Source organism: Macrosteles quadrilineatus, unplaced genomic scaffold (assembly GCF_028750875.1).
Source record: "Macrosteles quadrilineatus isolate MER2022 unplaced genomic scaffold, UCM_ALF_1.0 Scaffold_3__2_contigs__length_128488019, whole genome shotgun sequence".
In the NCBI taxonomy this organism is placed as follows: Eukaryota; Metazoa; Arthropoda; class Insecta; order Hemiptera; family Cicadellidae; genus Macrosteles; species Macrosteles quadrilineatus.
The window spans coordinates 88,345,099-88,471,006 of record NW_026542596.1 but is presented as its reverse complement, the minus strand read 5'-3'; the positions used below and the strand labels follow the sequence as shown (position 1 = coordinate 88,471,006).

The 125,908-nt window shown below is 35.6% G+C and overlaps 7 protein-coding genes across 7 annotated transcripts; 1 reads left to right on the top strand and 6 right to left on the bottom strand.

Annotated features, from left to right (window-relative positions):
* Positions 1–8,994: 8,994 nt before the first annotated feature.
* On the top strand, positions 8,995–29,889 carry LOC128990865 (probable peptidyl-tRNA hydrolase 2). The gene is made up of 5 exons (XM_054413489.1): positions 8,995–9,276; positions 11,815–11,991; positions 17,491–17,585; positions 20,988–21,084; positions 29,719–29,889. The coding sequence occupies exons 1-5, from the start codon at positions 9,187–9,189 to the stop codon at positions 29,824–29,826; spliced, it is 567 nt and encodes a 188-aa protein (XP_054269464.1). The 5' UTR covers positions 8,995–9,186; the 3' UTR covers positions 29,827–29,889.
* A 5,135-nt stretch (positions 29,890–35,024) lies between these two features.
* LOC128990864 (carboxypeptidase B-like) lies at positions 35,025–41,388 on the bottom strand. Its single transcript, XM_054413488.1, has 5 exons — positions 41,309–41,388; positions 40,695–40,880; positions 39,350–39,714; positions 38,672–38,855; positions 35,025–35,218 (listed from the first exon to the last, which is right to left on the bottom strand). Exons 1-5 carry the CDS (start codon positions 41,370–41,372, stop codon positions 35,028–35,030), a joined length of 990 nt encoding a protein of 329 aa, XP_054269463.1. The 5' UTR covers positions 41,373–41,388; the 3' UTR covers positions 35,025–35,027.
* A 1,488-nt stretch (positions 41,389–42,876) lies between these two features.
* LOC128989608 (carboxypeptidase B-like) lies at positions 42,877–52,862 on the bottom strand. Its single transcript, XM_054411541.1, has 5 exons — positions 52,778–52,862; positions 47,124–47,265; positions 44,875–45,103; positions 43,756–43,939; positions 42,877–43,229 (listed from the first exon to the last, which is right to left on the bottom strand). Exons 1-5 carry the CDS (start codon positions 52,800–52,802, stop codon positions 43,060–43,062), a joined length of 750 nt encoding a protein of 249 aa, XP_054267516.1. The 5' UTR covers positions 52,803–52,862; the 3' UTR covers positions 42,877–43,059.
* LOC128989607 (tubulin-specific chaperone D-like) lies at positions 49,315–53,440 on the bottom strand. The gene has a single exon (XM_054411540.1). The coding sequence runs from the start codon at positions 53,215–53,217 to the stop codon at positions 49,708–49,710; it is 3,510 nt and encodes a 1,169-aa protein (XP_054267515.1). The 5' UTR covers positions 53,218–53,440; the 3' UTR covers positions 49,315–49,707.
* Positions 53,441–69,577: 16,137 nt separating this feature from the next.
* Positions 69,578–93,637, bottom strand: LOC128990183 (trichohyalin-like). The gene is made up of 5 exons (XM_054412468.1): positions 93,616–93,637; positions 92,226–92,391; positions 75,805–81,391; positions 71,540–71,571; positions 69,578–70,223 (listed from the first exon to the last, which is right to left on the bottom strand). The coding sequence occupies exons 2-5, from the start codon at positions 92,387–92,389 to the stop codon at positions 70,196–70,198; spliced, it is 5,811 nt and encodes a 1,936-aa protein (XP_054268443.1). The 5' UTR covers positions 92,390–92,391; positions 93,616–93,637; the 3' UTR covers positions 69,578–70,195.
* A 2,153-nt stretch (positions 93,638–95,790) lies between these two features.
* Positions 95,791–112,851, bottom strand: LOC128990676 (apolipoprotein D-like). The gene is made up of 6 exons (XM_054413182.1): positions 112,827–112,851; positions 110,720–110,839; positions 98,567–98,706; positions 97,675–97,763; positions 97,091–97,186; positions 95,791–96,265 (listed from the first exon to the last, which is right to left on the bottom strand). Exons 2-6 carry the CDS (start codon positions 110,831–110,833, stop codon positions 96,111–96,113), a joined length of 594 nt encoding a protein of 197 aa, XP_054269157.1. The 5' UTR covers positions 110,834–110,839; positions 112,827–112,851; the 3' UTR covers positions 95,791–96,110.
* A 3,911-nt stretch (positions 112,852–116,762) lies between these two features.
* Positions 116,763–120,909, bottom strand: LOC128990358 (apolipoprotein D-like). The gene is made up of 5 exons (XM_054412703.1): positions 120,790–120,909; positions 119,822–119,952; positions 119,196–119,287; positions 118,195–118,287; positions 116,763–117,307 (listed from the first exon to the last, which is right to left on the bottom strand). Exons 1-5 carry the CDS (start codon positions 120,907–120,909, stop codon positions 116,916–116,918), a joined length of 828 nt encoding a protein of 275 aa, XP_054268678.1. The 3' UTR covers positions 116,763–116,915.
* Between the last annotated feature and the right edge of the window lie 4,999 nt (positions 120,910–125,908).

Here is a 125,908-nt window from a genome sequence, read left to right as displayed (position 1 = left end):
ATTTGCTGATTCGGTGGACATAACAAATGTTTTGGTATTTTGATCAAATTTTCAAGTCTACAACTATTTAATGAACATTTTTCCAAAATGAAAACTCCATGAAAAGTATAAATAAGCCTGTTTTAATAGATTTATTCTCCGAAAGGATGACATGAAAGACGACGTTGTGCTGTGTTCTGCATAACGGCAGTCAGAAGGCAGAAAATGAAATTGGTAGATGCAACATTTTTTTCGTTAAATCAAAAGGGAAAGACTATTGTTTTTTACTTTTATTTTTAATATGCACATTAATGTCAAAAATTAATTTTAAGGATACAAACCCGGTCCTTATCATCATATCGGGCTGATTCGCCAACTTGTACAGATGGTGACAAATTGGTTTGCTTTTGTTCTTTTGTGTATATTCTTTCTAGTCGAACTGTAAACCTGAATTGGCATTCAACTAAAACAAGTGTTCAGTAATGTCAATAAGGTTACGTCTAAAGACAGAATACCTACCCTACAGCCTTAATTATTCTTAAATAGTTAATGTTAGGTAATACAATTTTGCCTGTGTTTTTATGTGTTTATCACCCTATATACATTTCTCAAGCATTGTTAGCATCTTAACTTACTTGGTAATGCTTCTCGTAACAATATAATTTTAGGTGATGGTCAAAACCAGAAATTTCGAATCTCGAAACCAAAACCGAAACTTAAAAAATCGAATCCCGAACCTCGAATCTCAAAACCTGAACGCGAAACCTTTTAGTTACCTGGTCAAGTTGTTAAAAATACAGGTACTGTAATGATAACATTTTAATAATGTTTTTGCGATCAAAACTGAAAGGGATTTGACTCCTGATCCAGACATAATGACATAAATGTGACATAAATTAATGGAGATGTGTTTTCTCCATTGCTACCAGCTTGTGTGTAAACAACAGGGTTGTTATAAACAATAATAATGAAACAAACAATGTCAGCATTTTCAAAAATAAAAGTGCCAAAACTTCCAATTTCGAAACTTTTGAATCTGGAAACTCGCCTATCGAATCTCGAAACCGAAACTGTTCCTAAGTTTTGATGGTTTTGACATTTGAGATTTGGTTTTGACACGTCACTATTAGGTACCATGCTTTTTAGTCAAGTCAAAGGTATCAATCAGCAACACGTTTAATACAGCTTTGGAATATATTAAATCTCACTCACTAACAAACCGTCGATCAGAGAATAAAACGGTTACTGTGTTCAAGAGTGAAATCTTCTTACGTCTTTACCACTACTCTTCGCAGCATCTCTTGTCCCAATTATTCAAATAAAGTGTCTTATTTGTAATTAGGTGAAATGAAAATGAAAATGAAATGAAATGAAAATACTTTTTTATTGAGGCGAACATTAGGACCACATGGTCCTTTCTTACAGTTAACCTCTTATGTACTAAATACATACTAAACAATGTATTTTTATAAAACTGTTAAAACTATAAACAAAATAATAAGTACAAACTTAAATAATAAGTAAGGTGCCTGTGTTAATACTTCGCTACGTGTGATCAGGTGAATGCAAATAAAACAATTGATGTTATCATTATGTTACGCACAATTAGGACCATCGTTGATGATACAATTAAATAAAGTCGTGGTTATTCTTTTTTAGCATGCTGGCGAATCGATATCTAACTTACAAACACGCTCCACGACATTAAAGATTAAAGTCCTTGTAGACAAAATAACAAAATGGTAGTATTTCTACGTGGTACTCCTCGATGGGCTACTATAGTATATTTGTGAAAATTGTCAGTTAATTTAGTTCTTCTTGGTGGAGGTGGAGAGACAAACAGATTCCTCATTTTTGTAATAGTATATTGAAAATTGATAGCTTGATATTTATATTAAATATCAAAAATACAGTAGGAACAGGTTGATCATGATATCTATTTAAGTTCAACGTGTATGAAAATGCGTTCTAGAAAAAATTATACAATTACAAGTCAGTATATTTAGATATTTTATAAAAGTGTTATACATTGTTGTGGATTATTTATTGCATCCAAGAGTTTTTTCGTCTAAGAACTTTTTATGTGAGAGACAAACGAAAAACTGATCTTATTTTATATTGGCCTTTTTGTCTTCAATAATGGAATAGTCTGTGCTCGCCTTCAAGTTTGAAGGTCACTGGTTCGATTGCGACCATGCGAGATCTTTCTGGACCCAGGTGCCATTAAGATATCAAACACTTTGGAGAACTAGATATCACTAACGTCTCGGGGGATGAGAAGCTCTCTGCGAAGGAGTGGGGGATTGAGGGAGAGCCCCTCGCGTCGATTTTAAGAAAAATTATAAAATTAATTTCATATTTTTTAAAATAAAATTAAACTGTCATAACCTAACCTAACCAACCAAACCTGCTGATTATATAAAAAAGATATAAGATAAAAATCTAAAGAAGGTTAAGTAATCGAAAAAGTAGTTCTGTTCACAAAATAAAAATATAAATGCATCAAATTCTAACAAAAGACGTACAGTTAAGAAGTAATGGCATTCTAGGCTAAATCTTTGACAAAAAGTTATTGTCACCGGTGGGATTTGATCTGGTTACCTCATGGACATAAGCCAAGAACTCTATCCACTACACCAAGAACACCGATGGCTGCACTCCGTTCGTTGCGGTGATGGTGTTCCCTCGAGGAGGACAGTGACATAACGCCCCTCACTTCTTCGCAAAAGAGGTTCTCATCGGTTTCTGATCAGAACCCTGAGACGCTATTCTAGATATCTAGGCTAACTGGATTCAACGGTTGACGTTACAGTGCGTTCAAACAGCCGTGGCACCTGCACCTGAGGGCAGGTACCACGGCTGTTTGAACGCACTGTAGATAATAGCAATACAAGGATTGGTTCGCTAACAAAAGCTTGAAAAATGCCCCAGGTGTAGATATTTACAAATAATAATATATACTAGATAACCCACAATCTCCGACGTTCTTACATCCAGATCTCCCACAAATCAGTGGCAATCTTGGAGGTCGAAGATCAGATTGAGTGTTAGGAGCAAACCACTCGTAATTTTCAATTGAATGGATTACTATGACAAACGTCGTTGGAGGTTTGGCTGATCTCGTAGAAGGAAATGTCCTTGTAAAATCAAGGCAAAATAAATATATACAGGGTGTCCCGTAACTCTCTGGACACATGTATATTGTTATTGCTAAGGTCCATTTCACCATAGGAAGATGGGTCTGTGGTGTTTAGTTTTCCGTCTGTCTATATTTATATGTTTCACAAAACAATTAATAACTCCTAAATGGTTTGAAATGCAGTGTTGAGTTTTGCAAAAATGTGTATCTTATTAAGACCTATTTTCGTTTAAAATTTACTAAACAATCATCAATGGTTCAACAATTTCTTCAATTTTTTAGCGAATATATAGGGAATTACGAATATATATATATATAGGGTACATATTATTTTCTGTTTATATTTCGTTGTTATTTCGTCACCATCATGACAACTCGTAAGCCCATGTAAATTTTTTGTTTAATTTTAAAGTCATTATCTGTGCTTATTTTTAGCCAATTTAATTTATAAACGGTTTCTGCACATCCACAGGAAATAGAATATTTCATTACTAGGACCGAAAGTGGCATTTTGCGACGCGCGCTCAAGTTTCAAGTGTGAGGCAAAGCCGGGCACAGGAAAACCAAATTTCACGTACGAGGCAAAGCCGAGCATGTGGGGAATAATGGAGCAAGTGCCGGAAAATAGCTTTTGGTACGAGTTATAAACGATACTTTTCATCACTACGCAAAAATACACACATACAGAATAACATCTCAGTAGTATTAAACTAGTTTAAGACTACTCTTTATCATTGAAAATACTCTTAACAAACGTACATGTTATATGGTTTCATAATTAATTGTAGATTGTTTAGATAAATATATTAATAAATACTTCGTCACTAACTTTAATTGACTTAATATTTTGTAATTTGTACCACCAGCTTCTAAGCTTTCTGTATTCCTCTTCTTATCTTTCCCGTCATTTATCAAGTGGAAGGTGATTAGTTACCTCTGAAGCTGTTTTCGCAAATTATCAGTAATGTTAGACATACTTTGAGCAACTTCAAACATGTACTATGCTAAAAACACAGCAATAGAAACTAATACCTTTCTAACACGTGTTTCTGTATAGATTTAGATTGTGCAACAATAAAAACAGCTGATTTAAATCATTAAAACAAACCTAACAAAACACTAGCGCGCATAGTGGATGAATGGAGAACTAATTTAGAGCGAGGGAAAGTAAATTTAATGGAAAATCAGCTGATCGATTTTCCCTCACCCTAAAATAGAGCTTGGGAAACAGCTACTTTCATTGATGACAGCTGTTATCAAAAATAGTTACTTTCGGCGAGGAGTGATGACAATATCCACAATCTTGGAGACTTTTTCAATCGCTTTTATTATTGAATTTAAATCGCTGACAATGCCCATAGTTGCTTTCATATACAGTATAATTTGTCTGTTATAAAGCTATCGCCTTTTGAAATGTTATTGTATTGCCTTTGCTTGTGCTTGTATTAATTCACTATTTTGTTTTCCTACAGTTACCTAACAATGTACATGTTCTCTCACTGATTTGAGAAAGCAAAGTGGCCAATTCGCTCATCAGTGAGACAATGTTAACATTGTCTTACTCTAATTACTTTGTCTCACTCCAGATTCGCAACGTGAAGGCACGAAATAGTGAGCGCGTAACATGCAGGCAACGTCGTATGCGCGCGATATACGTTGGCAGCACTGGCTATAAATCAGCTGGTCAGCTGTTGTACTGTTGTATTTGTCACTTCACATTAAATGTTATATTAAAAGTTCACTTCTGTGTAAAAAAAGGTTATGTTTCTTCACAAATTAATTTTTTTATGGTAACTGTAGGAAAAGTATAATGTGCAACTCGAGTTCAAAGTACAATTGCCTCACTCGAGAAACCATTCCTCACTCGCCTACGGCTCGTGAGTAAGGATTTCTCTCGAGTGAGTCAATTGCTCACTTTTCTCACTAGTTGCACAAATAACTATTTTGTAGTTGAACTTTCTGAATAAAATATTTATTTCTGTTGCACGAAGCTGTGGATGTCTATTGATTATGTTGCTTTGTATGATGTATTGTTTTGATAATTTACAAGATGGATATGGAATCGCATTGATGACCGGTGTAATTGGGTTTCCTGTTTTATGAGTTTTTATTAATGGTATAAACTGGATGGGGTGTGATTGGCGTTGTAAAAATACACACTTACTACTATAGTTTGTCTAGGTTGGTGTACTGTTTGCGTGTTTTGTTTCTTATTGGTTGTTGTTTCACATGATTTTATTCTCTGTTTTCAATATCTAAGTTCCTGTTATCTTGTTAATATTTTATTCTATGTTTTTGTTAATATTTTATTTCTTGTTTTCAATATCAGAATAGTTTATGTTATCCTCCTAGTTCCTGTTGTCTTTTTTTAAATTATACTTTTGTTATTGCCACTGAAGAGTTATCTATTGTTGTTTTGGTTGTTTCTTGTAATGATCACAGTTAGTTTACATTGTTATTTACACTGCCACACCTTCTTATGTTTTTTTTCTCTCAAATTGTTTATTCTTGTTACCTATCACTTGTTGCATTTTTCCTTCTTCTCTTGTTGATTTTATATTTTACTAGCTGTTGTACCCGTGCTTCGCAACGGAGAGGACACTGAAGTGAAAACATTTGATCTTGAATTCCGTTATATAAAATAGTTAAACATTCCCCTTTGGTTTCAGGAACTCAACTGAAACTCTTAGTTTGAAAATGTCTTTGTTTAAGGCTAGGCTAACTTATAAGGCTACCTAGTGCGAATTATATGAGGCGCTGATGCATTTATGGAAATAATGTACCCATAGGATTCAATTTTCAAATGATAAGCTTACTTAAACATTTATTTCGTTGAAAAACGTACAAAGTAAATAAGGAAAGATAATCGCACAACATAAAGCTCACTGTATAGTAAAGAAAAGAAAACTGTTTATATTGATTCAACTTATAATTGATATGTTTTACCGTAGCTACTGAGCAATTTTTTCAAAGTTCAATCTTTACCTACAGAGTGTGTATATAACACAATAATAAGCAAAAATAAACTAATGGAAAACTTGTATTACCTTGTGTTAGAAAGCCAATTATTGTTAATCAGGGCAGAAATTTCATTAATTTAAATATAAATCAACAACATAATACATATCAGTTATTATTTTAAATCGTTCCATATAGTTCAAAACGTGTATGTATTTGCTTTAATTTACATCATTATTTAAAACATTGAGTAAAGAAACATAGTTACGTTACAGGTATTTAATTAATGTTAGAAAAAAAGTTAATTGCGTGCAGCTTAGTTTTATGATATTCTCCATAGTAAAATTAAAGTAGTGTTGTAAAAACACAACTAATAAGGAGATTTCTGTAAATGTAAAAAAGCGAATGTGAAGAAGATGATGGAAGAAAATATAAGTATTAGCATAGTCAAAGGTAGTAGCTACCTCTGGACAGAATAAAAGTAGGTATAGTTGAAATTTAGTTTGTGGATTGAATTAAAATACAAATAAAAGTGTAAACATTGAGTCAGTTAAATTTTTAAAACTGTCAGTACATATATCTCTTAGCTTTTAAAACCTATTAATCCTGATCCAAACAACTGATTTTGTTTATCAGCTCAAATTTGTAAACAGCTACCATATCAAAATTATTCCACAACATTTATACATTGTAATAATCCTTCTGTTTCCATGAAAATAAGTATATTTTTATAAATATTTCAATCAAACTATTCTCATAATCATAAAACTTTAGAATCTTGGGAGCAGAACCTGTACCTCTTAACCTCTGCTGTTTGAACTGTCAAATTATAGTATTTACAGCTGACTTCAATTAATATTTTTGACTATTTACATTATTCACAAATGTAAATATTGAAACTTTGGAAGCCCATGGAGCGTAGCCCAAAGGATATATAATAACAGGAATAGGGCTATATGTTAACCAGGTATATAAGCTACCTTCATACAAAATTTTATTTCAATCGGTTCAGTGGTTCTTGCGTTATTAAGTAACAGACAGACACACACACAAGCACACACCATCTCATTTTTATTCTGTATACTAGCTGTAGGGCTTTGCCCCGTTTGATAAGTGAGCTCGTTCGCATGGCTCAATCACGTCCTGGTTGAAGTTCGTTCGCTACGGTAACTCGCCTCCAGGTTGAAGTTCGTTCGCTACGCTCACTCACCTTTTGGTTGCAAATTAGCTGTTGTCATAAATAAAAAAATAATAGTGCTGCACCCTGTTGGTAATCCTTGTAACTTTAATGCTATTGCACATCATAGAACAGAACCAACTTGTTTAATTGAAACAGCTGTTAACATTCATTAATTCCATTTAAATATGAGTACTCATAAGGTTAACATGGGAAACTCCAGAGCCACTGGGGCGGAGCCCGAGAGTCCGATCAGAATAAAAACAACTTAGTTTTCCTATTTAATGCCTAAAGAATCAGTGTACCAAATTTCAGCCTCCAAGGTAAGTGGGAGAATTAGTGAGTGAGTGAGTGAGCGAGTCAGTCAGTGAGGGCTTTGCCTATATATAGATTAGTACGTATAGATATATTGCTCAAGTTACCGAGTTTTGCTCAGTCCTTTTTTTCATCTATGTTTGTTTTGCTCGAATATGCTACCTTACAATTACTTTTGCTATTGTTTGCTTGCTAATGTATTTGAATTGTATTAATGTATTGTTTGTAAAATGGTAGTTGCCGTTGATAATAAATAAATAAATTACAGTATCTTATAAAAGTTCAATTAGTACGACTAGTCTAATTCAAAGTATTGCAAACATCCCATCCAACAAGGATACAACCCTTGATTTGGTAGTCTAGTATTAATTGACACAGTAAATAAAAGCAATTTATTCTACAGTAAACAATCAAATTGAGTCGGGACCACACAAGTTTGCAGTTGAGGGAGGAGCCTATTTACCATATGGTTTTGAATGAACCAATGAGAACCGTGTGGTGTTGCCAAATCTAATAATACCAGCTGATTTGAAAATATTGCGAAGTATATTTTTATTAGTGTTGTCAACGGGCGATGTGGCAACGTCGCACTAGCCTTGTCTTGTGATTGGCTGCCACCAACTGCAAACTTACGTAGTCCCGACAATAAGAATTGAGTGCTATGACAATGACAACAAATACCTAACCTCTAATCACGATTAGTATGTAGTAAACAAAGCGAAAGCAATAACAATATGGCGTCGACTCAAACAATTTTTGAGCAATTTTTGCCGAAAGAGGAAGAAGAAAGTGCAGTCAACCGTCCACTCAACCACTTTTTAGCTCAGTGCACTCAACCATAGATAAACTCAACGTAGTCAGTAGTTTTGGTTGGATAAGTCAACTAACAGTCAATCGTTTGAAAAATACGAAACGATCGGAAAGTGAGTGACTCAAACTCAACTCAACAGTCAGCCATTTCAAAAATAGGGCACTTGGTCCGTCTGGTCCACTGAGCTATAATTCTAACTGGAGGTAGCACTGAATGTCAAAGATGCGTGTCGCCAGCCGCCATGTTTGCGTGAGGTGGGTGTCCATAAGAAGCCATATTATTGCTATAACTATTATTATACTTGGCTTAAAATACCTACTTTGTATGTTCGCCATTTCAAAGAAAATTATTAAAGTATTAAAAGTATTCAAGTATGACAAAAATACTCACTGCTATACCAACCTAGTTATAAGAAGCCATGTTATTGCTATGGTAAGAAAACTTACTGCTATACCAACCTAACAAAATCAGCGACTCGCTTTTGACAGACTTCTGCCATGGCAGTGCTACCTCCAGTTATAATTTTAGCTCAGTGGTCTGGTCTCGGTGAAGAAGAAGAAGTTAATAAAGACGGGTCGAATCGAATTACGTCTGTCTGTCTGTCGTCTGTGTTGATAAACAAAGGGCCAAATTCAAATTATTATTATTATATGCTAACCTAGGAGCTAAAAATTAATTATTTATTGATTGATTCGGGACAAACTTTTGAATATAGCATTCCTTGATGTTAATTTTTTCATTTCATTTATAGTTTATCTTAATTTCTGTGTAATATTTTAATTACCTAGGTAAGTTAGGCCTTTAACTATGGAAGGGTCAGCAGAGGAGGATTCTCAGTTTGAAGGATCAGTAAAAATTCTAATGGAAATGGGATTTGAAAAAGAACAAGCCGAAGAAGTAAGTTTGGTTCAGTTTTAACAACATATTAACTGGATTTATTAACACTTAATTTAAGCCTTGGGCTAACTTAATGTCACAAATCATTCCTAAAACCTCATTTTAGGGATGAAAGACTGTTTTTGTCCATAGGTAAATCTCAATAGTCAATGAATAAACCACAATAAGAATCGGCAGGCCCTAATACATTTCGCAAAAGTGGGGATTTTGATTAGCCTACCTAGGCCTAGGCCTATTTAGAATCTTTAATAACTTAGGCCTAGCACTCGTTTTGTTAAATCAATTGTTGGCTGCACTTGACTTTACGTCCTAAATTCAACTAAATGAAAATATCAATTATTCGATTGTTTCATTGGATATATTGTTTGGTTAGTTAGGTTAGGTCAACCTTAACTTATTAGCCTACCATTACCATGTTTTCATCTTTTACCCAATACCTACCTACCAACTAAATCTTTTAACCTTACCTAACTAACCAAACGATATATCGAATGAAACAATCGATATATTCATTCGAATGAGTGTAGGATGTAAAGTAAGGTAGAGTGCAGCCTAACTGTTATCATCTATTTCCATAACAATCCATCTCAGTGAATTTTATGGTTGGACTGGAATCAGATGGATTTGATTTTATAAGAATTTGGGCCTAGACACACCCTAGGCCTACTAAAGTAAGTTAGGCCTAATAGTTTTGCTTTTTAATTATAGGCTATGGTTAGGTAATGTTGGGACTTTTAAAACTTTTTGTATTCATCAAGTTAGCCTATGTTAGTTTACTTTATAAATTAAATCCTACAAGTTAATATGATAAGTTAGGTAACTTAATATCTTCACAAATCAGAGCATAGATGCCAATAAAAAACCTACCTTCCCTGCTACCTACGATAAAAAAGGTACCTACAGATAAACACAAGATGTTATACAGGGACGTTGACGTCGTTCTGTAATCCAGCTACTAGGAGATCTTGAATTGTGGAAATTTATAGGCATGCACTGTGGATGCGATACTCCCTGCTGTGGATTAATGTCCAACTAGTGAGTACTACGACTACCCGCAGTGCTATCCTGATAAACAACTTAATTAACTTAGACCAATTTGATGATTATCACAAGGCAAAAATGTAGACAACAGACAATTTCCTTTAAACTTATTTGTGATTTCTTCAAGAAATACAATGGCGTCACAAAAATCCAGAATGTTTAACATTTAGATTGTTTAACAGTTTACATTTTCTTTGTGTTGAAAGTTCATAATTGGTCAAAAAACTCTTTAAGGGAGTACACCGGTCGGTCCACAAGCCAGTCCCAGAGTTGCTGTTTGAGTTGTTTTTCTGTTGCGTTCTTGAGGTTGTTTGGAATAGAGAGTTGATGATTTTGCGGCCAATATAAGAGGGTTTTCTGCTGTTTTGTGTAATGTGGTTCGGTTCAGATTCCACTATAAACTGTAGATCACTTAGTTCTGTATGGACTATAAGTATCACTCATATTTGGGTTAAAATACGCACCTAGTGGCTTCCCCATCTTAAGTAATTGATGTAAGATCAATTCATCGAAGTCCAGGCACAAATTGAGGGACTGGTAATCCCCTAATCTAACTGACCTGAAAAACTTGATGATGGCCTTCCGTCAAAGAGGGGATGTTTTAACTTACACAATTGCCTAGCCCTGAAACATTTTTCAAATAAAAAGGTAAAAGAAGCCAAAAGGTCATATTCTATTGGTTTTTTGTGCAGTCTGATGCCTGCCCGCAAATGAACTTATTGTTTTAGGTTTTGGGTGTAGTCTTGTTTTGTGTGTCTTTTTGTATTAACTAGACACAAGTCAATTCCCTCTTCCAGAGAGCAGGCCCACTTTTATAAATATGGGCAGACTGGGCATATGCCCAGGGGCGCCGAAGGTTTAACCACCTCCTGCCCGCACTAGGAAAAAATGGGGACACTGCTTTTGGGTTTGCCCAGGGCTCCACTGACCCTTAACGCGGCCCTGCCAGAGAGTCAATGAGGAAAGCCAATAAATGATAAATAATGATTATATAGGACTAATATTATGCTTATAATTGAAAGTAGAGTAGGCTAGCAATGGATTAACAACAGAGTGCAGACATTCAACTCTTTGGCTCATGCTCAAATACTTAATCAAATCATGCATTTTCTAACTCGCCTACAGTTTTATTCAAGTGTCCAATAACTTATACTTTACGTTTAACTCTATCCTACACTTTTCTATATACAGTGTATTAAAACAAATACCTTAGGTAAAGTACCTAAAATATATCTTTAAGTTATTGGCTATTAACTTAAACATTCACTGGCCCAACCTATAATTACTGCAGTTAATTCTTAAAATTTACTTAGCCTAAAATAGTCTTTGTTTTATTTTGTAAGTATTTTGTATTAAAAAGTATGCTTTTGTTTCTGTATATATTGTGTGGAAATAAACATATTCATTCATTCATTCAGCTTATTGTAGTGTCCTGATCATAGGCAAGTTACTCATTGACATTTTTCATTGTTAATATGTAAAAGCTATCTTTTTCAGGCATTAGTTAAAACAGGCGGCCAATCAATTGATTTAGCAGCAGCTTATTTATTGAATAACGGTCTTCCTGAAGGTGAAAACCTAGATGACGAATGGGAGGATGTAGAGTACAATTTTAAAATGGTTTTTGTTGTAAACACTGACCTTAAAATGAGCATCGGGAAAACAGCTGCCCAGGTAAGGTTTAACTTAAGATCTATCTGCTTAAAAATCCTTTAAACACTAAGGATTTTTGATTGATTTAAGTCAATTTCCTATTTTCCTCTTTAAACTTGTTTCTTCTAATTTAATGAATATAAAATCCAGAGTATTGAAAAACTAGTTATAAGTAAGCCTACACTATGTAGACAAAAGAAATGCATCGCCACAGCAAACCTGCAGACTTTCAGCAAATTTTTATGTCTGATTGGATTTTTACTATGATAAGATAATTTATTGGACAAATTTTATCAAAATATGTGATGTGGAAAGCAAATAGGGACCTCTTGTCGGGAATGTTTTATTTTGAGTTATATATATACTGGTATTCAAATTCCTTATCAAATTCCGAATCACTTGGTGCAAATCCCATGCATCTACGATTTTTTTTTGTTAAGGTTACAGGACTTTGAAATTTTTTTATGGAAAAGGGTAATTTTGAGAAAAACTATTTCAAAATTTACAAAAACGCATAAAAACAGATTTTTTTTTTTAATTCAAGAAACGATTTTGGTATTAAGAGAAAGTTCATAATTTCCTCTTTGGAGGCAAAACCAATTTTTGTCTTAACTCCCGGTAGTTTTCAATTAAATGATTGTTTTATTGAAGTACCTATGTCGTAAAAATCGCATTTCAGAAAATGGACCTCTTGTGGGCCCTATGTTATTTCCCCATAAGATAAAAAAGGTACCTCTTGTCGGGACAGCAAAATTTGTGAGATATTTTGTTCTCCGCAAACTGAACTTTGTTCTAGTTCTCTAAATATCATCTAGAATGCAAGAAAATTAATTTTTTTGACTAAAGTCTGTTTATAAAGTGAATATTAGAAATGGGACCTCTTGTCGTTATGGTGAAATAACATTGAGTGAGCAAGACTAAGAGGTACCTTTTCTCAGACCGTGCAGAGGCTAACAAAATGATTTATTTTGACCTTTTCCTTTTACATCTTCAATTTGATATTTTAACCGATACTGTCCTGTTCTATGATAAATTAGGCACATAACAATTGATAAAAACCCCCGCCGCAGCAAACCTGCAGATTAAGCGAATTTCCATTTACCTGGCTGGATTTCTACTAAAATATTCCCTTAGAATTGTCAGATTTATTTCCTATTTAAATAACATAAATTTTAATGAGTACTTAGGTTTGCAGCTACGGGAATGAATTGAGATGTGTTTTTTATTGAAATATTAATAGCTTCATATGAAATAAATAAAATGGCAAAATTTGATTAAAATTCAAAAGCAAGTAAGTATCCAAAGTAAGCAAACTACAACAGCTTATCTATTCTCCATTAGAATAACATGGGAATTTTTATTTTACATTTTTTTTAATTATCTCCGTAACCGTTAGGCATACAACAACGCTCCAAGATACAAAATTATTTCTTTTTTTAAGCTCTACAAAATGGTTTGAAAGAAAATTGTGAAATTTTGTGTGTTTTTAGGGTAAAAAATGGGAAAACCCAATTTTTACCCCATAAAAACCCCTATAAACCCCTGTTCCCATAGTCTGATCATGCTGGTTCGCGAACTCGTTCGAATAAACGTAGGTTTACAAGTTTGTACCAAATTTCATCAAAATCGGATCACTTTTGCTCGAGTTATGGCGCTGACCGAAACATATATATATATATAAATATATATATACTAGCTGTTGTGCCCGTGCTTTGCAACGGGAAGAGGTCACAAAAAACATTTTAATCTTTATATCTGTTGCATATAATAGTTACACATCCACCAACGCTTTTAGAAACAAAATTCAACTTTTATGGCCTTAAAGCTAGGGTTTCCAAGATCACGCTGATCACGCCAGCGTGATCTGTCCGGCGTGATGTCCGTTGGCGCTATTTTTTGTCCGGCAGATGTCCGATCAAGCTCGGCGAGAGAGTGGTTTGCAAGAATTCGGACATTCGCGGTTTTTTTACATTTTTACAAGAATCCTCACAGAGTCCTACACTAGTCCGCCCGGCGTGATCTTGGAAACCCTAGCTTAATAGAAACGTTTAAGTTATGACTTTTTTAAATCTGGTAAGTAGTGGATACCACCATTTTGGTTTTGATTAATTTTAAATATTGTGTAGGCTGATATGAGAAACACTAACCAAATCTTCGAATAAAACTTTCACATACATGATTTACCTTCATCTCCCTCAGTTACATATCTTTTTTCTTTATTTTTGACATTTTAATTTAAATTTTGAAGTTACAAAAATACCGGTTATTAAATTGAAATGAACTTTTTTTTAAATTTCACTCTTCTTCATATTAAATCACAAATCCTTCCATCTTTAGTTTCTTCACTCACAATAAATCATTAGCAAAACTAAGTCAGCTGTTATAATCTTTAGAAATATTGATGTGCCTTATCAATAGTCTTTTGAAAATATTAAAGAAACTATATCTATACTATAAAAAGTTTTAAACATATAATTTAGCATTAAAGACAGCAGACAAAACTAATATTATGATTATCAAAGCATCAAGGACTAAAAAATGTAATATCAAATACAGTATATGTTTCATTGCATCTCTGATTCTACTCTACAAAAATATCAACAAACAACTTAATATACAAACCAGTTCTTTTAATCAGTTCCATCTCCATTGCATTTACATTTTCACACTTACCTTAAGTAAGCATAGTAACAAATATGTCATTGATTTTAGAAACAAAAGAACACTGTGTACTGCTTAGTTTATGATATTTTACTTGGTTAAATTTAATCAGTGGTGTGGCAAAACACAAATAATAAATTTATTAGATAAAGTAAATGTGAACTGAAAGCTATGTTAAGATAAAATAAGAGTATTTTGTATTACCATTTGATAATTAAATATTATATGTATACACTGTTGTATACACATATACAACAGATTTTAGAACACAAAAATCAACGACGTACAATTTAGTTATTGATGATATTCTTTAGTTTAAATTAAGCATAGGTTTAGCAAAACACCATAAATAAATTTACCTAAATATACATATAAAAAACAATGTGATGTGCAAGTCATGTTAGGTTAATCTAACACATGTTAAGCAGTTCGAATTTATTTAAAGTAGCCTCCAAATGCATACAAAACATCTATACATTGTAATTTTCTTACTGTTTCCATGAAAATATATCAATAACATTATTTTCATAAAACTTAAGACACTTTAAAAATCGAAAGCAGAGCCTGAGTTGATACAGCAACGCTTTTAGAATATTTGTTTTTATTTCTATAATCATTGACATAGTTGTTGAATAAATGATCTTTGATAAATTTTTAGATTAAATAAACCAACCACATAATTATGTGAAATATTATATTTTATTTCATTGGATCAGATGTCTTAAATTATGAAATATGCAATTTGGCAGTTCTTCTTGTTTACATTGAAATGTCAAGGCAAATGTAAACATTGTAAGTATTCTCATTGCAGCCATGGAGACCAATCAATATTTACTTTTAAGATCCTCACCTCAGAACTTTTAAAGCCAAAGGGGCAAAGCCCACGGTCAGTATCGAAGTGTGAATAGTCCTATAATGGTCCTTGGTATAGTAGCTATATTTTAGTAAAATTTAAGCCCAGTGGGTTCAGTAGTTTTTGCACCTATTAGTAATACACATACAGACAGACACCATTAGATTTTTATATAATAGTATAGAAGTATAGATATAGATATGAATTTGAACGGATGGTGTTTTTGGCCTCTGGGGACCTCAAAACTAAAAAGTAAATCGGTCCCGGGTCTAGGTCTTACCATGAGACCTACGGTAATAGCTTATTCCCTATATGGAAAATTCGCTAAAACCGAATTTCAATATTTTTGACCTTACCTACTTATATCGGCCATACTGAAAGTTTTGCATTGCCGACAAGAGGTCCCTTTTCGCTTTCCACATCAGATCTAACTTACATTAAGAAAACTACAACAGTTTAATTTTCTTCATAAGAATACAACGGACATTTTAAATGCAGCCTACAATTTTTTAAACTTTACCGGTAGGCCTACTCATAACTTCATAACATCCTATTCCCATGACCTGATTTTGCTGGTTCACCATCTCATACAAGTGCAACCAGCCTTACACGTTAACGCAAAATGTCATCAAAATTAGACCACAATTACTCTTCCCTATCTTAAAATTTGAGCGAATATGTTTTTGGCCTCTGGGGACATCAAAATGGAAAAGTAAATCAGTCCTTGGTCTAGCTCTCTGTGCCACCCACCACTGTACATCCTCTTCCCATTAGGAAAATTCCCTTAAAAAAGCTACAACCAGCCAAATAAAATAGCTCCACAATCGTGGTAGTCAAACCATTTGCTCCCACATTGAGGTTAAAGATTTATTTAAAGGAAAACCAGCTTTGTAAAAAATACTAACTACCATTAGCTAAGCTCATCTATATACTTATTTAATACGCAAGCAGGTTTTTTGTGACAATTACTCCTCCGAAACTACTGAACCAATTGACATGTTTTTGGTGTCATTGGAAAGAGCGTAACGTGAAGTTGTGCAGGAAACTTTCTTTTTAAGGAAATAATTAGAGAGTGAGGCCCTGGGGCCCTTTAAAGTTTTGTATTTATCCATAAGATTAACATGGAAAACAAAATTTGTTATGGAACTCCAGCTGTTGTCAGAAATTAAGAGTGAAATATTTATTGATGGTATCCATGGTAACAAAGAACAAACCCACAAAATTTAAAAATGTAAACAAGCAGAACTAACTGTCAAATTAATTTTGATTTCACAATTCCACACAGCTGGTTCAAACATATTAAATACTGCATGATTATTAGAACAGGAACGGTAGGGATCATAAACATTAATCAAATATGTCACTCGCCCGAATCATTTTTGTCTATGCCCGAATGTAAACATTTAACATTGATTAAATGGAACTGTCAAACTATATGTTAATGTCATTAGTATGGAATTCTTTCAACATCATTTGTTGATCGAGTTAGTTTCAACATTTTTGAACTGCTGTAATAATATTTTACAGGAAATAATTGTTAGATAAATTCATGGATATAAGTAATAATTCAGATTCTTCAATCTTTGCTGTTATTAAAATTGTGTATCCGCAGCAAACCTTCAGACTAAGCGAATTTCCATTTACCTGGCTTAATTAATACAAAGATTAATTATTCCCTTAAAATGGTAATTTTTTTCTTATTACATTAAGTTAATTTTAATATGAGTACTTAGGTTTGCTGAGGTGTGTTTTTATTGAAATGTTGATAGCTAAGTATGATTTTTATTGGTATGCAAATCCTGTAATACTTTAAAATTGCTCGAATTCGAGCAACATGTACACTAGTAACTTTTTAATACACAAGTAGGTATACCAATTTTTTTGATGGATTTGGGTTGATAATTTCTGTCTTATATCTTTAAGAAAACAGTATTAAGGGAAAATCTAAACATTTGATACCTTTATTCTAACATAGATTAAATTGGTTCAACATGTTTTTATTTCAGGTAGCCCATGGATGCCTTGGATTGTATAAAGATATAGTAGAAAAGCGAGAGTACAGAGATTGGAAAAATGGTATACATATGTGGACTGCTGAAGGGTAGGTAAAAGTTTAAATGTATAATTAAATACCTCCGCTGCAGCAAACCTGCCAACTAAGCAAATTCCCATTTGCCTGGATTTATTTTCAATTAATCTATTAAATTAACATTTATGTTTAACGAGTACCTAGGTTTGCTGCTACAGGGAAACTAATAAAGTGTGTTTTTATAAAAAAATTAATAGCTTAGTATAAAACAAATAAATCTGCCAAGTTTGATCAAAATATATCCATAAACAAGCCAACTACAACATTTTACAATATTCTCCATAAGAATAACATGGGAATCTTACATGAACAATTTTCTTAAATATTCCCCGTAGCCAATAACCGTACCTACAAAAACACTTCGATACACTAAATTATTTGTATTTTTATGCTCTTTAAAATTTTGTGTTTTAAGGGTAAAAAATCAGAAAAACCAATTTTTACCCCGTTAAACCCCGTTCCCATGGTCCGATCATGCTGGTTCGCAAACTCATTCAAGTTTATCCTGCCTTACACCTTCAATACATTTTTATCAAAATCGGACAAAAATTACTCAAGTTATCGTCTTCACGGACACACATATATATATTGATAATTAACAATTTGAACGAATAGTGTTTTTGGCCTCTAGGGACATAAAAATGGAAATATAAATCGATCCCGGGCCTAGGTCTTACCATGAGACCTACGGTAATAGCTACTTCGCTATAGGGAAATTCGCTAAAATACTTACGGTTTGCTTGTGCTATATTGGATATATTAAATATATATTCAAGAGTTTACTTTATGTTTTTTAATCAAAGTGAATTATTTTTCTACTGAATGCATCCATTGCCAACTAGGCGGTTTTACTATCAAACCTGCAGTAATATATTATTCCCTATATGGAAAATTCTGAATATTATAAGAAAACACAGTACCTAAAATATACAGTGGTCAGGGAAATTAACAGAAAACTGTCTGGGAAAGTCAGGGAATTCACATATTTTTGTGGGAACCCTGTGGAGGCATGACTTAGTGCATTATTCAAAGCTCGTCATGTCTACGTATATTGATGATTAACATATATTATTCCCAGTGTTGGGGAAGCTACTTTTAAAATGTAGCTAGCTACAACTACTGCTACATTTCCAAAAAAGTAGCTTAGCTACAGCTACAGCTACAGTTCCGAAAAAGTAGCTAGCTACAACTACAGCTACAATGAAATGTAGCTAGAGCTACAATTTTAGCTACTTTTCCAAAAGCTACTTTTTATTCCACGCACATTAGGTACCTAAATGTAAAATTAATTGCAACTACATTTTTATTGAACAAACATTTAAACAAAAAATTGTAGGCTATCTAACATTACTTGGAAAGGCATTATGAATGAACCTAACATTACAACAATAGAACCAAATAGTTGTGTGTCCCATCCTATTTATTTAGTACTTATTTTTAAATATTGCATTATTTTTAAGCATCTTATATGTAAATTTCATTAAGTTCAAAGGACATACAACCAAACTATATTTTAAAAGCTCATTTTGTTTCTTTAATATAGATTCGTTTATAGATGTCTCATATCAACAATTAAGACCAATAAATGTGTAAAACGATTATTTAAAAATACTATTTTTGTTACAGAGCCTAGCCTACTGAAATTTGAGTTTATTGCCTTTCTTTCTTTACTTTTAATGCTAAAAACAACATTGCTATAACTTTTAACCATAGTGATAAGTCACTTGTTCTATGAATAACACTTTTCAATGTCAAGAAATCGTCCTTTATTGTCATTATGCAAAGGACAAATTGTGCTTCAACCTAGTTGGTACAGAAAACAGTATTCAGCAACTTATCCTGAAATCGGCTTTTAATTTAAACATGTTGAAATTTGTAAAGTAAAAAGAACATGTAGGCCTACTTGGCTATGTAACAAGTTGGCTATAGTAGGCTTGTTATTGCAAAGACTAAACAGATATATTCCTAAAAATTGAACCTGGAATTTGTTATTCGTCTTAAACCATAGCATAGCCTAGGAATAGTCCTATACAAGAGCTGTTAGCAGGAGCAAACTATGCTATTTTTTCAATGTAAGTTTCATGTTATATGGAGATTTTTTTGTTACAATTATCATGTAGTCTAGGCATATCTTGAATCTCATCAGGTAATTTCCTCTTTGTTAATTTAGTAACCCTTTGAAAAATCTTCTTAATCTAACCAAGGAAGGGCTTGTGATGATGAACCACAATCAATAGCTGAAGCAAAAGGTTGATAGACCAGCTTTCTCATTATTTTAAGGTTTAGTGTTGGTTTCCATTAAAACCCAAGTTGAAACACTATCGATTTAATAAATGAACTAAATTGATCACTAATTTCCCTGTCAATCACTTGCAAGCATTCAATAGCTTCTCTTGACGTAACGTTTAAGTCGTCTGCATCTAGCGATTTTATTTCATCTGACAGTAATCATAGAGTAGTCAATTAAGGAAATGAGAGCCAAAAATGTGGATAACACTCATTTAATGGCCTCCATGTCCACACAACGTTGTAATAGGGAATGAAACGGCTGCAACCAGCTGTATGAAGCCAAGAAAGTAGGCCTAATGTTTTTGAAAATCTCAGTTTGAAAGAGGTTGTTTCACGTAAGGTTGAGGTCAATGATAAAAATTACTATCTCAAACAATGTTAATGTAGCGAGAAAAGTAGCTAAAATTCCGCTACAACTACTTTAAAAAAAAGCTACAAAATTTTAAAAGTAGCGTAGCTACAGCTAACGCTACAAAAAAGTAGCGCGCTACTGTAGCGTCGCTACTTGTAGCGCGCTACTTCCCAACACTGATTATTCCCGTGGGGGATGCAGCCAATACAGCCCTTCCTGTATCCGCCCATGACTTAAAGCATGAAATTATTTCTTTTAGCAGTTTCACAAAAGTACTTAAAAAAAAGCTCACACTGTGCCCTAAAAATCATTAATAACAAACTCCAAAGTATATTTCCCCCACTTTCGCTGATACATGTAATAGTTATATGTCTTTGCTGAAGAACATAACATCGTCTGGGTTGGCGAGTGGTTATGGTGCTGCAAGTTGCTGACTTGCTCCTAAGAGAGGTCGATTCTGGACCGTGGTGCAATTTTTCATTGGGCCAATCAACGATGCTAGCTAACAAAGAGTTGATGTTAGATTGAATCAAGACCAGAGTTTGCACCACTACCTTAAAAAAAATCCTATACAAAAACCTAGTTTTAGATATAGTTAAATATTAAATTTGATATAGCCCTACTGACAGCAAATTTTTTTATTTAGAAAGGTTGCCCAATTTGCAGGGCGTGTGTGTGTGGAGTTTTGATCATACATTTTAAATTAATAGCTAGTTTTTTTACCTTAACATTCAACCATTTAACATTCAGTTTAATCAACGTCTTTTTCTCAGCCAGAAGAAAGTAGTTTTGAGTGGAAACAATGCTGAACAATTACTGCAACTACAGGAAAAGGCAAAGAGTTCCGAAGTACCATGCCATATCGTTCAGGTAATTCTCAAAATAGTTTTAAGTAATTATGCAATATAGGCTTTTGAGTAATAGAGAGCTCACATGACATGTTATACTATATAAACAGTGCAATAGCATTGTAAACAGTGTACCAAGGATAATGTATCCTCAGGGCCGTATTTCGAATCTATGAGTCCACCAATAGCTCACACCAAAGAGGCCCCTCTCTTCTGATTCATAAGGGGCAGGAGCATGGGGTTTAGAAATACGCGTGGTACAGTCAGACCGGCCTAAGAAGGCATTATTCTTCATTATACTTGGGCACTTAACTGAAGTAGTTGGTGATTTAGGGGCAATAACAATATTGTTGTGAAATGTTATTATTTTTTGCCATAATCCACCTCTTCCTCTACTATCCCGCACCGAACACAAGTGCTTTCTTTGGCCTGCCTGGACTATGTTGCTGCAACTTGACTGTCTGAAATTGACGATCTGATCAGCAGCAAATAGTCCTAGAAGGATACTAGCTAAAAATTAGTTTCGTTTGATTTTTTTATAAATAGATTAAGCAGGCCAAGCCATTTTTTTTTTTTTTTTGGGTCAGGTTAAACAAGTCTGACGTTCAGGTTCAGACCAAAATCAGGTCGGGTCAAAATGGACTTGCCTAGGAAAGTATTAACTGTTTATAAACATTACTTTAAAACTATAATTGATCCAAACAAATCCTGCAATAGCCAAAAGATTCTAAATATGAAACAAACATGAAAATGAACAAGATGTCCTCTGTCACAACAAAATCGTGAGTGTCCCCTGCGGAAATCTTCCACAATCGCTGAGAAACGTGAAATAGTTGAGATCTTTCCTGATCATGGTTTTCTTCGTCTCCTGTGATCGTGGAGAAATCATGAAAGTCTCCTTTGGTTACGGAGATATTGTGAAAAACTTTTTTGGCCAAGGCCCTTAGGCCTACCTTGGCATACCATTACTGACTGACATGGTGCTCATGTCAATTGTCGAGAAGTGTGAAAAAAATACAATAGACTCCATCTACTAGTCTATCTATTAGTCAGCTTCAAAAAGGTATTATCTATTTGCAAATTAAGTTCCCTACAAAAAATCAACTTGTTTCTATCGTTCTCAGTTGTAATGTTAACAAATACAGAACATCCACCCTACTTCAGCTTACCTTAAGGGTGTTTGGACGCGAGCAGACACTCACAGTGAGATGCCGTAGTTCCCAGAGTCGCCACGCGGCGCGCTGGGGGTACCGTTCGGAGGCTGCTGGAACTGTGTGTGTTAGCTGGGGGTGGGATGGGTGGGTGGTAGGGGGGAGTAGGGACGGTCGCACCTTCCGCACCAACGCCACAGCCACAACCACACCACACCACTCACCAGTCACTAGTCCGTCCATTGTACCTGAGTGCTCGCAACTACACAAGGCTCTCGCGGCACATGCAGCACCATTAGCCAAGCGATATAAAAGTTAAAATTGGCAGCCAACGTAAACTCTGTATAGACATTTTTCCAATTGGTCATTATTTATATTATTAGTTTGAAGAACATGCATTATGGTTTTAAGTTAGGCCTATGTTCATTTTTAAAAGTAAATAAGATGTTCTCTCATTTATAACAATTAAACATTACAAGTATGAATGAAGATGTTACTAAACATTATAAGTGAATGCAGTATTGAAAACAGTAAATATTTTTCCATTGATGTTAAACAAAACCAATGAGTTAATCCCAGAATAAACTACTGTATTTGCTAATGTTTGATTAAGGCTTACAATAAAATATAGTAAACTTAGAATTCACAAGAGAAATGTATTTCATCAAAAATAAACAATAAGAATGGTGATATATTTTATAATGAAAACTTTAAAAAAGTCACAAACTTGAAGGCCTAATTAACTTTTTTCGTTTTTCCTGGGCCATGATTATGTAGTCAGGGTCTCTAACTCTCATTTCCCTTGCAATTCTGCTGTCCGCAATTTCAGGCAACATGCAGTCCATGTAAAATCTTGTCAGTTTAGGAAGCATTACTTGACGCCACAACTCACTATCAATATAGATCCTTTCGATAAACAATTGTTTAGTCGCCGTATACACAATCAGATCACACCACTTCCTCCCAGTCACATTTAGTTGTCCCTGAATTTGAAAGAAATAATTGTGCCTTTTCTTAAGACTTATTTCTTCCTCCTTGTTTATTTCTAAGCAGAGGGTTTTTTTTTCTTTTACACATTCTACCAAAGGAGCCTTCACTGAAGGTAAACATTTTACCTCAACGAGCCCTTCGTCGCCAACTAATCCGTCCGGCGAAGCGCCCAAAAATGGATATGCGTTATCAATAAATAGGCCGCATTCTTTGACAACAACATTTTGCTCTTCCTCGTATTTAGATATGGCTTCTTTTTCATGGAGTCTTCCAAAAACAACTGCTGCACTGTTCAGGTTTTTGGGATATAGCAGGTTCTTGACCAGGTTGTGGCACGGTGTATGGTCTTTCCGTTTTACGATTTGCCCAAATTTCGAAGCAGTTAACCTATTTTTTCTTTTTTCCTCCCAAAGGCTGTTGTTGTGTTGTCCAATTGTATCCTGCTCAAGTTTTTCACTTTCTCTAGCATCCAGCTCCAGCAGTTCTAGAACACTTTTCTTTTTTATCTCTAGTTCCTCTTCAGATACATCTGGCTCCGTAGCACTCGGTCCGTAGTCCTTATCATAGGAGTTCATTTGGGATGATTTCCTTTTTTTTTGGCTTCTCAACTGAGTACCTGAAACAGATTAAATATATATTTATAGCTACAGCATTATTAGACGTATGTCGTATACGTTATTTTTTTTTTCATTATCAATTACAACAAAGTTATATTGTCATAAATAGGGTACTATACAATACAAATACTGGTTTTGATTGTAATAAAATTTTAGGGTACTATACAATACAAATACTGGTTTTGATTGCAATAAAATTTACTAGATAAAATTTTGATGGTTTAACAAAGTATAATGTATTTTAAAAATGCTTTTGAATTGGTTATATTTGTATTCAATTGGAAATTGATGTTGCTCAATGAATTGTTGAAAAAATATATATTGCATGTTGAAAGTATTAAAAGATAATCGAACACATGAGATACATTTTACGTATATATTTTGAACATACCTTAATGCCCTTCTGGCACGTGTGCGTTCTCTAGCTAGGATCTTCCTCTTGAAATTCCCACCCGGGCTTCGGCCTTGAAACCTCTTCCAGGGACTGAGATGCCAACTGGGTCCTTTAGTATGGCTAAGGCCAGCGGCAAAACACCTGCGCTTGTATGAGCCTCTCGCGGTGAAATTAATCCTTTTGCCTCCGATAAACTTAGAGACCAACCCCATATATCGTTCCGCAGCATTGGTCGTTTCATTCAGTACTAAGGTCTCTGCTTTTCTTTCAAGTTTGTCGACCAGCTTCCTTATTTCTGTAATAAAGTCAGGGTCTAGTTTATTTAATATGTTTTCCTCTTCATCTGACTGATTAACACAATATGTTTGTCTGCAGACACTATGATCTCCAAACACATGGTTCGGAGCATTCTTCAAATCTTGCCTTAGTAAGGCGATGTCCTGCAAACTTCTCGTGGGGCCAGCATGTTTGATTGCCGCTCTGACCCCTTTCACTAATCGCTCCAGCCGAGTGATCGTTTTCCCTTCAGGAACCGAGGTTAAAGCCTTCCGCGATTCCAGAGGGAATTTTGTGTTTGTACATAATTTATGAAGACCGTCACTTAGACATCTTGTCATGTGATTGGCACATTCCACTTTCGTTACAAATCGCCCATATCTGCACTTCTCTTGTATTCTGGCAAATACACTGCTATCGCCGTCTCCGATATAATGTTTATACACCAAACCATATTCAGCCTCACTTTGTCTAAATGCCTCTACAATTACATTGCTCTCCATGCCTGTTGATGGACCATTGTAATTTAAAAAACATTCATGAGGCGGCGTTTCTTTTTTAGCAGTTTTTGCTTTGGTGCATACATAACAAAATTTGTTTCTAACACCTAAAAACAATATTTTCTTTGTTTCAGCACCAATAACGATTCCCTGAAATATAAGGAAAATATTAGTTAACATTATACAAAGCAATAAACCCAAAACTTAGAATACAACAAGGTACTAAAATGAAAATATAACAAGTATAATACAACCTTAGCAGCAGATTCTAAATTAAAATGAAATGCTTAGAAAATAAATTAGTCAGCTTCAATTTTAAGAAAATGACAGTGAGTATATACTTCAAATCACCAATGTTTTTGGTTCTGGAAGTAACGTTCATCTCTGTGGTAAATTTCAAATTACAGTAGAAGTTTGACAACAGATTAAAATATCACTGTTAATATAACGTTTATACGTTCACTGGTTTTTGGCCTTTATCCAATTTATTTTTAGTTTGAATGGTTACCGACCGTTAAAGTGGCCCAAAATGGGTTTGAAAGTTTATGACAAACTTATAGGTGATAGAGATAGGAAATTGTTTATTTTTGTTTTGCAGTTTTAACATACCACGCCTGATGAAGAGTTCATTCCGTGTCCATATGAACGTTTGGCCCAACCGCCATCACCAATCACAGTAATGAACGGTACACCATTTAAATAGTTTCCCTTTTCTATAGCGATTTGCTTTTCCTGCTCAGCGTTTTCCTTCATTTTCTTGATCATTTCCTCTTCCCAAACCTACAAAATATAAAAAGAAAACGTTGAACAGTCAAGAACAGTAGCTAGTTAGACGTGGTATAACACCTGTCATGGTATTATGTGTATCCATATATTGAAGCAATGAAACAGAACTGTTGCACATAGAAAAATAAAAATGACTTTAATATAACGAATAATACCCCCGCCGCAGCAAACCTGCCGACTAAGCGAATTTCCATTTGTCTGAATTGATTTTCAGTTAAATATATTTTAATAACATTAGGTTAAACGAGTACCTAGGTTTGCTGCTACAAGGACACTAATAAAGTGTGTTTTTGAGTAAAATATTGATAGCTTAGTACAAAATAAATAAATTTGCCAAGTTTGATCAAAATATATCCATAAACAAGCAAACTACAACATTTGACAATATTTTCCATAAGAATAACATGGGAATTTTAAATTTACAATTTTTTTAATTTTCTCCGTTACTAATAATCGAACAAAAATACTTTTATATACTAAATTATTTGTTTTTTTAAGCTCTTTAAAAAGGTCTGAAGAGAAATCGGGAAATTTTGTGTTTTGAGGGTCAAAAGTGAGAAAAACCAATTTTTACCCCATAAAACCCCCCGTAAAGCCCCGTTCCCATGGTCCGATCGTGCTGGTTCGCGAACTCATTCAAGTTTATCCCGCTTTACACCTTTAAACCAAATTTCATCAAAATCGGACAAAGATTACTCAAGTTATCGCGTTCACGGACGTATATATATATATATAAGTATATATATATATATAAATATATAAAAATTTGAACGAATGGTGTTTTTGGCCTCTGGGGACATCAAAATGAAAAAGTAAATTGGTCCCGGGTCTAGGTCTTACCGTGCCACCTACGGTAATAGCTACTTCCCTATAGGGAAATTCGCTAAAACCCGGATATATTAAAACGGCTACCATGAAGGTTATTGAAGGTAATATTATTCATATATAAGCATAGAGAAATATAAATACATTTAAGTAGCCTGTACATATTAGCCTAACTAACACATTTCTATTAGCTCTAATTACTGTAACCAAACAACTCTTAATTTAATCAATTAAGTTATTGTATAGAAAGTAAACACTTTCCACAATAAGCAATAAAACAAAGATGTAATATTTAAGTTTCATTACTTTTTAAAGACTTTTACTCACCTTTCCAATTTTATTTTCATGAGCCCTAAATTTCTTCGCCGACATTGCAGGTACATCTAATATACTCAATAATTCGGTTGCTTGAGAGTGGCCTATGCCTACCGATAGAGATCCCCAAACAAGAGCATCGTTTGCCTCATTTTTATTGGTATCAGGTTCACTGGTAACTGTAAATTCTTTATCACAGTTATCACAATGGTAAACAAACTTTGAAAAAAGGCCATTAACAATCTCACGATCCAGTCTATATCTACCCATTGTGCAATGTTTTCCATGATTGGCCACTATTTCAAGTTGAAACAAAATATGGTTGATGTCCACTAGCCTTCTGCCTGAGACAACGTTCGCCTCTTCAAGCTGTTCAAATGGCACGCGCTCAACTAAAAGTTCTGCTAAATCATCACATGTACTGTCGTCATCCCCGCTACGACTAGATGTGTCTATATCCATGTCTTCATCGACAGAGGTTGTTTGGCAATTCAATGGTGTGATTGGAGCCTTTTGAACCGACCTAAAAAATTTAAAAAAAACTTTGTATTAGCTCAGTTTTTAAATAACCATATATACATATTACCATACCTATACAACTATGCCTATAGTTCACCGTACCTAACCGTACTATGTGTAACAAAGAAACGAGAACTTTAACATATAAAATTAAAACCGGACCCTGTTAGGTATTTATTCAGGGGAGGTATAGATGAGCTTACGATGACAGCTGTGGGCTTCTCATTAGCTGAGGGAACACCATTACCGTAACAATACGAATTGCAGCCATCGGCCTCGGTGGTTTAGTGGTTAGCGTGACAATAATACACGATATCAGCATTCCGACACATACTTTCTCCCATAAGGTTGTAAACAAGCTTTATCATGGGTAAGCGGTGAGAGTAAATATGACATTTTATAGTAAAAAATCACAAAAGTCACAATAACTGCTAAACTGTAATTTTTACAGTAATGGGATTTGTACCATTTTGTTCAGAATGTAAAGGACTATTACGTACTTAATGAAAAATCATCTTTCGGGTAAATTTCGAGAAAATCTGATTTTCCGTTATTTTATGGTAAAAAATCATCATTAAAATCACAATAAAAAAAACATGTCTGGAAATACCATGAGCATACATAACAATATTCATCAAAATCGGACCACATGTGTGGTCTGTGGCTCTGTACACATAAAGACACACATCAGACATCACTTCGAATACTGTACCACTTTTTTGGGTTCAGGGGGACCCACAATAGAAATACACTGAAAACTTTGACGAAAACAATACTTTCTCCATACACTACATATACGGGGAAGAAATTAAAAATGTAAATTTTCCAAATACATAAAAAACACAACAATTAAATATGATTTAATTAAAATACAACTTACCTGGATGCCACAAGACGATCAAAAATTTCCTCGCTAGTTTCTTCGGAGAGATTTGAACTATTGTTAGTTGTGTTTACATCCTCACCCTCGCGTTTCCGTTCATGGATTCTTCTAAGCACTTTCGAGCGTTTACTGCGTTTACGTGGTTTGTATTTACTATGCGGTTTTTTGGTTCCCATCGCACTTTTACAATAACCACAAACAAGAGAAACAAAATTTTATTTCCTTAGTCAATGCTATAACACAATCACAAAAAATAACTACAAAATACAAAACACGTGACCGGTGACAGGTTGGCAGCAGGTAGCTGAGAGCAGGTAGAGCGCGCGGGAACCAGGGTAGGCGCGGCCGTTGCGGGGGATGAGGAGGGAGGGGCGTGCGCCCGCGCGCCGTGAGTGCGCGTATGAGCACTGTACACACTCACATCGCACGCCACGCTGGTTTAACGTGATTTCTGTTTTCTTTCCAGTTTCAAAACGCTTAAGAATTTTCCATTGGAGTATTTTTTTATACATTCTGTACATCATTGGCTTTGTTCTGATATGTGTCTTGTCTCGATTCATTTAAAAATAAACCAGTTATCGAATTTACAAAAAAAGGTACTTTTTTATTTATAAACGATATGGAAAATAAAATGTTTTAGCTTGTAAAGATATATTTTTTGGAATTTTTAAGACTAGTTTGGTGAATATAGTCGAAACCGTTTTTGAGCTGGAAAGCAAACGGAGTTAGCACTTCAAAGCCCCATAACTCTCTTATTAGGCCACTTAAAAATTTCAGGTGACATTTTTTCTTAGCCTTATAATGACCTTAACAACTATACTTTATAAAAAAAATAAAAAATAATAATTTTTATTTTTGATCGAACACCCTTAAGTCTCAGAGTTGATGTTCCTTACAGGTAATTTCCTGTATGATCTTGTTGTGATCTTATTGTATGAACAAGTTTTTTTTTATGAAATAAAATTGTGTTAGTTCAAAATTTGTAAAAAATGTGTTACTTGAGCTCTACTCTTGTTTAGCTTTTCTCCACTTAACAAAAGCATAAAATGAACATTTATGTGACGTGGTAATGAATCTTGAAGTAGTGACAGTCATTGAAGTTTTTAAAATTAATTGTTACAGTTGTACAATATGTAATCTTGATTATATAAGTAGTTAGACAGCAGTAATGTACAGTACATGTTCAAAATATTGCCAGAACTCCTATTTTTTAACTTAACCAATGGTTCAATCCCAAGCCAGCTTGAGTAGAAAATCTTTATATTGTAGGCCTATATGATGAAACTAAAAATATAAAAACCGCCATAATCCTTCCACAATGTCCCAGGCACTGTGACTTACTCTTTAAAAGTTATTTTTTCTGAGGCATGATTTAATGTTAAAACAAGTTTTTGTTATAGGATGCTGGCCATACTGAGGTAGAACCTGGTTCAGTCACAGTGCTGGCTCTATTTGGAGGTGAAGAAGAGGTGAACCAAATTACTGGATCCTTGAGGTTATTAAAATAAAATTCCAATTAATTTTGACGTACGCAACTTCAATTTTGTAAATAAAATATCTATAAAACGGAATATCTCAGGTATGTTTGTTTTTTTACCATGTTATGAACTCTTTTAAGTGTATAATTGTGATATAAATATAGGTAAATCTACGACATAGGAATGGAAGATTTAAAAATTGAATTACATAATTACCCATTTTCAGTCCATACAAGTAATTTTGCCAATATTTTTAAGAGAACATTTTCTTACAATTTGTCATTTTGGCCTATTATTTGTTTGCTTTAACTGATCTAATCCAGAATCATGATTTAGCTTTTCCTTGATAAATTATTCTAGATAAAACAGTAGTCTACAAACCAATGATTGAATGAGATAAATACTGTGACATCCATAATTTGTGTTATTTATTAGCTAGGCCTATCTATTCAAACGGGTCCGCGGAATTGGCTAACTCTGGAACTCGCTAACCCCATGTTAAATGCCCTATCTTAAAATTTGGTCGATGAGAGGAACTCGCTAACTTGTTCGGTTTCGGAATTGGCTAACTCCGGAATCCGCTAACCCGCTCTAGAGCCGGGTTAGTGACTTCCGTACTAAGACAGAATTCGCTAACTCGGTCCCTCGGCGGAACTCGCTAACTTCCAATCAGAAGCGTCGCTCGCCGGCCAATAGGAGCAAAGCACGAAGATTGTTGGCCAGTGTTGCCGAAAGTGTAGTACTACGATCGTATCGGTACCATAATATCGTATCCAATGAATAATTCGCAGTAAGAGCAATGTGGTTGATGTTAAATAAAAGTATATTGAGAAGTAGGCTATGTTTATTATTATTGTTTTGATTATTATTAGCGTGTAAAATGCGTTATTATATTCTAATTCAATTGTTGTTTATTCGTTTGTAAAAAGATAGCTCGTTCGGTTCTTTTGTTAATGAAATATTTATGTTCATAGGCCGTAATTTGCTCCTTTTTTCAAATAAATTGCATTAAATATATGAAATGCTGTAAACAAAATTATCAAGTTCGTATTTGGTAGACCGGGTTTGTAGCCGTGAATGATTTTCCTTGATAGGCTATAATATGACTCTTTAAAGGTCTATTTTATGTCTGTCGTGCGGGTTATGATTTTTATTCATTTGAATAACTTATCATTTTGTTTCAATGTTCTTACATTCATTAATCTGGCACTCCCCTCATGAAGCAGAACAAGACAGTCCGTTCTGTTTACACCCACAGTTGCACAATGGGTCATAAAAGAAGAATGGACCATTTTCAATAATCACTGTAGGGTTGGCAGTATAGGCCTATCAGATACTGTACGGTAGTACAAGGTTTTCACCAAGAAGGACATTATTCTCAGACGTTTGAACAAATATGTGAAAAAAACTATTATAGGAAACAGTAAACATGAATAGGCCTACTATAGTATGCAACAGTAAACATATCAAAACAGGCAATGCAAAAAAGACTACAAAACAAAAAAGTCGTACCCCCATACATTTCTTATGGACGTTTCGTAGTTTGAACATGTTTGTAGACAATTTTTCTTATATCTCCAGTTTTTACAGTTTGCAGTTTGTTCTAGCCTTAAAATAGTCTGTGATAAAAGGGTTTACATTTGAGCTATTGATCATTATAATGGTATGATTAGAAACGAGCTACCAACCCTGTCACATTAATAATGTGACACCCTGAAGGTGTCGGGTTCGCATCCCGCTGGTAGTACTAATTTTTTGGCCTTGCAAACTTACAACACGTTTCCTCAATTTTCTGTCACCTGCCTCTTCTAATGCACATTATTCATTAAATTACCAAGATCATATTATAAATTGTGTTTCTTTCTATAGTCTAATGTGTTGAAATGCATTGTATATTTATTTAATTTTACTAGGGTTTTACCATTATTTACATGCATTAGGTTCTCACATTATTGTTTTTGAAACGTCACAATTTATTTGACAAACATAAAATGGAAGCATACTAAAGAATCAGCTGATAGCTTCAAGGTCAATGAGTAAAACTTGCGGTAGTTTTTATTTTAAACGTTACAGTTTTTATTACTGAACTAAGATGTTAATGACAAACTAATATTATTGAGCAATAATACTGTAGTTGTAACTTACTTTGACTATGCGAAAAGCAAATTAATAATCACAATAATGTACATTTATACAGTTAGGACTATTATGAGGTTTTATGATTTTTTATGGGCAAAATCCTTTCGTCAAGGGCGGGGTGACCTCAAACCCCACCCCTTGCCACTGCAGCAGAATATTTAAGACGGTTGTAGAGAAATTTGATCTAATAAATGTAATCAGATGATGTTGTGATAGTTGTACTAGATGATTGAGTACTAGCGTTGACTAGATAAAGTCGAACATCTGCTTACCCTTTGTCGACCGACGGGACGCACGATTTTTATTTCAACTGCAGTTTTTTAATACGGACAAAATAAGAGTTTAAAAATTAGAAATTAAAAACAAATTATTATAGGCCTAAAACTAAAAAAATATATAATTAATTTTTAATTAAACTGTCATAACCTAACCTAACTAACCAAACTTGCTGATAATAAAAAAACTGAATAATGGTTTACTAATCGAAAAAATAGTTCTCTTCATAAAATAAAACTATAAACGCCTCAAATTAAATTTTATATTTTTTATTTTTTAAAAATTAAACTGTCATAACCTAACCAAACTAACCAAACTTGCTGATAATGAAAAAATTGAATGAAGGTTTACTAATCGAAAAAATAGTTCTGTTCATAAAATAAAACTACAAATAGCTCAAATTCAATTTTATAAGGTTTTAATTATAAAATTTAACTGTTATAACCTAACAAAACTAACCAAACTTGCTGATAATGCAAAAATCTTAGACAAAAAGTTTGTGCACCTGACGGGTTTCGAACCCGGTACCATAAGTTTAGTAGACCAGCACGCTATCCACAAGACCACCGAGGCCGATGGATTCAACCCGTTTCATTGCGCTAATGGTGTTCCCTCAGCCAATAGGATGCTCTCATTTTGTTCTTATTAAAATAACTGCAGCTGAAATAAAAATTGTGCCGACGGCACTATTAAGTCCCAGCATTGCTTTTTCAGAACAGCTGCTGCCAATTAGGCCATTCTAGGGTTGCTATTGGTTGTAGCTGTTGCCTAGCAACAGTTTCAGCATGTCCTTGTAGTTCAAACTTAGTCCACCAGGCTGCAGCACATATTGGACTCCATAGGGTACTAGCCCTTTGTCGACCGACGGGACTCTTAAGTCCCCCAACGGGACCCTCAAGTCCCAAATAATATTTTTTTCTGTTACAAGTAACCATGGAGATATTTAATAACTTAATTTGATCCATAAAAACATCTTCCAGCAAATATTTTCTTATTTTTCCAATTTTTCAGTGGTTGGGCAACAAAGGGTTAACATAATAATAATAAATGCAAATAATTGCATTAATTAATGTTTGTTAATTTATTTAAGCAAAGATTTAGTAGTTGAACATTTTTAGGGGAAAAATTAATTAATTAGGCATTTACAAATGTATCATACAGTAATAACATTACTAATTGTAATTAATGAATCTATATTAAAATAATAGTCTCCTCTCCAACTCCAGAAAAACAATTCAACTACTTGATGTCATAACAGAATCATAGTATCAAAAATATTTTAAGTATTGCGACCATTGCAACTGTCGGCTGTTATTTGACCGCTTGAAAACACATTGTGTCAATAAACAAATAGCTCAGAGGTAAGGTAGTATTATATTGTCTGTGGTAAGAGGCTCACGACACGTAGATATCAGGTTCGAAACCCATTTGGAGAAGATTTGTTTTTCATCATTTGATTTCATATAAATAGATAGGCATACTTTTGTAAACAACTTGTAAAGTTAACATTTTTGCGACACTTAGAAACCCACTGTAAACCACATTAAAAGTTACTCAAAATAATAACGACGGATACTATTTAAAAAAAATACACAGTTGTTGACATCTACAAAACTGAAACCCTAAACTAAAATGACCTTGACTTTACCTTTCTTAAATCTATCCTTCTTCCAACACCAAATCATATAACAAAATTAATAATAAATTAAACAAATCTTAGGATTAGGCTAAAAAAAAACTAGCTTTTTGCATGTAGGCCTAGGTTTACATTGCTTTAGTTGTCAATTGCCTAGGTTTAGCCTACAATTATTCTATTAACTGTTATGAAACGTATGTAATATTTTTACACATAAGTTTGACGAGTCAACAACGAACCTTTAATTTGAAGAATTACTTATAAAACACGGTTAAAGGCTTTATTAGACAAGGGTCAATTACATCACGATTAAATTTTGTATCCGTGATTGAGAGCTCACTTACATTTACAATCTCTTCGTGGTTTAGTTGGTAGGTCTACTATTCTCACTAATTTTCATGTATTGCTATTTTCCTATAACACTGGCATTCATTTTAGATATAAATCATATAACACAATTTCATTGGACTTGTAACAGCAAAATACAAAACCATATAACCTCTTAGAATTTATGTGGCATTCCCAGTTTCAAGAACAAAGGATTTATTATGTTGGTTTACCTTATGATTGCCATGTTCTTGGATAAAACTTTCAATAAAACTCTACAATCATCAAGAAACAATCACAAGGTGAACCAACATAATAAATAACTTCTTAATGATGTTATAATTGCATTTTAATTGCTTTGAGCTACGTAGCTATTATATTCCCCCTAATGGATTTGATAATAGAAACCAATACCGTAACAATTATCTTTATTGACACTGACGTTTTGAATTACGGCAGATTACGACTATTTCGTTGTGCAAGGTTGGCAACGCTCCGTGCGGTGGGCGCGGCCGGGTTAGCGACTTCCAGAGTTAGCGAATTCCGCCGCGGGACAAAATCGAGTTAGCGGGTTCCGGAGTTAGCCAATTCCTGACAGGGACGGTTAGCCAGTTCCAGAGTTAGCCAGTTCCGACACACGACCGAGTTAGCGAGTTCCAGAGTTAGCCAATTCCTACGTCCCATTCAAACCATAGGGCACCGTCTGCACTCTTATGACGTTGGCAAATATTTCAACCTACTCATCTAAACATAACTTTCTATAAGATATGTTTGCATTGCAGTATAAACTGTAAACTGTGGATTTTGATGAAATTAACACAAAGGATAGAAGTTAGAGAAATTCACTGAGTGATCAAACTTTTTGTATTCTCCGCATGAATTTCATCTGTTGTATGAGAGATGTGAAGGCAGCCAATGCGTCCCCGGACAACACTGGGATCAGTTCCGGAGGTACGTTGTAGCCGTAGTCACCTTGGTCTCTCAGGATTATAGAGAAGACATATTTGATATCAACTCGGTGTCGTGCCCAGTTCTCAGGAGTACCTGGAATGAAATGAGTTATATGAAAATTCTATTACAATAGACAATATTGGTGCTTGATAGCTCTTTTTTTTACTCTTAGGCCCAATCCATACACATATATTACATAAGAAGTAGTTATTCGTAGACTCCAAATCAAAATTCAAATAACAATCTTACTCAGCCAGAAATCACACTAGCACAAAAACAATCCTGGGGCCCACTAGCGGGATTCATATGCTCAAAGAAGAATTTTTTTGCCACCTCGATACCAGAGACTACTATTAAGCATTCTTTAGTTATGGGCAGAGCGTATGGTTCCAAATATGGTTGACAGTTATTGCTAAAGGACACCCCCCTCTCACATGTACTTTATTGATGAGGTATGCACTTAGTGAAAGATGCAGTGTGTTGATTTTTCAACTAACTTCAGATACAGACTAATTTCACTTTTATTATATTTTGTTAACCTATCCTGCATGATGATTAAAAGCGTGAAAAAAATTGGAAATCTGAATATGTAATTAAGTATCAACATCATTATCAAACGTCCCATAAGTGGGGTCTATTATTATTATTTATTATTATTATTATTAATGTTCGTTTTCTGGCCTTAGTTTTACCTCATCCATTCAACTCCAGCTCCAGCTTGTATCATAAAGCTTGATTATTGTTCCTTGTAATGAAATAAAATATGTTAAATGGGATTCCATAGAGTTTAGCTAGGCTATCTTTGCAACTAAGACCCTAAAAATGTCAAATCATGAAAAATAAAAAAATTAATGTTATTTGTTATGAAAATGTTATCATAATGTTATCGTAATGTTGTTGAAAATGTTATTTTTGAAATGGTTGAGAGTTGAGTCAATCGTCAACACTCAACTCAATCAATAACAGGATTTGGTTTTTTTGAAATCCAACAGTTGAGAAGTGAGTTGGTAGTCACTAGTTGAGTGATTTGTTTGGAAAAGAAGTGGCAACACCGCATGAAATACAGATGACATCATTTTGAACCAATCACAGTGCAGAGTGGCTTGCGAGCTTTGATCTAACCTCTCACTCTATACATTTTTTATCCTTTTCTCAGCTAATAAATCTGAATCACGTCTCAATCTGCCATATTTCGAGCTGTCAGCTCCATCTGTAGAGATTGAGGTTATGTCTCAATCTCAGTGTCAGGGATTACAAAAGTACCTTGTTTGAGAATTTGAAATAAAATTAACTATTGAGGCTTGTTTTAGGCTATTCCTCATTAATATTAAACCTGTATGATAAATTATTTGCTTTTCCTTTGTCTCTAATCAAGAACAAACGTCGTTTTGTTTCTTGTTATTTTTAATTGTGTTTGATGTTAAAGTTAAAGCTATATTTGCCAATACACCGAAGCATACAGTAATTTAAATAAATTTGATCCCTATATTAGGTGTATTATGGTATTGAAACAAACTAACTATAGGTCGGCCGGTTAGAAAACGACCTCGTAGCATTGGTGCGAAAGAGAGATACCGAGCTGTGGGAGTGAGACAGACTATGGCTCTTCCCCCAATCCGCTGCCGTCCCACCCTTCCCGAACACACGCCCCCTTAAATTGAAACCAAAATATTAACAGCAATTAAATTATACAGCTGATCGAAATGTAAACAAATTCGCGGAGAGGGGGAACATACCCTCCCTCGCCGTTAACTCCCCTACATGCGCTAAAAATTTCGCGCAGGTCGCTTTCCAACCGGCCGACCTATAATGATGTTTCTCTTTACAACAATCTTAATAACAATTATCTTATAATAAGTTTAACGAGTTGTTGGCCCGTCCTACGTACGGGAATCGAGTAGTCCATTAAAACTGTATATAGTTATATCAATATTTATATTCCTAATTCAAGCATAGTTTTAGGAGTTCAAAATTTATTGTCAAGAAAAAGCTGCCAAGATGAATTAAACATGTGATCATTGTTATTTCCCAACCTTTCCTAAAAAATGTTAGTAAGAAATATTTTTATAAGCTTTCTTTTGAAAGCTCGTGAGCTTCGATTCGTATACAGCAATGGTTATAGAATCTTACTTATTTCCTATAACCAATGACAAAATCACAGAGTAAATAAACTAACCTCATAGTTCTCTGGAATATGGAATATTTTTTTATTCAACCAGCTGTTAGTTTTAACAAATTATATTGCACTAAAACAAACTAAAGATTTTAAAGACTGCTAAAAAATAAATTAGATCATCTAGTATTTTACTATGTATGTTTAAATAATCTGTCATCCTCTTATTGAATAAATGAACGTATCAATGATTATAGCATTACACATAGTATAAATAATTCAACCCTAGCCTACGTATGTAATTTTATTTTTATCCAAATGCTGAATTTGTGTTGCGAACACTGAATGTTTACAGCTGTTACGTTAAGCAAATGGTATTAATAGCAAAAGCTAGTCTAGAATGTTTACGTCGGCTGCTAGACTTTTTATAAATCAAAACTTAATTTCTAAAAAACTGGGACCCTAAACTAAAATTATGGCTTCACCATTCCCTAGTTCTCAAAATTATCTTTCTTTCAACACAAAAATCATGAAAATCCGTCGAGTGGTTGATTCAGAATCGTGAAATAAAAAAACACTGTTTCGTTTTAATATTATAGATAGATTAGCAGGCCTAGTCTAATTCAAAGTATTGCAAACATCCCAACAAGGATACAACCCTTTATTTGATTGGACACAGTAAATAAAAATGCAATTCATTCTACAGAAAGCAATGGAATAAAATATTGGGCGTTATGTCAGTTATTGACAACAAATACCTAACCTCTTATCTCAGTTAGTGAGTAAACAAAGCAATGACAATATGGCGTCAACTCAAAAAGAGAGAGGAAGAAGAAAGTGCAGTTTAAGTCAACTGTCAATCGTTTGAAAAATACAAAACTATTGGAAAATGAGTGACTCACACTGAACTCAACAGTCAACCATTAAAAAATAGGGACCCAGATGTGAAATTGTTGCTTTGTCACCCACAAAAAATTGTTGTTTCAGTTAAACATTATCTTGCAAAATCTAAATAAAACAGATTTTGACTTTCCCTCTCTAGTCACCTGACATTATTTCACTGAACTCGAGTACAAGTAGACTCCTTATCCGGACTCCTCGGGACCGAGGCCAGTCGGGATAATGGTTTTTCCGGTTAAACCGACGTCCCCAAAAACTCTTTAAAACGGACCGTTTAAATGTATACTGTATACAGTATTTGACTTAAATTTAGGAGAGCATTGTATCTAAACACGTGATCACTGGTCTCAAATCTTTCCCACGAGAACAGTCATTTCAGTACCGCCCACTTTCTGCCGATCTAGTCCGGTTAAACCGATGTAGTGATAAAACTTTTCCGGTTAAAGAGATGTCATTCCAGCCTAGTGTAATCTGGTTAAACCGATGTCCGGTTAAAAGGTGTCCGGATAAGAGGGAGTCTCAGTCTACTGTACCTGGTACTATTGCGAGTTTCTTGGCTCCCGATCCAAAATTGTACATTGGACCACCCTGTTCTTTGATAGCAAACGCCATCTTCTGTGCCACATTCTTCATGTGCTTGTGGTCTCTAATTGGTGCTGTCACATGGGTCCAAGGGTAGATGATGTATTGCCCATAGTTGTGGATGGTTACAAACGTCTGTTAAAAAAAATAATTGTTAGCTCAATAAAGATATTTATTTCTCTAAAGGTTTGGGTGAAATGCAAAATACCAGTAGACAAATTTGTTTGGGGGACCTTAAACTCTTTTTGTAATAAGTAGTAAAGCTTTGGTAAATAAAAAGTTGGTACATATGACGTTTTATATTCAATTGCCAGAAGTTGGTCTCATGGAAAAGGCAGGAGGTGAATTTTCCGTAAAGATTACCTATGTAAATATGATAAATGGTTTCTCGCAATGGGTCTTATTATGGGGCATTATTATATGGGTATGATTGGGGATTAGAGCTGGGGAGCAGAAAAATTGTTCATAATCCAGGGCGAAATCAATACTCAACAAGAGTCTTGCTATTAAAAAATATAATCTAATTTAAGATTTTGTGTTGACAGTCATGTAACTAAATTATCTTAGAGATAACTTTGCTAAAATAACTAACAACTAAAGCATTATTATTCTAGTATCTTTTAACTTACATTAAGATTTGTTATGTTGTTCTTCACAAAGTCTTTCAACGCCTTGGTCTCGGCTGCTGAGAAAGGTTCTGTGCCGCTAAAGTTGGGCTGCCACGGCCGCTTGTGTCTCTTCCAACCGGTTTTCCAGTTGCGGTTCAAGTCGACTCCATAGTGAGTCCTGTTGTTCCACAATATTGGTTCTCTGTTTTTCCTCCAGCTTCTGTCGGTTTCACAAGAATATTTGTAGCCATCAGGGTTGGCTACTGGGATGAAGTAGTAATTGACATCAGAGTAGTTTGAGCAGGTTCCGTTCAACTTAGACTGAAGGATGTGGTTGATCAGGAATGTGGTTGCTGCTGGTCCAATGTGCTCATTGGCATGTATGCCTGAAAACAAAACAATTGTTGGAATTCAAAAAGTATTTATTTAGTCAAGTTACCTAAGTTGTCTAATATTAAGAAACTGTGACTGTATTAGAAATCATGTGGGTACCGGTATTATTGTTTGCAGTCAGCTGTCCATGTATGTCCTACTGCAATGGGTTTCTAACTGTTCTGGAAAGTAACTTTTTGTTCACCTAGCTTCTTATTTGGCATGATGATTTTTCCTTGTACAGTATTTTTTAAGTCAATATAATTAACATCTTACATCAAGCTTCCACCTTTCACTTACAGTTGACTAAAATGTATTTGGTTTTTGAAAATATGTACTGACTGACAATAATACTAATTTGCAAGATGTATTGGAGCTTTGCGTTAATGACAGACAATCGTATTCAGTACCAAATTCATAAAATTTACACACACAGGTTTAATGATCTTTGAGGTTATATAAATTAAAGACCGGTAAATATGGCAGGGTTTTTGTACAATTTAATGTGTATCCCGGAAATTCCAAGCAGGCACATTATTTTATATGTTGATGAATCAGAGTGTTGTACTGTTATCGCATGTAAGGTGTATCGGAGAAATCAGCCTACTATGTGCCACTCGCCATCGCCACAGCTCTTAGAGTCCTTGGCTAGCGTCCATCTTGGATGATTTCGAACAGCTGCTGAATAGTTATTTACCCTTCCAAAAATATTTTTTCAAACACCGAAGGGATGATTATAATTTAAATATATAGTATACTGTGAGATTAGAAATTTTCTTTGTAGTTCTTAATTTTTTACGAGTTAGAATGTCTAGGCTCAGAGGACTTGTAAGGTCTTACACACTTACTTAATACTTATAAAAATGTTGCTGAAAAATCCAGATCCAAACAAAATTAATCGATTAAATCTTATACTGGTCAAAATGTCTGTTGTATTTTAAAAACATTTTACGGTGTAAAAAGTGTAATCACTGAACTTGAAACTTTAACATACCTCCAATAACAACGGCAGAAGCATTTTGGCGGAATCCGAGGCCCATTCTGAGTACCTTGATGGCTCTTCCTTCATAAGTGCTTCCAATATCCATCGTGGTAATGAAATTAAACTCTTCAGCCAAACTGTCCATGTAGTTGTAAATGTCCTCCAAAGAATAAAATCGATCCCATGTCATTTTGTTTCCTATTGATGTTGAAATGACTAGTTAGAGACATTTATTTCTCATAGGTAATTACTTTTAATTAATAGCTTGACTTATTTAAGGAATATATTAGTTGCAACTGCATACTTTAGTACACTTCATTCTTGTTCTGTATTACTACTTACTTTGCTTGATTCATTTGACTAAGAGGACTGATGCTTAGGTAAATGTATGATTCAAAGAGGCTGCTGACCTCTTAAAAAATCGTCCCCCATTATCACGTAAGTTCATAAAGCTTAAAATATTTCAAAGGTTACAACAGCTTTAAAGTTCAAACGTTCAACATATTACATGCTTAGTTTCATATCCTGCAGACAATAAAAATATTGCAGTAGCTGACATAACCTTGTTAATAATTACATTAAGCCACACTTAAATCACACTAAGTACTCTAATCATTAAAAATTACCTTGAGCAATACCAAGAGACCATGAAATGAGACATAGCCAAAGTAAATGATGAAACTGCCGCATGACGAAGCAAGGCAAGAGCTTTAGACATGTCGCTAACTTGTAATCTCTTAAGATCTAATCAGAGACTGATGTCTTATCAATGACAAGTCTATTGTCCCTTCTTACAATACACATACTATATTGTAGATATAAGTTTGATCAAACATTTTGATTTGATGAAAAGTAGTAGGTAACAAGAATCAAATTAAAGTTTTATTTGTTTAAGTAGTATTTTGTCAATGAAAAATAAATGTTATCTGTCCTCATTCATTTAGGAGTTTGATTTTTAAATATCGTTTGGAAAGGAATAGGGCTTAGCTACGGTACTTAACCTGAGTGAATAAGTCCAGAAGCGAATAGATATACAAAATACCCCCGCCGCAGCAAATACTTAGGTTTGCTGCTACAGGGAATGTATTGAGGTGTGTTTTTATTGAAATATTGATAGCTTAGTACAGTAGACTCCCTCTTATCCGGACTCCTCAAGGCCAGTCCGGATAACAGTTTTTCCGGTTAAACTGACGTCCCCAAAAACTCGTTAAAACGGACCGTTTACTGTGATATTCAACTTAAATTTAGGAGAGCATTTTATTTAGACACGTGATCCCTGGTCTCAATTCTTTCCCACGAGAATAGTCATTTCTGTACCTTTACACTTCCTGCCGATCTAGTCCGGTTAAACCAATGTGCTGATAAAAATTGTCTGTTTAAAGAGATGTCATTTCCGCCTAATGTAGTCAGGAGTCCGGTTAAAAGGTGTCCCGATAAGAGGGATTCTACTGTATGAAATAAATAAAATGGGAAAAAATTTATTAAAATATATCCATAAACAAGCAAAATACAACAGTTTATTTATTCTCCATGAGAATAACATGTGATTTAAATTTACATTTTTTTTAAATATCTCCGTAACCATTAGGCATACAACAACGCTCCAATATACAAAATTATTTATTTTTTTAAGCTCTACAATATGATCATTTTTGCTCGAGCTGCACTTACGGACACATATAATATATATATATATATATATGTATGAAGATTAAACATTAATATACTTAGTACCCAAGTAAAATATATATATGAATTCGAACAGAGGGTGTTTATGGCCTATGGGTACCTCAAAACAAAAAAGTAAATCGGTCCCGGGTCCAGGTCTTACCATGAGTACTACATTACTCTGAGGTACTACTGTAATAGCTTATTCCCTATGGGAAATTTGCTAAAAGACCTCATTAAATTAATATATTTTTCGTTTGAGTCCATGTTGACCTTGGATCCTTAATTTTCTGAAGTAAGCAGAATTCTCTTTGCAAAAAATATAAATCAACCACACGGCTTTCCTTGTAAGTACATGAATTTTCCTAAAGCTAAAGCATTTCCCATGTTTGAATATTTTCATCTCATTCTATAACCTATACTTGTTTTAATTACAGTATTACCTTTGACTATTAATGTATTACTAAAATCAAAGGTAATATATGTAAACAATAGACACTCTTAACATTTAATACATTGTTTATTAACATAAATGTTTTGCCTCTTTGTAAACAAAATGAACAATATTATACAACCCTGAGACATTAAAACTGTATCTTTTATTGGTTTGTTTGTGTTAAGCTTTAAATGAAAAACCTTTCACAGAAAGGACATGGAAATTTTACAAAGCTATACAAATCAAGCATAAACATGTATAACAGGTAGAATGTCAATTTTTCACTTTTTGAGTAAGTACGGTGAAGGCTGCAAAAGCATCTTTTGATGCCTTCATAATCTCCGATGGTGGAAGAGAGAACATATACTCTCCAGTGTCTCTGAGTTCGAGAGTGTACGAGTATTTGATCTTTGCAGCTGCCTTCGCCCAATCCTGGGATCCTCCTGGAAACAACATTTATACTTGACAGAAATACACATACTATTTTCTTTACTGCTTCAAGCCTTAGTGGAACTTTGAGCTGTATTAGGGTTAAAAAACTTGAAGAAAATTAAACTGTTGGTAGCATTTAGTGAGAGTTCTCAAGTATAAAAATATTCTCTTTATCCAAGACCAAGAGTTTTAAACTCGTTTCCTAGGTAGGTGGGGAAAGGGTGGGATCTGAATCCAGACATTATGTAGCCTAGGTAGACATTAATACCCAGGTTTCCATAACAGATCTAATCCTCATGATGCTAATCAGCTTGACCATACATAATTTCTTTAAGGAGGAGTTAAGATAAAAGTTAGCCTATTTTATGTTAAGGTAAAGCATAGTTGCACTAATGACTGGCGTTTGAATTGGCAAGGAGAGCACACCAGATGTTTAGAGACAGTCAGTTTCATCCCTGGTGTGCATGAGATGAGGTTCTACCAAACAAATGCAAAACCAAACTGATAGATATTTTCTATGTTCATGACACTTCTTACCAGAAGCTATGTAATAAGATTCAGCCGCTCCTCCAAACTTGTATATTGCTTTATTTTCCAGCTTTATCTTGTAGGCCATGTAGTATGCAAGATCGTAGAGATCCTTGTAGTCAGATGGTCTAGTGTAGCTGTAGGCCCACGGAAACAACACGTTTTGGCCATAGCTGTGAAGACTCATATATCCCTGAGACAATCAAAATCATGCTGAATAGAGGTTACTTTTTAAATTAAATAGGATCATTATTTAGATACTCTATTCGTTGTTTGATTTTAAAATCAATTCTTGATTGATCATAATAGTGTCTCTTAGTATCCACATTTAAAAAATATAGACTACATTCTAGTTTCATTTTATTTCTGCAAAAGTGATAGATAACCCTAACATTTTAATGTTTTAGGATGATATGTTCCTTTGGTAAGCTCGTTTAAGTTTCCTTAAAGTAGGGCACAACAAATAATAGACCTCTGGTCTCAATGACAAATTGTCAAGTTAAAACAAGACTGGACATAAAGTTTTGTGATAGAGTGGATATCAATACACAATTAATCGAGCCCTTCTTCTGTCTTAATAAGATTAAATATAACCAAAGTAAAACTGATAACATCACAGGGTTCTCTAAAAAGTCTACTGTGCCCTGTTCTATCTAGTTCCCATCCACAGAATCTACTCTGGAAGAAGAATGTGAAAAGGTTTCTATAAAAAATCCCTTATTTGTTTTTGCAACAATCCTTTTTAGGCACTCGAGCAGAAAGCTAAATTGCTCAGATTAAATAACGGTATTCAAACTATTACTACTTGGATGCCCGAGATCTTAAATGACTTATTCTTCATATAACGAACAAAAATTTCCCTGCAAATGTATATTTTACGCTCTTCATTTGTCTGAATAGAGTTTTGTATCGTGATAGACAATTCCTGAAGCAACACTTGCAGTGAAATATGCATATTGGGTGGCTGTAGAGCTCCAAAAACTAGATTAATAATTAAAACAGATATGAGGGGGATAAGGCCCTGACACGTCAACCAAAGCTCACTGTGCATTACCGGTACCTATATAGTTTATAAAACTGGGAACAATAATCGATGGACATGGATGATTGAGTACCTAAAAATCTTACCTTAATCTCGCCAGTTTTGCTAAGCAAGTACTTTGACATGGCCTGAGTCTCGAGTTCTGAGAAGGGCTGAGCCCCGCGGTAGTTCATGTGGCAAGGGTCGGACCAGGAGTCTGGCCCCGCCCACTTATGGTTCCAGTTGCGGTTCAGATCCGTCCCCATACAACTCGAGCCGTTGTTGGCCGAACGGTTCTTTCTCCAGAAACGATCTGTGGTGTGTGAGTACTCGTAGCTAAAATGTGTGGGGAGTGACATTCATTGAATTAAAAACATTTACCCATAGCCAGCCTTACTCATGTGGGAAAGGTGCGGCCGCACAAGGCCCTGCACCTCAGGAGGTGCAAAATTTGGTGGAAAATTTAAAAAAAAGTGGAAAAAGTCTGTTTATTTAATCTTAATTTTTTATTATCTTTTGTGTGTTTTTATGCCATTGGCATTTTTTATAATTATGTCAATTATGGAAACAGAAAAAGACTTATATTATTAATTGAGATTTGTTTGTCGTTATTGTTCTAATACTAAATTTTCGTAGTAAGGGCCCAACCCCTGCTTGCTTGCACTGAGCCCTGCACTACCCAAAGCCGACTCTGTATGTACCATAACTTGATAATGTTCTGTTTAATGATTTTAATTGATTGTGCTAATTATTCACTAAGGATTTAAGCAATGATTAAGTCAACGATGGAAAAATGTTATCGTTTAGAAAGTTAAACATTTATGTTACATCCTCCTTTTTTCCTATCAGTATTCTTCCAAATTAAATTCTTAACTAAATTTCAAAATCTATTCTCAGATGATTTTGACTCTACTGACACATTAGATTTTATCCAAGTATTGTACTAAACGTAATTACTACGCAAGTAGAAAAGTAGAAAAATTCAGTAGAACTATTTTTGTTTTTTCCTACTATAGGCCAAGTTATTATGTAGTAGTAGGGGTCTTCTTAACAACAGTCTTATATACGGCTGTTGCTTTAACCAGCCTAAACTACCAAGAATGTTTACTTCTTAAAACAGCCCATTTTGTTAAAAACCAGTCTAACATGGCAGGAAGTGGAAGCCTTATCATATGCAGTCAAAATTAAAATAATTGAAACTTCTGCTAAGCCATAGCAACTTTCTTTCTGAAAGGTACAATACTTTATTTTTACTTTATTTGTACCTTTTGTACATTTTTGCTACAGTATTTACAACTGGTGTAAACACAGTAGGTTTTGTTATGTGCCCTTTGTCTTGGACATGAGCTTCATATTTATCTTGCAGAACCCATTATCAGCAAGGAAGGTAGTGATTCAATTACAGATTTTAATTTTGCTACTATGTTCAACTTTGTTGATCATTTTTATTCTTTTACTTTAAATGTATGTATGTTAAATTATGATCACACATAAATTACTCATTTATTTCGGAGCGCATCTAAAACCTCACAAATATTAGTTAGTTTTTCACTAGTTTTTCCTCAAACTGGATGGGAGTGTTGCATGACGTCCAAAACATAATTTTTGAGTTGTTGCACGACATCCAATACAAAATATTTGAGTGTTGCACAATGTCCAAGTGCCACGACGTCCAAAAGTACAGTAACTTAAAAAAATATAGTCTTTCTACAAGCTTTGGACGTCGTGAAACTGCGCACTTTATACTTTTGAAAAACTTAGTTCAACTTTGGCCTAGTTGAAAAGCACTATGTCCAAAGCTCTGTTAAGCCAGTTGCAAGACGTCCAATAACTCACCGCTGTTGGAGACGTCCAAAGCTCCTGCGTACGGAGCATGGTTTGATTAGGTTAAGATAGGTTAGGTTAGTATCCAATAAAGACGGTAAAACAGTACTCACAGTATGCATGCGCTTTGGACGTCATGCAACAGCACTGAGCTATTGGACGTCGTGCAACTGCTACCTTTTTCAAAGAATATAAAGTGTGCTGTTACACGACCAATCCCATGACGCTTGTAGAAAGAATATATTTTTTTGCAGTTACTGTACGTTTGGACGTCGTGGCACTTGGACATTATGCAACAGTCAAATATTTTATATTGGACGTCGTGCAACAGCTCAAAAATTATATTTTGGACGTCGTGACACTGAATAATATTATTGGACGTCGTGCAATGCATCCAACTGGATGAGGAAAACACCTGCAGTTCCCCATGAGAGAGACCTAAAAATTAAAATGAATCAGACCTATGTGTTCCAGATCGGTTTTTTATAAACATAGGTATGTATACTGTAGTCTAGACATGAATTCTCAATACCCATCTGGGTTGACGACAGGCAGTATGTAGTAGTTGAGGCCAGAGAAGGTGGAATTGGCATCGTCCGAGGAGAGATTGTCCAACACTTGGTGAAGGATGTACAATGCTGCGGCCGGAGTCACCCATTCTCTGGCATGGATACCTACACCATAAGCCATTCTACTTATAAACTATTCTACTTTCTATGGGTAGATATACCACAATAAATTCAATTTTCAAACAGCAAAATTATTAAATTGAAAATTTTCCCACCTTTAAAAGTATTTTTTTGACAAATTAGGCTATTTTTACCTCTGTCTGTAGTCCAAAATTTGCATCAACATTTGGTGCTGGACAGTTTTTGTTCAAGCGAAACATTGTCAAAGCGTGTACTATGCCAAAACATTAAAAGAAATATATACTTAAAACACGAAACATGAAACGGACATAACGATACCGTTAGCAGAACTAATCGCCAATCGGTCTCGTCTACGGCAGTAGCCTGCTGTATCATAGTGCTATCGTTGTAACTTACTATGTTATGTCCGTGTCGGTTTTTATGTATATATTTTTATTGCTTATGTACATGGTACATGCTTTGAAAATGTTGCACTAGCAACGGAACTAGCTAGCACCATTGTAATTGATAAAAATTTGGAGTACATACAGAGGTAAGAATAGCCTAATTTGTCATGAAATGATGCAAAGGCCTGTTAGATAGATTGTCATAAATTATTTAGTTCTGTTTCTCAAACCTAACTTTACCCTTACTGCTGTGTTTTTCGGGCTACACAAAGGTATAACCCTACTTCAGATTCCTCAATGGACGAAGGATTAAAAAAATATATAATCTAATAAAAATAGTTGTCTTTGGAAAGTATTCATTACATACCAACCCCAGAATAACCCAGTGAACTGCCAATATTTCGAAACATGTTTTCATGTCTACAGAGTTAAGCATTAAGTTATTAATTCATTTCCTGGTTAGTTAAGAGGAGCATTGCCTACGTATTCCTCTTTTACACTGTCAAACAAAAGTAGCCTATCATTTTCCCGCACCTCCATTTTCACACTAGAGCAAAAACCAAAAATTACCTGTATTCATTTGTGAATTTAGAAAATGACAGTTAAATATTATTGGGTGAATTCAAGTGGCGGTTCCAAGGGGGGGGGGGGCTATTGGAGCTAAAGCCCCCTCAATTGGATCCAGGAAGTATTAATTTAAATGAACTTTCCTGACAAAAACGTAATGGAGATTTTTGGACACAGATATAGACCTTAAAAATAGAATTTTTTCTGGAGGAGGATCCATCTCCTGGCGTTGCACCGTACATCATGGTTACCCCCCCCCCCCTCCCTTGACTCGGTCCTAGAACCGCCACTGGTAATTCAATATTTCTTATTCATTGAAAAGTTTTAAGAGTTATCAATCTCTAAAAGTATGAAACATAATTGTTGCTTATATACTCGTACAACTACACACACTATGCTGTCCGTGCATTTGGGTAAAATACTAATGCTTGCCATATATAACAAGTTAGTCATCAGTTTGAACCAAAAGTCTACAAGTTTTTTGAAAGTAATAAACTAGAGCATAACGTGGCTCTGACAACTGAAAGTTGTAATCTACTCATGTCTGAATTTGTGGTAAAAAGTTTGAGTTGAATATTGTTACAGGCTTAGAAGAGAAGAATGATTAAGTATTTTTTAAATAGTTTGATACACTATTTTTGCAGATATGTCTATGACTATCTTTGATCAAACGATAACTTTGGGCAGATATCTGAAATCCACTCAGCATAATATTTTCTACATGGCAGTAATTGAGTTTATCTTATAAATTAGCCTACTATCGGTGTTAGGCCAACAATAGTTTCTAACTTATAAGCAAACGAGTTACTTTGACATCAGAATTATAGCATACCGGTACCTAACTAAAAAATTATTTTTGTTTAGTTTAGCCTAGTATCAAATTCAAATGACCATGAATTGTTATGAGATTGGAAGACTGAAAAAATATTACTTAAATAACTTAGGCCTACTGATCGGAAAACCAGGCCTAACTTTATTTTAACAATTTAATGGTCAAAAAGTAACGTGATTGAGTTTAATAACTGTAGGTACCCTAGTTAAAATGACAAATACATATTCTAAAGAAGATTAATTTGGCTAAAACATTACCAGTTACATATTTTATAAAAATGTATTTATTTGTTGTTAATTAAGCCAAAATATAACAAAATGATTACTCTTTGTGCTCAACAATTAATTAATAGGAGTGAAAGTTAAATACTGTTCCTAAGTAGTAATAAACTGAAAATTTACATTTAACAACTGTCACTAGCCAGTTAAACATGAGTAGGCCCTATATATTGAAAAAAAGAACAAATAAAATTAAATAAACAATTAACTTAATCTTGCAAGAAGTTTCACAAAGAGGCATTGTAATACTCTTTTCTAAGTTCATTGATCCTAGCCTACTTAAGTGATGAAAAGAATCAAAGTACAAAATTAGTAAAAACATTAGTAAAAAATACCTTAGGAATGTTATAAAAAAATAAAGCTAACCTTCGATGCAGTAATACAAAATAGGCTTTGATCACAGTCACTTGTTAGATGGAGTCCCTGCTGTAGGCATTGGTATGTTGAGAAGTTGGCAGAGTTTGTTCCGCTGAGCTCTAGCAGCCTCAGTGCTCAATGTATCCCATTCAGTGTCACTCAGAATTGCCATGGCGTCATCTAGAGTAGATGGATCGACTCCACACTCCTCGCTGTATACAATCAAAGCTTCATACATCTTGGTCGCTGTTACTCTTCGTAGCCAAAGAAATCTATGACAGAGCAGGATGCCGAGTTGAACTAAGGAACGGCGGGAAACTTCTCCAGGCACTTGGATCAGCTGACAGAAGAAATCAACACTGGCAGTGAGTTTCTTGCTGTTCACAGTCTTAGCAATTTCAGTTTTGCCACACCGCAAAAGTCTTTTGGCAAATGCGTTTTGCGGGTCAATAAGGACAGGAGCTATAGAGTTTGAAGTAAGAAGTCGCTCCAGGAAAGTTAATAAAGGTATTGTGATCCTGTCTTCATGTTGGTATTGTTCAAAAATAGTTGCAACTGTGTCACACAGCCGCACTAATTCGGTGTGCTCTTGTTGTCTTAAATGATCAAAAAACGCTTGACTAGAATATTTAACCAAGCTTTCAGTTAGTCCTCCCACACTTCCGACGAGACCCAGCATGACAGCCTTTGTAAACTGGGGTAACGATAACAGTTGAATAAAAAGGGGAAACGTATCACATGCTGCAATCCAATTGATAGAATCACAACGATCTGCTGGAAATATTTCTTTGAGTTTCGCTTCGTCAGGAATATGAGGAACTGGCTTACCATCCTTATGCAGCAAACTGGAGAAAACTCTACCGGCATAACCTCTGGTGCGATCGATCTTTTCAACAGCTTGCTGGGATATCTCCACAAAAGATTGGCAGATTAAATCTGGATCAAGTACTTCACTCGCTTCATCTGTTGCTAATGTGATCACATCTTTAAGGCCTAACATCGCTGCTTCTCTCACCCAAGCTCCAACATCACCTCTACTGTCACTTGTGTAGTCTTTCATTCCATTCAGAAGAGCTTCTATTATTTCCACAACCAAACTGTAACAGCTCAAACCTTCATCTATCTTGTGCAAGTGAATGTTGAGACAAATCGATGACAAAGCTCTCAAAGCTGCAGCACGAGACTCTGCCCACTTGACTGATTCTTGTGTTATCTTGGAGCATTTAACAAGACTCTGAACCACTGTGGGGAGGAAGCCATGAAGCATAAAAGGAGGTAGTGAGCCGAGTGCTAAGGTATATCCCATCCTTGAAATTTTATTGCCAGTTTGTAATGTTGAGGTATATTTGTTGATTATGTCACTGCGGATGTCAACAGAATCTAATGAATAGTACTGTGTGCAAAGATGGGTTAGAGCTGCAGCTGCGGTTTGCCTCATCTCTGTACTTTCATGGCAAAGGCAGTCATCCAAGAGTTCTTGCCATTCAGCTACCACTGGCTTTCCATTGAATGGTAATTTTGCCCGAGAGCAATTTTCAATAAATGAGCAGCAGGCAATCTTCGTAAATTCACCACTTTGACCTCTCATTACCTGTCTTTCTTTAAGGTGAGAAACAAGATTCTCAACTTCATGTAACTGAGATGAATCTAAAGAAATATTTAGCAGGGACAGACCATGAACTATTTCGCCGAGAGCAAGAATGGCACCATGACGAGCGTTGAGATCAATGGATCTGATTAGTGAAAGTAAAGCCTGGAATCCGTGAGTCAAAATGTACTGAGGAGCACAAGGTGTCAGGTTAAATAAAGCCTTGGCAGCTAGGCTACGAATATTAGGGTCCCAATTGTCCACTTTACGGTCAAACAAATGATTAATGAATCCTTTTGTGTTCTCCTCAAACTGAGCTATATATACACTGATTTTCAGGTACGCATTACTCCTGATACCAACAGAAAAATAATCGGCTGTGGTCAAAATTTCAATACCGTGAGGAAAATTCCCAAGTCTCCCAACATTTTCTTGAAAAGCTGCTGCTGCAGCTCTCCTACAGTTTATCTCCCGATCAAAACAAGTAGCAATGAGTAACCCCTCAGCGATTTGTGTAGAAAAAGGTAGAATGATATTAGGATGATATGCCCTTGCAAATGCCCAACATACATAGCATGCTGCATCACGGACATTAGCGCCGACAGAATTGTAACCACGTGGCTCCTCAAAAGTTAAAGCTTTGACCACTAAGGGTACGACATCTTCTAACCTTTTGGGTAAAAGCAGCCCTCTTCTGGCAAGCTCAGCCAATGCCAGGCAACCACCTTGCCAAGCTCCATCTGAGTTTCTTGGATTTAAGAGTTCTAGAATGGAACAAACAACATCATCTCCACACTGTTTATTTAAACGAGACATCACCCGGCCAATACCTTTAGCTGCTGACCACCGTGTGGTATTGTTTTCATTCTTCAGGCCTTGGATTAAATATTCAATTATGTCCTCTATTTCAGAAGGGATATCAATATCATCATCTTCCTCTTGTTCATCACCACCTCCTAAGTCTTCGGTAGGGTTTGTGTTGGCTTGATCAGTTGCTTGGACATCTGCATTAGAGAGGTTGCTGGTCAAAGAGCGGCTTCCTCGATTGTAACGCCATGATGCTACTCTTGGTTTGAGAAATGTAAGACCAATCCTAGCAACTATTTTCATTGAAAACTTGCTTGATAGGGGATAGTAATCATCAAGACATTTAGCATCCATGACACAATGCAACAACTGTGGGGCATATGGAAGTAGGTCTTCACGCTTCCCGTGCTTCAAAATAGATGCCAAACATGCCAATGGCCCAAATCTTTTCCAAGATGAACCCTCAGTTATTTCGTCTGATACTTTTTCATTTATCCATTTTAGGAAATCAGCCAGATAAATTTCTTTGACATCTGAACGAGTTAAAAAGCGAGCTGAGAGAAAAGCGGCGCCCTCACGGCATTTATCCCCACACAGTAGATACTTCTGACAAACATCACACAATCTACCCATCACAGTTTTGCTTTGAGCTCCACTGTCGAGGCGAGACATGTGGAATGGAATCATAACAATGATTGATAGCCATAAAAGTAGACAATACCTTGTTTCCCAAGTAGCAGTATCATTGGAATCTTGCGCCTCAAGCAGCTGTAATGTAGGCTCCAGATCAGCAACTTCGTGTGGTAGGCATCGAACTATTACTTTGTATCCTCTGGTGTTAATTAATAAGAATAAATACTTGAAGGCTGTATGTTTTAGCTCAACTGCAGATTCTTGTCGTACAATGGAAACAATTTTTGAAAGAATACCATCCAAATAGGGATCCAACAAGTGCGGCTGTTCATTATATTGGCTGAATATTAGTTGAAACTTCTCATACGCTCTTTCAGCATCTCGCATTGTCGCTTCAGGCCCACAAATGTTAGAAATGTTGTTTAACATTTCAATAACCTCTTCATTTTCTGAGAATCTTTCTTTGGCACATATTAATCCGACTGATTCTACATTTTCGTCGCCGAGTGCATCACCTTTATCGCACATTTCGTCTAAAATGGAATGAAGAATAGGCCTAGGGCACTTACAAATTACTGTAAAGAAAAGTTAACGAACAGTTTATTCAATAATAAACAAAGCCACTGGCGTAAACGGGAACTTATTCTTGCCTTTATACTACTCCTAAAAAAGTCAATATTCATTCAAAGAAAACTTCCGAAACTTAAGATATTTAGTTACTTTCCAATTTCCATGACTAGTTTTAGGTTTATGTTCATTCAAAACAAACTAACAAACAAACTGAATCTGCTCTGCACAAACAAAAAAAAGCATTCATTTCATGACGATATGACATGACAATTGAAAACTGGAACTGAACTGAACTGACACTCTGAAATGAAACGATACAAACGAAAAATAAACGGTATCAGCATTCTGACACATACTTTCTCCCATAAGTTTGTCAACAACCTTTATCATGTGTAAGCGGTGAGAGTAAATATACGGAAATCCGATCGTTCGGGTCATTTTTGTGAAAATCCGATTTTTCCGTTATTTTATTAATCCACTTGCTAGGGGGGTTTCCGTGTGCATTTTATGTATAGAAAAACACCCTAAGGGATCATGTAGGTACTATGTGGGTTATCATTTCTCACCTGGGTGCCAGCTTGGCAGAGTGGGCATAACCTCAGAATTCGCCATTTTAAAAATGGTGGCGGCATTTATTACATGAAACTCATTGGGAGCTTATATCTCGAAAATGGTAATATATAGCGAGTTACTTTTACTACAATAAATGCTGCTTACACAATAAGGAAAAACTTTTGTATTTACAAAAATGACCTTACTATAACTATTTAGGAGTAGTTGGGCAATTTATGCTAATTTAACCTATACATTTTTACTCTGTTTGGAAAAAAATTCTATTATCTTTAAAACACTGTTCATTTTTAATTTTGCACATAGAACTTATTGCTCTTTACATTTAAGGTCAAAATACCCCCACCGAAGCAAACCTGCAGACTAAGCAAACATTTACCTGGCTGCATTTCTACTAAAATATTAGAATTGTCATATTTATTTAATTTTTATATTTAACCTTTACATTTTATCTCCGTTGCCAAAAAATCTAATAATTATAAAAAAAATTGTTATTTTGTAATTTGGCACATAGCACTATTTTTTCTTCGAATTTAAGGTAAAAAACTGCAAAAAGCATTCGAGAAGCTTCTGGCAGATATAGGTTATTAAAATAATATAAAATATTTTTTAATTAATTTTTTGTTATTACATGACGCATACAAATATAAAAATAAATATAAACCTTTCTATAAAATGAATTTTTGTAATTACAAATAATAATAAATCTACGGATGTAATAGAAATTATTATTATAATTCATAACATTTGTTATTAAAACGGCGATGGAGCGGGAACGGGACTGGCGGCAAAGTTGGTGCATCGGCCAAGCATTGACGTCTCGTTAACACAACCAGTACCTTGACATTGTCCTTGGTGGTAGGCTGCTTTGGACTGATTGTATTAAAATTGAACTAGTTTCGTGGATCATAACATTTGTTATTGGATCTAAATTATAAGCCTTTTGGGTTAAGAGGAATTAGATCTGTTCCCTTTTATAGTCATCAGAAAAATTAAACCGTTCACAATATACTTGTGTGCATTGCGGCAAAGAGTAACCACCATCACTGTATCCAAAACTCAAAGGATCGAGTTGAAAAACGTGTTCTTCCAAGCAATGGATTTGGATGTATGTACAATAGAAAGCACGTAAGATATGCTGTCTAGTAGCTCTACTAGACATAATTTCTTCTCGAGCAAAGGATGCAGTTCTTTAAGAGTATTCGTTGTACAGTGACAGTGTACGTATATCCAGTGTCTTAGATCATTCATAGTTTCACACTGAGTATCCCTCACTGATACTTCACTGTGTTTTTCAAACTTTATTCTATCTCTTCCTCCTCATCTTTTCCAAAGTCCATTAGCAAAGTACTTGGATTACATTTTAGGGTGGCACGCTTTGTTCCAAATTTGCTGGAAAAGTCACAGCCCGTTAAAATATGGAGTGCTGGGAGAACTGAGCAAAGGTTACTTCCAAGCCTGTTTGCTATAATGTGAACTAGTACATATCATGAAGTTCTGACTGAACCAAGTCGCATCCACAATTCCTGCAAACCTTCCGAAGAGAATCCATTCATAAAGTGTAAAGCCAACACTACGACATCTGTATCCGAAGACAGAACTACGACTTAATTTGATATAACTCAAGCAAAAATGATCCAATTTTAATGAAATTTATCACAAACATGTAAACCTAAGTTTTCAGACGAGTTCGGACTATTAAACCAGCACGATCGGACTATGGGAACGGGGGTTTATGGGGAGTTTTATGGAGTAAAAATTGATTTTTCCGATTTTCGACCCTAAAAACACGAAATTTTAGAATGAACCAAACCATTTTATAGAGCTCATAAAAGAAATAATTTTGTATATTGAAACAGTGTATGTCCAAAAGTTGCGGAGATAATTTAAAAAAAATTGTAAATTTAAAATGCCCATGTTATTCTTATGAAGAATAAATAAACTGTTTTAGTTTGCTTGTTTATGGATATATTATAGTCAAATTTCAAAATTTTTTTCATTCATAGTAAGCTATCAACGTTTCAATAAAAATATATAAAATACACCTCAGTACCTTCCCTGAAGCAGCAAACTTAAGTACTCATTACAAATCAATGTCATTTAAATAGGAAATCAATCTGTCAATTTTAATATTTTAGTAGAAATACAGCCAGGTAAATGTTTGCTGATTCTGCAGGTTTGCTGCGGCGGGGGTATTTAGACCTTAGATGTAAAGAGCAATTGGTGTTTTATGTGCCAAATTCAAAAAACAGTTTTTTTTAAAGATATTAGAATTTTTTTTGTCAAACAGAGTAAAAATGTATAGGTTAAATTAACATAAATTGCTCAACTACTCCTAAATAGTTATATTTAGGGCATTTTTGTAAATATAAAAGTTGTTCCTTATTGTGTAAGCAACATTGATTGTAGGAAAAGTAACTCGCTATATATTACCGTTTTCGAGATATAAGCTTCCAATGAGTTTCATGTCATAAATTCCGCCGCCATTTTTAAAATGGCGGATTCTGAGGTTATGCCCACTCTGCCAAGCTGGCACCCAGGTGAAAAATGATAACCCACATAGTACCTACATGATCCCTTAGGGTGTTTTTCTATAAATAAAATGCACACAGGAACCCCCCTAGCAAGTGGATTATATGGGGTTTTTATGGGAAAATAACATAATTTACAATAACTTTTGAACCATAATTTTTACAGAAATGGGATTTGTACCATTTTGTTCAGAATATAAAGTACTAAAACATACAAAAATTTTATCAAAATCGTTCGGGCCGTTTTTGGGAAAATCCTATTTTTCCGGTATTTTATGGGGTTTTATGGGAAAATTCCCATTAAAAATAAAAATTTTTTAAAAATGAAAAAAAACTCTAAAAACTTTAAGGACTATAACATACTATGTTAAAATAAAACCGTATTTTTTTCTAAAATCCCATTTTTCGCTATTTTATGGGGTTTTTATGGGAAAATAACATAATTTGCCATAACTTTTTAACCGTAATTTTTACAGAAATGGGATTTGTACCATTTTGTTTAGAATTTAAAGGGCTACAACATACTAAATTTTTATCAAAATCGTTAGGGCCATTTTCGAGAAAATCCAATTTTTCCAGGTTTTATGGGTTTTTATGGGAAAATCCCCATTAAAAATCAATATTTCAAAAAAATGAAAAAAAAGCCTGGAGATACCACGGATTAGAACCTACATACCAAATTTCATCAAAATCGGACCACAGGTGTAGTCCCTAGCTCTGTACACATCCAGACACACACACACACACACACACATACGGGGTTTTACCGAATACTCGCAAACACCTAATTGTGGCATCTTTCAACCTGCGGCCACCAGTGGATGAAGGAAGGTGGTAGAAACATGTCTGCATCGATATTTTTAATGAACACTCCATTTTAACATCTAACATTCCAGTTTTTAAATTGTGGCACCATGCCACAAATCGGTATATATCAACAGTGTGTGGACAGGATGCCACTAATGCGTTGTAGTGCTTGAGCGGTGTGTGCGCCCCCCCCTACTTCTCGCGTGCGCTGTTGCCAGTTCTCCGTTCTAGTTCCTTCATTCCGTTCTGTATTCATGTGGCTATGCCCTAGCCGCTGTAGCTCATTTCCCGCGCTCATGACGTCGTATTTTATTAGTGTAAGGATTTTATATGAAGTTTTTTTCAAAGCTCCAATAATTTTTACAATTATTAGATTTAAAGTCAATGGACCAAATGAAATGTCGTGAGGATTACATAAAACTACATGCTATTTTGTTGATATTTTATCGTCACATTGTATGTATGGTTTACGAACTGAGATACTTGGAATAAAGGCCTTAATGTGCTGGGTAAATCATCAGTTTCATGGGAATATACAAGAAATCTATTCTATCTATATATTAATTACGTAAGCCGATTCTTTGCGTCAAAATTGTGGGCGACTGGGAAGTCGTAGAACGACGTGAGAGGGCTCAAATTAAAGGTCTTTATCCCGTGACGGCGGGAAAAATAGTGAAATTCCCAAAATCTTAACACAAAATTAGATATAACGTACAATGTTAGCATTAGAAAGCATTTACTGCTGATTTTTGTTTACTTCAATCCAGCTGATCGTGATTTTATCATTAGCAAGTAAGCTTACAATTTGGATTACTCATTTGCCAGTCAATTCTGCAATGTAATGTATACTATATAAAACCAACTATATAAAGGGATAACGTTACCTTTAATAATCAAGAATTTTTAGTTATGTCAAAGTTGAAATAAATTGTTTTCAAGATTTAAGAAACGATTCAAGATTAAAAGAAGATCTTCTTTGTTTTTATTTCAAAACATATGTAAAAGATTTATTCCAATTTTTTTTTAAATTTACTAACATTTATATTTGAGATTTATTGTAGTGTTTAATCAATATTTTGTATGAAGTGGAATAACCTCAACGGTTACTCTTAGAAAACAATTTGGGAATAGAGATGAAGTAGGTTCGTACAGGTATTTAAACGAACCAAAAATATTTAGCCTATGTCGTGATTAGTTTCGATAACTGGGTAATGGAACCCTAACTAGCCGCAAAATAGATAAGTAATTAGACGTTGACTAGGCCCTTTTTTGGTAGAATATGTAAATCAATCGCACCTTTAGGAGGATTAACACCCCATATACTTACACTAGGCTAATAGTGGTTTTTTAATGTTGATCACAATCAAATTTAGGTCCAAGTTCTGTCAATGGGATGCCTTTACTTAAGAATAATTTTGTTAAACCTTTACAAAATGAGCATAGACTTAGAAATAATAACTGGGTAGGGTATCTCAACACACCATTTTTTTCCTTTTCCTATTTGACGAAGACAATTTCCAATACTGTATTTCAATCGGGGAAGCCTTGTTATCAGCATTAACCAAAAAACCAAAGCTACCTTACTAAACCAATATTTATTCATAAACATGTTTGCTGCCTTTAGCAGTTAAACCTCTGGAATCATTCAAATTCTTTATTGAACATAACGTTATCAACAAAAGCAAACAAAGACAAACAACAAACTGTTTTGTTTTTTTTTTGCACAAAAGATATGTTGTAGTGGGATATCTAGGCCTATCCTGACATATAGATAATTTGATTCTGAGTTTGTTTAAATATTCCAACAATAATTCCTTTTCCGTTTAAGCTTTATAGGGACTATGTCCCTACAAGCCACTAGTTTATATTAAAATACGCAATAAGTATGACTCCGTTTTTTCTGTATGCATATAATTAATTCTTGGTAATGTAAAAGTATGCGTAACGAATTTTTCACCTCACTATGATGTTTTTAGCTGTTTTACATACATTTAGCTGGTTTATATTGGTGGCTGAAAGTTACGTTTTGCTGGCCATGCCAGCTGTCATCGTCATATGGGGACCGAGCAGGGGTTTACATCCCTAGGGCCGCAAAATCACTTGTTCGCCTTTTACTTAAAACATTAATGTATATTAAATGCACAAGCTGTATCCATGGCATTGCAATAGACTTGTTTTTTGTCACAGCTGCCTAGACAACTATTTATTGTTATTTTTGATTTTGCTGATTCCTCGAAATATTTCACATAAATAAGAGGGACGTTATATTGCAAAACATACTTGGGTGAAAAATAGCGTTCGTACCACGAGCCAAAATGGGTTTGCAGCTCTCGATAGTTTCACGTTCTCGAATTCGTCTCGAACTAAAAACCCGATCTCGAGTCGGCAAAACCTCATTTTCGGCCCTAGGTACGAAATATACTATTTTTGTACGTTGGATTTAGAGACCCAAACTTGGTAGGGGTATCCAAAGAAACGTCTTGGTCTGTAGATGAGTTAGGTATCAAAAGAAAGACTAATCAAAATCCCTTAGGACTCTGCCCCAGAAGCCTTTAAAGATCCCTCCACAGAGCTGTTTACATTTTGGCCATGTGAATAATACTTTTTAATGAAACAGCTGTTCATTTTTAAATTGTATTTCAAACAACACACATTTATTGGGAGTTACTGAATTCTACCAAATAAGTATTTGCAATCTTATTTTCAGATTTTAAAATTGATTTTCTTCTTTATCATGTCGTGTTTTGCAATATAACGTCCCATTACGAAATCAGTGGAAAGTCCTTTTATCACAGCAATTCTTAAATTATTTCTTATTGAACTATCTTATATCACTTGCACGGGTTGGTGTCTGCCTTTTTCACCACTTTTGCCTATATTTTATCATATTATACGGTACTACACATATCAAATATTTATGTAGAAATATCTGCTCTTATCGTTTCTAATAAAATCCAAACATAGAAACTTTGTCTAAAATGGTACCCACCTTGACAAATTATTTGCACCTGCCTATATTACGGACTTTAGCGCACTGGTTTGGTAACATTATTGAAAATAACACGACATTTTGGCTGTAAAAAATGGTACAAAGAGAAAATACTATTTAAACAGCTACTGTCAATGCGGAGCGAGCGAAGCTCTTTGGGATCAACTTCAATGCAACAAATAGAGAAACATCACTCAATAACGGCTGAACGCATTTCAGCCAAACTTAACAAAATTACTTAGACTAATAGTGAGATGGTTTTTAAACAAAAAAATTTCAATTAGATAATGCTAATGCAATTTAAATCGAACTTAAAATTTCCAATATTTAACAAGGAGCGGAGGGATACGGACCAGTGACTACTTTCCTCGGAACCTATTTGTGTTGCCGGCTGATTAGAAACAGCCAATGTAAGGCCCCGGCCACACGAGGCGAATTTAAGCCGCGCGGCTTATCTTCGCGCGAAGTTAAGCCGCGCGAAGTACCTGGCCACACGGGGCGGATGAACCGCTTCCTGTTGGGTTTTCCCAGTATCAGTACTCTATTAAAACATAGTTCAGTTCAATCTTTTTAGTCATGTACGAATCACTTATGTTAGTTTATGCATTAGAAGCGTAAAGAAGAAATAATTAGATTAATTCTTTCATAACGGAAAAACCATATGTGTTCTAAACCTTTTACGAGCACATACAACTAAAGAAGATACACTAATGAGAAGTTCAATTAGTGCTTAGGAACGTCTGACAACAACATTAAACATTGTTTGAACACCACAAAACCGATAACAAACACACAAAACAAACTAAAAAAACACTGGAAATGTCCGGAGAATATCTCCAATAAGAGCGGCTGCCGCGCGGTCGAACCGTATCGTGTGGCCACTCTCATAAGACTACGTGTGTCATCCCCTCCAACGCGGCTTAACTTCGCGCGGTCGAGGGACGACATGTCGCGGCTCAACCGCAGATGCGGCTAAACTTCGCCTCGTGTGGCCACTCTCATTTGATTCAATGTGTTGTCGAACCCCTTAACTTCGCGCGGCTTAACTTCGCGCGGTTAAACCGCCTCGTGTGGCCGGGGCCTTAGAAATCAGGATTTCGAACAGTCTTGCTGTTAATCTGCTGGACAATAGTCAGTGCATTACCAGATTAAAAAGTGTTGTGCATGTGCTGGACCTAAGCTACAGATTTCTGTAAATATTTAAATGATTGTTCCAATTTTTGGCAATGCTTGTTGATGAACAGGTGCTTGTTTAATGTTTCCTGACATTGTTTTGATATATGTTTTACTTATTGTCCTCATATTTGAACCGATTGTAAAATAAATTCTGATAAAAAAATAAGCTATATATCTAACCGCATCGAAATCGATATTTAATCCGATAATACCTCACAGGTTATACTATGTTGAATTACATCGACGGTGCAGTAAGTTATTACACTTAAAACGCAGATTAAACACTGATCTAATTTAGGCATGTGGTAGGTGGTAGGTGAAGGTAGGTCGGGGTTTATGAGTATTCGTGACTACATTAAGTGTTTTAAAGTAAGGTTGGATTAGGGAGGTAAAGTGTAGGTTATAGGTAGGTGATCGGGCTGTTTATTTGTGTTGCACCATATAATTTTTATCTTTTGGAATATTTGGTTAAACGGGTAAACGATTTGAAAAATGCTTGCGTTATGGTCTTAACAAGCCATCTACAGTATTCTAGCATTGACTTGATATAAAGTCAATGATTCTATCAAATTACTACATAAAAACCAAATGAAAAGAACATTTTTGGATTTGGACCTTTGACCATAGCAAAACTAACATATAATTTATGAAATGTGAAAAGTTGTATAGCATTAAATACTATTCTGTAATATTAATAATTGTTCGGCAAATCCTCATTTTAATGGCTCGGTTGAAAATGGAATCTGTATTTTGTGAAACAGTAATTTGGTAACAATCCAGTAATTTCAAAAGTTGATAACAGTAGCCTATCCTATTTAAATACTGTTATTTGATTGCCAAGCCACGGACTATACATACGTCCAGTTACAACCGTAATAAGTAAATAATTAATTACCTGGGCTAATAGAAGTACACTTTTATCCACGGTATGGATAATTGGCTAGGCCTGTCCAGAAGTAGGCTACGAATTTCTAATCATCATATTATCTACATTGTATATTATTTAAGACATGTCTTCCCTTCTTATTGTTATTCTGTTTTCACTTAAATCAGCTGAATGCGATGTTTACTTATTACTTATGTTTAGGCCTACATTTCAGCCATCTTATTTTGTTGTTCAATAAGTAAGTCTTTTTGAATTTTTTACATTTTTACACATTGAAATATATAATTGATAATTCAGTTCATTTTAGTCTTTTAAAGGTGTTTTACATTTGAGTCTCACATTAAAATAGCCCTAAGCTTTTCGTAGGCCTATGTTTTATCTTTGACTATCAATACAACTTACAGACATTCCATCCCCATGTTAAATTTGTAGCAAGCCTTTTTCATCAAAATCTTCTGTATCCAATGGCCATTATTAAGAACAATATTAAAATGCTGTCTCTAAATCGTCCTAATAATGGTAGAAGACGTACATTCTAGTTACATTACAATAATATCCTCCATCATATCAAGAATACTTGGTATTAACAATCATAAATTATTTCCAGCAATGAAAGCTGAGCTTACCGATTGCAAGGGTTGAAATGAAGACAATTGTTTATGTTGCACAGTTGAATTTAAATGTCAAATTTCCCCTCCTGTTGTTATATTTTAATACTAGTTTTTTTAATAATTACGTTTTTTTATACTTCAATACTTTAACCGATTGTAAGGGTGAAAAATGAAGCCCAATGTTTTTGTTGTGGGCTACAGTTAAATTTGGATGTTAATATCAGATTCCAACTACTGTAATATTTTCCTGGTCAAAACTACCATAATGCACTTCTGGAAGAGGTATCTGAATAACAAGATGTAGTAAAACAAATTTGAATTATTATAATTTTAACCAATAAAACCAGCATTAGTACATCTATTGAGTTTTTACATTTAGTTACTTATACAAATATCAAATCACGTTTTTCCGCTCAACTGGCTTTCACCTCTCTGAAAGCAACCCTAGTAATAATATGTATTTTAATTTAAGTACCGTACTTTAATTGATTCGGTTATATGTTTACCTCATATAACATTTGAACATGGATTGAAACATTAGATGTCTTTGGAATACTCTGAGAGTGAGAAGCAAAACATAACTTTCAGCAATGATGCATCGAAATCTACCTTTACTGAGTGATGTAGGCCTAATTGTAAAATATTTTGTCAACATGACTAAAATGTTAATAAAATAAATGTCAGCACGAAATAGTTTGTAAGATAAAAAATCCCAGCATAGACAACTTATATAGTGTTCTAACCTAAAACATTGTTATTGTTTCAATGTAAAAATTCAATTGATACAAAGTAACTACGTTACCAATTTATGTTTGTAAACAAAAATACATTTTTTAATGGTGGCATAAAAACAATTTAAATAATTATTAACTACACAAATTATTTTTAATGTAAAACATTGTTCACCACTCGGAGCAAAAGCATATTATTTATGGTATGTAAATTGTTTTATAGTACGTGGCAGTACAGTATTATTAGTTTATTAGTTGCTTGTTGCACTGTTCTACACACTGCTCAAGCGCTACAACTCATTAAGTGGCATCCTGTACACACACTGTTGATATATACCGAATTGCGGCATGGTGCCACTATTTAGAGTGTGAGCTGGCGCGAGAATTGGCAACGTGGCATTAGGAAAGTTATAGTTCCGGCGGACGGCGCGAGGCGCGCTAGCTACCTGTATGGTTTCGTGTTCCACAATTCGGTGTGTACCTGCGCTACTTAAACTCACATCAACGAGTTCAAAAATACTCAATTGTGGCATGTGATGTTTAAACGACGTAATAATGCTGGAAAACCTAAAAAATGATGGAATTAGCTGTGGCACCCTGAAAAAGGTGCCACAATTTTTGAAGGTGCCACAGTACGGCCGTGTGCCTGTGAAGGATGCCACTATTCGGTGAATACAGACACACACACACAGACATCACTTCGAAACCCACTTTTTTGGGTCTAGGGGGGCCCAAAACGAATATATCCACTCAAACTCGAAAATTTTGACGAAAACAATACTTTCTCCATATACAATGGTATAGGGGGAGAAAGTAAAAGGTTGATTTTGTTTGACATGTGGATTGTGGCATTGACTATATAACACTACTCCACTACTGTAGTGTTATATAGTCAATGATTGTGGATAGCAAACAATACCATGATACCGATTTTTGACATTATGTGAAGCCATAAAACCATTGATTATATTTTTGAAAGGGGGATAAACACGAAACCATAAAACTAAAACCTCTTGTTATGTTATTTAATAAAATGTGTTGTAACTGGATTCAAAAATAATTGTAAGCGTACTCATTGACCTTGGATCCTTCAAATAAACTTCTCATGCTATTATAAAATTTGAAGTTTAGTGTTTGCGATGTTTGAGCGCTTTCAGGCTCGATTTCATAATTTGTGTTTTACTCTCCAGTTATTATAATTTATAATCCCACTGGAAAACAAATAATTTATAAATAAGTAGTTAAAATTGATTTAAAATCGGTCGGATGAAAAAATCCAAATACAAGTAAACAACAAAAGTAAAACACTCCCTATATATATAAATATGCCCTACATTGTCCTATCTTCTAGTTACGCTAATGGTGGCTGGGAAGCGTATTTCAAGTTTATTTGAATTATTTGTTAATTATTATTCAATAATGTTTCAGGGTAGAGTAGCTTAGACTAACCAATATATACGAGTATGTTTAATCCAGTTTCTCTAGCTAATTTGATAATTTTTATGATCTTCTAAAGCATCTTCCATTTTTTTGAGCGTTTACCCCAAATTTTACCAACTCAAATAGTAAATATTTAAATAAACAGAGAGATTCCAATAGCATAAACTTTAAATAATAATCGTTTCACGAACTCTAAATTTCAAAAATGTCCTAACGGAGTATGTTTTATCCGTGTTAAAACGCTCTACTTATATTAAATACTATTCGTGTTTGATGAACAGTTAATTTTGTTATTTTTTTGACAGGGGTTAATTTTGTTGCTTTAGACTTTGCTGGTTTTACTAGCTCGAAAAATCACTAGGTAGCTCCAAAAGTACAGTCCCGGCTAGTTAGTTACTGAAGGAGTTGTCACGCTCCCGCAGATTGGCAGATTGCATTGCAGGCACCGCGCCCGCCAAGGTTAGGTCAGGTTAGGTTGGATAAGGTTATCAACACTAATTTCTTTATACTGTAATGCATTAACGGACCCACAATGGTGTTTGTTTCGTAATTCGTGGTGCGTGGCTGACAACGCAGAACGTGCGTTGCCAGGAATCTGACCTATGCAACACCTGCAGTAACTTCTGGCATGGACTGTACTTTTGGAAATGGTGAACTTTGGAGCTCGTGAAACGCTCTGCTAGTGCTAACTGCTTATTAAATTAATACCATTTGAGTTCGTGAAACAATGCTCCCCTATTTAAAATGTATGCTATTGGACTTGGTGAAATTTGGAGTTCGTGAACCTCCACCCATTTTTTGTGTACCGTACTGATCACAACCAGGAGTATTCTAATACTATCAAAATGAGAAACATTGCAATTTGTTAACAAAAATGTTGCCCTCTAAAGTATTAACAAACTAACCTCCATCCACCCAAACAGCCTTGGATGAGACATTGTCTTTGCTGCCAGTAGTTATCTTTGCCACTATGAGAGGTTGATGCTCAGCAGAGTATCCGATGGTTTCAACAGTCATATGTTGTGGGTAAGTCCTCTCGAGATATTCCAAGTATCTTAAGATGACGTCTAGTCGGTAATATTTGTCCCAAGTGAAGCAAGATCCTGTATTTGTAAAAACACCGTTCCTAAAAATCTATTGGTTACCTTTGTAAGCTAGCTAAATAAAACTATGGTATCATGGTTTTACAGTTTTGTATATCAAAATAATGCAACTGGTGTAAAAACACAAAGTACACATGATTTAAAAATGAATTATGTATATTTTGCAATTTCTATTGGTACTGTACTCGTTACGAATACCGGTACTGATTTTCTATTTTAAGTAGGCTGTATCAGTAAAAGAGTTATTTTGATTTACAATGGTTTTATTAAATGACTTAATTGTGATGATAACTGATAAGATTGAGAAAAGATTTTATCATCACACAGTACAGAAAGTATCTATTTTCAACAACAGAAAATAAATTTGTTTTTAACCGACTTCCCCACTACCAACGGGTAGTGGAGGAGGTTCTCAATTCGTGTGTGACAAACACACACACAGACAGACAGACACCACCTCTTAAACCTCCTCTTTTATAAATATAGATATAGAGATATAGATATGGATAACTAAAGGCAATAAACCCCATTCCACAACTTTGTTGTAAATTTAGTTGCTCAATTGCTCTTAAACACGTGTTTAGTAGTTACCTTTCTCACAAGTAATGTTACTAGTCTGGTTTGCTACCACATCCATTTCTAGTTCGTTGTCGATCATTTTTTGAACATTTTCAACCATAACCTTGTAAGTCATGTTCATATTCATTATATCTTCAATAGCGATAGAGTTGTTCATCAGCATCAAGTCAAGGGAGTCACCAGCAGCACCCACTATGTCAATACCTGTCAGAATGGTTCATGAGTAATATTTTACATTTAAATCGACAAAAGCTGAATTATTTCCTAATCGAATGATCTTTCATTGGATAATTGCATACTTTTCCTTCCCGAATGTGATTGAATTTTGTTAAATCCTCTACTTAATGAGTTAGGAATCATCTGTATTTTTGACTTTGACACATAGCCATTTCCTGGGATCCACGGAAAGTAGGAAGTCACAATTTGGTAACACTTGTTCATATCGCAGAAGATTCTCCTCCTCTTTCAAGATATTGGTACAGGCTTCCTCATGTGCCCTTTTCACCCCCAGAGAACTGTGCTCAGGTTTGTTTATTACCTTATAATTATCATAACAACTAAAGGAGTAAAAGTCAGTGAAAATACGAAGTCTAGTATGTGTACCTTGTGGGAATATATGCATCAAATTTCAACTGCACAATATTTTTTAATAACAATTTTGAATGATGTAATTATTTGGTTACTTAAAATATATTTTCTTAATCATGGTAAACAGCTATCGAGTTAGGTACGTTTGTTTGAGTTAAATAGAAATATACAAATACTATATTTGCATTTAGTTAAACACTCTTGTTGGAACTTTTTATTCCATTATTAAAATATATACTTTACTTACTTTACTTTATACTTTCTTTTGAAATGTATATATATATTTAATTCAATAGGTTTCGATTCGATCCTGAAATTTAATCTTTATACTAGTCTATTAATTCAACCTCTCTTAACGTTTCTCTCATCTAAAAAAAAAATACTCCCAATCTAACGTTTCGAAATAGTTATTTGTGTAACTAGTGGTGAAAGTGGCACTTTGCTGCACACGAGAGCAATGTTTACGCACGAGCCGCAGGCGTGTGCGGAATGATCTCGAGTGCAGCAAAGGCCTTTTTCACTCGTGTTACACATTATATTTTTCCTACAGTCACTATAAAGCATATAAATAATTAGTCTTTCAAACACTATACAACACGTTTTTAGGTTCAGCTGGCAACACAAATGGTGCCCTAGAGACAGTAGTACCCGCGGTCCGTATCACTCCGCTATTTTTCCTCGGCAAGAAATGTGCTCCGCGTTTTGAGAATATAGTACCGTATGGTTTTGTAATTTGAAGTGGTTTCCGCGCCTAAAAAAAATGCTTTAAAGGTATTTTCTTGTTTATTAAGATCGTAGGAATGTTTTTAAAACGTTTAAAAGAAAAGTCCAGAAAGTTCAGAAATACCGAAACGATAAACACGAAATGACAGGTTAAATCGTAGTTATAATAGTCAATCAGCTGCTCATAGTATTATTATCTTTAAGTGTTGCCAACCTATTTCCAAGCGTACACTGATTACGTGCATAATAGAACCACGCTGTTTTGTGTTGTTTCGTTGGAATCCTGATGTGCGGCAAAGTATAAACCGTACGACAAAGTATAAACCGTACGGCAAAGTATAAATATGCAGCAATTAGCAGCTTTCTGTACTATAAACAGTACAAGGAAGCCAACTTTGTCGGGTGACTGTAGGAAAATATATTTTTCTTTAAAATCTTAGTTTAAAAAAATACCTCACCATCCATCTCGCCCATTATTCCAGTTGCCTCCAAATCTTCAACAGTAACATTGTTGACCCTGATCATCTGGGAGTTGGAGTAGTCAGGTTGTACAACTTCACCCAGTGTTACCACAACATACAGCAACATTGCTGCCACTACCACCACTGAAGACAACATGTTCAACACTAGATAGGCTCAGGATCTTCATCCTCCAAAACTCATGGCCTTTGAGGCTACCTTGACCATCTCTCACTGGGAATTAAAGCCTAATTACATTTACAGTAGGCTATCTGCAAGACCCTCAACTGTGGTTACGCATTTAGTTACGACAGGGTCATGCAATAGTGGTTAGTTTAGTTTGTCTCCGTTGGTAGGCTGTTATGCAAATTTGGAATTGTGTAAGTGTGTGTGTGTGTGTGTGTGTGTGGGGATTTTGAAATTGTGGTGACCCTCTAAGGTTTTATGTTTTGGATTTTGTAATTGGTTATATTTTATAGCTTTAATGAGGAGGCTGCCTATGCATTTTCCAGTAGCTAGGAGTAGAGAAGTTGTGTTTTACAGGATAAAAAAGTTGTATTTTTGGCATTTTGTTAGACACCTTTGATCAAAATTTACTTAAAAGTAGTATTTTTTTGTGAAAATCTTTGTTAATGAATTGCAGAAGTTAATCAAGATACAAAACTTAATTGATATATGTGTACATCTTGCTCACGTTTGAAAATCAATACATTTTGCTGTTTGGGATAAGTACGAAAAGTAAATTCATGTAAATCTCCTCCAAGTCTTTTAAAATAGCATAAACAAATCTTATAAATACTTCTGATTATTCATTTGCGTCGTCTTCGACATTACAATAGAAACTGATACAGATTTTAGTAAATGAAATGCATTAGCATAGTTACAATTGAACAATTTTGAATTATTTTTTTTTTAATTGGATTTAAATACAATCTAACGTTATTGCATTGTTATTTTTACCTGGGAATTGGGGTTTGAACCCTAAACGTGCAATTTGCGCATGGACCCCTTTGTATTAATTTCAATCAAATAAAACCTTGAGTTATTGTAAAAAACGTAACATAGTCAGATATTGTTCATTTATAAACATATAGAAGGAAGAAAGGATCATTGAACAACTCCAAACACTTTGCTAACATTTATTAGAAACACATAGTTATATAGTTCTACACTACGGTTGAGTCACATGCTAAAGTCTATATTAGCTAAGAATCAATAATAAATCAAACAGCCTTAGCTATGGTAACATTGCCTGTAACGAGAAATATAAGATTTTATTCTCAAAACATTTGACACAACGATAATAAATCTCTGAATATCCAATCACAAAGTATGTTATTTTTGTGTATTTACAAAAATATCAATCTATAACACGTGTAACATTGCTCAGAATACGAAACAGTAACCACTTTGATAGTCATTTTATCCACTAATGTTGAAAAATATCATCTCAGTCTACACTAATATCACATTATCAATTCTCTCTCCGGTTAAGAATGGGAAGAATTTTGTTACAGTTTGGATTAAGTCTTTTAACTACTACAGGTATTGTTAAGTCTAAGCAGTTCAAGATTTGTAAAGGAATCAATAATTCAAAAACATGATGAAAATAAACAAAGCATTTTCAAAGGTGTTGCTGCAGCACTACTTTGTCTAATGACGTCACATTATCTAAACTACTTGATACGACATGAATAAGTATGTAGACAGATGTAGTCGTAGAAGAGGAAGAGCTTATTTGATTTACACACAGCCAGCCAGTCTTGTCATCCTGAAAACATACAATATCTAAATGTCTAGTAAAAGTATAAAATAATTTGTCATCATACTGTCCGGAAAGCAGCCGTGTTTAGTTCTCTAAATCGCCCGTAAATTCGTCGTTTTCGGTTAATACTTCAAACAGGGAACAGAAAAAAAACCCCACACATGGTAAATATTTCGGTTCGCTAACCTCAAATTTATTGTATTCAGGTTTTATCGATTTGAATGACTCCAGTAATTTGTTGATTCTATATCTAAAGTGAACGTTTAGGCTAAGTGAATATAATATTTTCTGGTTCCCAGGCCGTAATGCTCGTCTAGCACGACGTCACGATAGAAGACGGCAATGACGTATTTTTACCGTTTGTGATCAGCTGCTTGTTTTAATCTTTTCATGGAAAACAAAAATATAACCTTAATTACGTCATTGCCGTCTTCTATCGTGACATCATGATTGACTAGCATTACGGCCTGTTTTTTTAGTGTGGCCTTTTCAAATGAGTCTCTAACCAGCTGTTAATTATGCATACCGGTAATTTTTCAACTGTTCTTTAACACTGTTAAATATTTAATATTCAGCAATGAAATATTAGATATTCTTAAATCAAACTGTACAATTAATCTGTATCTCCTATCTCCACTTCCTTACTGTGCGAGTGCACGATTCTAGGTACAGTACCACGGATATTAGTGCACCGGATATTAGTGGTAGCCTATGAATCATAAACATAAACAAATGACATAACTGGCCCGAATCCTATACTAATAAACATTGGTTTAGACAGTTCTGTTTAAGCAATGTTAAATATTGTTTACTTTCGGGCCAGTAATATAATTTATTTATGTCTATGATCCATACCGTGTCTGTTATATTATTCTTACCTTACCTCTATACTTCGCAACTACCCTTAACACAGTGAAATATAAATATGTACCGTAGTAGAACACGTTAACATAAATCATTGGTTTTATTTTGAAAGGCTTAACGCTTCGTTTCCAGGTTTATACTTTTTATAGACTTGTCAAAATCCAAGAAAACCTGATCTGTAGAAAACAAATAAATGTAGACCGACAATACATACTCTATTTATTTGGGCTTGCAAAAATATCATGTTGAGTCTTATTTACAATAAATTTCCAAAAACGCAAAACTTTATTGATAACTATACAACATAATGCATATAATCTGATCGGCAATGAAATAAAATAAAGAAAAAAACAGGGTTACCAGCATGTAAGCTTGTTGTCACTAATTTTAGTTGGTTCAAAACACATTGTATGCTATACAGCTATAGTCCTAAATTTCAGTATGAAGAGTTTTCTTACCAGTTTTGTTTTTCAAATCCAAAGAATGCATTCTGAAAAAAAAATAAAACATTATTTTTATAGTAGACCTAATATTGTATTAAGGTACAATGTAATGAATTAAGGTACAGGTGTACATTTAATATTGTACTAGTGTACATGTTGCTCGAAATCGAGCAATTGCAAAGAAGTACAGGAGTTATTCATAAACAAATTACTTGTTTAAAAACTAATAACAGTCATAATTTCCGATGATTTTAAAAGAGTCAACTAAAAGTTTATTAACTAATGGAAATACTCACAATTTACACAACAGTACTATTCCAGTTTAAAGGGTTAATTATTAACAATCAAACTGCCCATCGACGGGAAAAGGTAAGCTTACAATTTAAGTCAATGTAAAAAGGTTGTCAGTTTTTATAAAGTACCATTCCTAAGTTATTTAGCCAATTTTTAGACAATAAATAACGTGTAGGCTACTTTAAACTCTACAGGAAAGTTAGGCAAAAACTGGCAGAACTCGATCTGAAATGGTGTTATCGTAGGCTTACTCATATGCCAAATCCTTAAAATAAAAATTCAATAACTAATAGCTTATATCATTAAACGCAAACCAATATATCCAAAACTATACACATTTTTAATACAACATAGATAATTTACACGTTGACGGTTTACAGTTAACATATGTTCTTCTTCTCACTATTAATTTTTGGTTCGCAACAGGAAAAATCTGTTTCATAATCATTGAAATAGATTTATAATAAATAATCTATCATAAAGTTTAAGATTAAATAAACCTACCACATAGTTGTTTAATTTTTTTTTAAATCAGCTGTCTGAAATTGTGAAATAGGCATTTGACAGTTCTGGTTGTTTACATTTAAATGTCAAAGCAAATGTAAACATTGTGAATTTTCTCATGCTTCCATGGAGACCAATTATTAATATTTAATTTCTGACAACAGCTGGAGTTTCAAAACAATGTCTGTTTCCCATGTTAATCTTATGGAGAAATACGAAACTTTAAAGGGCCCCACCGCCTCACTCTCTAACTATTTCCCTAAAAAGAAAGTTTCCTGCACAACTTCACGTTATGCTCTTTCCAATGACACCAAAAACTTGTCAATCGGTTCAGCAGTTTCGGAGGAGTAATTGTCACAAAAATCCTGCTTGCGTATTAAATAAGTAACTATAGGTCGGCCGTTTAGAAAACGACCTGCGCGAAATTTTTAGCGCATGTAGGGGAGGTAACGGGGAGGGAGGGTACGTTCCCCCTCTCCGCCAATTGCTGTTTTCACAAAATGTGTGCATAGTGACGTCACGTGCTAGCTGAACGTGTTTTATTTTACCAAATCATATGTTTTCTTGTAATTTCCCAAAGACTTTCGAATGACAATCATTAAGAATTAGCATTGAATATATAACACTATTTAGCGTTTTATATCCAAAATAGTGTTGTATTCAATATTGAATATAGTCATAATGTTATACAGTACAGGGTGCGGCAAAAAAACCGATCCATTTTCTGCAGAGCACTGTTCAGCGACAGGTTGTCTGAAAGTGGTGGGAGTAAGCTCGTTGGAAAGTCTACACAATGCCATTTTTTCTAGTCACAGAGCAGTGGTCGCCTGAGCTACGTGAGGTTGTTATGGAGTTGTTTTTTTTTTTAAAGTATTGAATTCATTCATTGCAACTCAGCAGCATAAGCAGTTTCGTGCGTTCTTTCAATTAACACTTTAGCTACCAACTATACTCATCCCTCAGTAACAGAGTAGTGTGACGGTCGGTAGGGAACGTGTTAAGGCGACATGGAGAAGTTCCGTTGCGTATAACAATAATGCGGTGGGTTACTAACTTTAGAACAACGGCTTCTGCGTTGAAAAGGAAGCTGAAAGGCCGACCAAAGTCAGATCGTATGCCAGACAATGAACATTCGACAGAGTTCGTAATGCTGTGGAAAACAGCAGTCCCTCGCAGGCCTGCCCGAAAACAAGAGGCTTGCCGAAAATGTCTGACTGCTCAGTTACACGAATTTTAAGGTTAATTTTCATCCCTACAGATTAGTTAGAATAATAATCTATTTAATGGTGTTATACATACAGATAATCACAACGGAACCTTTTTTGCAGCTCCTACTTATGTTTTATATAATTGAAAATCTCTCATTTAAGTAGCCTTAGTGGAAAATGAATAGTTACAAATAAATTGACAAGATTCTTTTTACATATATTTAACAAAAACAGAACAAAACGACATATAGCGTAAGTTGTCGAGATTTTATTACACTAAAATGACATACACTAAACCCAAGCACTAAACTACTAAACCCGTAGGATCCCCTCGGACTATGGTTTTTCTTAATAACTTCAAAAATTTACTATACGCTTACCGAATGGCCTCTCTCGTTTTAAGAAGTGGAAAATCATGACCACAGCAAACAATCACGAATACAGGACCCACCGCAACGGCTGTTGCCGCGATATGGACAATCATCACGAATCTCGCCGCGATTAAGATATGGCCGCAATCACGAAGAGTCATGAAAGCTGAGAAAATCGCAGGAGATTATCGCGGATGTTGCCACGATTGTGTAAGACGCATATAACGTGATTGCAATTACAATGGCGTTGCCACCAACGATCACACATCTTAGTGACGGCCTTTTAGTGAATTTCCTATATGGGTATAAGCTATTACGGTAGTACTCATGGTAATACCTCTGGACCCGGGATGGCAAGCGTATAAAATAAGGTGTGTGCACGCACATCACCCACCCCTCCAATCAGCCAATGAAGTATTTACTGCTTTACTGTTTTTCGGTTAAATGGTACCATATAACTGTACAATATAACTGTAGTAGTGTTATATTGTATAACACTACTACAGTATATTCATTCAATGTTGAATACAACGCTATATTCGATATATAAAACTAAAACTATATTCAATGCTGATTCCTAATGATTGTCATTCGAAAGTCTTTGGAAGATTACAAGAAAACATATGATTTGGTAAAATAAAAGGTAATATAAAATAATGGGTGGGGGTGGGGTGGTAGCGGAGTGGGGGAAGAGCCATATTCTGTCTCACTCCCACAGCTCGGTATCTCTCACTCGCACCAATGCTACGAGGAGGACGCTTTCTAAGCGGCCAACCTATAGCTGTTGTACCCGTGCTTTGCAACGGGAAGAGGACACAAAATAAAAAACATTTTGATCTTTACATCTGTTGCATATAATAGTTACACATCCGCCAACGCTTTTAGAAACAAAATTCAACTTTTATAGCCTTAATAGAAACGTTTAAGTTATATGACTTTTAAATCTGGTAAGTAGTGGATACCACCATTTTGGTTTTGATTAATTTTAAATCTTGTGTAGGCAGACTCGGTCAACAAATGACGTAACTGAAAGAATCCCATGCTAATGACATTAACATATAGTTTGACAGTTCCATTTAATCAATTTTAAATGTTTACATTCGGGCGAGTGACACATTTTATTTATGTTTATGATCCATACCGTTCCTGTTCTAATAATCATGCAGTATTTAATATGTTTGGACCAGCTGTGTGGAATTGTGAAATCAAAATAAATTTGACAATAAATTAGTTCTGCTTGTTTACATTTTTTAATGTTGTGGGCTTGTTCTTTGTTACCATGGATACCATCAATAAATATTTCACTTTTCATTTCTGACAACAGCTGGAGTTCCATAACAAATGTTGTTTCCCATGTTAATCTTATGGATAAATACGAAACTTTAAAGGGCCCCAGGGCCCCACTCTCTACTTATTTCCCCAAAAAGAAAGTTTCCTGCACAACTTCACGTTACGCTCTTTCCAATGACACCAAAAACATGTCAATCGGTTCAGTAGTTTCAGAGGAGTAATTGTCACAAAAAACCTGCTTGCGTATTAAATAAGTATAGATAGATTATTATAACCGTATTCAGTTTTTGGTTGTAGAAATACATAACTGCCTGTAGTACCAGACATACAAAAATAATAGCAGAAAACACAACTTTTAAAAGTTTTTTTAGGATATAAAAACATTGCAACAAGTATACACTCCGTTCACAATACTTAAACGGTTTTAAGGAAAGTTCCCCCACCACACTTTTCTATGTATGTTGCAGCTGATTTGACGTTTTGACAAATCTCAGCTGTTGAGCTATATTTTAATGGTGGGATCAAGACGTGAAGAGGATAGATTTCTTTCCCTTAAAACCAACTAATTTTTGTGAATGGAGTATAGTAAATCTTAATACAATTTATGTCATACCTTTTGTTTTTTAATTCCTTCTGCATTGTTTGGAAGAAGCAGTGCTGCAACAATAATAACATTCAATCCAGTAAAAATTACATTCAAAAACCAATTATGAACGGTTTCATGGGTATTTGGATCTGACATGATCATGAAAGAGTCCTTTTCGGAAGTGAAGAAGACAGATGCTGTTGAAGACATTTTAGAGTCACTTGGTAGTTGGTCATTTACAGGTACACCAACATCAATCTCACTATCGCGAATCTTAGCATCGTCTCTCATGGCATAAAGGTGTTTAGTGTCTCGTTGTTCAGCAGAAGGTATTAAAAGATCTTTTCGTTCACGATGTTCAAAAGAAATTCTTGCGTCTCGTCGTTCTAAGGTAAGAGATCGAGCTTCTCTACGTTCAGCAGAGATCCTTGCGTCTCGTCGTTCTGAGGTAAGAGATCGAGCTTCTCTACGTTCAGCAGAGATCCTTGCGTCTCGTCGTTCTGAGGTAAGAGATCGAGCTTCTCTACGTTCAGCAGAGATCCTTGCGTCTCGTCGTTCTGAGGTAAGAGATCGAGCTTCTCTACGTTCAGCAGAGATCCTTGCTTCTCGTCGTTCTGAGGTAAGAGATCGAGCTTCTCGACGTTCAGCAGAGATCCATGCTTCTCGTCGTTCTGAGGTAAGAGATCGAGCTTCTCTACGTTCAGCAGAGATCCTTGCGTCTCGTCGTTCTGAGGTAAGAGATCGAGCTTCTCTACGTTCAGCAGAGATTCTTGCATCTCGTCGTTCTGAGGTAAGAGATCGAGCTTCTCTACGTTCAGCAGAGATCCTTGCTTCTCGTCGTTCTGAGGTAAGAGATCGAGCTTCTCGTCGTTCAGCAGAGATCCTTGCGTCTCGTCGTTCTGAGGTAAGAGATCGAGCTTCTCTACGTTCAGCAGAGATCCTTGCGTCTCGTCGTTCTGAGGTAAGAGATCGAGCTTCTCTACGTTCAGCAGAGATCCTTGCGTCTCGTCGTTCTGAGGTAAGAGATCGAGCTTCTCTACGTTCAGCAGAGATCCTTGCTTCTCGTCGTTCTGAGGTAAGAGATCGAGCTTCTCTACGTTCAGCAGAGATCCTTGGTTCTCGTCGTTCTGAGGTAAGAGATCGAGCTTCTCGACGTTCATCAGAGATCCTTGCGTCTCGTCGTTCTGAGGTAAGAGCTCGAGTTTCTCGACGTTCAGCAGAGATCCTTGCTTCTCGTCGTTCTGAGGTAAGAGATCGAGCTTCTTGACGTTCATCAGAGATCCTTGCGTCTCGTCGTTCTGAGGTAAGAGATCTAGCTTCTCTACGTTCAGCAGAGATCCTTGCGTTTCGTCGTTCTGAGGTAAGAGATCGAGCTTCTCGACGTTCAGCAGAGATCCTTGCGTCTTGTCGTTCTGAGGTAAGAGATCGAGCTTCTCTACGTTCAGCAGAGATCCTTGCGTCTCGTTGTTCTGAGGTAAGAGATCGAGCTTCTCTACGTTCAGCAGAGATCCTTGCGTCTCGTCGTTCTGAGGTAAGAGATCGAGCTTCTCTACGTTCAGCAGAGATCCTTGCGTCTCGTTGTTCTGAGGTAAGAGATCGAGCTTCTCTACGTTCAGCAGAGATCCTTGCGTCTCGTCGTTCTGAGGTAAGAGATCGAGCTTCTCGACTTTCAGCAGAGATCCTTGCTTCTCGACGTTCTGAGGTAAGAGATCGAGCTTCTCGACGTTCATCAGAGATCCTTGCGTCTCGTCGTTCTGAGGTAAGAGATCGAGCTTCTCGACGTTCAGCAGAGATCCTTGCACCTCGTCGTTCTGAGGTAAGAGATCGAGCTTCTCGACGTTCATCAGAGATCCTTGCGTCTCGTCGTTCTGAGGTAAGAGATCGAGCTTCTCTACGTTCAGCAGAGATCCTTGCTTCTCGTCGTTCTGAGGTAAGAGATCGAGCTTCTCGACGTTCAGCAGAGATCCTTGCTTCTCGTCGTTCTGAGGTAAGAGATCGAGCTTCTCTACGTTCAGCAGAGATCCTTGCGTCTCGTCGTTCTGAGGTAAGAGATCGAGCTTCTCTACGTTCAGCAGAGATCCTTGCGTCTCGTCGTTCTGAGGTAAGAGATCGAGCTTCTCGACGTTCAGCAGAGATCCTTGCGTCTCGTCGTTCTGAGGTAAGAGATCGAGCTTCTCTACGTTCAGCAGAGATCCTTGCGTCTCGTCGTTCTGAGGTAAGAGATAGAGCTTCTCTACGTTCAGCAGAGATCCTCGCGTCTCGTCGTTCTGAGGTAAGAGATCGAGCTTCTCTACGTTCAGCAGAGATCCTTGCTTCTTGTCGTTCTGAGGTAAGAGATCGAGCTTCTCGACGTTCAGCAGAGATCCTTGCTTCTCGTCGTTCTGAGGTAAGAGATCGAGCTTCTCTACGTTCAGCAGAGATCCTTGCGTCTCGTCGTTTTGAAAAAGATCGAGCTTCTTTACGTTCAGCAGAGATCCTTGCTTCTCGTCGTTCTGAGGTAAGAGCTTGAGTTTCTCTACGTTCAGCAGAGATCCTTGCGTCTCGTCGTTCTGAGGTAAGAGATCGAGCTTCTCGACGTTCAGCAGAGATCCTTGCTTCTCGTCGTTCTGAGGTAAGAGATCGAGCTTCTCTACGTTCAGCAGAGATCCTTGCGTCTCGTCGTTCTGAGGTAAGAGATCGAGCTTCTCTACGTTCAGCAGAGATCCTTGCGTCTCGTCGTTCTGAGGTAAGAGATCGAGCTTCTCGACGTTCAGCAGAGATCCTTGCGTCTCGTCGTTCTGAGGTAAGAGATCGAGCTTCTCTACGTTCAGCAGAGATCCTTGCGTCTCGTCGTTCTGAGGTAAGAGATAGAGCTTCTCTACGTTCAGCAGAGATCCTCGCGTCTCGTCGTTCTGAGGTAAGAGATCGAGCTTCTCTACGTTCAGCAGAGATCCTTGCTTCTTGTCGTTCTGAGGTAAGAGATCGAGCTTCTCGACGTTCAGCAGAGATCCTTGCTTCTCGTCGTTCTGAGGTAAGAGATCGAGCTTCTCTACGTTCAGCAGAGATCCTTGCGTCTCGTCGTTTTGAAAAAGATCGAGCTTCTCTACGTTCAGCAGAGATCCTTGCTTCTCGTCGTTCTGAGGTAAGAGCTTGAGTTTCTCGACGTTCAGCAGAGATCCTTGCGTCTCGTCGTTCTGAGGTAAGAGATCGAGCTTCTCTACGTTCAGCAGAGATCCTTGCGTCTCGTCGTTCTGAGGTAAGTGATCGAGCTTCTCGACGTTCAGCAGAGATCCTTGCGTCTCGTCGTTCTGGGGTAAGAGATCGAGCTTCTCGACGTTCCGCAGAGATCCTTGCGTCTCGTCGTTCTGAGGTAAGAGATCGAGCTTCTCTACCTTCAGCAGAGATCCTTGCGTCTCGTCGTTCTGAGGTAAGAGATCGAGCTTCTCTACGTTCAGCAGAGATCCTTGCTTCTCGTCGTTCTGAGGTAAGAGATCGAGCTTCTCGACGTTCATCAGAGATCCTTGCGTCTCGTCGTTCTGAGGTGAGAGATCGAGCTTCTCGACGTTCAGCAGAGATCCTTGCGTCTCGTCGTTCTGAGGTAAGAGATCGAGCTTCTCGACGTTCAGCAGAGATCCTTGCTTCTCGTCGTTCTGAGGTAAGAGATCGAGCTTCTCTACCTTCAGCAGAGATCCTTGCTTCTCGTCGTTCTGAGGTAAGAGATCGAGCTTCTCGACGTTCAGCAGAGATCCTTGCTTCTCGTCGTTCTGAGGTAAGAGATCGAGCTTCTCGACGTTCAGCAGAGATCCTTGCGTCTCGTCGTTCTGAGGTAAGAGATCGAGCTTCTCTACGTTCAGCAGAGATCCTTGCTTCTCGTCGTTCTGAGGTAAGAGATCGAGCTTCTCTACGTTCAGCAGAGATCCTTGCGTCTCGTCGTTCTGAGGTAAGAGATCGAGCTTCTCTACGTTCAGCAGAGATCCTTGCGTCTCGTCGTTCTGAGGTAAGAGATCGAGCTTCTCGACGTTCAGCAGAGATCCTTGCGTCTCGTCGTTCTGAGGTAAGAGATCGAGCTTCTCTACGTTCAGCAGAGATCCTTGCGTCTCGTTGTTCTGAGGTAAGAGATCGAGCTTCTCGACGTTCAGCAGAGATCCTGGTGTCCCGTCGATCTGAGCTAAGAGATCGAGTTTTGCGCTGTTCAGTGGTACGAGCTTCACGTTGTTCAGCTGAGATCCTCGTTTTTCTTTTGTCTATAGACAGAGATCGTGCTTCACGTCGTTCAGCAGAGATCCTCGCATCTCTTCGATCTGAGGACAGGGATCGTGATTCACGTCGTTCAGCAGAGATTCTTGCATCACTTCGATCTGAGGACAGAGATTGTAATATACGTCGATCATCAGAGCGAAATTCACCTCGTTCAGCAGTGCGAGCTTCACGTCGTTCAGCAGAGATCCTTGAATCTCTTCGGTCGGAAGACAGGATTTGTAATTCACGTTGTTCAGCAGAGCGAGCTTCACGTTGTTCAGCAAAGCGAGCTGCAAGTCGTTCAGCAGAGCGGGCTTCACGTCTATCAGCAGAACGAGCTTCACGTCGTTCAGCAGAGAGAGTTTCACGTTGTTCAGCAAAGCGAGCTGCACGTCGTTCAGCAGAGCGGGCTTCACGTCTATCAGCAGAACGAGCTTCACGTTGTTCAGCAGAGCGAGCTTCATGTCGATCAGCAGAGCGAGATTCGCGTCGTTCGGCAGTCCGAGCTTCACGTCGTTCAGCAGAGATCCTTGCATCTCTTCGGTCAGAAGACAGGATTCGTAATTCACGTAGTTCAGCAGAGCGAGCTTCACGTCGTTCAGCAGAGATCCTTGCATTTCTTCGGTCAGAAGACAGGATTCGTAATTCACGTCGTTCAGCAGAGCGAGTTTCTCGTCGTTTAGCAGAGTGAGCTTCACGTCGTTCAGCAAATATCCTTCCATACCTTTGGCCAGAGGATGGAATTTGTGATTCACGTTGTTCAGCAGAGCGAGCAACATGTCGATCAACAGAGCGAGCTTCACGTCGATCAGCAGAGCGAGCTTCAAGTCGATCAACAGAGCGAGCTTCGCGTCGTTCAGAAGAGCGAGCTTCATGTCTATCAGCAGAGCGAGATTCACGTCGTTCGACAGAGCGATTTTCACGTTGTTCAGCAGAGATCCTTGCATTTCTTCGGTCAGAAGACAGGATTCGTAATTCACGTCGATCAGCAGAGATCCTTATGTCTCGTTGTTCTGAATTAAGAGATCGAGCATCACGTCTTTCAGTAGCTATCCGTTGATCTTGACGTTTATAAGATAAAATAGTGTTTCGATGTCCAGTTGGGCCGTCCGAAGTGTGCAGTTCAGAGTGTTTTGTCAGAAGCATTCTGTTCATTCTTATTTTTAACGAATTAAGTTTAGCATTTTGGTAGTTATATGATTTTGTATATGAAATTGGCGAATCCAATGAAACTAATAATAAAAGCGCATCAGGTTCCATCTTTTGTAATACAGAGGGTTTCAAACACGTATCTTTGTACATAGTATAGCCTTTCCATGTTCCATTCTCATGTTCTTGGTCCCTATGATATCCGTCCGGCTTCCCCTTGTAGCTCTCTCCAGGGTCATCCGTTTCTCTAAAAAAAACAAAACAAGATTATCACGGTTTGATACCTTACTAAGAATGAACTTATGACATACACTTCTTTTCAACTTTTTTAACCAAAACCTAGATAGACCTGATCAAATTAGTTCATGTTCTTAACACTCATGTGAGAGTTAAGTATACAGTAGTAATTTTAATAGAGTACTTTTAACTTTTAGTTTTTGTTGATATTTACTCCTCCAAATAGTGTTTTAGTCTTTTCAAAGCCTAATTCTACTTGGTAATCAAGTTACCTTAGATTTCTGATGATAATGTGAATTTTTAAGTTTTTTAGATGTTTGAGACTCGACTTATCAATTCACTCTGAACTTAATGAGGTTAAGTCTTGCTTGATCACAGGAATTCAACTATTATTATAAATGCGAAAATATCTTAAATAAAAGTTTAAATTTGGACGACTCTATAGCGCCAAAACGTTTAATTGATTTGGACAAACTCTGCACATGATCATAGCTCACGCGTCATAACAACATAATTGGTAAATTATGATTTTTACTTTTCAGCCATTAATTGTCTTTGTTATAGTGTTTTATTTGTAGTAAAAATGAACTAACAAGACTGTTCTAATTATGAAAAAAATGTGTGTTAAATAATGATTGAATATGGAGTTCATAAGTAGTGTAAGATGGACATTTTTAAGGCACTTCGAGTAGAGCCACAGCCACCTCTAATACAGTAGAGCTCGAGGTTTCACAAAATGCGATTCTCAGTAGTCTAAGAATCATTCAGGAGCAAATAGTTTGGACTTCAATGCGAGTTAGGAGTACCGTAGTTATTGGGACATCGTGTTTATAAATTCGTCATGCCGTGCTGTGATATTTATTCGAAGAAATAAAAGTTTTTAACGTGCACAAACGTTCATGATAATTTTAAAACTCCAATTTAAGTGCAATACCTAAAGGCTTAGGCTTATATATTTGTTGTCGTCAGGTTTATGTCTTTCATCATTTGGACAGCAAAATATTCCGACGTATTGCGTAGGGGTTCGATTCATCAAAACAATTCAAATACAGTACATACCATTATTACCTGTTGAGTTGTTCCAGTTACAAAATATTAATAAAATACAAGCTTTAAAATATAAATTGCGAAGTATATATTTACTATCACAACTCAAGACTCAAACAAATACCCCCGCCGCAGCAAACCTGCAGACTAAGAGAACTTCCATTTGACTGATTTGATTTACACTGAAATGTCTACTTACAAATATAACATTAATTATTCCCGATTTAAATAGAATTAGTGTAACAAGTACTTAGGTTTGCTGCATCAGGGAGGGTAAAACTGTTTTTTTTGTAAAATGTTAATAGTTAGTAAGAAATAAAAACATTTTCCAAATTTGATCAAAATATGTTCATAAACAAGCAAACTACAACAGTTTACTTATTCTCCATAAGAATAACATGGGAATTTTAAATTAAAAATTTTTTGGAATTTTCTCCGTAACCATTAGGCGCATAACAACGCTTCAATATACTAAATTATTTGTTTTTTTAAGCTCTACAAAATGGTTTGGAAAGAAATTGCTAAATTTTATGTTTTTTGGGTCAAAAATGGGAAAACCCTATTTTTACCCCATAAAACCTCCCGTAAACCCCCGTTCCCATGGTCCGATCACGCTGGATCGCGAACTCGTTCGAATAAACGTAGGTTTACACGTTTATACCAAATTTCATCAAAATCGGATCATTTTTGCTCGAGTTATCGTGCTAACGGACACACATATATATATATATAAATATATATATATATATATATATATATATATATATATATATATATATATATGAATTTGAGTTCCCGTCTTTCGTTCTAGTTCATTAAGTATAAAATGCTTATTGCAGTTATGGGAGAGAACACGGTTTAAGACAATTTGGTTCTTTTAATCTATACGCTATACTATGGTATACCACATCTACCACAGACATAATGTTCTACCACTGCACCTAAACCATGGAAAAAAGTAAAGTTCTCATTGTGAACCACAGCATTTGTTGCTATAGACATACCACGAACAAAACAACCTGCGCAGAAACGAAAAGATCACGTGGTTTGCGCCGGTAGGTGTAGCGTACCATTCAAACCTGCGCGGCTCGAAACGGCCCAGGGTTCTTTTGTTTCTGGTATTACTATAGTTGGTTCATAATTAGCTGATGTCATAAATGTAGTAAATGGTATCAACAATCTGATACATACTTTCTCCCATTAGCTTGCCAACAACTTTTATCATGGGTAAGCGGTGGGAGCATCTATACACCCACCACAGCAAACCTGCAGACTAAGCGAATTGCCTTTGTCTGGTTGGATTTCCATTTAAAGATTGTTACATTAATTTCCTATAGCATTAATTTGAATGAGGACGAAGGTTTGTTTCTACGAGGAAGGTAACAAGGTGTATTTTATTAATACTGTATGTTAATTAGTTTAGTATGAAATAAAGAAATTCGCAATATTCAATAAAAATATATCCATAAACAAGAAAACTACAACAGTTTTCTTTTTATCCATTATCATAACGTGGGAATTTTATTTACACTTTTATGAATTTTCTCCGTCATCATCAGGCATACAACAATGCTTCCGTATACTAAATTATTTGTTTTTTAAGCTCTACAAAATAGTTCAGAATTAAATTGAGAATTTTATGTTTTTAAGATCAAACATGAAAAAAACAATTTGTATCCCATGAAACCCACCATAAGCCCCCGTTCCCATAGCCCGATCATGCCGGTTTGCGAACTAGTTTGAATAAACGTAGGTTTACACGTTTGTGACAAATGTCATCAAAATCGAATCATTTTTGCTCGAGTTATCAACGGTGTACGGCCAACGGGCCGTGAATTTGAACGATTGGTATTTTTGGTGTCTGGGGACCTAAAAACGAAAAAGTAAATCGGTCCCGAGCCCAGATCTTACCATGAGACCTATGGTATTATTATTCCCTGTGGAAAGTCCCTAAAAGCATTGACTTTATATCTACACGTGTAGATATAAAGATAATTTCAATGGTACCGGGGAGCACAACAGTTTGCCCAATCGCCGCTAGATGTCGCCACCCAAAGCGCAGCCAGTTCACATATTCACCACTAGATGTCACTAAAACAGATAAATCTTAATCCATTGAAGGATTGAAGTATAATTGTTTATTAATAATAATAAAGTACAAAAACCAAATCAAGCTTTTCCTAAAAGAAAGACTACCATTTATTAATTATTGTGAAAAAAGGACAATATTGCGATTTAAAGCCGCGGTAGTTTACTATGAGTCCTCTGTATCCGTTGATACTCGCAGGGAGTTTTGAGTAGCTAGAACATGACTAGCTAGCTAACATCATTGCTTTTCATTGGTTGATTTGTAGTTTTTAAAGAACTTAAATATTGTTTGAGAAGCCGAGAGTCGTGTCTCTTACCTGAGACCGATGATTGGCTTATAATTTAATAACAACTTCGAATAGTCAGGAGTCAGGCATCAATATCAAACAATCGATCGATGGGCAAATCCTACGGGATACCATGTATTGAAACCGAATGGTGTTGGGCTGGATCTGGATTTAATGTAACTCAATCACGTTCAGTTTATATTTTTTGTAAGCACGTTAACTCGGGTAAAAACTATCCGATTTTATGACATTAAGAACAAACGTGTAAACCTACTATTGTGGAACCAGCGTAATGAATAAATAGATTTATTTCGCTTTGTACACAACGCAGTTTTCATTCATATTAACCATCAAATTTCCGTATATTTAATGGTAAGACCTACACCCGGGACTGATTTACCTTTTCGTTTTTCAGCCCCCCCCCTAGAATCCCTAGAAACTAAGTAAATTATCGCAAAATAGTGCTAGATAAAGATTTATGTATATTATGTGGTGTATACTTATATTTTATCTAGCACTATTTTACGATTATGTTCTTAGTTTCTAAATGCACAATGTTAAAATGGGCTAAAAATAATGTTATAAAAAGTTCTCATAACTTTAGAATGGATCAAGATTTTTAAAAACGAGTTGCAGCATCGTATTCAGCATAAAAATCTAGTTTAAAACGATGGGTCACAACCATACCTTTACATTTGAAAAAATAACTTTGTATCCAAGATGGCGGCCAAAAATTTATACCCAGTCAAAATGAAGTACTTACTACTCTACAATGATCTGACGTGGTCCAGAGTTGATATCTTAAGAATTGTAGAAAAAAGTAAAGTAGAAGGGGAACTCATTTAAAACTCACCCTGTATCAGCGACCACAGAATTAAAACCTGTGGTCGCTGCCCTGTATGTATGGATGGATAGAGGTTTGTGACAAGTAAACGCGAAAAATACTAAACCAACAGGGTTGAAATTTGGTATGATGATAGCTCACATTCCTGATTAACACATGACTATATTCATATCTTAAACATCCTTTCGGGCTCCACCCCAGTGGCTCTGGAGTTTTCCATGTTAACCTTATGAGTATCTATCTATCTTTATATTAATAGGCAAGCATGTTTCTTTAAAACCTTTTTTCTCAGGTCGTGTGTATCGCAGGGAAAATCTACGCATACTGTTAGAAAGATATTTTCCTGCAGATGTGCAGAATCCCTTTGAAAATTAAAATAGGCTCAAAAATAAGCACAAAAAAATGAATTTGAAATTTAAAAAAATTAACATGTGCTTTATGGGTTGCCATGCTGGTTACGAAATAACAACGAATCTATAAGTATAAAAGAGGATGTTTGTATATATATTTGTTTGGCAGTGATAAACTCAGACACCGCTGAACCGATTGCCACGAAACTTGGTACATACGTGTAGAATGTCATGGAATAGGTTTATACACCATCAATTTCGTGATCCGTCCAATCGGCTCCGCCCCAGTGGCTCTGGAGTTTCCCATGTTAACCTTATGAGAAATGGAATTAATGAATCTTAACAGCTGTTTCAATTAAACAAGTTGATTCTGTTCTATGATGTTCAATAGCATTAAAGTTACAAGGATTACCAACAGGGTGCAGCACTATTATTTCTTTTACATTTATGACAACAGCTAATTTGCAACCAAAAGGTGAGTGAGCGTAGCGAACGAACTTCAACCTGGAGGCGAGTTAGCGTAGCGAACGAGCTAACCTGAAGGCAAGTGAGCGTAGCGAACGAACTAACCTGAAGGCAAGTGAACGCAGCGAACGAGCTCCAACCTAAAGGTGAGTGAGCGTAGCGAACGAACTTCAACCAGGACGTGATTGAGCCATGCGAACGAGATCATATTGAAAATTAAGAAGTTAAACGGGACAAAGCCCGCGGGTTACAGCTAGTATAAACATAAAATCAAAACAAATGTAAGAAATTCCAATCACATGTTTTATTTACAGTGTGGGGTGAAAATTAGAGAAGTGCAATTGGATTTTTGGGAATATCTTTGAAGATGAACCTTTAGTTTTGAGGTTAATTCAAAACAAAAACACTGGCATAATATATTCTTTTAATTTACAATAGTTGGCAATAGTTGATACTCTACTTTAATAAAACCACTTGGTCATTAGAGAATATTTACTGTGAGATAGAGACGTGATTCCTAATTCCAAATCAACTAATGAATAAATTGTTATTTAATTATTGTCTTCAAATTAAGTGATGGTTGCTTTGAAAATATTAATTTAACATGAGCAAATATTGAATCTTCTTGCAAAATGTCGATCATTATATTAATAGAATAATGTAGTTGCTGTGACTGGGATACACATGATAAACTGTTGGGACATAATGATGATTTATGTTTCGTTTGGATATATCTCAAGACCCAGACCCACCTTTTAAAGGTTTCAGGTTAGGGGTCAGAATTATATACTCTCGAGATGACGAGATAAACCTTTATAGACTAACTTTTTGAGTTTTGACCCATAATAGGCCAAGGAAGCAAGATTCGAGTTTGGTTTATAAAATGCAGTAGCCTAAAAACTGAGTGTTTTCTAATAAAACAATGGCATATACTAAATTAAATTTATTTGATCTTAAATGAACATTCTTTCGTAAGTAATACAACTACGTCCCTAATTGACAACATGTCAGTTTGTTTGTTTTCATTAAACCTCAAATACATTCAACATACCTCAACCGCTTTTAGCTTAAAAAATCCAACTGTAGGCCCAACTGTTTTTGGTCGAGTTTTCGACCACTGTGAATAATCTGTACTTCATCTCTACTTCATATAACAGGAAATAAAGAATTTGGTCAGCTGTTCTTACTAAACAAGTTAGTTCTCTGATATACAATAGCGTTAAAAAGTTATAAGGTTTACCAACAGGGTGCAGCACTATTATTTTTGACATTTATGACAACAGCTAATTTGAACCATGAACCAACTAACACAATTTTACTAAGCATCTACAACCTGTGATGAAACTGTGTTTCTAATTTCATCACAATCAATGTCAATTTTCATCAAGTATGACAATTTCCAGATTTAATTTAGTTTCTTGGTATACACACTTGTGTTGTATTTTATACTCGTTGCTACTAAATGCAGAGACGGGACCAAGAGTACTTAACTATTTGTCACTCGTCAAAGTTTTACTTTTGGTTACTATATGATTACAATTGATTTTTCCCAAAATATGTACATGATTTAATATGTTTTATGTAAAAAGGTCTCACTTTACAATTTAAATACGTTAAACTCATTCAATCGTATTTTAAATGCTCAGAATCATTTACTTTTAGTATGAGAAAATATAATTAAGTTATGTCTATCTTATTTTGTTCGTCGACCACTAATTCACTGATCGCAATTAATGTTGTTGCTTAAAAGGAAAGAGTCGTATTTAACACGTTCGCTACTGAAATAGTACGAAACAATTAAGTTAGCGTATAGAAGCAAATTAAGGTTATCTGATTAGTGTAGTGATTATAAGCCAATCATCGGTCTCAGGTAAGAGACACGACTCTCGGCTCTTTAAAAAATCTATTCTATACCATCAATCATTATTAGACTGTACTGTTGCTTATAATCGGAGTAGTCAAGTAGCTACTCAAAAATCACTGCGAGTATCAACAGATACAGAATTTTCGTAGTAAACAACCCCTTGCTTTAAATCGCAACAATTTACATTAACTTATCGCTTATAAATTGTAGTTTCTTTTAGTTTAAGCAACATTTGTTTTTTGTCTCTTGATAATTTGTTATTATTGTTTAATAAACACACTTCTATAGATTTAGGCTCAGTGACACCTAGTGGTGACTAGACGAACTGTTGCGCGCTTTAGTTACGGGGATACATGTTAGTAGCGCTAGCGTAGTCGTCAAACGCAGTACGTTGTCGCTATTTACGCGACAACGGCTTGTAAACGACGGAACAGTACTGTAATATAAATTTTATATAAAACTGAATTATATATAGAATAGATAGATTAAAATCAGGTGTGATTATTCGTTTGTATAACTGTATTCTATTTAGTTTATTTCAGCTAAACTTAACCAATCAATCGTTTTATTAATACTTATGAAGTCAAACGGGATGAAGCCCGTGGGTAACAGCTAGTACTATATACTTTTCTTTTTAAGATGTTTATTTTATAGGCCATGACCACAGAAAACGTAGTACGTTTTCTGTGGCCACGACGTAGGAAGAATGTAATAAACGCTAACAGTAACAGTGCAGAGTTTTGGAATATTTGTATTTTCTATTATATCTATAAACATTTTTGTATTTATTGATTCAATAAAAATCATGAAACATGATTGCTCCGCTCAGCTGGCTTTCACTGCTATGAAAGCAATCCTAGTTATTTGTTTGGTTCAAAAGTTATAGTAATAATACTAGGAACCAAGGTACATATTTTGGTCTTTTTTACATAAGATGCAAAAACGATGAAATAATATTGTTTTACTACTGTATCTATCTGTATTTATTTATTTTTAACTGTACAGCTCAGCGATTCAAATGGAGAATTGTTATATTGTAAAGGAAATATATCACGTTTTCATTCATGTTAAATTCAATCACATCGGAAACATTATTTCCAATTCAACACCTATTTAACAAAAGCATTTAAATGTTTATTTTTATAAACATTGATCATGTAACCTGAACAATAAAGATAGATAAGAGATAAAATAAAATATCAGGGGCCCATTTCATAATAAACTACAAGTTACAAGTAATAACTTGTAACCATCGAGTAATAATAGAGATCGATGCTTGTAACTTGTAATTTCCATTAGATTTGCATTGAGCGATCAGCTGATTTACTAATAATATTAGTTTGTACTTTATTATGAAATGGGCCCCAGGAGTGTATTTTAAAGATCAAGAAAAACATAGCTGGATAACATAAATATACAAAAACCATAGGAACCGTTTTGTTTTTAACTAGAGTCTAAACCTTCGCTAAATCATCACGATGTTGTCCCCTGGCACTGCGGAGTGGGGCAAGCAAAGCATTCTATTGGCTGAGGGAACACCATTACCGCAACGATACGGTTTGTAGCCAACGGCGTCGGTGGTCTAATGGATAACGTGCCGGGCTGAGGATCTGAAGGTACCAGATTCGAATCCTCTCGATAGCACTAACTTTTTGTCTAAGATTTTTGCATTATCAGCAAGTTTGGTTAGTTTGGTTAGGTTATGACAGTTTAATTTGTTAATTAAAACATTATAAAATTCAATTTGAGCTATTATAATTTCAGAACTATTTTTTTTCTATTAGTAAACCTTGTTCGATTTTTCATTATCAGCAAGTTTGGTTGGTTTGGTTAGGTTATGACAGTTTAATTTTATAATTAATAAATTATAAAATTGAATTCTAGGCATTTATAATTTTATTTTATGAACAGAACTATTTTTTCGATTAGTAAACCTTCATTCGATTATTATTTTATATATTTTTTTATATAATCAGCATGTTTGGTTGGTTAGGTTAGTTTATGACAGTTTAATTTTATAAATATTCATTTTTTAGCTTATTGAAAAACTGCAGCATAGGTATATGATATGCATGTAAAACAACGCGGGCTTGTTTGGACGCCGTCTAGAGGGGAGGTGGAGGGAGAATCATTTCCCCCACTCCGCAGCGCCAGGGGACAACATCTTGATGATTTAGCGAAGGTTTAGACTCCAGTTTGTTTTTATACTAGCTGTTGTACCCGTGCTTTGCAACGGGAAGATGACACAAAATAGAACATTTTAATCTTTACATCTGTTGCATATAATAGTTACACCTCCGCCAACGCTTATAGAAACACAATTCAACTTTTATGGCCTTAATAGAAACGTTTAAGCATAGATAAAACGGACTATGTTTTACCACGTTCGCTACTGCAATAGTACGAAATTTGTCATTCACATGGACCAGCGACGCACATATGCGACGGCCGGTTTCCATCCATAGACTGCAGTCGCATATTTGCGACAGGGTTCTAATATTATTAAAATGCTCATATCTTTGTAATGGTCTATTTGAAGGCACTGAATTCCCTGCATCAGTGGTCTATAGAGATGTCTGACGCACAACTGCGTCGCTTGGTCTGTGGATATGATGATTGGTGACGTCATATGATACTTTTCTGCATCACTGTATGTGTGTATGCTGCATTATCCTATGTAGTTTTTATATTTGTTTAGTTATAAACTGTTCTTGAATAATCTGTTTTTTTTTTTTTACTTACTTTCACCTCAAAACAAACAAAAATTAACTTTAGTTTACATGCGACGTTTGGTCTATTTCAAGAAAACTATGATAATTTTCAATATTGTCTTCGCTGTAGACCGGGCGTCGCAAATATGCGACATTACAAAAGATTATAAAAAATACCAAAAAACAAGAATAAATTATTTACAAACACGATTGTAGCGTATTACAATGTAAATGATCACTGTCTTACAGGTTTTCACCCGTGGTCTGTGTGTACTGTTATCCAATTGACAGCCGGTCTGTGTAAGATTCAAATGTATACCTCGGTCTGTGCAATGACCGCGGCGTCGCATATATGCGACGCTCAGTAGCGGACGTGTTGAATGTTAAGTTATAAAAACAGAGAAAAATAGTTCCATAGGTTTACCCCGTTATGAAATTCGTAAGCTTTTAACAAAAACATTTAGTACAGTTTTGTATTTTTTCATCATTTACCTCCTTCCCTAAAATACTTATATCTAACTTATAAAGTAAAAGTCAGGGTACATGTCAACGCCAAAATCATAACTGCCTTAAATATCAAACTGTATATGCCATATTATTGTACTAGTTTGGTACCACTCAGAAATTATAGATAAGATTAAGATTGTTTGGACCATTAAAATGAGGACTTACACTTAAAACATAAGTTGTAGCTATATTACTGTATACAGATTAATAATGTACTCATTTTGTACCTGTTTGTTTGTACCAAACTATATTATGATGCAGTACTTCGTGCCTTTTTGTACCACTAAAAGATAAATAGAGTACTACCTTCGTAAATGACTTATTGATCAATTTCAGGTTGGGGTACGGAAAACACTAGTTTTATATGTCACAAAATAAATTATATCATAACTTTTCTCGATTTTCGTTCCTCCAAAAGAAGATTTTGTACCAAATTCGTAACAGAGATATATCCAAGTCCGGATACTTTCATAGTTTGCGATAGCCGATCACACTTTCTAATACGGCTTGAATGAAGTCAAGATAGGTTGCTAGTAAATAAGGAAATAGAAAATATAATTTATAATTACCACCAACAAGCAATCCCTTAGCTGTTTGGATGCACAAGGCCACAGTAAGAATGCACACGGGTATCTCAAATAATATTATGTGAGTAGGTAGACTAGTAAAAATATTACTCACAGCACGATGTTTTCAAGCACAGGCATGTTGTAGTCCGCCAGGCGACATTCGGGCTGCTCCAGACCTTCAGCACAGATGTTGGGACAGGCGAGGTAGAGCAGCAGGCAGAATAGCCTAGTCAGGCAGCGTGCCCCAGGCAAGATCACCAGGCGAGTACGACGCATGGCTGTAGATGCAATACACAAAACAATTAAATGATTACAAGGCAAGGTAGAACCATGGACAGAATTAAATATAGACTGTCAGCCGTGCTGTGGTTTATACGATTCACATAAATGGGATGGCTAAATGGAGTTTATAAAGTCTATGGTGCAATTCCAGCGACCCTAAACGGCAAATCATTGGAATGTGGAATTTGGTAATCACGTAATTGGATTATTTTGTAGTAATTATGCTCAACTACATTAATCCGATTGTTCTTTTCTTTTGTTTTGTATTTGTAATGTGGTTGTTTAGATGATTCGTTGACTAACATAGGTGTGTTATGATTATTTTGTTTACTTCCAGTTAACGTTATCTGTTGTTGTTATCTTTCAAATAATGTCATGGTGATCAATAAACCCATAATGCCCATGTTAAATTTCCGAAAGTTTAAACTGATGAAGGAAAAAGCCCTGTAGTCCTATTCGTGCCATTTCAGATGTACCTTCCCGTAGATGGTTACTATGGCTGTGTTAAATCTCTTGGGTATCGCTTCAGTTGTTCAGGAGAAGTATTTGTAAAAGAAAAGCAGGAGTTTAGTACCATTGACTATTGGATACAGAAGTTGTATCAATAGTCAAAGGTAGCACTGTAAGAGATTCGCTAAAAAAGCGCAATTCACCGGCAATGTTATTTAAATTTAATACTATTGTAATACATAAACCTTTGTAGGTTTTATGTACATACAAATAATGCAAGGCTGTGTGTTTCATAAAATTCGTCGGAAACGCAATAGGCTTATTGTTTAGTTATACAAATTGTTGTCCGAATTTAAGACTTCGCTTACGTTTTCGCTTATGTTACGCGCAACCATCGTTATATTTAAGCATTGAATAAAAGGCGTTTTAAGTTTTCAATAGCTCTCAGTTAATATAGAAACTGAGAGCTCAATGCAATAGAAACTAATGGGTTCCAAAAATTAGTATTTTTTTTACAATAAAAGGGGTTTTTAAAACATTGATATCAATTCATGCATTAAACAAGTCAGTAAAATAATTCTCATAATCCATTATTATACATATTATTTTAAATGTGAAAGTTTGTGTGTTTGTAAGTTTGTTCGTTTGAGGCTCAAACACGCTAACAAAAAAAAACAGAAGGCATTATACACAACTTCCATCAAAGAACACTACTTAAAAATAAAAATTACAAACTCGACAACTGTACATCACAACACCTACTGGCCTACCTGTTGCTTGTAGGACGCTGGGGTGGGTTCTGGGCGCGCGGCAGGACCGGAGCTGTTTTATACCCTCGGAGACAATTTGTCGCAGGTGGCCAATCTCACAGCTGGGCGAGCCTAAGGGACATAACGTTATCAGCTGTTTGCAGCCGCACAATCACTGATAACCCACAAGGTCGGGTAACGTGGTTATCACTCTTTTTCATCCCTCCATTCTTGGGCCCCACTCGAGTGAATGGAGTGTAAACTCCTTGTAGGGTGTAAGTCTTTCTTTTACTTTATGCGATTCTTTGAATTGAGTTTAAAAAGGTCATAGTATTCTAATAGTAGTGATAAGTAGTAATATAAGCAGTAATATGGTAAGCAGTAGTATTCATAATATAGTGATAAGCACAAAATTATGTTCTGATTTTTTTAGTTTTTTCTATAGATTTGTGAACTTAAATTGAAATATAAGAATGAGTAATGAATATGAAGTTTGAAAATATTAGTCATTGCTTTCCATCTATTGCGTTATGAATTTAATTTCAAATCTCAAACTGCATTGAACACACAATTGATAATGGTATATAACAAAATGGCGACGTTAGAAAGCAACAAGACCAGCGTTGGACTGTTTTCAAGAAAAAACCAACAACAACAACACAACAAAACAATTATGATGGCATAAACCTCCCCCCGCCCCAAAAATTAAATATGTGTATTTTTAAATTGAAGGTTTGGTACTGTTGAATCTATTTTAAATTTAACATAATTTATTTTGAGGTAATTTGTAAACAGTTTTTTTTTGCATGATAAGGCGTTAAGGAAAGAAACTAAATAAAGAGAATTTTCATCGTCTATTGTCCAATCCTTCTAATATAGATCGGGCTTTAGTTGATTATTAACTAAGTTTTAAATGCAAGTGTAATGTAAAAGTAAATTCGACTCTTCGTTGATGCAAAATATTACCTCCAGTTTAGCTCTTGCTTATTATGCTCGTAAATTTTTTAAACGGAAAAAGGTTCATTACTTTTTGTGAAACATGATCCAAAGAAGTTTCACGGACTCTTCTTGTATGTGTTTTGTACTAGATATACAATAAGCTAAACCTTTATACAATAATCTTTGAAAAGATTGTCTTCAAAAATGCCGAACCTTAAAGAAATAGGAATTTAATAAATGGATGTATTGAATTGTGTACTATCAGAATAAAACCTGTTTGAGTGAAAAAATTTTGAAGCAATCAGTTAACAAAAATATTGCAAAAGTAAAGTACAGGTGTTTCTTGTAACCAAACAATACATGTTTTGGGGAACATTGTTTAATTTATATTTTGATAAAAAATACAATAAAGTTTTACTTAACTAAATAAATAAAATAAATACTTAACTAACTATGTACAGTAATTTTCTTGTAATCTTATGTAACGAGCATCAAACATGCTCAATGAGTCTTACTAAATACTTACTAAGCATAACTAGACTACATAGCCTACTTAGTAACATAGAATAATCTACAGCTTAACCAAATATTATTATAAACAATCCTTAGTATAGCTTTTTAATTAGTTTTCTTAACACTACACTACATGAAACTTTAATAGTATATTACGTTACTAGTTCGACGAGTGTCGTACGATAGTTTATGCCATATTACTAAATCTGTTCAAATCCTTATATATTACCACCAAACCAACTTAAGGACTAACAATCACTTGTCAACCTCTAAGAGAGGTTATGTTTTTGTTTATAACCACTCATTGCCAGAAATACAGAATAATCAGCTGGTTGGTGTCCGGTAAAAATCATTGCAGAACAGTATTACCTTTGACTAACAACGTATTACGTAATGAAACCCAATGTTTACTATTGAATTGCACTTCCACTTTTATGCTATTCTAACCAATAACAGTTAGATGTTTTTTCTCGGAATTCCTCTATTATGCAATTCTATTTACTCCAGTCAAAACCACTTTGTAAAATTAACGAAAAGTTTATTCAACCTCTAATTTAAAATAAGAGAGAAACTTGCCACAAACACACCGTTACCGGACTTGTAGCTCAAGCCAAAGTTCTATAGGAATAAACTACAATTGGATGAAACCTCTACACACAGAATCCAAATTATGACATAACTTATTCTATATAAATAATTTTAATGTTAAACATTGAAGAGTATGCCTACTGTTTGTATGTTACGGGTTTGATATCTATTCACCATTATGAATGATTTCAAGTACGAGGGTAGGTCTAATTCACAGCAGTAACTGTGAAAAATAAGTTTTAATTTTTACAACGAAGCAGCACTCTTTTTACCAGTTTTATGACAGCCACAATCTTTTTTAAACGTGACAAAGCTGTACACTTTCATAAATATTTGTGAATCGCAATCAAACATCGCGTTTTTAAAACGTTCCAGTAATTAGCTTCTGAATTATGCAGACCTGGTCCACACAAAAAGAAACACCAGGAATTTCCCTCACTTATTTCTTCTCTGCAGTGAAGGTTGGGTGTACAGTGCTACTCCTTGACTACATGCTCCGGGCAGCTTCGGTCACTCTGGTCAACTCTGATGAAGAACGCCCGTGAGATGTTGTTGCGATCTATAGCAGAATACGCCTTCTCCATCACCTCCAGCGATGGCGAACGGTCTCGGGTCAGGATCCACGCGTTCCCTGCAGACATAGGAGTGGAGTGTACCAAACGGTAAATGTTTCAAGTTAAAAGCTAGTGGTCAACACACATAGTTCAAATCCCTTTGGTGGAGAATTTACTAATTTGGTAAAAGTTTCCTTCGACTTGGAGGGTAGAGGTTATCTTTTTTCAAGTACAATTCTACATAGGCTACAGCCTATTTTAGGTTTCGAATCACTGTGTCGTGGCATTATTCAAAAGTTTGGTGTTTGGTGGGATTTTAATTTAGGCATCCAGAACAAAGTTCGAAACTATTTGGCCAGCTAACCCCATAGTTTATACAGCTGCAGTATAGAGACTGTCTTAAATTGGGTCGTATAGGTAACCTTTTTATTGCTGACCTGGTTTCATTATAACACTGTTCAGTAGAATAGTGGAATCACGCTGTTTTGAGCTTATTTTAGCTAAATTGTCCTGGACCAATTTTTTTACACTCCAAAATGATTCAAGTTATTAGTTATTTCAGACAAATTACAAAATGGTGGATAGTGTCTAAACTAATTTGAAAAAGAAAAAATGTCACTGGATATTTTATGCTTATTTTGTTATGCATAACCTGGTTTTACAGAACCCAGTACTTATGTTTGTAACACCGTAATATGTAGGTATTGTTATTTACAGAATCACAGATCTTGGGATTGTTTTCACATTACTTCAGGCTAGACCTAGGGGTTGCGGCATTATCACATGGATAAAATCCATTGCAGGATTTGAACCCGAGACCTTTAGGAACTGAAGTCCCACGCTCTAAACATTAGACAAAATATCAGATTGCAGTCAAGATATATTTAATAAACAATACTCACTCGTGCTGAGCACTGAACCAATGTCTACGCATGAGTAGACCACGGCGTAGTTGTCATAGTCAGTGTCCAGAATCCAGTGATTTACAGACAGGTCCACTGTAACACACACAATCAAACCATTATACAAGTCTTATACGCGATTAAAGATTTACCTAAAAACGTTTTGATTAAAACTGTACATACCTACTTTTTTTCTGTTGATGTGTTTTTGATGACATTCTCACTAACACTTCAACCAGGTAAGATTTTTTTGGTTTCAGTAATACAAAGATAGTAAAATATTAAATTTGTCAAAGAAGACATTTGTGTCTTCTTAAACACAATATATTTGGTAGGATACCTCGTACCATAATGTCCGACACATAACTGAAAATCAGTATCTGACTTCCTGGGATTTGCTAAGAAATGCTATATGGGGTTTTCAGGAATGAGATTTAGGTGTGATCACAAAATTTGGTTGTTACTCTAAACAAGTTATTTACACCAGTAGTATTCATGCAAAAGTAGTTTTAAAAGTCTTTGGTCCATGAAAACTCTCTGTGATACGTCACTTATACCATAGTGACATTTTGATGTTTACATACTTGGAAGGTATCGGACGATCATCTTGGCAGCTTCGCCTCTCTGGTCCGTCGGCCTCATCTGCCCCTTCATTGAGGAGTTTATATCGGTCCTGTTACACACAATGTTACAGTTAAACAAGTAAACCAACAAACAAGCAAAACCAATACAATGAACTCTACAGTCTACAGCATACACGTAACATACAAAAATCCAATTCAAAATCAGATTTTTTGATGTGAAAAAACTATAATTCATACAGCGGTCACCATAAATATCATATCATAAACATCCTCTATTTACAACCCAAAAATTGGTTTGATGGATTATAACATAGGTTTATTTATTGATCAGGCCTATGTACCCGCAATAGTTCGATTTTAACGATTGTTATTGTGGCATGTACGAACAGTTCTACGAAATAATATAATGTCTACTGAAACAATTTTCGATAAAAGTCGTCCACTGCGTGTTACCGTTAAACAATTTTACTAGAATTTTCACTAAACCAAACCATAAATAAATGGCTTTTCGAAACATTGCCTAAGGATTGACCCAAGTATTTTTTAATCACGAGTCATAACAGCATAACAATAATTACGAAAATATAATATTGTAATTTTGCTATATTTTGTTTATAGAACGTCTCACAGATGTTGGATATGTCACATTTTTACAAATACAGATTCTAACTACATAATACTCGTTTGGACCACAGAAAACGTACTACTATAACCCAGAATGCCAACCGCATGGTAAAAAGCATTAAGCGGTTTGAGAGAGCTTTGCCTGTCAATACGTAGGCAGCGCCATCAGCGTTGCTATGCTAGTTGACAGGTGTCCTTTTATTAGGAGTATTTTCTGGCAACGATTCACTACACAATATGAATTGCTCGATTTCAAGCAGTAACTCACAGCCAGCTGGTCTGTTTGGTGAGGATCACCAGCTGTGTGTTGTTGTCTGTGCTGGTGTCGGTGATGTTGTTGGTGACACATTTACCAGCGAACTCCATCAGGTTGAAGTAACGCTCCGCCTCGTACCAGCGACCCAAGTACTGCAGACAATACAGTTAATACAGCTTAGAGGTCAAATTAATACAAGAGTCTATTTTTCCACCACCACATAACTGAAAATCAGTATCTGACACGCTGGGATTTGATAAGAAATGCCAAATGGGTTTTTCGTGAATGGGATTTAGATGTTATCACAAAATCTGGTTGTTAATCCAAACAAGTTATTTACACCAGTAGTATTCATGCAACGTTTTCATTCATGTTAAATTCAATCACATCTATAAAATTTATATTACAGTACTGTTCCGTCGTCTACAAGCCGTTGTCGCGTAAATAGCGACAACGTACTGCGTTTGACGACTACGCTAGCGCTACTAACATGTATCCCCGTTACTAAAGCGCGCAACAGTTCGTCTAGTCACCACTAGATGTCACTGAGCCTAAATCTATAGAAGTGTGTTTATTAAACAATAATAACAAATTATCAAGAGACAAAAAACAAATGTTGCTTAAACTAAAAGAAAATACAATTTATAAGCGATAAGTTAATGTAAATTGTTGCGATTTAAAGCAAGGGGTTGTTTACTAGGAAAATTCTGTATCTATTGATACTCGCAGTGATTTTTGAGTAGCTACTTGACTACTCCGATTATAAGCAAAGGTCTAATTCTAATAATGATTAGTGATTTCTAGAATAGATATTTTTTAAAAGCCGAGAGTCGTGCGTGTCTCTTACCTGAGTGAGACCGATGATTGGCTTATAATTACCACACTAATCAGATAACCTTAATTTGCTTCCATACGCTAACTTAATTGTTTCGTACTCTTTCAGTAGCGAACGTGTTAAATACAACTCTTTCCTTTTAAGCAACAACATTTAATGCGATCAGTGAATTAGTGGTCGACGAACAAAATAAGATAAACATATTTTTATTTTCTCATACTAAAAGTAAATGATTCGGAGCATTTAAAATACGATTGAATGAGTTTAACGTATTTAAATTGTAAAGTGACCTTTTTACATAAAACATATTAAATCATGTACATATTTTGGGGAAAATCAATTGTAATCATATAGTAACCAAAAGTAAAACTTTGACGAGTGACAAAGAGTTAAGTACTCTTGGTCCCGTCTCTGTATTTAGTAGTAACGAGTATAAAATACAACAAAAATGTGAATACCTGATCTTTGCCAAATATCATTTAGCAAGTTTACTAAATTTGGAAATTGTCATACTTGATGAAAATTGACATTGATTGTGATGAAATTAGAAACACAGTTTCCTCACAGGCTGTGGATGCTTAGTAAAATTGTGTTAGTTGGTTCATGGTTCAAATTAGCTGTTGTCATAAATGTCAAAAATAATAGTGCTGCACCCTGTTGGTAATCCTTATAACTTTTTAATGCTATTGTATATCATAGAACTAACTTGATTAGTAAGAACAGCTGACCAAATTCTATATTTCCTTTTATAATATGAACTAGAGATCGTCCAGTGGTCGAAAACTCGACCAAAAACAGTTGGGCCTACAGTTGGATTTTTTTAGCTAAAAGCGGTTTGAGGTATGTTGAATGTATTTGAGGTTTTATCAAAACAAACAAACTGGCTTGCTGTCAATTAGGGACAATGTTGTATTATATTTATAGGGATGCACTGTGGATGCGATGCTACCGTGTGTGGATTAACGTCCGCACAATTTTTTTATAGTGAGTACTACGACTATCCGCAGTACTATCCTGATAATTAGACCAATTCGTAAATTACAAGGAAAAAATGTGGTTCGGATTCCACTCAGTAGGCAGTTATACAAGTCTTCGGTCCATGAAAACTCTCTGTGATACGTCACTTTAATAGACTATTTGGATACTGAAGTAGACATCCCATCTACATGGACCAGCTGTTGCAAATATGTTAAAGTGATACTAGGTGGCGTTCGCAGAGGCATCCACAAAATTGAGCGGAGTCATCAAGGTTTCATATTATATTGTTTTTGTCTTACTGCAGTAAAAACAGTATTTTTTCATGAATGCGCTGCGGGTCTAAAGTAGCATTTTTAATATTTAGGGAGTAAAAATCGTTTTTAGCCTCTATGGAGTAAAAATCAGCTGTTGTCAACTCAGTTGTAAATTTCGATTGTAAACGATTGCATGTATCGAAAATATGTATCGATTTGTGCTTCGTAATCATTTTTAACATATTACAGTCTACAGTCTCTTCCCGTAGCATTTAAGCATTGCAGATACATTAATCCATTCTCAAACTCAACACTGCTCACATTTACTACTTCCTTCACCACACCCTACGTCGTGGACCTGTTTCCCTCTCTTCCCATAGCATTTTAGGATTGCAGATACATTAATGTAATTGCCAAAGACAGTTCCCACACTCTGCGCTGTTAACCTTACTACTTCCTTCACCATTTACTACGTCATTGGCCTGTTTCCTTCCTTTCTCATAGCATTTAAGTATTACAAATTCACTTATCCATCTGCTCAAACGGTTCCCCCACTCTGCACTGCCAGCCTTTACTACTTCCTTCACCACTTACGTCGTGGACCTGTATTCATCGCTTTCCATAGCATTTTAGTATTTTAGATACGTTAATCTAATTTCAACAAACATCCCCACTGTCCGTACTGCTAGACTTTACTACTTCTTTCACAATTTCCTATGTCTTGGGCATGCTTCCATCCCTTCTCATTGCATTTCAGCATTGCAGTTACATTAATCGAACTGCTACAAACGGTTTCCAGTTCCCACACTCCACACTGCTCACCTTACTACTTCTTTCACCTGTTCCTACGTCGCGGATCTGTTTCCCTCTCTTCCCATAGCATTTTAAGATTGCAGATACCTGAATCTAATCGTCATAAACAGATCCCACACTCCGAACAGCTCGCCTTTACTACTTCCTTCGCCACTTCCCACATCGCGGACCATTTTTCCTCCCTTCCCATAGCATTTTAGGATTGCAGATACCCTTATCTTATCATCATAAACAGTTCCCACACTCCGGACAGCTCGCTTTGACTACTTCCTTCACCACTTCCTACGTCACGGGCCTGTTTCCCTCCCTTTCCCATAGCATTTTTGATTGCCCATACCCTTATCTAATCGTCATAATAGTTCCAACACTCCGGACAGCTCGCCTTGACTACTTCCTTAACCACTTCCTACGTCGCGGACCTGTTTCCCTCCCTTCCCATTGCACTTACAGATTGCAGATACCTTAATCTAATCGTCATAAACAGTTCCCGCACTCCGGACTACTCGCCTTGACTACTTCCTTCACCACTTTCTACGTCGCGGACCTGTTTTCCTCCCTTCCCATAGCATTTTAGGATTGCAGATACCCTAATCTAATCGTCATAAACAGTTTCCACACTCCAGACTGTTCACCTTTACTACTTCCTTGACCTCTTCAAACGTCACGAACCTCAAGCTAGTGTCGTCATTTGATTATAGTACCTGGGGACCGAGCTTTGCTCGGGGAAAATCATTAGTTCACTCTGAAAGCACCGTAGTATTGGAGATACATAAATCCACACATCTACATCCTACACAATTTCCTACGTCATGGGCCTGTTTCCCTCCATTCCATTGCATTTAAAGATTGCAGATACCTTAATCTAATCGTCATAAACAGTTCCCACACTCCGGACTACTCGCCTTGACTACTTCCTTCACCACTTCCTACGTCGCGGACCTGTTTCCATCCCTTTCCCATAGCATTTTTGATTGCCCATACCCTTATCTAATCGTCATAATAGTTCCAACACTCCGGACAGCTCGCCTTGACTACTTCCTTCACCACTTCCTACGTCGCGGACCTGTTTCCCTCCCTTCCCATTGCACTTAAAGATTGCAGATACCTTAATCTAATCATCATAAACAGTTCCCGCACTCCGGACTACTCGCCTTGACTACTTCCTTCACCACTTCCTACGTCGCGGACCTGTTTTCCTCCCTTCCCATAGCATTTTAGGATTGCAGATACCCTAATCTAATCGTCATAAACAGTTTCCACACTCCAGACTGTTCACCTTTACTACTTCCTTGACCTCTTCATACGTCACGAACCTCAAGCTAGTGTCGTCATTTGATTATAGTACCTGGGGACCGAGCTTTGCTCGGGGAAAATCATTAGTTCACTCTGAAAGCACCGTAGTATTGGAGATACATAAATCCACACATCTACATCCTACACAATTTCCTACGTCATGGACCTGTTTCCCTCCATTCCATTGCATTTAAAGATTGCAGATACCTTAATCTAATCGTCATAAACAGTTCCCACACTCCGGACTACTCGCCTTGACTACTTCCTTCACCACTTCCTACGTCGCGGACCTGTTTCCATCCCTTTCCCATAGCATTTTTGATTGCCCATACCCTTATCTAATCGTCATAATAGTTCCAACACTCCGGACAGCTCGCCTTGACTACTTCCTTCACCACTTCCTACGTCGCGGACCTGTTTCCCTCCCTTCCCATTGCACTTAAAGATTGCAGATACCTTAATCTAATCATCATAAACAGTTCCCGCACTCCAGACTACTCGCCTTGACTACTTCCTTCACCACTTCCTACGTCGCGGACCTGTTTTCCTCCCTTCCCATAGCATTTTAGGATTGCAGATACCCTAATCTAATCGTCATAAACAGTTTCCACACTCCAGACTGTTCACCTTTACTACTTCCTTGACCTCTTCATACGTCACGAACCTCAAGCTAGTGTCGTCATTTGATTATAGTACCTGGGGACCGAGCTTTGCTCGTGGAAAATCATTAGTTCACTCTGAAAGCACCGTAGTATTGGAGATACATAAATCCACACATCTACATCCTACACAATTTCCTACGTCATGGACCTGTTTCCCTCCATTCCATTGCATTTAAAGATTGCAGATACCTTAATCTAATCGTCATAAACAGTTCCCACACTCCGGACTACTCGCCTTGACTACTTCCTTCACCACTTCCTACGTCGCGGACCTGTTTTCCTCCCTTCCCGTAGCATTTTAGGTTTGCTGATACCTTAATCTAATTGTCATAAACATTTCCAACACTCCGGACAACTCGCCTAGACTACTTCCTTCACCACTTCCTACGTCGCGGACCTATTTTCCTCCCTTTCCATAGCATTTTAGGATTGCAAATACCTTAATCTAATCATCATAAACAGTTCCCACGCTCCAGACAGCTCGCCTTGACTACTTCCTTCACCACTTCTTACGTCACGGACCTGTTTCCCTCCCTTCCCATAGCATTTTAGGATTGCCCATACCCTTATCTAATCGCCATAAACAGTTCCCTCACTCCTGACAGCTCGCCTTGACTACTTCCTTCACCACTTCTTACGTCGCGGACCTCTTTCCCTCCCTTCCCATAGCATTTTAGGATTGCCCATACCCTTATCTTATCGTCATAAACAGTCCCCACACTCCGGACTGCTCGCATTTACTACTTCCTTCACCACTTCCTACGTCGCGGACCTGTTTTCCTCCCTTCCCATAGCATTTTAGGATTGCAGATACCCTAATCTTATCGTCATAAACAGTCCCCACACTCCGGACTGCTCGCATTTACTACTTCCTTCATATCACTTCCTACGTCACGGACCTGTTTCCCTCTATTCCCATAGCATTTTATGATTGCCTTTACTACTTCCTTCACTACTTCCTACGTCACGGACCTGTTTCCTTCCCTTCCCATAGCATTTTAGGATTGCAGATACCTTAATGTATTCGTCATAAACAGATCCTAGACTTCGCACTGCTACCCTTGACTACAATGTATCGAGTAATCTTAAGTATAATCTTTGCTCAATATTAACAAGTGATGTTTTTCCTTTTGTACTGTATTTGTAATTTCCTAGTATACTGTGGGTAGTTGGCTTATTATGAACACATGCTAAAACTTCAAATCTTTTGTTTACTTTTTACTTGTTATTTAATTCAGCCAACATGGTTACCTAGCAACCCATAAGACTAATGTTAAGAAAATGTGATTTTCAGTTTCATTTTTCTACGGATTCCTGAGAGACTTTTTTAACGCCATATAGATGTTGGCACTCACCGATATGGTCTTTATCACCATGCAAAATTTGAAAACGATTGATTCAGCCGTCTAGGAGGAGTTTGCGTATTACGAAATGCATAAAAGTCGACGTATAAGAGCTTCGCTCGCTTCGCTCGCTCCGCTCAATAATCAAATTTTATGTAAACGGCAATTCGAATAATGCAATGAATTTAAAATAAAGGCATATTAAAATGAAGCTTAGAGTGTGTAGATTTGACGAAAACTGTTGGTATGGACAAATTTCTTAGGAACCCTGCCCCTCTGCCCCACAGGCCGATTTCCAATGGGCTACGTCTGACATGCTTTGATTTCATTTTTAATTTATTTAATAAAACACCTGGTCAATGTTATTAGCTGGTGTGGTGTTTGTTTATTTACTCACAAAAGATGTTTGTGGTGCTTTATTTAGATTGTGGAAATGAAGGAAATGTATTCGGCATTATTTATTAGGGTTATGTGTGTTGGAAGCTTCTTATTAGTATTGCTCAAAGTTTCAATTTATATAGTAAGCTACATGTAAAGAGGCTTAACTAAAATTGAAGAATTATGGTCAAACATCTCATTCATGATGTGTCAATATCAAGTAATTGATGTTATTGCTACACTAAGGTATGTTGTCATATTCTTTTGGTTCTTTAACATTCTATTGGGTTTAACATTATTGGTTTCATATTGTATTAACATCAAAAAAGGGATTTTAAAGTATACTTAGCCCACTTAGTAGAAAGGAACTATACTTTTACAACAAAGGATAAAGGTACCTAGTACAAATCTCGTCAAATTATTGATTGAGATCGACTTCAATGCATGGTTTATCTGAATTCACTTTACTAACGAGGAAAAAAATCAAGGTAATTATATCGACCTCCGGACCTCACGCGAAATTAAAAATTTTTTTTTCCAAAATGTTCGAAATTTCACGCTGATTTCAAAAATGATTGTCGTTTTTTTCGGAAACGTCCCGTTTTCCCGGAAAATGGGAAAAACGGGAAACATATTTTTTTGCTCAAAACCCATGTGGTGGGTACTCAAATTGTGCGGAATTTCCTCCTGAACAAGAATATGTAAATTTTATTACGATCGGACCACTATTAAGTATAATATCACCGAAAAAACGGGAAAACGGGGAAATTTTTCTTTGCTTAAAACCCATGTTGTAGGTACTCCTGAACAAGAATATGTAGTTTTTATTACTATCGCTTTTAAGTAAAACATCACCGGACAGGTTACCTAACCTAACATAACCTAACTTAGGTTTAGATTAGGTTAGGTTAGGTTAGGATAGGTTAGTTTAGGATAGGTTAGGTTAATTTAGGATAGGTAAGGTTGGTTTAGGTTAGGTTGAGTTTCGTTAGGTTAGGTTAAGTTTGGTTAAGTTAGGTTAGGTTAGTTTAGGTTAGGTTAGTTTAGGTTAGGTTAGGTTAGGTTAGGTTAGTTAGGTTAGGTTAAGTTAGGTTAGGTTAAGTTGGTTTAGGTTAGGTTGAGTTTCGTTAGGTTAGGTTAAGTTAGGTTAGGTTAGTTTAGGTTAGGTTAGGTTAGGTTAGTTTAGTGTAACCTAACTTAACCTAACCTAACTTAGGAACTTAGGTTAGGTTAGTTTATCAATAACATGAGTACCTATTGTAAGTAAACTAACCTAAACTAACCTAACCTAACCAAACTTAACCTAAATTAACCTAACCTAAACTATCCTAACCTAAACTAACCTATCCTAACCTAACCTAAGTTCCTAAGTTAGGTTAGGTTGGGTTAGTTTATCAATAACATGAGTATTGTAAGTAAACTAACCTAAACTAACCTAATCTAACCAAACTAACCTAACCAAACTTAACCTTACCTAACCTAACGAAACTCAAACTAACCTAAACCAACCTAACCTAACTAACCTAACCTAACCTAACCTAACCTAAACTAACCTAACCTAAACTAACCTAACCTAACTTAACCAAACTTAACCTAACCTAACGAAACTCAACCTAACCTAAACCAACCTTACCTATCCTAAATTAACCTAACCTATCCTAAACTAACCTATCCTAACCTAACCTAACCTAATCTAAACCTAAGTTAGGTTATGTTAGGTTAGGTAACCTGTCCGGTGATGTTTTACTTAAAAGCGATAGTAATAAAAACTACATATTCTTGTTCAGGAGTACCTACAACATGGGTTTTAAGCAAAGAAAAATTTCCCCGTTTTCCCGTTTTTTCGGTGATATTTTACTTAATAGTGGTCCGATCGTAATAAAATTTACATATTCTTGTTCAGGAGGAAATTCCGCACAATTTTAGTACCCACAACATGGGTTTTGAGGAAAAAAATATTTTTCCCGTTTTTCCCATTTTCTGGGAAAACGGGACGTTTCCGAAAAAAACGACAATCATTTTTGAAATCAGCGTGAAATTTCGAACATTTTGGAAAAAAAAATTTTTAATTTCGCGTGAGGTCCGGAGGTCGATATAATTACCAAAATGGTAGTCGTTTTAACAATTGCAAATCTTTTTCGCTCTACGGTCATAAACGAACAGGGGTGCCCAGAGGGGGGGTACTGTGGCGCGTTTGCGCCACAGGAATTTTTGGGGGGGGGCTTTTTTAAGGGGATTTTGGGGGGGATATTTTTGTGCTAGCTGTCATAATGAATGAATAATTTTGTATAAGCAGCCCGAAAAAAGTTTTTCTAAATACGGTAGTTCACTATCAACACCAAGAACATTTTGCCATTCGTAATTAAGATTGCTTCTAAGAATGGTAAAAACGCATCTTGTTAGACAATCCTTAACATGTACGGTAGGGTCAAATTTTACTTGCTACATATGTTTTAGCGGTTGTTTAACTCAACGATCGTCAGGTTTACAAAAATATCCACTTCTGGAGGTGTAGTCAGAGTAAGTTACGATAATTTAACCATTGACTATATAACACTACCGCAAAATGATTACAGATAGGAGATAGGCCATCAATTCAAGCGTGTACATTGCCTTCGGCAAGACTGGAAGTAAACTGAATCAGGATAAGGTTATGATGGACCGACGTGGCGACGTGGTCTCTGGATTGTCGTATGCGTTTTCAACAGCTGATATTGGACTATTGTAGTGAAAGTGACTGAGAAGAGTGTTGAAAATATAATTGGATTCATATTTAATCGAATGTTTTCATTAAACATTTGTGTGTTGTCCCTAGTATTATGTATTTAGATATTTCAAACTCTTCCAAAGTAATTAATAAATTTCCTTTCACGCAGTAATGTAGAATTTTGAGGACATCATTTATATCCAGCATACTAATATTAATATTAGGTTATTGTTGTCAATAATTTTGAGTGGAATACTCAATTATGAATCCCTTTATATTTTCAACACTCTCCTGCTCCTCCGTCACTACACTACAATTAGTCCAATATAAGCTGTAGATAACCGTGATCGTTGTAGATAGCACAGACGACAATCCAGAGACCACGTCGGCCCACCATAACCTGATTCACTTTACGTCCAGTTCTGCCCGCGGCAATGTACCCCCTTGAATTGATATGCCTATCTGTTATCGTTTCGTGTTTTTGTTTAATGTTTGTAACATATTCTGAAGAAACCTCCAAAAGTGGATCCTTTTGTAAGCCTAACGATGGTGGAGTTAAAGAACCGCCAAAACACTACCATTGTTAGTCATAAAACGCAAACCTGGGGCTATTAAAATGAGTTATAAGATTACCATACCTCGTCACAAAACCTTTTGTGGTGCTTGTATTGTGGGTATTTTGCCCGGCGATTATTGTAGAAGGCAGCCTGGGAGTGGCAAACAACGCCTCGTAAGTCTGCCCTATTTAGTGACCTAATTTTGAAACAAGATACTTTTTACTATTCGTGCAATTAAAGTTATTTGAATTCTTAAGCCCAATAATTTACACCACCTAAATATATTGTACAGTTACAGTACTGTGTTGGAGTACAGTAATTCACTGAGTATAGTGTTGAACGTTTTGAAGACGTTGCCTTTAATACTGAGCGCGTGTTGGCTGACAATACAGATTCTAATAATTGTAAATTGAAAAACTTATAATTCGTCCATTAATTAGATATAACTTTGTATTGTTAAATGACGTTTCCTAATAAACATTTAATTTTGATTATCAGCAAGTTTGATTTTCTTTACCTCAAGTTTACTAAATACTTTAAATGCTCGTTTTATGTGGTAAAGGGGAAATTGCCAGGTAAATTGGAGGGGGGGAGGGTAGGTTGAAATAAAGAGCAGCATAAATGGGGGGGGGGGATTGCGCCACTGGGTTTGGGGGGGATGGGCACCTCTGTAAACGAAAAATGAACAAATCTTACTGCTATTTTCATATTGTATTAATTTCTACAATTTTTTTTCGTTTTCTCTTCGTCTTTTGTTCAGTCACAGCCCAACGTTTGTTACATACCTGTCTTCAGAGAACTATAAAACCTATTTTTTTGTTCAATACTGCAAATACTGGTTTAATAATTCCATTCAGGTATAGAAGGCCTACAGTGCCTAAACCACGAAGAAATTACCCTTTCAACTTGCCTTAAACTTTGTCGACTTTGAACGAATTGAACGTTTGTTATTTGTCATTCAAATGTGAGAATCGCCATTGTAGAAAGTAAGCTATTTCAAGTTGTGTCTTTATAACTGTAAAATCTATTTCTGAGAGAGTTAGAGATTTTTGACAGATCACTCTTACTTTCCCGGTGGCTTGGTAAAACCACTTTCTACCGGTTTCGACTCATTTTCTTAATCCGAAATTTCACGGTACTATACAAAAATATTCTTTAGCATCGGTAGGCTAACAAATTCTCCATCATAGAAGCAGATAATAGGTCATTCAGTACCCCCATAAACATGATTTTTGTTTGTTCTATAAATCTTTCTGAAAAAATGTTGATCCAAAATACTGCATAATGACGTTCATTCTCTGTCTTCACAAATTATTTATAAACAGGATTTGTTTACTGATTAAAATTGAATGGATCTAGAACCAGTGGTGGCCTCAGGGGTTAATTTGAGGGGGGATACCCCTCCTACCCGGTAAAATGTTAAGCCTAAAACGTGTATTTGAGTTACATTGCAACCTTAAAATGTTGTATTGTTTTATACAGATCATAAAAAATTACATTGTAAAACCAAACATAGTATTTAATTTATTCACACTATTTTGGCAGTGGGTCCACCCTGATATTTTTCGGAGGGGTCCATCCCCCTAACCATCCATCTGGGATCATCACTGTTAAGATAACTATTTTAAACATTTTTTTATTTGTCCAAACAAACCAACCGTATAAAAGCCCTTTTACTAGCTGCCCCTGATCATTAGGCTTTGAATAAACAATCCTGGCTAATGAAACAGCTGATCTTAGTCAGTAACAAAGCTACAAAGATCATACACTCCATTCTACTCTCATTCTTCACTCATATTTGGATTACGCGCACCTAGGTGTTGTACCCATCTCAATAACTGATAATGATGTTTAACTTATCAATCTTTTCCAAAATAATGTATAGACTGAGAGCATAAGCAACTGTATGTTAATGACTGTACTCGTCAAAACGAAACACCAAATAAATTGTAATCTAACTCTATCGGTTAAGCATTTTATAAAATCACAACTCATCCTAAAAGTATACTCATAACTTGTATGTGTCAAGATTGCAATACGTTATAAACACTCGCTTTGCTCATTGTTTACAACTAGAGAATAATGAATTCACATTGGTATTAATCACTGAGCTAGAAAAATTTTTTAGGTAGTAATGACAAGGCAACTCTGCTATAAAATGCTATTAATTTTGTTAGGTTGGTACCAACTTGGGGAATCAGCTCATTGGCCCACGATTTAGTTTGAATTGTTTGGTTAGTACAACTGTCTCGCAATTCTCTCATTCAGTGCTACCTCTTGTATCTCCAGCTGAGTAGTATTGATAAAAAGAAATAATTTGAGAATCAGCTGACTACTGTCATTACCCTTGATAGAGTGAAGTTCTCCACAGTAGACACTGCGCTGCAGGGACCCAGGAACGGTACTTGGGCTGTAGCCAGGTGAGCTAGCGACAGCAAGACACAGCTTAGTAACAGCATATTGGTCTGGAAAATAAATACATTCACAGTCAAAACCAGTGCATTGTGTCAAAAACCTAATGTGTGTTTTAATATAGGTTTAAAAGAACCTTTTTTGACTCATAATTCCTTAACTATAATATTTTGCATTGGAAAACAATTAGACCTAGTATCGTATAGTAAATAACTTAATTTCAGTTATAAGGTCTTTCATATTGAGGTAGTAATTTAGTCTTTACTCCACATAACCATGAGTGGGAGTTCTCACAAAGTGTTTAGCTTGATTTTGAGTCTTCATACGAATAGTCCATGTTCATTGGGTCATTGCTGAAATTGCTTATCTGTAGTAAAACATAAACTTCACAACTATCTGGTATGTAGAATCTGCCCCATGCTTGATGTGGGAATGAATTTAGACCACAACAATATCATACCCAAACAAAAAAGCGACTGGAAACACAATTGCTAAAAACAATAAACAATGAAATCAGTCAAAAATGTGGTTTGTGTAGTATTGTTATGATCTTGTCAACACACAACCAATCCTCTTGAACATCTTGTTAATCCCCTTCCGCTTCCTCACCCAAATCACAAACCTTGCGAAACGCGGTTAATCAATGACGGAAATTGTGCGCGAAATCATGAAAACATAAGTTCTTCGCCACCAAACAGTAGCTTAAAACAAAGAATACATAGTGTGTCGAGGAATTATGAAAAAATAATACACCCATGTTACTGATCTTACACAGATTCGTTGTCACCCAATCTAATATTTTCAAACTTCAAAAGTATAAGATTTTTGACAAGACCCATTGCCGCGGCCCCGACCTTGCCCGAGGTCATGATAAGACGGTGAAAGTGATAAGCCCGAAGCTTTCTACCACAAGACCGGGTCCTGGTTGTGGTTGAGGTCCTACATATCAAGGTCAAGTACTCTGGGTACAATTACCGGATCTGTCTGACAATATCGATATAATTACTGGGTATCGACAATATCAATTACTTGCTGACTGTGGATATTGTCAATTTCAATTACCAAATCTTTATGTTAGGATTGTTGTCGTCAATTACCGGATTCGAACGAAAACAAATGATTTTTTCTCAATATCTAATTTAGTATAATGTATCACTTACCTTCCCTGTGTCGTGTATACTAAATACTCGTATCATATAAGATTATGGTTTATTGTTTTTACATAGGATAATTTATATCGATTACCGGATTTGTAATTAACTATCACTACTGAAAACACCCGTACCGATGATACTAACTACTGTATTTAGTTACATCCAGTGTTATTGCATACCGACTTGATTCATAACAAAACGTGAATAAATTAAACGAATTTCTTACTAAATTAACCATCCACTAGGCCATAGCACCGATATAGTTTTTCATGACATAACACGTTTTGAATGTAAATGTTAATTTCTTACTGGGTACGGAAAAAGATTCAAAATCCCATCACTTTTCACAAAAGTGTTACAAAAGTAGAGTAAACATTGTACTTCTTATAAACGTGTAAAGGGGTAATCCTAATTACCTCTAGTGTGTTTGTTATCCCAAAAATATTGAAGAACAACTAACCCTAAAATGGAAGATTTTGAGTATATAAAATGGAACTTAATTAAAATTGTCTATGAAACCTTTATTAGTACTTGTATTGTTCTTTTAAGATCTAGTTTTATTGACATTGGCGTCATAATATTCATAAATTTAACAACAAACTTGTCTATTTCACAAGTAAAAACAAATTTCCCAATTGGTTTTTTGGTAAAATAATACAAATCAGATCGGTTCTCGGGTTTGCTCTTAAAGTAAGTACTAAACACTTTAAACATGAAGCATCTTAAAAGTAAATGTTAATTTCATAACACGCTCGAACATTAGAGCTCTCTTAATGTTTAGATAGAGTTAGTAACTTGTGTTCACATTTTAGCTTTTTCTGAGTGGAAAATCTTATATTGTAACTACAATGCTAAACATAGATCTAAAGACAAAGGATAGTACTACCTTGGGTGCGGGTGCGGGTGCGGGTGCGGGTGCGCGCGGAGAACGACTAACGGAGGATTGTGGGTCAGAAGGCTCAGGAAGAGCATTTCACCGGGTACCTTTCCACCGCGACCCAACTCTCTGTAGAGAGCTAGACGAGCAAAGAGACAAAACCGCAAAAAGCTCAATCATTGGATTTAATAGCGTCTTGTATTACAGTACTCGTGTAAGCGTAAAATGTTAAAAATAACAAGGTAGGATATTTTCGTTGAGCAGTTTCAGTTACACTTCAGGGTGTTAAGAGGATGTTTATCAGTAACAATAATTGTAGTAGACAACTTTAAATGGTAGTTTACGCAACGATCATGTAAAGAAAATTTACGCAAGTTGCGTACACTACTTTACCTAAGACAGTATTTAATTACTAAAAATTACTACTCATAACTTCTAAGAGAGGCTATGTTTTCAAACCTCTCATCGCCACTGATGCAACGACTCGTTGTACCAATCACTCATTAATTGAATTGATCTTAAAAGCTGATAAGTTGATATTTGAAGCATTAACATTTTACTTTATTTCTCTCAGTCCTTGAACCTTATTGGTCCGTTACTAGTGTTGTAAAGTAAAAAGACAATGCATGCTGTAAAGTGAATCTGTTAATTCTAAGAACTGAACTGAAAAGGCTAGTTTAAAAAATAACTGTCGTAATTTCATCACTAGGAGCGAAGTGGTTTTTTTTTTACCAAAAAGACACTTTTGTTCCGTGTGATGGGCAACTATTTTCATCATACTGTGAAAATAACCTTCTAATCGTTACAGAATTAGACCACATAATGGGGTTATATAAAGTCGGCATCAATGTTTACATTTCTGTTGTTTACAAACATAGCTTAAAATATCGTGTGGTTGGCGAACCAAAAAATTTACCATATGTTTTTTCTGTTCCCTATTTGAAATTTCCCAAAAACGATGATTTTGCGGACGATTTTAGAGAACTAAAATTGCTGTTTTCCAGACAGTATGATGAAAACAAAGTTGACATTGTGCTGTAATAATTTAGTGTAGCGTCAAATGCATCACGATTACATGAGTCCTGATTGTACTGAGGCAAATATATATTCTGTACCGGTTTAGAAAAGTTTACTGAGAATATAATGATTTCATTTCTAGGGCCTAAAGTGACTTCTTTCGGCACGAGCTCAAGTCAAAAGACTCACGAACTCCAACGAAGCTGCAGTAGCAAAATGAGCACGGTTTAAAAATGCAAGATTGCTGTGAGGTATGATGAACTATACATTTTTGCATTCAAGCTAACTAATTCATAAAACAAACTCTGTCAACAAAATTTAGGCAGTTTTAGAGGAAGAAATTTATCCCCTTTGCCTTGCCTTGATCCAACAATTAAAACATAGCTCAACAGCTGAGATTTGTCAAAAACTTCAATCAGCTGCAACATACATTAAACAAAAAAGTGGTGGGAAGCCTAAATTTCGGTAACGGATCAATAGGTTATCTCCCAAAATAGCTTCCATAGCTTCCATTATAAACGAACATATGATTCCAAGATATTTACTATATGGTATGTTACGACTTAGATCTACACTTGTCATCTTGTCATATACAAATTAAACAAATTAAATGGCAATCCAGCCTATAACTGAACAAGAATTACTCGTACAAACAACCAACCTACAACAACATGAACAAGAATGACCTATGATCGAAATCCTTAAATTTTATTTTAAAAGTAAGAAATATTATAAAGGTGATGTCCTTGACTCTAGCTAGTTCTTTTTCACCCTAGGAATAAAAAAACTACTTTACCACCACAACGCATGTATTTGAAAAATAGGTTGTCCCTGCAATATGACAATAGTATATTTCACTATTAGTCACGAAAGTGACCCATTTCGGGGCTCGATAGTGCTTAGTGCTCAGGGCTAGATATATATATATATCTAGTATATCTAGATATATATATATATATCTAGCCCTGCTTAGTGCTAGTCTTCGACTAACATGTAAAACACTATCTCGCCCCGAAATGGGACTTTCGTGACAAGTATTGAAACGATACTTTTTATCACAATTAAAAAATTACTTCATCAAACTTTTAAAAAAATCTGAAATTTCGTAATCTATTAATTTTTCTTCAGTTGTAACTTTGTTGATGTCAGACAAAGCATTGTTTGTGTAGCGAAAGTAAAGACTATGTCAGGCAAAGTCAACTGATTTTCTAGATTTTCGCTTTATTTTAAATCATAAACCAATTTTTCGGTGTTTGTCTGTTTACTTACTGGACACCATGTATTTCCAGAGTTAAAGTATATGGATATAGCTACAACTGTGAAATAGTATATTTCACCACTAGGACTTTCGTGACGAGTATTGAACGATTCTTTTTATCACGATAAAAAAACGACCTCATCAAACTTAAAAACCATGGGGTCTTCGGTTTAAACTTTGTTGATGTCAGGCAAAGTATTGTTTGTCTAGCGAAAGTAATGTTTATGTCAGGAAAAGTCAGCTGATCACTATTTGTTTTTGGTGTATGGAAATTGACGATTTTCGAAGATCTCAATATAGACTGTGTATATATTGTATAGATATTGATGTTTTCGAATGTATAGAGTGATGAAAAAGGCTTTTACGCCACACTACATTATTTTGACGAACTTCCCACGCAAGGATTTAGTCCAGAAAACAGCTGTTTGCCGCCAGCTTATTCAAATGGGGTTTCATTGCGTACTACTGTACTGTAATGAGTTTTGCCGGACATCAATCAGCTGATTATACTATATTTAGGTGGCAATGAGTGGTTACAAACAAAAACATAACCTTTCTAGAGGTTATGACTAGTGATTTTCAGTCCTTTAGTTGGTGAAAATATATTAGGATTTGTACAGATTTAGTAGTACTACTGTATGGCGTAAACTATCGTACGTAACTCGTCCAAAATGTGTGTACCGGACTCGTATGGTAATCCCGTACTCGACTTCGTCTCGCACGGGAACGACCACACTCGTCCGGTAAACACTTATTTTTAGGACTAGTAACGTAATATACTATTTTCGAAATGTAATTTGCTGTTTTATGAACGTAAAATCAAATAGGGGGAGTTTTTTATGCCAGGACCAAAATATCAATAGTGGCATAGGGACGAAAGTCATACGCTAATTTATTTGGTTTAAAGAAGAATACCATGGGTTGGTACCCACACACCACTTAATGTTTTTCTTAAATAGGTCTATTTGAAAATGGTTGGAGAAATTAAAACAAAAAATGTTTATGTAAAAACAAAATGGTGTTGACAAAGCGTGTTGCGGGAAATCTTTATTCTTGATTTTATCTTAATTTTGAATCATAAAACAATTTACCGGTGTTTGTCTCTTTACTTACTGGACACTATGTATTTCCAGAATAAAAGTGTATGGATATAGCTACAACTGTGAAATAGTATATTTCACTACTAGAACTTTCGTGACGAGTATTCGATTGAACGATACTCTTTATCACGATGAAAAAAGCACGACTTCATCAAACTTTAAAAAAATAAGGGGACTTTAGTTGTAACTTTGTTAATGTCAGGCAAAGTATTGTTTGTGTAGCGAAAGTAATGTTTGTCAGGAAAAGTCAGCAGATTTTTTGTTTGTTTTTGGCGTATGGAAATTGATGATTTTCGATGATCTCAGCTGTATGGAAATTGGCTATTTTCGTATACAGAGTGATGACAAATACTTGAATATTATTTTCAGAGAAATTGTTTGTCAGTTCTTTGTACCATCGATGAGAAACTATTTAATTCATTTTAACAATTTAAATAATTGTTATGTAAGTAACCTATAAAAATTATTAGGACTCAAAACGCCAAAATAACAAAAAAATAATAAAAATTTAAAATGATTTCACTAGTAAGAAATCATGCTGGTTTGCAGAAAAGGTTTGGAAACAAACACTTGTAAAACTAAAACCTATTTATTCGTAACAGCTAACAATAAATAACGCGCACAATGGTGCACAAGTCTCAAATGAAGCGTATCTCCAGGGGACCGCTGGTGGGTGACTCGGTCTCGCGAAGAGAGCTATTTGACAAGATCACGGTGGGGGTTTCAGTGAGGTTTGGCGATTTCAACGGGCTTTTCCACTTTTTCAACTTTCTCAGGGACGGCTTCAACCTTCTCGCTGGCAGCTACGGCAGGCTCTACGACTTCCTTCCTGACATTGTCTTCAACCTTGTCTACTGGTTTGGCGGGCACCTCTACCGCGGGGGCGACGGGTTCGACACCCTCGGCAGCTGCGACGCCCAGCGCGGACTTGCCGGCCTCGTCTTCCTGCTTGTCGACGGAGTTTTCAGCGTCGGCTGGCTCGGCGATGTGACACTCAGTCTGGTCGGTCTTGACGAAGAACGTCCTGCCGATCTTGTACTTGTCGAGGACGGCGTAGGCCTTCTGCAGGGTTGTTACAGAGGGGTTCCTCTCACGTGTCATCACCCAGGCGTTTTCTGTAACAACGGGAAGAATAAGGTTAAGTGATACTAGTCGTTAGGTAAAATCTTAACCATTTAAAGTTTTGTCATGGGACGCTAGGAGTTAGCTCGGGATTGTTTTTTTTACATTACTTCAGGCTAGACCTAAAGGTTGTGACATTATCACCAACCGTTACAGGTTGGTGAGGGTTGAACCACGGAACTCAGGGACCGAAGCCCCGCGCTCTACCACTTGACTAGCTCACTCTCCATAATCTAGGGGTTGAAGATTCACCAACTCAAAACTTTTGTTTCAGACTTGGGGTAAAAAATTGTGCATCCAGGGGTTAGATTAAGCTATAACAAGTGCTTTGTAACTCTCACCTAATTTTTATCCAAGGCATCCTAAAATAATACCTGATAACAATACGACATAGGATCTCTTGGATTTTTTCAATAGTCAAATTTTATAGAAACGCTATATATATCTTAATTTCAAAACATTTATTAGAACAATTGAGTTGAAGTGATCGTCTAAAGAACCCTAGACTTTATATGATTGAATGCTGTGACGCGGACACACCATTATGCGTTACAAGACAAATATGATTGAAAAATTCATGTGTGAAGTATGTAGAAGAGAAATCTTTCAATGAATTACTCTTGCAAAGGATTAGATTTAACTAACAGATATACGTCCTGCGTGTGTTTTTCAAACTCGTTATCGACAGCGAATTACAAAACTTCACTTAATACGATAGTATTAAAAACTGTGTTAACCGTGTAATCTGATCTGGATAGAACATCGAAAGTTTTATGTCTGATTTGGAATCCATACAGATAGGCTTAAGAATTGAACTGGTATATTTAATCATCAGTAGTATTATCCATGCTATTGCGGTTGAGGTATATGATGTACTTACGAGTGTTGAACAGTCCGAGACCAGAACATGACCAGACGACAGCGTAGTTGTCGTAGTCCGTGTCCAGCACTGTGTACGAGGTCTCCACCGGATCTGCAACGTAAACACGTTATATGAATGTATAGCACATTTTAATAAATAACGTGTTAAAGGATTCTTTAAGGTTTTTGTGAAAATAAATAGTGTTTGTCACGGCAACAATTTTTGCTTTCTCGCTTCCATCAAACATAACATGCATACACTGTTGGAGTAATTTGATCAACGGAAGGTAAATAAAAACACTCACAAGACGTTACAACGGTTATACATAGGAAAGATGGTAAGTGGTGTTCGATTTCGATTGGCCACTCCAATCATCATCAGACCCAATAGGCGAATGAATCATTGAATAACAAGTACAATGCTGATCAAGGAGTGAATTACTTCGATCTTATAACACGGTCGATATGGATTTTGAAAATTATAAAGATAGGTATTCTTTTAACTGTAAATTTTAGAAAATATACTATACAATTTTTAATGAAGCAGAACGTAATTTAACATTGTTTTAGAAAGAAAATCATCCGTATGGTAATTTAATGTAGGCTTGTAATTTCAACTATTTGGAGCCTTTTGGTATGCACAAAGAAATTATAATTCTAATGTTTTGGGTTTTGAATAAAAATATGTATTTAAATTTCAATGTCAATTGTTCAAACAGCTCCTTCGGAAAAGTTGTTGCGATTTGATTCTACATACCAAAGAGTTTTTATATTAGTTTTGTTACATACACATTTTCTATCCTTTTACGGTTTGCAGTGGCCCGTTCACAGGACTTTTGCATGGAAAGTATAAAGCAAAGGAAGTTGGACTCGGGAACAGTAGTAAGCTGAACTGACAACAATGCATATTTACATATTATGATAGTTTCAAAACTATCATTAAAATGTCTGAGGAAATCATTTCTCTTTGGTTTTGTGGTTAAACAAAATTGTTAAACATGAAAACTGCAGTATACTAACATGGGAGCTGCGAGTACTTGACGTTCAGTTTGGCCTCAGTTCCCTTGACAATGCTGCGAATCTCTCCAGCAAGGATACGTTTGATTCCAGTCCTGATACAAAACAAAACTTGTCAGCAACATCATGTACAATTAATTAGTACAATTAATTAATACAATTAATTAGTCTTGACTTCCACTTGGACTTGGTCTAAAGTTGTGTGTTCTTCTCAAAATTCAATCGATTGTTACAAGTTAGTACCGGTCAAATCAATAGTATCCAATATAAAATAATAGTTATTTTATGTAACACTTCATGTTTCTTGATGTAACTTATTTGTCAAATATATCGTTTGTTAATCATGTCACAATTGTACTCTTGAAGTCAATTAGATTTTGGTGACACATAGTTACATGCAGTTCACAATTCGTCATTGTAAATCATTTAGGATTATTAGAATATAAACAATCAGTTCCATATTGATAGTTTACAGTTTGTTGGTACTGAATAAAATACAAATCAGCTGATTCTATTGTTGTATCGCTGATCGCAAAACAAGAAATAATCAACTACAGCTGATAAACGTAAAAATAAGTTAGTAAACGTTTAAAAAAATACTCTGTTCTATATTCCACCTTTGTACTTACAGTCTGTTCTGTATTTCGTTGGACACCAGGATGCGCCCGTCCTTGGCCATGGTGTACTCTGTCTTGACACAACGACTACCAGCCTCCAGTACGTTCACGTACCTCTCGGCCTCATACCATACTCCCAGGTACTGTGTAACACAAAACATACGTATTATAACTACGTAACATACACGAATACGTAACTTAGGTTTTGAAACATTTCATGTGTGATAGTTATTATTTAATTGACATGTGTCAAGGAAAACTTTATTGAATGCGCCTATTGCAACGTCAACTCCTGTATTTCCGACGATGCAAAACTGATCCAGTATGTATATTGCGTTGATAGATTTTCCAGGCGCGTCAAGTAAACGCAATCAAACACACGTTAATTAATTTATCCATTGATAAATTCTGTTGTGTTATTTTAATCTTGGGCTCATAGTAGAAACTTAAATATATAACAATATTTAAGGTTGGATATTTTATAAACATTTTTTAAGCTAAAAAAGGTTTTTCAAAATCACGAACTGAATTCAATTATACGTGTGGTATACATGTTACCATCAATAAATAAAGATTACATATGTTTTCACTTTTTTAAGCTTGGTTTATAATTTTATGTTCCAAAGAAACACAAAGTAGAATATATTTATAACGATTTATGACCATGGCATTCCAAATAATAGTTATATCCGGTGTTCTTAGGTTTACTGTGTACGATAACATAAGATTGAAAAGTGCATGCTTCTGAATTTTGTTTGAATTTGATGTTTTCAAAAAATTGATGGCCAAGAACGATAAAAAACTAGAGTTCCATCCTGAATTTTATTGACGCGATCGTATTTTCAGAATCACATTACTAGCACTAATAGAACCTTTACGAAATTAAGTCATTTGTTATAAAGCGGCAGAAGAATTCCTCTAGTGCTAAGTGTACAATGATTTAAACATGGCTATTATAATCAAAGTAGGAGATATTTTACCTTTTCCATGTCGAAGTCCGCCTTAGTGAGGTAGTCAGGACACCAACCAAAGGCTGGGACTTGAGCCCTGGCTAGAGCGGCGGCCGCAACCACCAGCAAAACTGTCCTCAGGTACTTCATACTGTGGAACAGAAGGACCAATCGTAAAAATAATACGTTAAAAATGTCTTTTGTAAGAGTTAATTTTCAATCTAGAGATTGCTTTCCAAAGAAAACTGTTTTTCGTATGTTATATTAGTTTACGCAACTATTACGTAAAGATAGTGTTACGCGAGTTGAGTACACTCCTTTACCTACTACCTTTTTTTATTTACTAACAATCACTACTTAACTTCTATGAGAGGTTATGGTTTCGTTTATAACCTCTAATTGCCACTGACAGTGATGCAACGAATCATTGTACCAAACACTAATTGCACCGATCATTAACAATTAAAATGGTCTAAACAGCTGATTAGTTGACGTTCGAAGCATTACAATTTCACTTCTTCTCCCTCAATAATTGAACCTCATTGGTCTGTTGCCCGTATTGTTAAGTAAAACAGCAATGCTGTTAAAGTGAATCTTTTCAATAACAAAAAAATCGGATTTTTGGAGAAAAGCTGGTTTTGATCAAAATTAAAATGTTATGGTCCTTATAATTAAAAAAAAGTACAACACCCCATTGCTGTAACAATTACGGTTCAAAAGTTATTGCAACTATTGCAATTTACTCTTACCGCTTAAAGGTTGTTGACGAGCTTATGGGAGAAAGTATGTGTTAGAATGCTGATACCGTTTATTTCATTTTGATGTCCTTATAGGCAAAAAACAATATTTGTATCTCCTACTTTTATTGCAGACATGAAACAAATATTGAACAAAGCTCGAGAAAATAGATAAAAGTCTAGGATATACGCAGTGATCAACCTCTTTACGGTAAATTAAACCTATTGTTATCGAGTCAGCTTCTTTATGCGATGTGTTTCCAATCAATAAGCTTTTCACGCACCAGTAACAACACGAGTCACCGGTAACAGTAAACTAACATACAAGACTAAAGAGTTTTATATTATATACAATTCCGCTTTTAAGTTGTCCTATAGAGTAAATGCAAAATATTTCAATTTTTGATACATTGTGTAAAGACATTAATTAACGACCCACTTGGACCTACATTTTTACTTTTAAGACATTCTTTCGTTTTAAAATTTATTATTGAAGACATTCAGCAAGTTTTTATAATCCAGTTTTAAACGTATCGTCAATGAAATTTAAATAATTTGATTTTATTGTTCTATGACTTTTCAATAATTCAAGGTACAGTACCAAGTAAATCTAGTATTACAACTTTTTTGTGACCATATTGACCTATACTTAACTTGTAATGGTGTTTAAAAAATAGATTACTCCTGAAATTCACGTGTTCCTTGTAAAGAGAAGATTCCCGGGACGAGAACTACCCATGATTGGAAGACAATAGGATTGGACCAAATTACATTACAGACCGATCTCACATTACCACTACATCTCCGGTTGGGTCTTCATTTAAATTTGTTCAATTGAGGCAAGGTTATTTAAATCTACAAGAGCATTTATGTTGTAAATTTTGTTTCGTAAAAAAAAAACATTAGCTTACTCCTTGATTAATCATAAATAATTATTTTGCTATATGAGAAAGTGTAATTAATCACTGAAAACTGCAATCATGGTTGAGTTACTTTTCCTTTCGGGTTATATTTGGCTATTCTTTGAACTTCACGATTACTTTATTATGACAAACCAATAATGAATAATCATTAGAAAACTTTCAACAATATAGTTTCCAAACCCCAACAACACAGTAGAACAGTACAACAATATAGTTTCGTAACAATTAGTAAAACATGTGTACCTTATATTGGCAACGTAAATATTTATTGAATTACAATACTTTCAAATCCGTTAACTGCGTATTTTATTCCTACCGTACATTGTCTCTTGATCCCCATTTTGTTTTATAGTTTGCTTGTTTATTTAACTAATTCAATGCTAGCTAAAAAGTTATTTTAGATTTAAATTCAAATATGCTTTTATAACTGCTAATTGTTTAAGACAAAGTATGATTTGAACATTAAGTGAACAATAGATAGGACCATGCCTTATTTTCTGAACTTTATTCAACAAAAATATTCCATTTCAAAAATGTAATTCTCAAGAACCCGTTAAAGTGAGGAACCTATCTGAGTTACCTCGATTGACACCAAGAAGCATCGGTTCACCTAAAAAATTAAAGTTTAGAACCAATTAGTCCAATCAGAATTCAACTACCGGTAACGCGATAGTATTTTTTATCATATGTCAAATCGAACATAATTTTGTAATCGAATATGCACACGAACATTTTCTGATTACACCAAGAACGCGTAACACAATTATATACACTATTTTATTCGCTGCAATGATGAATCCACGTTAGAACTTATAAATCTATTGGATTTTCTTTCTGTACTTAACACAAAGAACTCAAGGTAAAAGAAGCAGCACGTACGTACTCACCTGTGTGTGGAGCCGGTCTGGTCTGGCCGTCTGGTACGCGGCTTATATACCGGCGAAGAGCCGTTGTACCGGCCGGCCGCCGTGCCAGCTGTCCACAGAGTAAACATGAATATAGCACGGCGATTTCCCTTTCATACTTCTCTCAAAACTGATCGCTTAGTAGCTGAGTTCTTTGGTAAGATAAAGGATCGTCAATAAAGCAAAAAGTTTGTAGCAAAGGTTGATCAGGAGGTTCTCAGAGGCTCCACTTTGGGATATCGGACAACTGTGATATTGGTTGGGATAAGGTTACATCAGTGGTATAAAACAAGGCTCTTCCTTTTGATCACCTGTAATTGACCAAGTATCATTGACCAAGAAATAGCTGAGTTCTCGGATAGAATAAAAGAACATCAATAGCGTATCAAACAATTTGATTGGAGGATTCCTCCAGGAACTACTCTGGGTTCTCCTATAATTGACCATATACTTGAAAATTAAATGTCCACGTATATTTACTTCTCTGAGATACCTGAGTTCTCGGTTAGGATAAAGAAACACCAATGGCGTAGTAATCACCTTAACTCGATGGTTAGGGAGTAGTATCTCAAAGCTGTATTTTTGATAGTGTTTAGTTTTGACCGTGAACCATTGAATATGTGTTATTTAGACTGACCAAGGGATACTTCTGACTTCGTAAGATGTGTCACTTGCTAAAGGGCCATCAATAAATCAAAAATGTTATTACGGTATTCATCAAGACTCTACTTTTAGATCTCCTTTATTGACCATATCCATATAAATGACAAAATATTTATGAATTGTCCTTGTGATATGTGAGCTTTTTATGGGGAAAGTGCACGTCAATGGTATACAAAAAAAGTTGATTTGGGGTATCACAATACTTTATTTTTGGATCTTCCTTAAATCACTATGTTCCATTGACCATGTGATGTGCTTATACGTAGGCCAAAGGATAACTGAACTCCTCTGTGGAATACAGGAACATCATTGGTGTAGAAAACAAGTCAATTAGAGAGTACCAAAAGGTTCTATTTGGATCTCTAATTCACCTTGTGCATATACAATTCTGCTGTATTTAATTTGACCGTGGGGTACCTGAGATTTTCTATTGTATAATGTATTACAGACCTAATTACATTTTTAATTCAACTTCCAGTGCATGTATTTAAATTTATTCAATATGAGCTGTGGACCTATCCTAAGTACGGGAATCAGGTAATCAGTTAAAACTGTACTGTATTCAGAGCAGTTGGTTTACACGTATAAAGACAAATTCTGGTAGTTTTAATGTGAAAATCATCTTTTAAACAGCCACGTCACCACATATTTTCCATCGGATTATAGGCCTACACGATATGCGTTTTAAATCCGATACTAGTAATTTAACAATAAAACTTCAATTTTGTAGATGATGTGAAGTCAGTGTGAAGTGAGATTGGCGACAGATTCGCACACTGGTTACAAGTACATTAGCTACTTACCACCTTCCGTTGCATACTATCACTTACGGTACCTTATCTTACCTACGTGGCCACTGAAACCTTAAGAGGTTTCTGGCCTTCCATTCTCTTCTATCACCTGCCTCTTCTAATGTAGATCCCAGTCTGGAGATGCGTTTCGTTACTTGGTCTTTCCACGCCATTCCTGGTCTTCAAAGTGGTTGTCTACCTTATGGTTCTCCTCAGAATACAATGTTGACAGTTGAAGTATCTTTTGACATTCACGCATGGTCTTCCCATCTTAGCCATTCGCTTTTGAGAAACGCTACTATATCTATGTGTTCATACACTTCTCTTAACTCTTAAATCTTATCTCTGCGCCTTTAAATCCCCCAACCTTATATTTCTACGTTTTAGTATATAACAATATAATTATTACTGTAATTGTGTTGTGAATATAAGGGAAGCCCAGTAACCAAGTGTCATTTGTTTAAATGTAAGGCCAACAGTCTGTTCCCTATTTACTTGGTAACTCACAACTTTATTTAGCTGTCTTTAACATTTTATTACAAACATATCATATTAATCCCCAAATATATTAAGACTAATGTCCCTAATATTAACATTGAATAGTTTAAAGTTACTTAGGAAGAAAAAAAATTACGTCACGTTATAAGACTAATATTTTCAACAAAAACATAAAAGTTGTTTAAGGGGGTTCCCTACCTCGAACTGTTTTCAATTTTCTGCGACCCTGGTGAGTTTAGTTGGAACTACAAGACGACAAAATATTCTCTAGGATTGCTGTCTGCTGGTCCATTTAACATTATTGTGGTCCCTCCGCGAGACGGTAGTTTCGATAAAGGCCGCTAGAGTCCGTCAGAATCATAGCACTTTTCGCCGTGCAAGGTTTTACGCGGTTTCATTTTGCACATACAAAAAATAATCTTTTCTTGAAACTAAAAGTGACTTGATATTTTTAGTTAAATTTCGCACTAATATTGCTTTATTAAAAATCGATAATTTCATAAAAAGATATTATTATTTAACTGTAAAGTTCACTAACTTTGACAAGTCGTTGCCCTTGATTGCGTAAGCATAGACATTTTTTAAAAAGCAAACTTAGTAGAACCACTCTTTATGTACAAAATGGTGTTTGG

Coding starts and splice junctions, on each gene's coding strand:
- LOC128989608 (XM_054411541.1), bottom strand. CDS start 52,802: ATGATACTGCTACTTGGGAAACAAG. Junction 43,940..44,874: donor GCAAAACTGGCGAGATTAAG/GTAAGATTTTTA, acceptor TGATTGTCTCAG/GGATATATGAGTCTTCACAG. Junction 43,230..43,755: donor ATCTTATTACATAGCTTCTG/GTAAGAAGTGTC, acceptor TGTTGTTTCCAG/GAGGATCCCAGGATTGGGCG.
- LOC128990183 (XM_054412468.1), bottom strand. CDS start 92,389: ATGCGTCGTACTCGCCTGGTGATCTTGCCTGGGGCACGCTGCCTGACT. Junction 81,392..92,225: donor GTGCTTGAAAACATCGTGCT/GTGAGTAATATT, acceptor TGTTTTTTTTAG/AGAAACGGATGACCCTGGAG. Junction 70,224..71,539: donor GGATTTGAAAAACAAAACTG/GTAAGAAAACTC, acceptor GTATGTTTTCAG/GATGACAAGACTGGCTGGCT.
- LOC128990676 (XM_054413182.1), bottom strand. CDS start 110,833: ATGCTGTTACTAAGCTGTGTCTTGCTGTCGCTAGCTCACCTGGCTACA. Junction 98,707..110,719: donor AGAACTTCACTCTATCAAGG/GTAATGACAGTA, acceptor TATTGTCTGCAG/TACTTGGGTCGCTGGTACGA. Junction 96,266..97,090: donor TGGTTCAGTGCTCAGCACGA/GTGAGTATTGTT, acceptor CTATGTCTGCAG/GGAACGCGTGGATCCTGACC.
- LOC128990358 (XM_054412703.1), bottom strand. CDS start 120,909: ATGAAGTACCTGAGGACAGTTTTGCTGGTGGTTGCGGCCGCCGCTCTA. Junction 119,288..119,821: donor AACGAAATACAGAACAGACT/GTAAGTACAAAG, acceptor GTTTTGTATCAG/GACTGGAATCAAACGTATCC. Junction 117,308..118,194: donor TCTCGGACTGTTCAACACTC/GTAAGTACATCA, acceptor CCGTTGTTACAG/AAAACGCCTGGGTGATGACA.
- LOC128990865 (XM_054413489.1), top strand. CDS start 9,187: ATGGAAGGGTCAGCAGAGGAGGATTCTCAGTTTGAAGGATCAGTAAAA. Junction 11,992..17,490: donor TCGGGAAAACAGCTGCCCAG/GTAAGGTTTAAC, acceptor TTTTTATTTCAG/GTAGCCCATGGATGCCTTGG. Junction 21,085..29,718: donor TACCATGCCATATCGTTCAG/GTAATTCTCAAA, acceptor TTTTTGTTATAG/GATGCTGGCCATACTGAGGT.
- LOC128990864 (XM_054413488.1), bottom strand. CDS start 41,372: ATGCGGCAGTTTCATCATTTACTTTGGCTATGTCTCATTTCATGGTCT. Junction 40,881..41,308: donor GTCTCTTGGTATTGCTCAAG/GTAATTTTTAAT, acceptor CAACATCAATAG/GAAACAAAATGACATGGGAT. Junction 38,856..39,349: donor ACAACATAACAAATCTTAAT/GTAAGTTAAAAG, acceptor TTTTTTTAACAG/ACGTTTGTAACCATCCACAA.
- LOC128989607 (XM_054411540.1), bottom strand. CDS start 53,217: ATGTGCGATAAAGGTGATGCACTCGGCGACGAAAATGTAGAATCAGTC.